Raw genomic sequence first — 144,179 nt, 5'->3', positions numbered from 1 at the left:
CAGCTCCATCCATGTATTGCCAATGGTAAGATTTCATTTTTTTTTTTCCTGGCTGAGTAATGTTCTGTTGCATATTTTACCACATCTTTATCTGTTCATCAATTGATAGACATTTGGGTTGCTTCCATTTCTTGGCTATTGTAAATAATTCTGCTATAAATTTAGGGGTGCATATATTTCTTTGAATTAGTGTTCTTATATTCTTTCCCATGATTGCCTTCTTAGGTTTGATAGTTTGCTAGAACTGTTCACAGAATTTTAGGAAGGCACTTTACTTACTAGTTTATTATAAACCATTCCTACACCCTGAACTCTAAGGAGGGGACAGGGGCCGGAGATTGATTCAATCACCGATGGCCAGTGATCTCATTAATAATGCCTACATAATGGAACCTTCATGAATATCACTAAGCAACAAGGTTCAGAGACATTCCAGGTTAGTGAACAAATTGAGGTACTAGGAGGATGGTGCACCAGAGAGGACGTGGAAGCTCCAGCATCCCTCCCCTCTATATCTTCTCCTACGCATCTCTTCCGTTTGGCCATTATTATGTTGTGTTCTTTATGATAAAACAGTAAGTAAGTTCCTTCCTAAAGTTCTGTGAATAGTTCTAGCAAATTATCAAACCTGAAGAGGAGATCATGGGAACCCCTGATTTATTTATAGCCAGTCAGCCAGAAGTGTGGGAGGCCTGGAACTTGCAGTTGGCATCTGAAATGAGGGCAGTCCTATATTTCATCAGTATCTAAAATCATGGTACTGGGCCCTATACTTTTAAGATCTAATGCTAACTCCATTTAACTTTTCTGAACCTCTGTCATTTCACTGGCAAAGACGTGAGTATAATAATGCCTTTTATGCCTATCTCAAGGGTTATTGTAAGAATCAAACAAAATTATGCTTGTGAAAATACTTTGTAAACAGAAAGAACTGTAAGCGCATTAGTTATTATGATGGATATAATATTTTTCCCTTTCCCTACAGAAAAGGTAATTACACCTAAATATCCTAGATCCTAGTTCTGATATAGTTCACGTGGTAGATACTGCTGAGTGAAAGCACATGGTAGTATTTTCCAGTTTGCTGACTCCATAGTCTTCTTTCAACCTTTGCCTCCTGCGGCTATTCTTTTTTTTTTTTTAAGAGAGAGAGAGAGAAAGAGAGAGAGCGCAGGCACATGGAAGCTGGTGGGAGGAACCAGGCAGAGGAAAAGGAAGAGAAAGAATCTCAAGCAGGCTCCATGCCCAGCATGGGGTCGGGGCAGGGCTTGATCTCCTGACCCTGAGACCAGGATCTGAACTGAAATCAAGAGTCAGAAGCTTAACTGTTTGAGCCACCCAGGTGCTGCTCCTGCTGCTACTCCTTCTACTACCACCTTCAGAGCATTAGTGAGTTGTCTACTTCTGCTGGGACTGCAGCCCTCCTCTGTTCTGGTGTGGGGGTGGTAACAGGAGAAGGTTGGCAAAGAGAGAATAGATGAAGGCACCAAATCAGTGGACAGGGAAAATTATAGCAAATTGACATCATAAGCACAGAATGTTTAGAAGAGACTATACAATACCAAAGAATATTGCAAAGTAAATTATTCCTGTTTAAAATTAAAACACTGTCAAATTAGAAAACATAAATCATTATCTCAGTGATAACATGTAGTCAAAGAAGGGATTAATTTACAAAGCTAAGCTAATGCTGGGACCTTTTGCTATAGACTACCTTCTCTCTGATGTCAAAGGATAGAGACAGAATGGGGCAAGGATCAGCCCCCACAAGAGAAAGTTATTTAAGTTTGGTAGGCCTAGGTCTTCATTTGAAGTATTGTCCAAGTGCTCAGTCATAAGGGAAATTTACCATCCTTTCTGGTTGTCAGGGCCATAATTATATCTGTATTTTGTCTAAATTGTTGGCTACTATGTTGGAAAAGGCAGGAAGCTATACCACAGTCATCTTCAGAGTTTGAAGATACATGATAATTAATGTCACCAACATGCCCAAGTTGCAAATCAGGACAGGATTGATTCATTATTCAGAAATGTTGATGCTGTTTTCAGCAAGGCTATATTTCATCAGTATCTAAAATCATGTCAGAGGATAAAGATAGTAAAAGGATGCAAGATCATAGTGTACAGTTTGACTTAATCAGCACAACATAAAATCACATTTCTAAAATAATTCTGATTTGCAAAGATGCTGGCAAGTCAAAAAACTTTTAAACAGGCCTACTACAAAATAGAAAAGAATATTCTTCATAAATAATTTTATAAACTTTAAGTTTGAATTATGTTTAATCACAAAAAAAAAAAAAAAGCTTCATAAGGAGCACCTGGGTGACTCAATCAGTTGAGCATTCAACTCTTGGTTTCTGCTCAAAATCCTGAGATCAAGCCCTGCATTGGGCCCCGCGACTCAGTGGGAAGTCTGCTTCTCTCCCTCTCCCTCTGCCCTTCCCCTGGGGCCATGCTCCTCCTCTCTAAAATAAATAAATCTTTTTAAACATACTTCATAAAAATAAAACAAACTTTTTTGTATATGTTATGTGTATTATATGTTCGATATTGTGTAAAGAAGAGCAGTTTTAAGGTAAAACCAGATTTCTTCATTAGTCACTGCCCAGATGAAAAGGTAAAACAGAAATTTGATAGACATCATCCAAGGTACAAGTGAATGATACCAAGAGACCCTACGCAATAGGTCACTTCATTCAGCTACTTGAAACAAAATCCAAGCAGGCCTTCATTCAGATGCTCTCCTCAGACACTGAGCCATTGTTTCTTTCATGGATGAGGCAGACAATTGGTATAATTATCCTTCAGCCTCTCTGATGTGGATTTGTCACATTTGGATATGGGACTCTGTGGTCTCCATCAAGTTTTTGTGCAGACATTTATGCATATGCATAGGTTCTTTTCTGAGAAAAAAGGCTTTCTGCTATATCTGCTGACGTAGATAAGAAAATTGTCTAGATCTTCAATTTTCTTTTTTTTAATATTTTATTTATTTATTCATGAGATACACAGAGAGAAAGAGGCAGAGACACAGGCAGAGGGAGAAGCAGGGGGAGAAGCAGGCTCCATGCAGGGAGCCCGACGTGGGACTCGATCCTGGAACTCCAGGATCATACCCAGGGCCAAAGGCAGGTGCTAAACTGCTTAGCCACCCAGGGATCTCCTTCAATTTTCTTAATAATTGTTTTACCCGAGCGCCTGGGTGGCTCGGTTGGTTAAGCATCTGCCTTTGGCTCAGGTCATGATCCCAGAGTCCCGGAATCAAGCCTGGGTTGGGCTCCCTGCTCAGCGGGGAGTCTATTTCTCCCTCTTACCCTGCCCCTCCCCCTACTCCTGCTCTCTCTTGCTTTATTTCTCTCAAATAAATAAATAAAACATTTTAAAAAAAAGAATTGTCTTTACCTTTGCCCCTTTTTACTTGATAGCTAAATGATATAGATCTTTAATCAATTTTGCACAATAGCTACATTTCAAAATTGAGGACAAAAGCCTCAATTTAGAAATAACTATGACTACCTGTTCTCTAGTTGAGAAGGTGATACTGAGGAAGTCTGAGAAGCATATTAATTTTTCAGGCCTCTGGGGGCACCTGGGTGGCTCAGATGGTTAAGCATCTGACTTTAGTTCAGGTCATGATCTCAGGGTCCTGGGATTGAGCCTCACATCAAGCTCCCAGCTCAGCTGGAAGTCTGCTTCTCCCTCTGCCTCTGCCCCTTCCCCTGCTGGTGTTCTCTCTCTGTCAAATAAATAAATAAAATCATTTAAAAAAATTTCCAGGCCTCTGAGTTGTTTTACCCTTCTATAAACTGGAGAAAGTAACCCTACCTCAACTAATAACAATAGCTAGACTTTTTGAGGATTTAAATACATGCTAAGCACCAAGACTTTACATAGATTAGTTTATTTAATTCTCACACCAATCCAATGAGGTAATTAATAATTATTTGTATCCTTACTTCACCAATGAGGAAACTGAAGCACAGGAAGGTTTAGTGCTTTGCCCAGAACCTAATCTACTGAATAGTGGAGTCAAGATCCAGACATTTGGCAGAGTGTGTAAGAAAACCTAGAGTTACATTTCTGACTCAATCTGAAACACTTTGTCACTCTCATTTTTGGCTCAATTTTATGGCCCTATTCTTATTTTTCCTTTCTTTCATCATTACTTCCAACATCTTGATTGTATGTATTTTTGTATGTCTCTCAGTTTTTTTCTCCTTAATCAAGGTGTTCATAAATAAAGTGCCAATTAGGACTTTTATTCCAAAATATTGTTATCTATGATTAACCATAACCATCATTATCAACAATATGCAACATGTATATTTATTCAAAATATCCTGGACTCTAACTAAAAATACTGAACTTTAGTCAATGGAAATTGAATGGGATTTGGCCGGACTGATACCATGTAAAACTGAAAGTATTGTAAATGAATTTTTTTTCTTTTTCTTTTTTTTCTTTCTTTCTTTTTCTTTTCTTTCTTTCTTTCTTTCTTTCTTTCTTTCTTTCTTTCTTTCTTTCTTTTTTTTTTTTTTTTTTTAGAGACAGAGGTGGAGGAGGGGCAGAGGGAGAGAGAGAATCTTAAGCAGGTACCATGCTTAGTACAGAGCCCAATGTGGGGCTCAATCTCACAACCCTGAGATGACCTGAACCAAAATCGAGATTGGGCACTTAACCCACTAGAGAGCCAGCCAGGCACTCCTGTTAAATGAAATTTAAAGGACAGTATCTTGTCCCTTCCCCTTCTTTTCCCGGTATGGGGAAGTCAGCAAGATGACAGAAGGTGTTAGTGCAGCTGCAAAGGGTTGGGAGCACCATGGGGAGGCACAGGCCGGCAGGTGTATTAGCCAAGGATATGAGACAATAGGGAATAGGGAGACTAAGGTAGCAATAGGAGGAAATGACTGATTTAGTCAGGAATTGATTACACTGAGTAAACAAGTTAGGGAAAATGAGAGCCACATTCCTTAGTGCCAGAAAAGCTATTTAAACCATAGGCAGGAGGAAATGCTAGGAGAACCTTAAGATATGGGATTTAAATCAGAGGTAACAATGTGAACTCATGGTTTTAAAATACATAAATATGAAAAAAATAAAATAAATACATAAATATGCATGGAAATGGAAATAGTTATGGATGTATATGTGTATATTTATATGCCTGCTTATATACCCTAGTTCTGTCTACTAAGAAAGCCTGGAAGTAATGATACTACAGTAGTAATGAGTACACCATGGACCCATATTTTGCTTTCTAAATGCCATTCTCCTCTGAAAGGAATCAGAGCACTTTGGAAAAGTGGCTGATACTAAGACTGAGGCAAATAAAATACAAGATGAGCCTGGAATATCTTTTTATATCAGAAAGTATATAAATACTTCAAGAATGAAGAGGACATGTCAAAGGGGCACAGGACCCAGTCTGACAATTTGAACATCAGAAATAAATTAATGATAATGGAGTGTGAGTGATGCAGCAAATATTATATAGTAATATTGTGCAGTAAAATAGAAACATTGGGGAAATGTAGGTGAAAGATATTATAGTTCTTTATCTGTTCTGGCAACTTTCCTATAAGATTGGGGTTATTTCACAATAAATTATTTAAAATTTTTAAAAGTATCTTCATTATATTGATAGAATCTGAAGAAAATTGGGTAAAAAGCAAAAAAAACAACTAGTTATTTTGCCATACACACTATTTTAACAAATGTTTTTCTACCGAAGTGATCAGTAGCACATAGCTACTTACTCCCTGCCACAGAAAGTAACAGCAGGTTAGATTTAGTTTTGTGTGATTACCTCTTGACATCTCTAACTTGGAGTCAAATGCTGTGTCTAGTTTTGAAAGACAATGCAAAAATTATAATTATCTATGAAAACACTGTTTTTCTATGAAAATACTATTTTTATGGAAAGCAGTTTATGTGATGCCCATCTTAAAACATATAAACTAGTGGCATAAAACACAAAAAGGCCCTTTTACAGCAAGTGATTCTGGAGTTCAGACATAACAAGAAAAATTACTGTCAAAATATATGATGCGAACCTGCTGTTTCTTCGGATACTAATACTTTTATGATACACATGACCACGTTATATGATCTGTCTTTTTAATGTGTATTTATTTATTTATTTGAGTATAGTTGACACACAATGTTACATTAGTTTCAACTGTACAACTTGGCGACTTGACAAGTTTATACATCATGCTATATTCAGCACAGATAGAGCCATTATCTATCCCATTACATCGCTATTACAGCATCATTGACTATATTCCTTATACTCTGCTTTTTATTCCTGTGACTTAGTAACTCCATGGCTGGAGGCTTGTATCTCCTTCTCCCCTTTACCCATTTTGCCCACCACCCCCCCAGCACCCCAAGCCCGGTAACCATTACTTTGTTCTCTGTATTTACATTTCTGATTCTACTTTTGTTTGTTTATTCATTTTTTTTTAGATTCCATTTCTGAGTAGAATCATATAGTATTTGTCTTTCTCAGTCTGATTTATTTCACTTGGCATAATACCCTCTAGATGCACCCATGTTGCCTCAAATGGTGAAATCTCATCCTTTCTTGTGGCTGAGTAATTTTCCATTGTGTATATATACCACATTTTCCTTATCCATTTGTTTACTAATGAACATTTACATACCTCCATGTCTTGGATAGTGTAAATAATGCCACAGTAAACATACAGGTGATATATATCTTTTTCATTTTTCCTGGGTTAATACCCAATAGTGGAATTATTGAATTATATGGTATTTCTATTTTTACTTCTTTTGAGGAACCTCCATACTGTCTTCCAAGGTAGCCATGCCAATTTACATTCCCACCAACAGTGCACAAGAGTTCCTTTTCCCCCCATCCTTACCAACATCTGTTGTTTCTTGTCTTCTTGATTTTAGCCATTCTAACAGGCATTAGATGATATCTCATTGTGGTTTTGATTTGCATTTACCTAATGATTAGTGATGTTGAGCATCTTTCCATGTGTCTGTTGACCATGAGTATGTCTTCTTTGGATAAAATGTCTATTTAGGTGTTCTGTCCATTTTTTAATCAGATTGTATTTTTGGTGTTGAGTTGTGTTTTTATATTTTGGATATTAACCCCTTATTGGATATATCACTTGAAAATATCTTTGATTCAGTAGGTTGTCTTTTTTTGTTGTTGTTGATGGTTTCATTTGCTGTACAAAAGCTTTTTATTTTGATATTCCTAATTGTTTATTTTTGCTTTTGTTTCCCTTGCCTTGGGATATGTATCTAGAAAAATGTTGCTGTGCTGATGTCAGAGCAATTACTGCCTAAATATTGAACCACATTGTGTTCTCCTCTAGGATTTTTATGGCTTCAGGTCTCACATTTAGGTCTTTAATCCATTTTTAGTTTATTTTTGTGTGTGGTGTAAGAAAGTATTTCAGTTTCATCCTTTTACATATAGCTGTCCAGTTTTCCCAGAATCATTTATTAAAAGATTGTCTTTTCCCCATTGTATTCCAGCCTCCTTTGTTATAGATTAATTGACCATATAAATGTGGGGTGTCTATCCTATTCTGTTGATCTTTGTATCTGTTTTTGTGTCAGTACCATACTGTTTTGATTATTATAGGTCTATAGTACATCTTGAAATCTGGAATTATGATACCTCCAGCTTTGTTCTTCTTTCCCAGAATTGTTCTGGCTATTCAGGGTCTTCTGCAGTTCCATACAAATTTTAGTATTATTTGTTTTAGTTTCGTGAAAAATGCTGTTGGGAGTATTTTGATAAAGATTGTATTGAATCTGTAGATTGCTTTGAGTAATATGGACATTTTGACATTAATAATCCTTCTAATCCATAAGCATGGAATATCTTTTCATTTGTATATGTCATCTTTAATTTCTTTCATCGGTGTTTTAGTTTTCCGAGTACAAGTATTTAAACTCTTTGGTTTATTCCTAAATACATAGGAATTGTACTAGTTCTTTTTTGTACAACTGTAAATGGTGGATGGTGTTTTAACTTTTCTTTCTGCAACTTCATTGTTAGTGTATAGAAATGCTACTGATTTCAGGATATTTATTCTGTATCTTGCCACTTTACTAAATTTGTTTTATTATTTCTAGTAGTTTTTTGGTGGAATATTTAGGATTATATATGTATATTGTTAGGTTGTCTGTGAATAGTGACAGTTTAACTTCTTTATCAATATGGATGCCTCTTATTTCTTTTTCTTGTCTGATTGCTGTGGCTAGGACTTCTAGAACTATGTTGAATAAAAGTAGCAAGAGTGGACATCCTTGTCTTATTCCTGACCTTAGAGGGAAAGCTCTCATATTTTCACCATTGAAGATAATGTTAGCTGTGGGATTTTCATATATGGCCTTTATTATGGTGAGCTATGTTCCCTCTGACCCCATTTTGTTGAGAGTTTTTATCATTAATGGATATTTTACTCCTGTCAAATGCTTTTTCTACATCTTTTGAGTTGATCATATGATCTTTATCTTTCATTTTCTTAATGTGGTGTATGACATTGATTTGTGAATATTGAACCACAATCCCAAGATGATGATAAATGGTCTTTTTGATGTATTGTTGAAGTATGGCCTAGTAATATTTTGTTGAGGATTTTTACATCTGTGCTCTTCAGGCATATTTGGTATAGTTTTGTCTGTGTGTGGTGTCTTTATCTGGTTTTAGTGTCAGAATAATGCTGGCCTCATATAATATATTTGTAGTTTTCCTTCTGCATCTACTTTTTTGGAATAGTTTGAGGAGAATAGTTAATTATTTTTTAAAAGTCTGATAGAATTTACTTGTGAATCCATCTGGTCTTAGTCTTCTCATTTGGTGTAGTTTTTTTGGTTACTAATTCAATTTCATTACTTATTATATACTTAACTCTTAGAATTCCTTTTGCTGTGTCCCAGAGATTTTGGACTATTGTGTTTTCATCTTTATTTGTCTCCATGTATTTTTTTATTTCTTCTTTGATTGCTTCATTGATTTATTGGTTGTTTAGTATCATGTTATTTAGTCTCCATGTGTTTGTGGGGTTTTTTCCAGTTTTTTTCTTGTGATTTATTTGTAGCTTCATACCACTGTGGTTGGGAAAATGCATGATATAGTTTTGATCTTCTTAGATGTATTGAAGCTTGTTTTATAGCCCAATATGTGATCTGTTCTGGAGAGTGTTTCATTTGTGCTTGAAAAGAATGCATGCTGTTGTTTTGGACAGGATGTTTTGTATATATCTATTATGTCTGGTCCAATGTCATTGAAAGATATTGTTTCCTTATTGATTTTCTGTCTGAATGATCTATCCTTTGACGTAAGTGGAATATTAAAGTTCCCTACTATTATTGTATTACCATCGATTTCTCTCTTTATGTCTGTTAATAGTTGCTTTATTTATTTAGGTGCTACAATGTTGGTTGTGTAGATATTTGCAATTATTATATCCTCTTATTAGATTGATCCTTTTATCGTTATGTAACTCCCTTCTTTGTCTCTTGTTACAGTCTTTATTTTAAAGTCTTTAATTTGATATAAGTATTGCCACTCCAGGCCTTTTTTTTTTCTTTTTCACTTCCAGTTGCATAGTGAAAAAAAATATTTTTCCATCCCTTCACTTTGTATGCATCTTTAGGTCTGAGGTGAATCTCTTATAGACAGACCCACGTAGATGGGTCTTATTTTTCTCTCCATTCCACCACTCTGTGGTCTATTGATTAAGGCATTTAAGTCATTTGCATTTAAAGTAATTACGGTGGTGCAGCGGTTTAGCACCGCCTTCAGTCCAGGGCATGATCCTGGAGACCTGGGATCAAGTCCCACCTCCGGCTCCCGCATGGAGCCTGCTTCTCCCTCTGCCTGTGTCTCTGCCTCTCTCTCTGTGTCTGTGTCTCTCATGAGTAAATAAATAAAATCTTTTAAAAAATAAATATAAAAATAAATAAAGTAATTATTGATAAGCTTGTACTTATTGCCATTTTAAAAATTTGTTTTCTGGCAGTTTTTGTAACTCTTCTTTGTTCCTTTCTTCTCTCACTTCCTTTCTTTATGACCAATACCTATAGTGTTTTATTTGTCTTCTCTTTATTTTTTGTGGCTCTATCATGGGTTTTTGGTTTGTGGTTACCATGAAGTTTATATATAACATCCTAAGTAAATAGCAGTCCATATTAATTTGATGGTCATTTAAGTTCAAACACATATGTTGTCATATTTTACATATCTTTTTCATATTTTTCTTATAATTATGTCTAATTATGCCATTTCTTTTCACTTAAAGAACTCCTTTTCGGTGTCCATGGAAAGATGAATGGATAAAGAAGCTGTGGTCTACGTATACACTGGAATATTACTCAGCCATTAGAAATGACAAAGACCCACCATTTGCTTCAATGTGGATGGAACTGGAGGGTATTATGCTGAGTGAAATGAGTCAATCGGAGAAGGACACACATTATATGTTCTGATTCATTTGGGGAATATGAATAATAGTGAAAGGGAATAGAAGGGAAGGGAGAAGAAATGGGTAGGAAATATCAGAAAGGGAGACAGAACATAAAGACTCCTAACTCTGGGAAACGAACTAGGGGTGGTGGGAGGGGAGGAGGGCAGGGGGTGGGGGTGAGTGGGTGACGGGCACTGAGGGGGGCACTTGACGGGATGAGCACTGGGTGTTATTCTGTATGTTGGCAAATTGAACACCAATAAAAATAAATTTATTATTAAAAAAAATAAGTCCTTTTAACATTCTTGTAAGGCTGCTGGTTTAGTGATGATAAACTCCTTTGTTTTTTGTTTGTCTGAGAAACTCTCTATCTCTTCTTCAAATCTGAATAATAACCTTACTGGGTAGAATATTCTTGGCTGTAAGTTTTTTCCTTTCAGCACTTTAAATATGTCATACCACTGCCTTCTGGCTTGCAAAATTTCTGCTGAAAAATCAACTAATAGCCTTATAGGTTTTCCCTTGTAGGTAAATTTTTGTTTCTCTCCTACTACTTTTAGGATTCTCTCTTTATCTTTAACCTTTGGCATTTTAATTATTTTGTGTCATGCTGTGGACTTCCTTCAGTTCATCTATTTCAAACTCTCTGTGCTTCTTGGATTTAGATGTGTGTTTCCCTCCTTAGATTGGGACATTTTCAGGTATTCTTTCTTTTTTTTATTCAGGTATTATTTCTTGAAATAAGTTTTTTATACCTCTCTTTCTCTCTTCTACCTTTTCTGGGACCCCAAATGTTTGTTCACTTGATGTTTTCCAAGAAATCTATTAATCTTTCCTCATTTCCAAAAAATTCTTTTTTTCTTTTGCTGTTCAGCTTGTGTGCTTTCCAGACACCTTCCAGATCACTGATACATTATTTTGAATCCTCTAATCAGTTAATTCCCTCTAGTGTGGTTTTTATTTTAGTTATTACAGTCTTTAGTTCTAATTGGTTCTTTTTAATATTTTTTATCTCTTTGTTGAAGGTCTCACTGAGTTCTTTCTTTCTTTTCTCCAGCCCAGTGAAGATCTTTAGATTAAGAACATTACTTTAGATTCTTTTTCAGACATATTACTCATCTCTGTTTCATTTCCTTCTCTTTTTTTCTTATTCTTTATTTTGGTTCATAGTCTTCTGTCTCCCCATTTTGCTTCACTTTCTGTGTTTGTTTCTATGAACTAGTCAAAATAGCTACTTCTCAACTTGAAAGAGTGGTCTCATGTATGGTTATTATGCAGACTCTGTGCTTGGTGACTTGCTAGCTAGCTACAGCTGTAGGTATTCTTTTAAACCATAGTTTTTTATAGGAAGAATCAAAAAGAGAAAAATAATAAAAGAAAAAGAGAGAGAGAAAGAGCACAAGAAAGAAAAGAACAAAACTAAAAAGAAAAAAAAAGACAAATTTTAAGTAAAATAAATAAAATAGTAAACATTAAAACACAGACACACATACCCCCAAAACACATCTTATTGTTTTTGCCTTAGCACCACAAGGCAGCTGTTACAGGCTTATGGACTCTGGGCTTGCTTTGGTCACAAGCTCAACATGAATCAGACCCTGCTCTGGTCTGGACTTTTTTTTTTTTTTTTTTTTTCTGGTCTGGACTTTTAAGGTGGAGGGGGAGAGAGCATTCCCACAGTTCCTTAGCCCTTTTAAACTGTGGCACTTTTTTGTGTGCCCCAATGCAACCAAGGCTGTGTGGGCCTAAGGACACTGGGTGAGGTCACAAGCTCCCTATGACAATCTGATTCACCAGTTATATTATCTAGACCCTCCAATTATGGCATTCAAACCCACCCCTTATGGCTGCCAGACCTAGTCTCAGCTTTTGAGGTGGAGGGAGAGAGAGCATTCCTCCACTCTTTTAAGCTACATTGTTTTGTGTCTGTGTGCCCCAGTGCATCCAGGGCTGGTTTGGGCTTGTGGACCCCAGGCTCACCATAGTCATGAGCTACCTGAGACAACAGGATCCCAGACCCACCTATTATGGTGTCTGGACCCTCCTCCAGTCTAGGCTTTTAAATGGGATGAAAATATAAACCTGCCATACCTCTGACCTAGAGAGCTTTCCTGTAGCTTCTCCACTGCTTGGCAGAGTTCTAGTGTTGTCTCTTTTACATGCCAGTTGCTCTTATAAACTGTGGGGGTGTTTTTGTGCCTAAGGACAAAAGGATCTGTTCCCAGTCCCTAGTGCTATCACTCCCCACTGCCATTTGAAGTGCTAGGAATGGAGGTTCTTTTGTTAGCATGTCTCTGTTTTTATTGGTGTTTTATTGCAGTCTTTCTGTCTTTGATTGTTCAGTAGCTGTTCAGTCAGCCCTTAGTTCTTTCTTTCTCAGAAGGAATTGTTCTACTAAGAGGAGTAATCTGGTGTGTACTGTGGAGGATGTGAGTTCAGAGTCTTACTATGTCACCATCTTGAGCCAGAACTCTCTATGATCTGTCTTTTTAAAATTTTATTTGCTGATACTGTTGCAATGGTTGAAGTATACTTTACTGAGTTTTATTCATTCATTCACTCATTCTTTCAACAAAAATTCAGTGGATTGCTAAACTAGGCAGCTTGGAAAGCTCCTTGAAAATTACAAAGAAGTTTGTAACATGTTCTTGCTTATGAGTACTGTAAATTGCTTAATCAGCTTGCTTTGAAAAGTGGGAAATGTGTACCTCATGCACCTTCTGCATAGGAATGGACTTGGACAGAGGAGAAAAATCAATGATATTCACTACCTTGGACTGTGAGATTTGCAAGTTACTGCAGATCTCAGGATCTGAATGTATATGGAACATGAGTTGTGTCTGTGTGTGTGTGTGTGTGTGTTAAAGAATTCCTGGAATTGTCTTTTCTAGTATAAGCAAAAGAGTTTTTATTTTTGGATTTTTTTATTTTTTGTTAATGTCATAGCCCTAGGGGTAAGGATAAGAATGAGAATGGAATTAAAAATGTAGCAGGTCCATAGCACAATGTGTTTTCTTTTTAGAATAGGGAAGAATCATTAGTGCCCGCTCATTTATAACACCAGACCCCTTCCCATCCCTCCAGTGTCCTCTACACCCAGCCAGACAGTAATGATACACACTTGTCCACTCCTCTGCATACACCTGTAATTGAACAGGGGAGAAAACCTGATAACATTTGGTATTTTAGGCTTCAAGGTACTTGAAGTCTCTTGCGACCTAGTGTATTTAGAAAATGAATAAAAGGTGAAGGAAAGCTAAGCCTGCAAGATACTCTTAGTGTGGTAAGCAAAATGTTGGCTCCTATGGCCTTTGCCCCCTGGTGTTATATCCACGAATATATTACCTTACATGGCAAAAGAGACTTTGCATATATAACTGAGATTATGAATCAGTTGACTTTATTTTTTTTGTAAAGATTTTATTTACTTATTCATAAGAGACACAGAGAGGCAGAAACACAGACAGAGAGAGAAGCAGGTTCCCTGCGGGGACCCCAATGTGGAACTTGATCCTGGAACTCAGGAGTCTCGTCCTGAGCTGAAGGCAGACTCTCAACCACTGAGCCACCCAGGCATCCCAAATCGGTTGACTTTAAATAGGGAGATTATCTTGGATGACTTGGGTGGATCCAGGGTAATCACTGAGACCTTAAAAGCAGAAGTGGCAGAGAAATTTAAAGCATGAGAAGTATTTGATGTACAATTGCTGGCTTGAAGATGGAGGAAGCCACCAAGTCAATGAAATCAGAACCTCAGTCCTATAGGTGTAAGGAACTGATTTTTGTGAACAACTTAAATGAGTTTGGAAGTGAATAATTCCTCAAAGCCTCCAGAAAAATGTACATACCTGCCAATACCTTGATTTTGGCATATAACACCCTGAGTAGAGAATCCAGCCAAGCCCATGGAACTGTGAGGTAATAATTGGGTGTTATTTTAAACCATTAAGTTTGTGATATTTGTTACACAACTGAAAACTAATACACTAGGTATTGAGGTTGTTATCTTATGTGGTAAAAGATAATGACATAGACTAATGGCCTAGAAACATGATCGTGTCTTACTCCTACTGCTTAAAACTTTATCAGAATCCAGGAAAAGAGGGGTGCCTGGGTGGCTCAGTCAGGCGTTTGCCTTCAGCTCAGGTCATGATCCCAGGGTTCTGGAATCCATCCCTACATCGGGCTCCCTGCTCAGCGGAGAGCCTGCTTCTACCTCTCCCTCTGCTGCTCCCCCTTTTTGTGTGCTTGTCGGTACTCTCTTTCTCTGTCAAATAAATAAGATCTTAAAAAGAATCCAGGAAAAGACATTCTGATATAGAAAATGCTATGGTTCACTGATGCATTTCCTTCCTGTGCATACATTTTCCAGGAATTCATGCATCTAGGGTGGGACCATAGGACTGAATTCTGATCAAAGGAATATAGGTGGGCAGCCCGGGTGGCTCAGCGGTTTAGCACCGCCTTCAGCCCAGGGCCTGATCCCGGAGACCAGGGATTGAGTCCTACATCGGGCTCCCTGCATGGAGCCTGCTTCTCCCTCTGCCTGTGTCTCTGCCTCTCTCTCTCTCTCTCTCTCTCGTGAATAAATAATAAAATCTTTTTAAAAAGGAATATAGGCAAAACAGGTAAATGCTCTTCTAAACCTGGCTGCCAACTGTCCCATGCAATCTTTCATTTTCTTTCTCTCCCCCTGTCTACATATGCTGAAAGTGAAGGAATTTATGATAGCAGAGCCAGGGACTGATATAAGTTGGCAAACTTAAAATGTACTCTCTATTGTCACCAGTATTTCAAATAAAGAAGGATGTATTCTCATTAAAAAATGACCATCCTGGGCAGCCCGGATGGCTCAGCAGTTTAGCGCCACCTTCAGCCGAGGATCTGATCCTGGAGACCGGGGATCAAGTCCCATGTCAGGCTCCCTGCATGGAGCCTGCTTCTCCCTCTGCCTATGTCTCTGCCTCTGTGTGTGTGTGTGTCTCATGAATAAATAAGTAAAATATTAAAAAAAAAAATGACCATCCTTCTCAAGAGAGAACAGTTGACAATTCTATGTGATATCTAGATGTCAATCTTTAACCTTTTCATTCTATTTTATAATAATGAAACCTTTGTTATGGACTAGCACTAATCTGAAGGCAAGCCTTAGGGAACCACTGTACCAGGTAGAAATCTCAAATGACATTCATGGCATGGGGACAGCAGAGCTCCTGCATATTTCACCAGGGTTAGATTTCCACAAAACAATGAAGCTTAAGGTTCAAAGTCATTACCTGTACAAACCCTTCCAGTACCCTGACCGTATTTATATGGTCATACGATTTTGTAAAATCTGCAAAAGTAAGAAATTTTAACCACAATCAATAGAGACTTCTCTTTCTTTTTTTTTTTTCAATATTTTATTTATTCATGAGACACATAGAGAGGCAGAGACATAGGCAGAGGGAAAAGCAGGCTCGCCAAGGGGAGCCTGATGCAAGACTCCATCCCAGAACCCGGGATCATGCCCTGAGCCAAAGTCAGAGGCTCAACCACTGAGCCACCCAGGTGCTCCAAGATTTCTCTTTCTACTCCAACTTCTCCTTATGTTGACTGATGCAGGCACTTTTCAAGTCTAAAGTGAAAGGTAAAATGGGGATGCATTCTTTTTGAGTTGAGTGGGATATATTTATGTGGTTCACAGTCATTTCCATATATAGTGAAGTTATTGCTAGTTGTCTCTGTAAAAATGGCTTCCAGGAATACCCCTACCACCTTCTGTGCCAGCTCACCTGGCATCATGAAGCTTCAGGACAGAGCCAGTTTAAGAAATGCACCTCTCATATTGCAGGCGGCACTGGAAGCATGTGGGTTGTCAACGAGCAACAGAGTTGAAATGTACGGAGGCAGAATTTAGTTTATAAAAGTACTTCCAATATCAGATATGCAAAATGGAAGTGGGGGATACAGTTCTCATCTATATCTTGTCAAAATAGAAGTTCTCTCCTATCAAGATTATATACACAATGATGCAGCATATATAGTTATTGAAACATCACACATTATTTTTTTCTTTTTTGAGGGGGGAAATGTCATACTTGATAAAGCTCAATTTCAATCTGGCAAAAAGTTTAGTTTTTTAAAAACAGTAAGGAATTCCAAGCTCCTGATTTAGTTTTATATAAAACGTAGCTTCTATTATAATTTAAACTTATTTAATAAATTTTTAAAAGTTTAATAAAAATTAATGGACTATAAAACAAAAGCAGTGAAGATGAGAGTAAGATAAATTAAAATTAATATTGAGAAGGGAACTATAAATCATTTTTAGAATATACCCAAAACAATAATTAATTAAGGGAACGTGATAAATTTCAAATAATAGTAATATGTAGATGATTAGATTGTTTGAAAATCTAATAATGAAGAGATATGAATCATTAACAAATGTTTTTAATTTTCTTTTTGCTGACTTGACATCTACAAAGATATAGCAATAAATCAGTGTAATGAGGACACAGACACCAAACTAGTTAATGTATCACCAATTCAGAGTATTGACAATCAGTCATTGCACAGGAAAAAAATTAATGTACTTAAATCTTTTGGCTCATAAGTGAAAGAAATTGAGAGACATTTCCCCAAATCTGACGTTATAAGCAGGAGTGTGTTCCCTCAAAATTCATATATAGTGATATAGTGTCTAATCCCAGTGTCTTGGAATGTGACTATATTTGGAAATAGGGCCTTTGTAGAGATAATTAAACTTAAAATGGAGTCCTTAGGGTGGGTCCTAATTCAGTATGAATGGTCCTCTCCTAAGAAGAAGACATTAGGACATAGATAGCAGAGGGGCAACCACATGAGCATAGAGAGAGAAGGAAGCCATCCATGTGTGAGCCAAGAAGAGAGGTCTCAGAAGAAAACAAACCTACTAACACCTTGATGTTAAACTTTTAGCCTCCAGAATTTTGTGAAAACAAATTTTTGTTGTTTAAGCCCCCCAGACTGTGGTATTTGTTATGGCAGCCCTAGTAAACTAATACAGACAACAATCAAATATTTTTATATGACATTTTCAACAACAAACTGTGAAGCTGGAAGAAACTTTTCTCAACTATCATCAATAAAAAATAAGCTTCAATCAACTATACCGAAGGAAAGACCAAACAGTTGTTATATTCTCTCTAAACATAAGTTAGAGTATAAATCTGCTAAATATAATGTAGAAAATATTAAAGAGACTATATAAGGCAGTTAATGCAAATATTTTTATGGATTTGTTTATGAGTTCTGTCAACCTTTTAAAATTTGAAATATAACTTGAATTCTGAAATGGTAATGCCTCCGGCTTTGCTTTTCTTTTTCAAGATTGCTTTGACTATTTGGGATCTTTTGCATCTTTTGTGGTTCCATACAAATTTGAGGATTGTTTGTTCTAGCTCTGTGAAAAATGCTGGTGGTGTTTTGATAGGGATTGCATTAAATATGTAGGTTGCTTTGGGAAGTATAGACATTTTAACAATATTCTTCCAATCCATGAGCATGGAAAGTTTTTCCATTTCTTTGTGTCATCTTCAATTTCTTTCATCAGTGTTGGATAGTTTTCAGAGTATAGATCTTTTACCTCTTTGGTTAGGTTTATTCCTAGGTGTCATATGGTTTTTGGTGCCATTGTAAATGGGATTGATTCCTTGATTTCTCCTTCTGCTGCTTCGTTATTGGTGTATAGAAATGCAATAGATTTCTGTATGTTGATTTTGTATCCAGAAACTTTATTTAGTTTGTATGTTAGTTCTAGAAATTTTTCATTGGAATCTTTTGAGTTTTATATATTTATTTGTCATCTGCAAATAGTGAAAGTTTGACTTCTTCCTTGCCAATTTGGATGCCTTTTATTTCTTTTTGTTGTCTGATTGCAGAGGCTAAGACTTCCAGTGCTATATTAAATAACAGTTGTGAGAGTGGACATCCCTGTCTTGTTCCTGACCATAGAGGAGAAACTCTATTTTTCCCCTTTGAGGATGGTATTGGCTGTGAGTTTTTCATATATGGCTTTTATAATGTCTAGCTATGTTCCCTCTCTCTCCCTACTTTGCTGAGGGTTTTTATCATGAATGGATGTTGTACTTTGTCAAATGCTTTTTCTGCATCTATTGAAATGACCATATTATTTTTATCCTTGATGTGATTTATCACATTGGTTGACTTGAGATTATTAAACCACCCTTGCAACCCAAGAATAAATCCTACTTGGCCACTATGAGTGATTATTTTAATGCACTGTTGGATTTGATTTGCTAGTATATTGTTGAGAATTTTTGCATCCACACTCATCAGGAATATTGGCCTATAGTTTTCTGTTTTAGTGGAGTCTTTGTCTGGTTTTGGAATCAGAGTAATGCTGGCCTCATAGAATGAGTTTGAAAGTTTTCCTTCCTTTTCTATTTTTGGAGTGGTTTGAGAAGAAGAGGCATTAACTCTTCTTTAAACGTCTGATAGATTCCCCTGGGAGGCCATCTGGCCCTGGTCTTCTGTTTGTTGGAAGGTTTTTGATTACTGATTCCATTTCTTTGCTGGTTTTCAGTCAATTCAGGTTTTCTGTTTCTTCCTGTTTTAGTTTTGGTAGTTTATATGTTTCTAAGATTTATCCATTTCTTCCAAATTGTCCAATTTTTTGGATATAATTTTTCATAATATTCTCTTATAATTGCTTGTATTTCTATAGTGTTGGTTGTTATTTCTCCTCTCTCATTGGTGATTTAATTTTTTGGGTCCTTTCTCTTTTCTTTTTGATAAGTCTGGCTAGGGGTTTAATAATTTTATTAATTAATTAGTGTCCATTGATTAATGGATAAAGAAGATATAGTATGTGTGTATACATACACACACACACACACACACACACACAATAGAATAGTACTCAGCCATTAAAAAGAAAGAAATCAAAAAAAGAAAAAGAAAGAAAGAAATCTTGCTAAGTGATATAAGTCATAGAAAGATACCACATGATTTCACTCATATGTAGAATTTAAGAAACAAAACAGATTAACGTAGGGGGAGAAAAGAGACAAACCAAGAAACAGACTCTTAACTATAGAGAACAAACTTATGGTTACCAGGGTGAGAGGGTGGAATGGGTTAAACAGGTCATGGGGATTAGGGAAAGCACTTGTGATGAGCACTGGGTGTTGTATGTAAGTAATGAATCACTAAATTCTATGCCTGAAACTAATAATACCCTGTACATTAACTAATTGGAATTTGGATAAAAACTTTAAAACTATATAAAATAAAAATTTATATTATAAATTACAATCACAAATTGTGCTTTATTTTATCCTTCTACAGAAATATTTCTTACCTAATTTATGTTTCTTAAGCAGAACTCCAAAATTATACAAGCTTCAGGCTCCACAAACCTGGATCCACCCCTTCACTTCATTTATCTCAATTCTCAGTGACAAGTGAACACATTCTTGTCACTCCCCCAGTCCAACTGTGTTCCCAAATCTGTCAAGTAAAAAGTTTCAGAAACTTCTCCCTTAACTCCCTGGCTCTTCTGACTTAATAAATCTTGTGTGAAATCTGGGCATTTGTACCTCTGCAGAGTTCTGCAAGTAGTTCTCCTGTGTGGCTCTGGTTTTGAAACCCCTGTCCTGCAATGTCAGAGGCACTTGCTTGACAAAGTGTGGGTCATCACTCATTATTTGTGAAATCAATTTAGTTGGCCAGTCAGCATTGTTTTAACAGAATAGAATTACTTTAGTATGCATCACAGGGTTAGTGGGTTTTGTCAAATTTTTGTTTTGTTTCAGAACAAAACAAAATCTGCAATATCTACATTGCTTTGCAGGACCCAATTCTTAATGTTATTATGGTCATTAAAAGTTTCAGAGCATCGATGTCAGGGATACTAGAAACTGTTTATGACAAAACAGAATGATCTGGACTTAACTAATTATAAACAGCCTCTCTTGCATATGCCTTTAAGGATAACTCTTTTTTTTATAATAAATTTATTTTTTATTGGTGTTCAATTTACCAACATACAGAATAACTCCCAGTGCTCATCCTGTCAAGTGCCCCCCTCAGTGCCCGTCACCCATTCACCCCCACCCCCTCCTCCCCTTCCACCCTCCCTCCCCTTCCACCACCCCTAGTTCGTTTCCCAGAGTTAGGAGTCTTTATGTTCTGTCTCCCTTTCTGATATTTTTACAAGACTTAAGGGGAAAGCTCCGGAATAGAGAAATTATGAGCTCACAAAACTTTAAAAAAAAAAAAAAGAGCGAGAGAGAGATAGGGATTGTGGAAAGCACACACGTGCTTTCAAATCCTGGAAATACTAAAATATCTGTAGAAAGAGGAAAAGCAATTTGAGATTTTTTTAAATTATTGTTTTACTATGGAATGTGGTAAGGAAAGGAAATGGGAGCTTGGAAAAGTTTCATTCCATGCTAGCAAAAGTTTCTATCTGTGTACCTAAGAAGTAAGTAATAACTAAGACGAAAGAACATGGTTTGAAAGCAAACTGTATGACATTTGTAGGGCACGAAGACCGAGTTCTTTCTACTAAAAATAAAATGCTTAACTTATGCTGTCTGGCAAAACCGGCTGAGAGTTTGTCATGTTCTGGTACCTGGATATCTTTATTTCCTGCAGCCCTAAAAATAAAAGGACATATTCTATGTGGCATTTAGATTTAGTCATTAACTAACCTTGGACTTAAGTTTTCGCTAAGAATCTGCTGCACTTCATTTGGGAGGTAATGAATCATCCTTTGTTCTGTCATTTATGAGCTGATAATTATGAACTTGGAGGACCTTGAAAATTCAAGCTAGCATGTTTTTCAAATCATTTTAACAAGAAAGTTTAAAATGATGGGTCAATAAGAACTAAATTTCATTGGGACACCTGGGTGGCTCAGCGGTTGGGTGGCTGCCTTCGGCTCAGGTTGTGATCCTGGGATCTGGGACCTGAGATCGAGTCCCACACCAGGCTCCTGCGAAGAGTCTCCTTCTTCCTCTGCCTGTGTCTCTGCCTCTCTCTTTCTCTCTCTCATGAATAAATAAATATTTAAAAAAAAACTTTCTTGTGAGAAAAAGTGTTTTATGTGTCCTAGTTTGACTACTGTTGAGTGACGTTAGGACATTATCCTATTAAATGTGTTGGTATTTAATGAAGATAGTATTGCAAATGAATTAAAGCCATGGGCTCAGAAGTCAGGCCACCTTGGTGACAAAAAGAGCACTGTGCTTAGCTGCATGAGCCTGTGCCTTAGTTTCTCCCCTTGTAAATGGGAATACAAACGAATATAACTCATGGGAATATTGTGAACAGTAAATGAATACATACAATATGCTTTAAATGATCCCTGGCATATAGTAACCATTCAATAAATTAACTTTTTTTTCAAGATTTTTATTTGTTTATTTTTGCAAGAGGGAGAGAGAGAGAGAGAAAGAGAGAGAGAGAACAGGAGCCAGAGGAGGGGCAGCGGGAGAAGCAGACTCCCCGCTGAGCAGAGAGCCTGATTGAGGACTCAATCCCAGGACCCTGAGATCATGACCTGAGCCGAAGGCAAACACTTAACCAATTAAGCCACCCAGCACCCTCAATAAATTAACATTAAATACATACATACAGAGAAAGATCAAAGAAGAGATTTTTTATGTTAATTCAGCATTCATCTATTATTTTGTCCAGTTTCAGTTCCAATATATTGGAAACAATGTCAGGAAAAATGGAGCTATTTTTAAAGAGGATCAAAAACTGATTTTTAAAATGGACTCTAGCTGAGTGATTCTCAAATTAAGGCAATGAGGATTCTCACATTTCATTTAACAATACTATTGTTTTTATCCTTTTTTTTTAATTTATTTTTTATTGGTGTTCAATTTACTAACATACAGAATAACCCCCAGTGCCCGTCACCCATTCACTCCCACCCCCCGCCCTCGTCCCCTTCTACCACCCTTAGTTCGTTTCCCAGAGTTAGCAGTCTTTACGTTCTGTCTCCCTTTCTGATATTTCCCACACATTTCTTCTCCCTTCCCTTATATTCCCTTTCACTATTATTTATATTCCCCAAATGAATGAGAACATATAATGTTTGTCCTTCTCCGACTGACTTACTTCACTCAGCATAATACCCTCCAGTTCCATCCACGTTGAAGCAAGTGGTGGGTATTTGTCATTTCTAATAGCTGAGTAATATTCCATTGTATACATAAACCACATCTTCTTTATCCATTCATCTTTCGTTGGACACCGAGGCTCCATCCACAGTTTGGCTATCGTGGCCATTGCTGCTATAAACATCGGGGTGCAGGTGTCCCGGCGTTTCACTGCATCTGTATCTTTGGGGTAAATCCCCAACAGTGCAATTGCTGGGTCGTAGGGCAGGTCTATTTTTAACTCCTTGAGGAACCTCCACACAGTTTTCCAGAGTGGCTGCACCAGTTCACATTCCCACCAACAGTGTAAGAGGGTTCCCTTTTCTCCACATCCCCTCCAACATTTGTTGTTTCCTGCCTTGTTAATTTTCCCCATTCTCACTGGTGTGAGGTGGTATCTCATTGTGGTTTTGATTTGTATTTCCCTGATGGCAAGTGATGCAGAGCATTTTCTCATATGCATGTTGGCCATGTCTATGTCTTCCTCTGTGAGATTTCTGTTCATGTCTTTTGCCCATTTCATGATTGGATTGTTTGTTTCTTTGGTGTTGAGTTTCATAAGTTCTTTATAGATCTTGGAAACTAGCCCTTTATCTGATATGTCATTTGCAAATATCTTCTCCCATTCTGTAGGTTGTCTTTGAGTTTTGTTGACTGTATCCTTTGCTGTGCAAAAGCTTCTTATCTTGATGAAGTCCCAATAGTTCATTTTTGCTTTTGTTTCTTTTGCCTTCGTGGATGTATCTTGCAAGAAGTTACTGTGGCCGAGTTTAAAAAGGGTGTTGCCTGTGTTCTTCTCTAGGATTTTGATGGACTCTTGTCTCACATTTAGATCTTTCATCCATTTTGAGTTTATCTTTGTGTATGGTGAAAGAGAGTGGTCTAGTTTCATTCTTCTGCATGTGGATGTCCAATTTTCCCAGCACCATTTATTGAAGAGACTGTCTTTCTTCCAATGGATAGTCTTTCCTCCTTTATCGAATATTAGTTGCCCATAAAGTTCAGGGTCCACTTCTGGATTCTCTATTCTGTTCCACTGATCTATGTGTCTGTTTTTGTGCCAGTACCACACTGTCTTGACCACAGCTTTGTAGTACAACCTGAAATCTGGCATTGTGATGCCCCCAGCTCTGGTTTTCTTTTTTAAAATTCCCCTGGCTATTCGGGGTCTTTTCTGATTCCACACAAATCTTAAAATAATTTGTTCTAACTCTCTGAAGAAAGTCCATGGTATTTTGATAGGGATTGCATTAAACGTGTATATTGCCCTGGGTAACATTGACATTTTCACAATATTAATTCTGCCAATCCATGAGCATGGAATATTTTTCCATCTCTTTGTGTCTTCCTCAATTTCTTTCAGAAGTGTTCTATAGTTTTGAGGGTATGGATCCTTAACATCTTTGGTTAGGTTTATTCCTAGGTATCTTATGCTTTTGGGTGCAATTGTAAATGGGATTGACTCCTTAATTTCTCTTTCTTCAGTCTCATTGTTAGTGTATAGAAATGCCACTGACTTCTGGGCATTGATTTTGTATCCTGCCACGCTACCGAATTGCTGTATGAGTTCTAGCAATCTTGGGGTGGAGACTTTTGGGTTTTCTATGTAGAGTATCATGTCATCGGCGAAGAGGGAGAGTTTGACTTCTTCTTTGCCAATTTGAATGCCTTTAATGTCTTTTTGTTGTCTGATTGCTGAGGCTAGGACTTCCAGTACTATGTTGAACAGCAGTGGTGAGAGTGGACATCCCTGTCTTGTTCCTGATCTTAGGGGAAAGGCTTCCCCAGTGCTTCCCCATTGAGAATGATATTTGCTGTGGGCTTTTCATAGATGGCTTTTAAGATGTCGAGGAATGTTCCCTCTATCCCTACACTCTGAAGAGTTTTGATCAGGAATGGATGCTGTATTTTGTCAAATGCTTTCTCTGCATCCAATGAGAGGATCATATGGTACTTGGTTTTTCTATTGCTGATATGATGAATCACATTGATTGTTTTACGAGTGTTGAACCAGCCTTGTGTCCCAGGGATAAATCCTACTTGGTCATGGTGAATAATTTTCTTAATGTACTGTTGGATCCTATTGGCCAGTATCTTGTTGAGAATTTTTGCATCCATGTTCATCAGGGATATTGGTCTGTAATTCTCCTTTTTGGTGGGGTCTTTGGTTTTGGAATTAAGGTGATGCTGGCCTCATAGAACGTATTTGGAAGTACTCCATCTCTTTCTATCTTTCCAAACAGCTTTAGGAGAATAGGTATGGTTTCTTCTTTAAACGTTTGATAAAATTCCCCTGGGAAGCCATCTGGCCCTGGACTCTTGTGTCTTGGGAGGTTTTTGATGACTGCTTCAATTTCCTCCCTGGTTATTGGCCTGTTCAGGTTTTCTATTTCTTCCTGTTCCAGTTTTGGTAGTTTGTGGCTTTCCAGGAATGCATCCATTTCTTCTAGATTGCCTAATTTATTGGCGTATAGCTGTTCATAATATGTTTTTAAAATCGTTTGTATTTCCTTGGTGTTGGTAGTGATCTCTCCTTTCTCATTCATGATTTTATTTTTTTTTTTTACACTCATGATTTTATTAATTTGAGTCTTCTCTCTCTTCTTTTTAATAAGGCTGGCTAATGGTTTATCTATCTTATTAATTCTTTCAAAGAACCAACTCCTGGTTCTGTTGATCTGTTCCACAGTTCTTCTGGTCTCGATTTCGTTGAGTTCTGCTCGAATCTTTATTAACTCCCTTCTTCTCTTGGGTGTAGGATCTATTTGCTGTTTTTTCTCTAGCTTCTTTATGTGTAAGGTTAGCTTTTGTATTTGAGTTCTTTCCAGTTTTTGAATGGATGCTTGTATTGCGATGTATTTCCCCCTCAGGACTGCTTTTGCTGCATCCCAAAGATTTTGAACGGTTGTATCTTCGTTCTCATTAGTTTCCATGAATCTTTTTAATTCTTCCTTAATTTCCTGGTTGACCCTTTCATCTTTTAGCAGGATGGTCCTTAACCTCCACGTGTTTGAGGTCCTTCCAAACTTCTTGTTGTGATTTAGTTCTAATTTCAAGGCATTATGGTCTGAGAATATGCAGGGGACAATCCCAATCTTTTGGTATCGGTTCAGACCCGATTTGTGACCCAATATGTGGTCTATTCTGGAGAAAGTTCCATGTGCGCTTGAGAAGAATGTGTATTCAGTTGAGTTTGGATGTAAAGTTCTGTAGATATCTGTGAAATCCATCTGGTCCAGTGTATCATTTAAAGCTCTCGTTTCTTTGGAGATGTTGTGCTTAGAAGACCTATCGAGTATAGAAAGAGCTAGATTGAAGTCACCAAGTATAAGTGTATTATTATCTAAGTATTTCTTCACTTTGGTTAATAATTGATTTATATATTTGGCAGCTCCCACATTCAGGGCATATATATTGAGGATTGTTAAGTCCTCTTGTTGAATAGATCCTTTAAGTATGATATAGTGTCCCTCTTCATCTCTCACTACAGTCTTTGGGGTAAATTTTAGTTTATCTGATATAAGGATGGCTACCCCTGCTTTCTTTTGAGGACCATTCGAATGGTAAATGGTTCTCCAACCTTTTATTTTCAGGCTGTAGGTGTCCTTCTGTCTAAAATGAGTCTCTTGTAGACAGCAAATAGATGGGTCTTGCTTTTTTATCCAGTCTGAAACCCTGCGCCTTTTGATGGGGTCATTAAGCCCATTCACATTCAGAGTTACTATTGAGAGATATGAGTTTAGTGTCATCATGATATCTATTCAGTCCTTGTTTTTGTGGATTGTTCCACTGAACTTCTTCTTAAAGGGGAATTTTAAGAGTCCCCCTTAAAATTTCTTGCAGAGCTGGTTTGGAGGTCACATATTCTTTCAGTTCCTGCCTGTCTTGGAAGCTCTTTATCTCTCCTTCCATTTTGAATGAGAGTCTTGCTGGATAATGTATGCTTGGTTGCATGTTCTTCTCATTTAGGACCCTGAATATATCCTGCCAGCCCTTTCTGGCCTGCCAGGTCTCTGTGGAGAGGTCTGCTGTTACCCTAATACTCCTCCCCAGAAAAGTCAGGGATTTCTTGTCTCTTGCTGCTTTAAGGATCTTCTCTTTATCTCTGGAATTTGCAAGCTTAACTATTAAATGTGGAGGTGTTGAACGGTTTTTATTGATTTTAGGGGGGTGGGGGTCTCTCTATTTCCCCGATCTGAATGCCTGTTTCCCTTCCCAGATTAGGAAAGTTTTCAGCTAGGATTTGTTCAAATACATATTCTGGGGATCCCTGGGTGGCGCAGCGGTTTGGCGCCTGCCTTTGGCCCAGGGCGCGATCCTGGAGACCCGGGATCGAATCCCACATCGGGCTCCCGGTGCATGGAGCCTGCTTCTCCCTCTACCTATGTCTCTGCCTCTCTCTCTCTCTCTGTGTGACTATCATAAATAAATAAAAATTAAAAAAAAAAAAAAAAAAAAAAAAAAAACAAATACATATTCTGGACCTGTGGCCCTTTTGGCGCCCTCGGGAACACCAATTAAACGTAGGTTTTTCTTCCTCAGGCCGTCGTTTATTTCCCTTAATCTGTCTTCATGGTCTTTTAATTGTTTGTCTCTTTTTTCCTCAGTTTCCCTCTTTGCCATCAACTTGTCTTCTAGGTCACTCACTCGTTCTTCCACGTCGTTAACCCTCGTCGTTAGGACTTCTAGTTTGGATTGCATCTCATTCAATTGATTTTTAATTTCTGCCTGATTGGATCTAAATTCTGCAGTCATGAAGTCTCTTGAGTCCTTTATGCTTTTTTCTAGAGCCGCCAGTAGCTGTATAATAGTGCTTCTGAATTGGCTTTCTGACATTGAATTGTAATCCAGATTTTGTAACTCTGTGGGAGAGAGGACTGTTTCTGATTCTTTCTTTTGAGGTGAGGTTTTCCTTCTAGTCATTTTGCTCAGTGCAGAGTGGCCAAAAGCAAGTTGTATTGGGAAAAGGAGAAAAAGAGAGGAGAGAAAGAAGGAAAGAAAAGAGAAAGAGAAAAAAAAGGGAAGAAAAAAAACGAAAAAAAAAAAGAAGAAAAAGAAAGGAGGAAAAAAGGGGGCTGGGGGAAGGAAACAAATCAAAAAGCAAAACAAACAACAAAAAAAAAAAGAACCACGGGGGAGTATCTTCTGATTCTGTGTACTTTAAGTCCCTTGGCTTCTCCTGGAAGTTGTCAGTCTAGCTGGTGTTCTGGGGGAGGGGCCTGCTGTGCTGATTTTCAGGTGTTAGCACTTGGGGGAGCTGCTCTGCCCCTGCCTGGTGCAGGGCTCAGTGGGGGTTGTTTACCCCGTGAGGCCGCAGGAGGAACAACCGCAGTGGCGGGGCCAGCTCTGCAGCCCTGGAGTCAGCCCCCGCAGTAACCCCAGAGCTCTCAGTCTGCAGGGCCTGGAGGCTCCAGGGCGGGGCCGCTGATCTGCTCTGCTCGGGGCAGGAGCGTCCTCGCTGTCCTGGGCCCTCCCGGCCTCTGCCTGTCCCGGGGGAGGCCGGATCCTGGGCTGTGTCCCGGCGCCCTGTGCTCCGGCGCCTGCGCTGGTGGATTCGCGCTCCCGCCCCGCAGCCCCCTCCGCGGAGCCGCCCCCTCCCCCTCCCCCCTCCGAGCTGCTCCGGGTCCCGCCGTGCGCGCTGCAGCCCTTAGGGAGCTCGGCGCACTCTCCCGGGGCGCAGGTGTCTGTCAGTGTCCCCGGGAGCCCAAGGGCACCCCCGCCCTCCTGGGTCCTGCTCCACCTCCCCGCGAGCCCCTTTCCCCCGGGAAGGTCGGTGCAGCTCCTGCTCCTCCGGGACGGGGCTCTCCTGTCCTGGGGACACTCGCCCCGGCCTCAGCCCGGCTCCTCGCGGGGCCCCTCCCCCTTGGAGGCCTTTTGTGTCTTTATTTCTTTTTCCCCGTCTTCCTACCTGGATAGAAGCGCGAACTCTTCTCACTGTAGCATTCCAGCTGGTCTCTCTTTAAATCTCAGGCCGAATTCATAGATTTTCAGGATAATTTGAAGGTTTTCTAGGTAATTTGTTGGAGACAGGTGATTTGGGGACCCTACTCTTCCGCCATCTTACTCCTCCCCCAATACTATTGTTTTTAAACAAAGTCTCTGTAGGGTTTTTTTTAATTAAATGTGTTATCAATAAAAAAATTTTTTTTATTTATTACTTTGTTAAAATTTTGTGACCTGGGATTATTTGAGCTAGGATAACCAAACTAGGAATCACTGTGGTATGTAAGAAATGTTCACCAGTGGAGATTGGAGGGATTAGGGGAGGGAGTTCTCCAGAGGCAGAATTACATGGAAAACTTTTTCAAAGTGCAAATGCCCACTCCCCTCTACTGCTCCTCTAGAGTGAACCACTGATACAAAAGAAGTTAGAGAAACAACTTAGTAGTTGAAGAGTTGGAAGTATAATGGCAGTGGAACCAAGTTCTCCAGCCTTTAGAATTAACTTTTTCTTTAATTACAGACCAAATGATGCAAACCACATTCCACATACAATGGGAAATCCAAAGCCTCCGTTTCCTGTGTTCCTGCAATTTGCTCTGAAAGAGATTTTTGTTCTCCTAAGCATCTGTCACTGCAGATTCCTGCTTCTGCAGAATTCTGAGTCCCCGCCAGCTGTCCCTGTGATATTCTCACCCCACTGTGTGAGTGGTCCTCTCTGTGCTTACTTTCTCTTCATTCACTCCAAATACCGCTAATATAGTTCACCTCCACTTTTGGCTCTCCCTCTCTTTTACTCTGCTTCATTTTTTGCCCTAGAATTTATCATCCTTTGGATGATAATATGTTGATTTCATGAGGACAGAGACTTGGTCTGCTCTGTTGCTGCAGTATCCCTAGCACCTTACCACATGCAGGAAGAACTCAATAAATATGCATATGATGAAAGAGTGATTGAAGACCTTATGATTATTACTATTTATCTTATTAATGCAGCAGACTTTTATTGTGAGCTTTGAATAATGAAGGTTACTTACATCAAAGCTCAGGACAGGAAAACAGTTTAAAATGGACCCCTAAACTTATCTCTTGTTTTCCAAGGTCCTGGACCATCCTCCACAGAGACTTCTCACAAGCTTTTCTCCTTAGGCCATGTTCTTGAGCATTTGGGGCCTTCTTTTCCTGTATCTTTCAGACCTAATCTTCTCTCTCCTCCTGTCTCAGGTCCAGTGCTCTTCCTGCTTCCAGTGTTGATTCGACCAGAATGTATCTACACAGTCAAAAGTCCAGATGTTGTGTTTCCAATACTGGGTGCCTAAAATTTCATTAATCATAATCTTTGGCCCATGACACAGTCTCAACCTTAGTTCTGGCCTGGCCTATATTATTATTATTATTATTATTTTGCTTAGTTACATCTTTGTTTATTAAACAATAAATACCTGTGTAAATCCTACCCAGCATGCTAATGAAAACATTCAAAATTTCTAACATTTACCTATGTTTTCCTTCCTATTTTATACCCTGCCTCTTTCCAGTGGAAGAAACCACTATCCTGCAACTTTTACTATTATTCTCTTCACTTTTTAGAATGTTAGCTTTATCACAATATAAATATTTCTTAAAAAAATATTGAGCAGTTTTAGTTTGTAACTGTTTTCAGGGGATATGGAGTATTATGGTATATCTAATCTTTGGGAGCTTGTTTTTTACTTAAATTATAGTTTAGGACAAATTTACATTCACTTTAAGTTTATACTTGTGTAAGTAAAATTACTAATATAAGGTATATGAATTTCCAATTTTAAAAGATAATGCCAAAGTATTTTCCAAAGTAGTTGAACTAATTTGTGCTCCCACCATCAAAGTATAAGCTAGCCTATTTATCCACATATTCTCCAATATTTGATGATATTAGACTTCTTCAATTAACTGATTTGGTTTAAAATGGTATCTCATTGTGGTCTTCTTATTAGCTTATAAATGTCTTTTATATATTTTTGCTATCAGTTCTTTGCCAAGGTGTTGCAAATATTTTGTCTTCATTTATTTTTTCACTTTATTAAAAATATCTTTTAATATACAGAAGTTTTTAGTTTAATATGTCAAATTTATTATATGAGAGAAATCAGCTATCATAAATGTTTCAGCAATAGCCTTGAAGGATAGTGATAAGGGAAATCACCACAATAGGTAAGACTTCAGGCTATGTACTTAGTCATACATTTTGTATGAAGAGAGAAAAGACCTAAAGTTAGAATATACATGGACTCTGGGATTTTAGCAAATACTTGGCTAGCTAGTCAGGAACCGTGCTCATCTCCTAGAGCTGTCATACAAATTAGGCAGCTTAAATTTATTCTCTTATAGTTCAAGGAAGCCAGAAGTTTGAAATCAAGATGTTAGTAGGGTTAGTTCTCCTGGAGGCTCTAAGGAGGAAATCATTTCAAACCTTTTTCCTAGCATCCAGTGATTGCCAGTAATCCTTAGCATTTCTTGACTTGTGGACTTATCATTCCAATCTCTGCCTTTATCGTCCACACTGCCTCTTCTCCATGTACCTATCAGTATCCTTCCCTCTTCTTATAAGAGCCCCAGTCATTGATTGGACTTAGGGCCCATCCTAAATCCCAGGATGATTTTATCTCAAGATTGTTAACGCATTACATTTATAAAAATACTAATTCCAAATAAGGTCACAATCTGAAGTTCCAGGGAGGCATGAATTTAGGACAAACACTGTTAAACCACTGCAGGGGTCTAAAAGGAGAAAGATTGGAATATCAGGAAAAAGGAAATCTGGGAAAGAGGCATATAACTGAACATTAGAGAATGAGCATAAAGTATGAAGAGCTTTAGAACACGTAATACCTACTCAAGATTACCAACATGGAAGAGACATCGAACAACCAGATAGACAAAAATGACTTGGCCAGTTAACATTATTCATCCTCTACCATCAACCAGTCACTGCTAGCACAATGGGAAATGATTGAAATAGCTTTGTCTCTGAGAGACTGTGCATGTGCTCAACATATGCTCCCATTCACCAACGCTAATTTAACTATTGCACCTGCAAAATGTACAACCTGCAAGCAAGAGAGACCAATGCTGAGTACCCCACATAGTATCACACTCTTCTGCGTCCTGTATTCCTCACTCAATAATGATTTGTGATAATTGCTGGAAATCATTTGGATTTGCTCTAATTCATTATTTTTAATGGCCACATAATATCCCATGGCATTCCAAAGCTTTTCCTGCTATGGCTTCCTTTTACATTATAGCACCCTATTAAATTCCTCTTATGATAGGAAAATGGGACAAATACTCAATGACAATAGATGGTGAGGACACCTGAGAAGACCCTATCTGACCTGCCCCCTCCACACACTCCATCAAACAACATGCTCCTGCTCTAGTTTCACAGTACAAATCCAAATTTAACAATTCAGAGAAGAGTTCCTTCAGCTGGTAAGTTTAATTCTGGGAATTAATTCTATTTTTTAAGTCCATTTTTGGCCACAAGCTAATAAAGCTACTATTATCTCAAATGATGAAAGCAGAGAAACCCTTTGAAGAATTTTCCAGGAGACTTGGCAGGAAGATTATAGTGTCGAAAAAGTAAGCTGAAAAAATATTCTGAGTCCGTATAAGTAGAGGAAGGTCAAAAGCAACTATCCAGTGTAGATCCTTTTGAGGATCACCGTATACGTGCAAATTTTTCTTGATGACAAGCCTCAGATTGATTTAGGAAGGGGAAGCGGAGATGGTGAAAGAGAACATGTCTACCTTCCAGCTGCCAAAAAGCAGCAGCTGCTGCAGGATGCCCTTATATGGCATTTGTTTCCTGTTGTCCTCTAGTGAAGTCTGCCGGGACAAACTAAGGCAAGTGGTATTTGCCATTTCCTGGAAGACAACCACAAAGCCAACTCTATAATTACCCAGAGGCCCTGTCTAAGCACCACAGCCGTAATCAGGCACCAGTCACGGGGAGAAGAGACTGACTGGGGCTCTGGTTAGGTACGCTGGGCATGTAGAGTGAAGGGTCCAAACCACATCTGGTCAGATCCTACCAGGAAAGCTTTGCCTCTACAGATGCTGCAAGAAACATCTCTGCATGAGGCAGCCGACAACCACCTCAGACTGCTCTGCTGTCCAAAATATCTGCTTGAGGGCAAAATTTCATGCAAGCAAGTGAAGATTTTTTGGGGAGAATATTTAGAGATGCAGTTTATATTGGCAACAAATCCTATGTTAGACCAAGCTGAGTAGTTTTGTAGCTGTTCTTGTCTTGCCTAACTGGATCTCAGATTGAATAATCACTGCTCTACCAGCTAACTGCTAGTTTTAAATGACTTCTAGGAAAAGTCCACCGACAATTTCATTTCCTTGCAATGCAACAAGCAGTATGTTAGCTATGGTTAACATCAGCATCTACAATTTCATAACAAACCCATTCTCGTTCAATGTCCAAAATACGTGGCTATTTGTAATCACTTCCCTTGGAAGCTATAACCCTGTGTTACCATAAATAATAATCGAATTGCCTTCTGAAGCATACCTATTTTTCTTGATTAAAAACTAAATTTTTGCACATGATTTGATTTTTATTGTCTCAAGAAATTTCTATAACCTCTTAGAAGTAGTTTTCAGACTGTATCCCAAGAATTCTGTCTTCATTAGAAATCTTTCCAGATGGATAAACAGATAAAAGCAGAACTGTTCTGAACAAAGTGGTTGAGCATTCTCACCCTTCCTTGTGTTACCTCCCATAAAACAAAATAAATAGATTACAAAATAGACTATAATAGTTAATGAGTTAATATAATCATTATTTTTAATTTTTTTATTTTGAAATAATTACAGATACACAAGAAGTTGCAAAAATAGCATAGAGAGGTCCTGTCACTCCTTCACCCAGCTTCTCCTAAAGTAACATCTCACTTAACTATAGTGCATTATCAAAACTAGGAAAACTATTAACTATAGACCTTACTCAAATTTCACTAGTTTTCACACACACTCCCATTGTATGGTTCTATGAAATTTTATCAGCATATAGATTTCCTCACCGCTGAACTCTCTCATGATAGCCCTTTATATACCTCCCTCCACCCTCATACCTAACCCCATTGATCTGTTTTCCACTGATCTGATCCCTATACCTTTACTATTTCAAGAGTATAATATACATGGAATCATACAGTAGGTAATTTCAGATCTTTTTTTTTCACTTAGCATAATGCCTTGAATTTTATCCAAGTTGATATGTGTGTAAACAATGCCTTTGTATTTCAAAATAGTATTCCATTGTACAGATTTACCTTATTTTCTGTATTCATTCAGCTTTTGAAGGACATTTGGGTTGTTTCCAATTAGGTCTTCTACAGTTAAAGTTGCTAAGAGAATTTGTATACAGATTATTGTAAGAATAAGTTTTCTTTTTCTAGGATAAATGTCTAAGAGTGCAATTGCCAGGTTGAATGATAAGTATATGTTTAATTCTATAAGAAACTGCAAAACATTTTCTAAACTAATTGTCCACTTTTGTATTTCTACCAAAGATCCATATGAAAGATCTAGTTTCTCTGTCTTCTTGTCAGCATTTAGTATTATCAGTATTTTCCTTCTGGCTACTTGGTATGTAGTGAAGTGATCATTTATTTTAAAGATCAATATTACCTTTCTTTTCTTTGTGCAATTTAAAATTGAGAACTATTTAAAGTATTAAGAATAGTGTTCCCCAAGAATAAAATTAACATAAAAATGCATGTGATGATATGAACTCAGAGATAGCTATTCCAGACCACACCTCAATGGATGAAATTAATGATCTGGTCCACTTCTAAAGATTCAGGAATTTTCATTTATTCACTGACCTAGAAATAAAAAGATACATAGGCATTGAGCCATGTCAAACAAATTTCTAAGAAATTTTTCTGCAGGCTAGATATATTAGGTATAACAATATCGTACCCATTTACTCTGGTATGGTGGGTCTACCCAAGGGCCCAAACCTCAGAGCATATGTTTACAGAAGGAAAGCACAGGATGTAGATGTTCTTATAGGCATTTTTATAAAGCTACACTAGCCTGATGAAAGGCTACCTTCATTTCCCGAATGAATCACAATCAGTATGTAGGATGAAATCATCCTTTGGCCATGATTGTGCTGAAGAAAAAAGTCTACTTTTAATCCCCTTTCTACAGCAGGGTCACTTACCTTCTTTTGGATTTTACACTTCAAAATTAACCTGCTTCTTTCAATTTCCATTAACATACTAATTCTCAAGTGTACTAATTTTCACTTACTACATTTTATAATATGGACTTTCTTATAGTCAGTGGTATCATAAAGTGCTATATGGAGATAGATGGCAGCTGCCCTGTGGTGACCATAGCATAGTGTACAGAGTTGTTGAATCACTATATTGTACACTTGAAATTAGTGTAGCATTGTGGGTTAGCTATACTTTAGTAAATATATATATAAATAGATTTAAAAAAATACAGACTTCCTAAGGATGCTTAAACTCACTCTTCACACAACAGTAAACTACCTCCAAATTGTAGGATAATTCTAAACTTGAAAATAATCAATCACAACCTTAGCTTGTAATTTTTAAAAGATTTTTAAATATAAAAGCAGTACATACAGTAAATAATTCAGACTTGCAAATCTTGAGCATGTCATTCCCTTATGTGATTGTGTTGACCTCTTGCTGACATTTTAATATACTTAGCTTTGATCCTAAATTTTAGGGTCTGTTTCACCTTGGTGTCTACATCACTCTAATTCATGGATTGAATACATTAAAACCCTAAATAAAGGCTATGTAGATAAACATTGATATTTGCTTGAATTCTAGTCATACAAAATAGTATCTAACCACACACACAAAGAGCTCTGCTAATTGTTACCATGGCACACATAACTGTGAGTTACTCCTGATCACTAATGCTGGGCTTTCAGCAGGGCACTAAGTATGAGAAAAGGGCTTAGAAAATGCTTTGAAGTTCAAAACATAATTTAGTCTCTTAGATTTAAAATGATCTACTGCAAAGGCTGAGGTATTTCCTTTTTGAAAATGTCCTTTCAAAATTTTTGACATTGTCTTCCATTATGATTGTGGTTGACTAGAGTGCCATTTTGGGGGGTTATTTTGGCTGTATTAGTTACAGGCTAAGAGATCCCAAAGTTTAGCAGCTAATACAATATAGAAGTTTATCACTGTCTCATATATGAAAGTCCAGAAATAGACACTCCAAGGTTGGTAGGGCATCTCTGCCATCTGCATTAAGAACTTTCCATCTTTTTGTCTAAAATAGCTGCCTTTACAAAAATAAATAAATAAATAAATAAATAAATAAATAAATAAATAATAAAATAGCTGCCCTCTTGACAGGATGAGCACTGGGTGATATGCTATATGTTGACAAATTGAACTAAAAAAAATAAAATAAAATAATAAAATATAAAATAAAATAAAATAATAAAATAAAATAACTGCCCTAATACCTTCCATAATATGTACATCACAGGTAGTGAGAAGAAAGAAAGGAAAAGAAATGTGTATTGCTCATTAAGGTATAACCTGAAAAAAAAAAAGGTATAATCTGAAAGTGGTACATATCACTTCTATTGTCATTCTCTTGTCAAGAACTTAGTCAACAGGGCACAGCTAGCTGCAAGTGAATCTGAGAAAAAGAGTCTCCAACTAAAAATCAGAGTGCCCAACTATGGCCCAGGAATTTTAATATTAGAGGAAAAAAAGATGAACTACAGTGACCAGTTATTCTCCAGGGATAGCCAGCTCCTCCTCCCTCCCATTATTTCCAATTGTCAAAGTCCACATACAAATGGAATGAGCTGGAAAATAGGGAAATTTGTACTCAAAACATTGTTCAAATTATAACCCATGGAACTTCATGACTGTTTCTAGAGTCAAGAATTTGAAGTGCATCCCTTACTCTAATATCTTGATATCATTCACCAATTTCTATTGAGAAATGATTGCACTTTAGTGGTAAATAAAAGAATATGGATAAGAAGGTGAGAGAAAATGTTTTCAAAAACTGTAAACAAGAGTCTCTTTGAAAATAAAATATTGTGGGTTTTTTTCAACCTTCTCACATTGCCTGGTAATATAGCAGTGGCAGCAGCAGCACAGTGGGTGCAATAATAGTAATAGTAGTAGCAGTAATTGTAATGGTAAGAGGCATAGAAGGTGCCTTTTATGGCACACTTTCTATGTGTCAAGTTTTTCCTAAGTTATTTCTCTAAACTATTTTGTTGGCTTTTCATAACAATCCTTTGCGGTAAGTAATTTGTCTCTTGAAAATGAAGTTGAAGCAAAGTGATATGAAGTATCTTGCCCCCAGTTGCATAGCAAATAAGTAGCAAAGCCAGAATTTTAATATAGACAAACTGACTGCCTGTGTTATACGATATGCCTGAGATACCCTTAATGGGGTTACTGTGCTAGACACTTCATATGTATATCTGCTCACTTTATCCTCACAATAATCACACAGAACTATTTACAGATGGGAAAACTGGGGATTAAAAAAAAAGTAGATAGTTTTCCTTTAATCAGAGCCATTAAGTAATAGAGCAAGATTCAGACCCAGGCAGTCTGATTCCTGTCCTCCAAACTAATACAGAGCTCATGCTCAGAACTTGCTCACTAGCAGAATCCTCATACTGGGGAAGAAAGCATAAACTAGTATGACCTTATTGTTTTCTAATAAGCTTTCCATTTTGCCTTCTGATTCAGCTGAAGAACACTGGAATACCAAGTTAAAACAGCTTCCCAGGAGTGAACAGGTGGATTTGTAAAACTAGATTTGTTTTGTCTGATGAGTCATCTTTGTCTTGTGTCTGGTAAAAATGAAGTTGTTTTGTCTCACTGTGGCCCTGAGAGGTATTTAAGGTTATATCCAGAGACATTTTGAGTTTGTCATCTTTGTCTGACTATAAAAATAAAACCAGATGGCCTACTGCAGGTATGAGTATGATGATTGGGTATATGGAGGTGGAAGGTATGAGCGGTCAAGTGAGTGACAGGAAGTTTCTTAACCATACTATTGTAGTGCCTTTCCTACACACACACACACACACACACACACACACACACACACACTTTCTCTCTCTCTCTCTCTCTCTCTCTCTCTCTCTCAAATCCACTGGAAACAGCTGCCTATCAGCATCTATACCAAGCATGTTCCTATTCCTCAGATACCCATCAGCAAAGTCAACCCTAGAAAAAATTGTAAAATACATACATATTACCCCCTCTCCACCATCTCTTTTTGTCTTCCTTCTGTCCTTGTTTTGTGGTGTCTACAAGCTTCCCTCTTGAGAGCTGTAAATCCCTCACAGAGGCTTCTGCCCTAACTACAGCTCTCTGTGCCTGCTTATGTTTAATCAGCCCATTCATTTATTCAACAAATAGGTATAGAGTGGCTACTATGAGCCAGTCACTGTTCTAGGCTCTTGAGATACTTTGGTGAGCAAAACAAAAATGTTTGCCCTTTAAAAGCTTACATTCTAGCAAAGGCAAGCAAAAAATAAACAGGTCACATTATAAATGAATATATTATTTAGTCTATTAGTTCGTTATTGATACTACGATTAATACTATGTAAAACCAGAGAAAGGTTGAGTAGGGAAGAAGGATCAAGAGAGCTGAGGGGAGAAGGCAAAGATGTGGTTTGAAATATTCCATAGTGTGATCAGAAGACGTCTCACTGAGAAGAAATTAGAGCAAAGACTTGAGTTTGGGAGAGAGTGAACAAATGGATAAACTAGGAAAAAACACTCCATGCATAAGAAGGAATAAGTACAAAGGCCCTGGGTCAGAATGTATCTGAAGGGTTTGAGGAGCTGCAAACAGGCAGAGAGTTCTGGAGCAGAATGAAGTGAGGGGAGAGTAGCAGGAGATAAGTTTACCAAGACCAAGGCAGCCATAGATGCTAGACCTTATAGACCAATGCAAGGACTTCAGATATTAAATTGGGTACAAATGGAAAGTCGGTTACATTTTCTCTTCAGTTTAACTGATATAGACAAAATATTTCTCCTCTTTTAAGAAAACATATAGAAACTTAAGAAGTAACATAATGGGGGAGGACCAATGGATATGCAATTCAGTCTTCTACAGTTAAAGTGTTTCCATCTTCTTGAGTGGAAGAGCCTTGTAATATTTCCTCCCCTTAAAAATATATTAGATATTTCTGTAGAAATGCACATAGTACCATCTTTTATTTCCTTGGTCAAAAGGTGAGCTTATCCCTTCCCCTCTTCTCTTAAGTGAAATAAAGACATAGTTTGAAAATGCACCTACCCATTTGGCTCAATAGTTAAGTCTTGTCTGGCTTTAGTGTAAAAATAGACATTCTTCTGTCTGAACATGAAAATAGTACTTCCCCAACAAAAGCCAAATGTCTTAGAGCTGCAAAAGATGTTTACTTTTATAAAACAGCCTTTTCCTCTATGTTTATTTTCAGATCGTGTAGGTGTGCTTGTAGAAGTAAGCAGGTATATAAAGCTTAAAGAAAACCCATAAGAGCATGCTTCCCGCTGTAGGTGAGGGAGTCTTGTGGTAGTCACAACTTTCCACATGATAGGTTGGGAATATATGCTGGTGTAATATTTATCCCCCCCCTCTTGAAAAGTTGTGGATATATTAAAGTAACAATAATGACCATAACTGTCTAATCTTTCTAGAACACTGTATATTCATTCATTCCTTCACTCATTCATTCAACAAGCAATTATTAAAGACCTACCATGCACTTTTCAAGTCACATTGTCTCTCAACTCTGTAGTTGTACAGCAGAATTGGCCACAGTCAAGATCTTAAAAAGTGATTATGGTTGTGTTCCAATAAAACTTTTGTTTGCAAAAAGGGGGCTATAGGGGTGCGTGGGTGTCGCAATCAGTTAAGTATCTGCCTTCAGCTCAAGTCATAATCTCAGAGTCCTGAGATAGAGCCCTACATCAGGCCTCCTGCTCAGCAGAGAGCCTGCTTCTCCCTCTCCCTCTGCCTGCCATTCCCCTTGCTTGTACTGTCTCTCTGTCTCTCTGTGTCAAACAAATAAATAAAATCTTTTTGAAAACAAGAGGAACATAGTTTGTCAACCCCTGAAATAAGAAAAAGGAATCAGGAATTCAGGTCAGCATTTTTAAATAGGATGATCAAGGTGAGGTTAATGGAGAAGGTAACATTCAGTCAAAAACTAGGAGGTGAACAAGTCAAGACTTGTGGTTATATGGATGAAAGCATTCCAGGTAGAGGGAGCAGCGAGTGCTAAAATCCTGGTGTGTGCAGTGTGTCTGGTGTGTTTTGAAGCATCAGGAGGGAGCTCTGTCTGGTTAAGGCACAGTGAGTGAGTGACCCTACTTGTAACCACTCTCACTAAATGAAAACATGTTTTACTACAATGAGTAAGGGCTCAGAATTAGGCCTTTCCCTGACATAGGAAAGATAAGCAGCATTGATATATTTTGTTTTGTCCTCATTAAGGCCTTGGTTCAACTTAATACTGGGAACAAAGGTGACAGGATGATGGTAAGAATGCTTAACCATAGAGGTTTCCTCTAGGAATCTGTTACCAACACATTCTAATCCTCAGCAAAGCTGGACGAATAAAGGTCTATAATCAAAAAGCAGCTATAAAATACTGCCTTTTTATTCACTTGCCTGTTTATTCCTGAAGTGCTTTTAAGAGGCAACTAATGGTAGTATTTACAGAACCAGAAGGCAGGACTGTTATTTCTAAACTGTCAATAAACCTAACTTCTAAGAAGAACTCTCTAACTCTTGGTGTGGATGTGGTGTGAAGGAAGAATAATGTGAGTCTCCAGATGTCATGAGAGCAAACCAGTCTATGTTCTCAAGTCCACAGATGGGCTCCTGCAGAGCAGGCCGGAATACCTGGGTCTGTGAGTGAGAACCTGTGGACATGAGCGAGCCTTGGCTCATGTGATATATGTGTAAAATGGTTTTCATGTAGTGTCTGATGGACCCAGCTTGTAATGCAACTTGGAAGAATAACTTTTCATTTATACCCCATCTTGTTCCACAAAAATATGTTTGTTATGAAAAGATAACAGACAAGAGATAGAGAGTAAACCAGAAGCCTCAGTAAAGCCACCAAAAGCTCACTGTCCTCTCAAGCCTTGCCCCCTACCTTCCTCATTTTTCCCTGTATTTTAGCCCCACTGGAATTCTTCCAATGGCAGAATGTACAATGCTGTCCCCTTCTGGTGAGGAATGTCTGTGCCCCACCCCTGTCACTCAGGTAACATATTTATCCTTGTGTTCAAAGAATACTTTTGCCCAATTAAGTCCACGCCTCCTGTTATGCACTATCATGCTATGAAGCTTCCTTTCCTTCACAGCACTTTTCATTTTGTAGTTTATACATTCATCTGAGTGATTATATCAAAGTGTGATTTGGCATGTTGTTCTAGGCCTATCAAAATTCATTATAAACAATTCTAAATGGAGCAAAACAAGGTAATCCAAGAACACGGTTTTCTCAGGGTTCTGGTTTAATGCAAAGGTAAAATGACATCAGTGGAAATGAGGGAGAAGAACTGCATGTCCTTCAGGCTCTTCCATAAATCTTTTTTTCCAATCAGCATTATGGTATGATTGGACAGCTGAGATTTGAAGGCTGTATTTTCCATGAATACTTAAAGAGCAAACCCATGTTCATTCTTTGACAATCAGCTGGGAGGAATATGATTATTCAATTGACTGTTGTTCAGAATTGAGCTTGCATTCAGCTGAAGAAGGAATGATTCATCAGTTCATGCATTTGTGAAAGATGACTATGGTTCATACTCCCCTCTTGTGGCCACTTTCAAGGATTCTGGCGTACATAGGAGTGTAGTAAGGCAAATGAGAAATCAGATTCCTTTATTCAAGTCAGGAACCTGAAAATCACTTACTCTTTAGCCCTTCTCAATGTCAGAACAATTTTTAAAAATTGGTAAGATGTTTAAAAGCATCTCCAAACAAGGGTCAGTAGAGTTTGTGTTAAATCTTTAACGATTAAAATTTTTAAAAGTTTTTAAAACTCAACATTTAAACTGGTGGAGGGTTTGATATGATCATTTCTTGCAAATTACCTTTCCTTAATTAGATATGCCTTATCTGTTTGTTCCTCTTCAAATAGGACAGTAGTAGATTTAGAACTTTTAGGGAGTGTGGGAAGGAATGATGTGGTAGATGAAGCAATCAATAATAGCACAAATGCCCATTTTACAAATATTTATTGAGTATTTGCCACTATAGGGAATCATAGTTAATAAAAATTATTCCTATCTTAAAATATTAGCCAAGAGGGGTAAGGGGACCTGTATATATAACTACATTACATGATGAAAAATGATGAATGCCAAAGAAAAAATAATGATATGCTCTTTCACTATGACATGAGACAAAGTCAGAGACAGGAAGTGAAAAGGGACGGCAGATGAGCTGCTTCTTCTAAACCAACATGTTCTAGTGCAGGACGATTATGGATAAAGCATTTATTCTGCATCAAGTGTTCTAATCACCTTATCAAAGATAATATAATATTTACCTCACACCCATCAGGATGGCTATGACGCAAAAAGAAAATAACAAATGTTAGCAAGGATGTGGGAAAATCAGAATCCTTGTGCACTGTTAGTGGGAATGTAAAATGGTACAGCTGCTGTAGAAAACAGGATGACTATTCCTCAAAAAATTTTAAAATAAAATTACAGTATGATCCAGCAACTCCACTTCTAAGTATCTACCAAAAGAATTGAAGGCAAGATTTCCAGGAGATATTTATATATCTGTGTTCAGAGTAGCATTATTTCCAACAGCTAAAACATAGAAGCAACCCAAGACTCCATTGACAAATGAATGGATAAACAAAATGTGGCCTATACATACATAATACAGAATATAATTCAATCTTAAAAAGGAAGGAAATTCTGACACATGTTACAACATGGATTAACCTTGAGGACATTATGCAAAGTGAAATAAGCCAGTCACAAAAAGACAATTAGTGTATGATCCATTCATATGAGGTGCTTAGAATAGTCAAAATCATAGAGACAGGAAGTAGAATGATGGTTGCCAGGGATAGATGGAGGGAGGGATGGAAGTTATTGTTTAACAGGTACAGAGTTTCAGTTTTACAAGATGATGAGCTCTAGAGACAGATGGTTTGGTGATGGTTACACACCAAAATGCATTTAATATCACCGAACTGTATATTCAAAATGGTTAAGTAGGGAAATTTCATCTTACATGTATTTTACCACAATAAAAAAAATCATTTAAAAAATATGCTATTGAAGATCCAAGCATAACTTCCAAAGATAGCAGAGAAAGCTTCTTGGAGAAGAAGCAGCTAAGTTCAACCTGGAAAAATTGGTAGGGTTTAAGCATGGAGTTTTCAGGCAGAGGAAGCCACCTAAGCAAAAGCATGGAGGCAGAAAATTACAAGGCAAGGAAGAGAAAATGTTGGTGTTCATTTAAGTAAATGGAAGATAATATATAAGATGACGGATAGCTTTAAACGCCTGGCTCATGAGTTTACAATCAACTTGGTAAGCAGTGAGAAGCTATTGAAAGCTTTTGGGCAGAAGAGGGATGGATATGATGTGAGTTGCACTTTGAGAGGGTTAAATTTTTAAAATACCATTTAAGATGGATTGGATTGGAGAGACAGGAAGAATCTGGAACTGATGTCAAAAACGTGTTCTGTGGCTCAATTCAGCTCATAGACCTCCTTTATATGACTTAAAGGGTATTGAGCAATATTTAATGATCACATAAAATTTCAGGCTTCTGGCTTCTCTTTGAAATGCTAAAATGATCTAGTGACGCTGGCTGTAGGTTCCTCATGACGATAAAACTGCAAAAGTTGAGTAACAGCTACTATCTTTCCATGGACCACATATTTTCCAGCTCCCAAGTCCCAAGCACTCCCTCGTCTTCCTGACACAAAGGCCTAGTGTCAGCTACCAATCATCATTGTCCTAAGTGTGTTGTTTTCCTACCTCAGACCTTTCTTATTTATGTGACCTTCCTGCCCTGTGGAGGAAATTGCATTTGTGAATGTGAGTCCAGAGGACACAACAGTTGGATGTGAGGTGACCAGAGCTTTCTTCAGGAATATGATCATAGGAATGAAGATGAAAGGCATTTTCAAGAGATCTTGGTCCTGCTGTTTTTTTTCTAAATCTGAACTAACTATTTGTTAACAGACAATATGAGAACTGCTGACTTAGATGGAAAAAATTATAATTATGAACAGTTTGACTAGATCTCCTCAAAAAGTCAAGTGTAATGTCTCCAAAGGGTTATTTTGCCTCGTTTCTTTATAAAAAGATTTTAGAGTGGGACACCTGGGTAGCTCAGCAGTTGAGCATCTGTCTTTGGCTCAGGGCATGATCCTGGAGTCCTGGGATTGAGTCCTGGGATGGAGTCCCACATCGGGCTCCTGCATGGAGCCTGCTTCTCCCTCTGCCTATATCTCTGCCTCTCTCTGTCTCTCTCATGAAAAAGTAAATAAAATCTTTTTAAAAAATAAAAGATTTTAGAGTAATGAATGCTGTTATTATATAGAATTCAACAGAAATGACTCAGTTTCTCCTACCATAGAGTATGATAGTCAATTGATTACACCACAGTAAACTGTATTTTTAAGTATGAGATATGTTTCAATCATTTGGTGAGGTTCATTAGTCAGAGGCAAAACTGGTTCATGGGAGGAACAAAAAAAAATACTATTTTTTAAAATAAAACATAGCTATGGATATAGTATAATAAATGGATATACAGAATATCTGTGGTATTACAATTGCATAGGGAGGGGACGCTTAGGGAAAAATAAGTTCAAAGGGCCCCTGGGAGAGTGATATTGAAAAGAATATTTGAGAAAAACTGGAGAGAACATTGAGCAAATCATTGTTTTGTCTCCATCTGAACTGCCTTCCAGTTAATGCCAGTGTAGACTCTAACCAGTTCAAATCTGCTTGCTTATCACTTGTGAGAGATCAGGGCTCGGTCATAGCACTGCCAATGCTCATGTATAAAGACAACATGAAACCTCTGTAACAAACTCAGTACTGTTCACAACTGAAATACTGACAAAAACACAAATGCTCTCACCCAAAACCAAGAAGAAAACACAACCACTGGAACAAATTTCCAGAGTAGGATCACTTCATTACACAAACAGTACTTCTTAGTCCAAAACATCTTGCTCTGGGAACTTAACACTACAGCCAAAGAAACATCAGACAGATTTGGAGGAGGGCGGCTTTTGGCTAATAACAGCAAAGTGACCTCACCCGTGAGATGGCCTGAGTGCAAACTCCAGTGTTGGTGAACAAGACACATCTGCAAATCAAATGCACAGAAGTCTGAAGAAGTCCAGCTGTACCTCACTTGGACAAGACATCCAAACACCAGGCTATTTGATAGATTGGGCTCTGTGTCTCTCCTCAGGTGAGGTCAGAGCAAGAGAGCAGCTAACATGGCTCACATTGCTAGTGCACAGCCAACCCGAATTTCCCCAAACTCAATGAGGGTTCTGTCTGAGAAAAGACAATGGCACGGGACTCCAGGGATTGATGTGAGCAGCTGCTGTGTTTTCAGAGCTTGACTAAAAGGATGTGTTTCATCCCTTGCTGAGGATATTAGCAATTTATGTGAAAAGAGGAGATGTGCTAATTCTTATTACAGAAGGCTCCATGACAGTCTCCAGTAATGTCTAGCTTCTTAATTGGTCACTTTCATCATCATTATCTTTATTATTATTATTTATTAAGCTCTTGTCCAATCACACGTTATACAAAGCACTATGTAAACATTATCTCTTTTCCTTGAAATTACCCTATGAGGTAGGCATTATTATCATCCTCATCTTTTAAGATGAGGACATGGAAACCCAGAGAAGCTAAGTAAATGGCCCAAATGACACAACAGTAAAGCATCAGAGCTAGGGCTCAAATTCAGGTCTCTCTGACTCATCAATTCTCTGCTACTTCTTCCAGGGAAAAGAAGGATTTAGAATGGGTTCCATTTTCTAAGGGTTTGATCGGTGTAGTTTAGATTGAGAGGTAGTAGAATTTATTTCTGGTAGTGTTCAATGGCATCAGTGATTAGCAAGATCCTATCGAGCCATTCTGATATCCTTTGATAACCTGGCACCTGATAGGGAGGTAGGCACAAAAGATTAGAGGTACAAGGAAACAGCAGGCATTTTAAAATTTACCAATTCTGAATCAAAGCAATGGATATATGTACCTATATGTGACTTTTTGGGCTGGAACTCAGAATATGTGTCTTGCACCTTGGTAATGGATTTGACAGTCCATATTTAAGGCCAAGTACCATCAGACTAAGTCCTTTGGAATCTTTCAATGCTGATTAAAATTTCTCAGAGGAAAGAAAGAGGAAAGAAAAGGAATGAAGAGAAGGAGGGAGGAAGGAAGGAAATATTTCTTGCTATTGTGATGAAGGACTTCAAGAATACAAAAAGATAAGGGCACCTGGGTGGCTCAGTCAGTTAAACACCTGCCTTCAGTTCAGGTCATGATCCCAGGGTCCTGGAACTGTGCCCCGCGAGAGGCTCCCTGCTCAGCAGAGAGCCTGCTTCTCCCTCTCCCTCTGCCCCTCCTCCCCAGTCGTTCTCTCTCTCTCTCTCAAATAAATAAAATTTTAAAATCTTTTTTTAAAAATACAAAACAACAGAACTCACAACTACTAAATGAAAATCTGCTACACACAGGTGCAAAAATATCATGAACTGGGCCATATAAAAACAGTTATAGATTTTTACTGAGCTAAGAATGATCATAAACAATTTCAGAAGGAATCTATTTCCTTTTTCAGGCCACTGCAGCTTTACTTCTTTTACTTTCAACTTTACTCTTTAAACTCAGTTCTCCAACTCAAAGTTATGCTCAAAGATATCTCATGTGTTCCTAGATTCCCGGTTATCACATGATCTCTTCCATTTCATAATCTCTTGCCATGACTCCTCCGGGGTTATTCATTGCCTGGAAAGCTACATAAGATCAGCAGCCCTGATCTGAGGCCCATGATAGGGCCACTTGTCACCAGCCATGCCTCTACCAACTTTGGGTTCCAATATGTTTGCCAGCACCACTACCTCTAGAGGGCACCACTATCATTGCCTAATGCCACTGACCTCATCAGGCACTCTGCCTCTGCTGAGCACCTTCGCTCAGTCAGCATCACTTACCATCATCCCCTCAAGAGTCTACACTGTGCACTTTTGCCTGTGGCTGGTACCACTGAGATGCCAGAGTAATTCTTTGTGCTCCGGAGTCGTCCTTACAAGGTATGCCATGGCATGCCTGCTGTACTTTCACTGCACATGGATATGAAAGCAAACCACCTAAGCCCTGGTTTTTTCAAGAGATTTGATAAAATGGCTTATTCCGTTAAACCCAGAGCCCTCCTCTTTCCAAGATGGACTTGCATTCATTGAGAGCGGGGCTAAGGTCAAAACTAAGGTCAAAAATATAATACAGGCATGCCTTATTTTACTGTACTTCACTTTATTGTGCTTTGCAGATATTGCATTTTTTACAAATGGAAGGTTTGTGGCAACCCTGTGTTGAGCAAGTCTGTCAGCATTTTTTTTTAATTGAGGTATAGTTGGCACACAATGTTACATTAATTTCAGGCACACATCATAGTGATTCCACAAGTCTGTGCATTACCATGCTCAGGAAACATAAGCTACCATCTATCACATCAGCACCATCTTTGCAATAATTGCTCACTTTGTGTCTCTGTGTCACATTTTGGTAATTTTCATAAGATTTCAAACTTTTTCATTATTATTATATTTGAATTGCTGCAATCTCATGATAAAGCTTTCATGAAGGAGGAATTGCTTCTTACAGATGAGCAAAGAAAGTGGTTTCTTGAGATGGAATATACTCCAGGTGAAGATACTGTGAAGATTTTTGAAATGGCAACAAAGGAGTTAGTTTATTACATAAACCTAGTTGATAAATCGGTGTCAGGGTTTAGAGGATTGATTCCAATTTTGAAAGAAGCTCTACTGTGATTAAAACGTTATCAAACAGTATCACATGCTACAGAGAAATCTTTCATCAAAGGAGGAGTTAATCACAGCAAACTTTATTGTCATTTTATTTTAAGAAATTGCCACAGCCATCCCAACTCTCAGCAACCACCACCCTGATCAATCAGCAGCCATCAACACTGAGGCAGACCCCCCACCAGCAAAAAGATTACAACTCACCAAAAGCTCTGATGATGGTTAGCATTTTTTAGCCATAAAGTATTTATTAATTAAGGTATATACATTGTTTTTTAAGACATAGCTATTACTTAATAGACAGCAGCATGGGATAAATATAACTTTTATATCCACTGGGAAACCAAAAAATTTGTTTAACTCACTTTACTAAGCAATATTTGCTCTACTGTGGTGGTCTGGAACAAACCCCCAATATCTCTATGGTATGCCTATGTCCCACTGCTCCACTGGCTACATAATTAAGCTAATCTTGTCTGCCTAGCTTCCTGTTCCCTTACTTAGAATGAGTCTTCCCAAAAACTCCTTGGCTCCTTCTAAAGGGCCCACCCACTCATCTCTCAATATACGTCCAAATTTTTTTCAATGGTGCATGAAAGTAAATTCAAACTGAACCCACAGAACAGAGATTAGAATTTAATTGCAAATACATTTGTGATTTGTTACATTTGTTTTTGCAGATTTGTTCATGTAAGCATTAAAGAATAAAACCAAACTATCACTAAGCATTTGTTACTGTCTTATAGAATTTATTTTATTTAATTGGACTTTAGCCTTTTTCTATTGCCTATCCACCCAGGGTGTTGTAGGAACCAGCAAAAAGAAATGTGATATTGGGGGCACCTCAGTGGCTCAGTCCATTAAGCATCTGCCTTCAGGTTGGTTCATGATCCCAGGGTCCTGGGATTGTGCCCTGCATGGACTCCCTCTTCGGTGACAAGTCTGTTTCTTCCTTTTCCTCTGCCCCTTCGCCTACTTGTGCCTGCTTGTGCGCTCTCTCTCTCTCTATCAAATAAATAAATAAAATAATTTTTTAATTAAAAAAAGGAAATGTAAAAAATAAATAAAATTTTAAAACATAAAAAAATGTGGTATTGCAAGGATGCTGTAAGGGTACTTTTGAGGCTTTACATAGTATCTCATATGTTTTATTCTGAAATTATTTTACAATATGAATTTTAACACTAATCATATTTTCTTCCTTCTTTTGGGTGCCTAGTTTAGTGGCTTGAATTGTGTGCCTCAAAAAAATATGTTCAAGTCTCAACATCTGGTGCCTGTGAATGGGACCTTATTTGGAAATAAGGTCTTTGCGGATGTAATTAAGATGAAGTCATACTGGATTTGTATTGGCCTTGGATCCAATGACTGGCATCCCTTTTTTTAAATTTATTTATTCATGAGAGAGACAGAGAGAGAGGCAGAGACGTAAGCAGAGGGAAAAGCAGGCTCCCTGCAGAGAGCCGGATGTGGGACTCAATTCCGGGACTCTGGGATCATGCTCTGAGCCAAAGGCAGACGCTCAACCGTTGAGCAACCCAGGTGTCCCCAGTGACTGGCATCCTTATAAGAAAATAGGACACACAGCGATTTGGAGGAGACACACAGGAACAAAGGTCATGTGAAGATGAATGCACAGATTGGTATAATGTTGCTGCAAGCCAAGGAATGCCACGAGTTTCTGGGAGCCATTAGAAGCAAGGAAGAGGCCGGACACCTGGGTGGCTGCCCTGGGCCAAAGGCAGGTGCTAAACCGCTGAGCCACCCAGGAATCCCCTAGTAATAACTTTCAAAACAAAACAAAAAAATAAAAAATAAAAAAATGAAAGGAGAAAGACTGGTTAGAGGGAGATGAATTTTATAGGTCAGTCTAAGAAGTCTGGCTTTTGTTTCTTAGGTAAAAGGGAGCTCTGGAAGGTTTTCCTATTGAAGGTTAGGAAGAAGAAGAAGGAATGAACATAAAATATTGTATGTAAGGGGTGCCTGGCTGGTTCAGTGGGTGAAGCACGTGATTCTTGATCTCAGGGTTGTGAGTTCAAGCCCCATATTGGTTGCAGAGTTACTTAAAATCTTTTAAAAAACCCTGTTTTTTAACAGGGTTAAAAAGAAGAAGGGAAGAAGAACAGGGAAGAAGATTCTGGGATCTTGGGGTCCCAGAATCGAGTCCCACATCAGGTTCCCTGTATGGAGCCTGCTTCTCTCTCTGCCTGTGTCTCTGCCTTTCTCTCTGTGTCTCTCATGAATAAATAAATAAATTCTTTAAAAAAAAAAAAAAAGAAAGAAAGTTACTACTAGAAAAATAGTTAATTACATTAACCACATTATATTTAGCAAAATATTATGCATATTTTTGTACTCTCTTATTAATTGTTTCCATAAGTCAGGCCTCTGCTTAAAACCAACTGGGGAGTATCTGACTAAGCCACAGAAGAACCAGGCTAGCCTAGGAAAGGATGGCTGGACTAAAGTCCTGTAAGAACCCATCATCAGAAATTGACCCAGTGGGTTGATGACTGAGACAGAGCTGAGAGATCTTAAAAGGTTCAGGGCCAGGATATGATGCTGGGAGGTGGGGGAGATTGCATGAGTAGAAGTCAGTAGCTAAGCCAGAACTGAGAAATAAGTGTGGATCCCGGTGTAAGACCCACAAGGAATTAAATATCAAGGTATGACAGATAATGAGATGTTATTGATTGAACTGTATCTCCCCCCAACCCCCCCAAAATTCATATGTTGAAGCCCTAACCCCTAATGTAACTGAATGTGGAGATAGAGCCCTTAAAGAGGTATTTTGGGTTAAATGCGGTCATAAGGGTGGGGCTCTAATCCAATATGACTGGTGTTCTTTTAAGAAAAGGAAAAGACACCGGGAATGTATGAGCATAGAGAAAATTCCATGTGAGGACATAGCGAGTAGATAGACATCTACAAGAAGAGAGAAGCCTCAGGAGAAACCAGCCCAGCTAGCACCTTGATCCTGGACTTTCAGCCTCCAGAACTGTGAGAAAATAAATTTGTTTTAGGTAAGTAAGCCACCCATTCTGTAGCATTTTGTTAATGATAGCCCTAGCAAACTAATACATAGCATAGCAAGGAGGAAGGTCCCACAGGCCAAGCCCTGGACAAGATAATTATTGAAACTGCTTTTACCGCACGTTTCCTTCATCCATACTCCCTTCCTACCTGTAGCTCTCCACTATTTCAAGGAAATCATGCCCCTTCTGATAATGAGTATATATATGTCTTGTGTCTTAAGACTCCTAATAGGCAAGAACTATGACATTTCTCTCATATCACCCAGAGATTTGTGCTATGTATAACAAAAAGGCTTATTCAGTGCTTGAGGATTGATTAATGTGTTCTCTGTGTTTACCTAAATCAGAGGTTCTTAACTTCATGGAACCCCTGAGTGAGGGGGTAATTTATGGACTTTAGATGGACTTTAGGAGCTTTCCCACAGCTTTTGTCAGATTCTTAAAAGGAATCCTAGCCCTCAAGGGTTAAAAAAAATACTTCATCTTTGATATTGGCTTTTGTTAGATCCTTTTGACCAATGCTGATGTTATGTGGGTCAGTTCATATGCAGTAATGTAATAAGCACTTTATTTGTCAGGGTTCTCCAATCACATTTGGACACTGGGTAAGTTTCTAAATCTGATCTGTAGCTCCATCTGTTAGGTAGTTATTATAGGTTTATTGTCCTCAGCTTCATGAGCTGTAAACTATTTTAGAAATGACAGCCTTAGAAACAATAAGAGTTTGGATATCTGCCCATGAACATTCCCAAAATAAAACCATACTTAAAAGACATTGTAGATTAAAGTTTTTTTAATTTTAAAAAAATGGTTATCTAGTTATAAGAAATACAGTAGATCTTTTTAATCATATTATAGGTCAATAAGATCCAGAGAAAACACCAAATATAACAGTCAAAATTCTCTAGCTTTACCACCTACAAATGAACTGTGTAGTTACATATTTACTTTTAAGAGATAAATCATATACTTTACTTAAAAGATAAATTCAGTTTGCTTTAACCAAGTTATTTCTATGTCAATGTAAATTTCCATAAGAAATTTCACTCAATGTCATAGACACATAAAATACCAATTTTAGTATTAGAATATTTTGTTGGTCAAGTCTTTTTTTCCATAGTCCTCCAGCTAAAACTTTCTCTACATTTTCATTGAATTAATGTGATTACCTGAAATTGGTCTCATAACGCTATCTTGAGATAAATGAGGAATATGGTTAGAATAAGAAGTCAGTATTTCAGGTTCCAGAGAAAATCCATAGCCAAACCAGGCAAAATCTTCAGAAATGCTTGTCCTACATCCCCTGCAATAGTACCACCATACCTGTGGCCCTCAGAAGCTGTCAGAAAAATGGTGCCTGTGTGCCCTGCACTTCTCAGACCTAGATGTGCACAGACACAGAGGAGAAGCAAAGTCAAACACAGCCCACTCCTTTGATCCTGCCTCTGAGGAGATGGTGCACACCCTGGACCTTGGCTAAGGAAAAACATCCCATTGTCTGGGGCAAAAGGACATCACGTCATTCCATCCTGTGCCTGGAAAGACCGTTCAGAACAAGTAATCCTGATTCTGGAGATGTGAGACAGTTCCCAGCTGCACTGTGACTTGTTTTCTGTTCCTAGGCAAATTGCCCAGTTTCCTCTGCTTCCAAATTTCCCCAACTGCAAAATAGAGATAATTATTGTTACCTTTCTCTTGTGGTGTTCTGACAAATAAATAGGGTGTTTCTAACATGGTTGGGTACAATTGTCTAAGGACATACTTGCCTAAAACTATAGGTGGAGGTTTTGTTTATTTTGATTGTTGTTATTTTGCTTTGGGCCTGACTTTGGCATAAGTGTAGAAAATCTAAATTAAATTATAAGCATTCATCTAATCTCAGTGGAGCATTTACAGTCAACAAAGCGCTGTGCCAGGCAGAAGGAGCACATCGTTACCCTCAAGCAACTCAGAACTCCCTCAGAAGGAGGTATTATATATAGCCTGGAGGTCGAGCAACATAAGCATAGCAGTTGACCAAGATAGCTAGGTTGGAATCCCACTCTATAACTTATGAGCTAGAGACCCTGGAAAAATCACTCAGCTTTATTAAGCCTTGATTTCCTCATGCGTATCACAGTAGCTACCATTCGAGGGCCTGCTGGTGACAGGAGATGTTCTGTGCACTTGCATTCACATGAAACCCAGAACAACTGCCTGAGATAGATATTGTTATCATCTCCATATTTGTATCCCCATCTTATAGATAAGGATACTGAAGCTTAGAGAGGTTACATCATTTGTCCCAGGTTATACAGTTAGGAAGTGGTGAAATTAGGACGCAAACCCAAGGTATGTGGCCTCAAAGCGTGCAGCCCTTACCACTTACACTATATACCCTCCAATGGGAACATAGTTCTACTCAGCTCATACAGACTTGTGAGGATCAACTGAAGTCATGCATAAAAAACTGTTAGCACGGTGTCCGACACATAATAAATGTACAATGAATGTGGAAGTAGCAGTAGAACAGATTAGACACGTATATAAATAACCAAAATGCCAAGTCAAAAATAAATGCGTAACACCAGTGTGTTTCATAAGAAAACTTGTTCTCATAGACCAGGTTATACAGGGGGTTCAGTTAAGGAGTTGTGATGGGAGAATAATAGTTTGTGAACTGCAACATTTCTACATCGGCATCTGAGGGATCTATAGTATGAATGAGTGATGCTTCATATATACATAAGTTTCTGAAGGTCATTTAGGGAATGTTTAAAGTATCTGAGGTACCCTGCCCTTACTACTCAATTTACTAAAATTGAGACTGTACTCACAAGAACAATTTCCAATTAAGCAAGTAAAAATGCGTCTGCTGCAATTATTCTCTTCCCTTCCTTCACCCCCACTTTCCAATTTCCTTTAATAAGAAACAACAGTGGAGTTTCTTTTCAGAGCCTTAAAATAAAACCCCCCAAAAAAGGGATCCTGCTTGCTTTAGAGTTGTTTGAAAAAGGGAAAAAAATGCATAAAGAACCACGTGCTTATGTTCTGGCCAAGTTATTAGCCTCTGAGAACAAGAGCTAGAGGAGAGGACTGTTAACTCCATCGTCTCAGGCAGAATGAGCTCTTTCCCTGTTGGCTTGCGCTGCCTGGAAAGCATCTCGCGCCCTCCGAGAGGCCAGCCTGCTGGAGAACTGCAGGAATCTGCAACAAAAACGATGACAGCCTGAAATACACCCCGGTGCCAACCTCCACATTTGTCTGTCACCTCAGACCCTGACTAGTTGACAGAGCAGCAGAATTTCAACTCCAACAGACTCGAATGTGTTTCTGGGCAGAGAAGCAGAGCTAAAGAGGGAAGAGATTTTTTTAAAGAGTATTGAGTATTTACCAAACTTTTATTTCCTGGCTGTGTGCAAAGAGGGGATCCAACTCCAATTTTGTATCAAGGCTCTGAGTCCAGTCACATACCTGAAGGTAAATTTTAATACATTTACTGTATTATCTAATTGCATTTGTTATACTAATTTGCATGATCTGATGAAGATGTCTAATATTTTTTTTCCTAGTACAAAGCCATTTATTTACCAAAAAAAAATAAAAAAATAAAAAAACAAACCACCACAAACCTTTTGTGTGATTTACAGAAAAGCTACTTAATAGGAAAGTTTAACCGTCATATTCATGTTTCCTTTTCTTTTCCAAGATGAAATAGTAAGTAGTAATAAATGATGGTTTTTAATGTAGACCACGAATACAAATGTAGAACTGTTGTCGGCCTAATTAGCATTCAGATCTTGGTGAAGTCTGAATCCAGAATGGGTTTTATAGAAATATTTAACTACATATATTAAATCATCAGGGAAATAGGTTTAAAAAAAATAAATTTTCAAATCAAAGTGTTTTCCGTGTTTAAATTACCTAAAATTATCTTATCACCATCATTGTCCTAGTCTGTACCTAACAGCAATGTAGAAGTGGAACATTTTGCTTTTCCAAAAGATTAGGAAAATTATACTACTATAATCTTTGATTATGTTTTAGTTATTATAACCATTATTCCTTTCCTAACTCCCTTTTGTACTTTTATTACTAATTGTTGTCTCCTTCTACCATTTCTTAAGATGCACACGCAGAAAATTTCTCTAATTCCTAATGATGTCTTATTTGGGGAGGGAAAGGGGAGACAGAGAAACTAAAGAGCTAAGGAGATTATAACAACTCCTATACTGTAAGGTACTATCATTTCTGGTTCTACCAAAATAAAACAATAATGCAAGTCATGCTCACTCATTCCTCCTAGATATTAGAGGTCCCCCTGCAGGAGAAAACCATGCTTTCAGCTGCAGACTGATGCTGTTAATACTCTAACCAAGAAGTATTGCGGAAAGAGTATCTCTTTCACTGCCTTCAATCTACAAAGAGGTTAAGTATGTCACCTTGGCATTGTATCTGAGCTTTTCCCTGGCCCATGGCCTAAGTACACTGAATAGAAATGTTTCCTCAATCCAACTAAGCAGAAATATTTTAAAAATCCCCCCCTTTCTCTAGGATACCAACTTTTTTTTCAGTTCAGAGCTTATTCACCGAAACTTTGATGGTAATGACTATTGTTAACTATGACTATTTAAAAGAAAAGGGCACCCCTCTTAGGAAAGATTTAAGTTTTTATTTCTGTTCATTCAACAACATCTAGCAAAGCAGTACAGTCTGTTTCATCCAGTTACCATCCAGTCAACTAATGCTGCTCTCCACAGTTTTGAAAAGAATATGTACATGTTATTAATGAATCATGCTTTTTTTTTTTCTTTTATGGAATTTCTGTACAGCCATTCAGAAATTACTGAGAGTTCCTTTCCAGGTCTTTTGGGATTCAATTCCCAATACTTTCCCATGGGCAGCTCCACTTATCAACTACATAAAAATTAAAGGTGATGACAGAAAGGAAGTGAACGGCCATGTATCTAGACAATGCCCAACCATTATTCATTTCATTTCCCTTTGACAGCTTGTCATTTTTACTCCATTAATTTGTAACCGTAGATCAGCATTGCTGTTTTAGTTAAGTTTAGCACAACGTCCAGAACATGTTAGGGATCTTTTTTCCACCAAGAGGAACAAAAACAACTACTGTTGAAAGATTTCAGGTGCCCTTTTCCCCTCACATATCCTTCTGGAACAACTTTCAGTGAAGGAGAAGGGGGCCCATAAACCCAAGAGAACTTCCCCAGTAGGCTTGGCAGTCCAAGAGATGCCAGAGAAACCGGGGTCTCGTTCATATGACCTACAGGGCCTCTTCCACCAAAGGCTGAGCTTGCTGTGGTAGTGCCAGCTGGGGCCAGCCTGGTTTTTGTCTTGGGTATCAGAATATGGACAGAACAGAGCGTGTGGTCTTGAGTGTAAGGAGATGGTGTAAGAAAGTGAGTGAGATCATGAGCACTGGAAACATCCAGATCTGGTTTATATCTGGACTTTACCAGGCTCTGTGACTTTGGGCAAATGACTCTTTGAGCCTCAGTCGCAGAAATGAGAATCATAAAATTAGGTGCCACCTCAGAAATTTGTGGTGATATTAAGTCAAGAAAACAGCTATCCCTGGTGCATATGAAGTAATCAATCAATCACAGCTAATATGAAAACACTACCCTACTGATATGTCCCAACTAGAACTCTGTAAGAAGGGAATACGCTGTAGGTTTTCCCTCAAGGCCTTAGTTTATCCATCTATTAAGCAAGTAGTGGTAATAATACCCTCAGATGTGGCTGTCGGTGGAATTAAATGAGATGGTTTTTGGTATTTATTTATTTATTTGTTTATTTATGAGAGACACAGAGAGAGAGGCAGAGACATAGGCAGAGGGAGAAACAGGTCCTGTGGGGAGCCTGATGCGGGACTTGATCCCAGGATCCTGTAATCATGACCTGAGCCAAAGTCAGACGCTTACCACTGAGCCACCTCGGTGCCCACATGAGATGTTTTTTAAATACCAAGTATAGCATCTGACAGAGTGGCATGCCATGAGAAAGTATTTGGTTATGCACTGGAAATTATTTTTCTGGTAACAAATTTGGGGATCAGGAGTAAATATTCTTTGAATTGTCTTTTTTTATCCAAAGAAATGGAAAAATACATCTGACTCTACTCTGCTCCCCAGGGGGCCTCAACATGAGGTATTTATTACTGTGAGTCTTTTACTCCTTCATCAATTAGTTGCCTCTTAATGGCCAAGTCAGATGAAACCAAAGGGAGTTTTCTGTCTCAGATTGCCATTAAGAGAGAGAGACGAAATGCTGCTTTGCAGTCAATTCTGTTTTATTGGCCTAGTTGGACAGGGGAGAAGGTCCCCAGCATTTCTCCTTTCTTATCTTTTCTAAAGGCAAGAATAGGGGTTTTGACTTGCTTTGGGAGTATTTTTTTCCTTTCTAACTGAAATTCAAATGAAAGGGTTTGGGCTTTGTTTTTTGTTTTTGTAAACCTCTCCCCTACTCTCCTGGCATTGAAATGTCAGCTGCTTTTTCTGGCTACATGTAGCAGGAGCAGCCTGTCGTCATAGCAATGAAAGGGTATAGAGAGACTCGAGTTTCATGACCCACTCTGTGAAATAACTCTTAGTCTGCTCTAAAATCCTTCTTTAGAAATGAAGTCTCCAGTCCTGGCTTGTTTCCTTCCTATTATGCAACCAACTTATGTACACCAACTGCAGTAGCTAAATGTTTCCTTTAGAGATTCAATGAATAGATGTTAAGAAAATGAACAGAAAGCTACTAAAACAGTGACCAGTTTACTCGGGAGTGCAGGGGGAAAACAACTGAGAAGGCAAAGAAAGAAAGATAGAAATAACCTCCCTTCATAGCACATACCGCACAACCCAGAATAAATCCTTTCTCAAAGTTCCCACTGGCTCCTCCCATCTTCACCATGCACCGCAGTGTCGTGGTTATCCAGGGGGATTCTGGGGCAGGCTGCCTGGACTCACATCCTGGAACTCTCTCGGTTCTCTCTCGGTTTTTGTCTTACCCACTCCTTGCCTCTGTCCTCTCATATGTAAAATAGAGATAGTAATAGTCATAAAACTGTTATGGGAATTGAGTGAGACAGTGCATATAAGGCTCTTATTACAGTATCTGACCAGTGGCCAACGGTGACTATTAGGCTTGCCAGGCCTCAATTTCCCCTATTTGTTAAATGAGGATAACAGCTAATTCATAAGATCATTGTAGGATTAACGGAAATAATGTGTGTAAGTGCTAATAAGTAGTAGTTCTTTTAATACCGTTCATCATTATGTCTAACTTTGATGGAAATAGCTTTTTTTGAATTTGGAATATCCCAGTGAGTGAACTAATGAATACAGTCCTCGGAATTATCATGGTATAAATGTGAACCACTGAATTTCAAAAAAGAGAAGAAATAGGGTTTTTACATTTTTAAAGAATAAAGAAAATTCTCATCTTGGTTAATGATAAAAAGTTATCTTATCTTTCATTAAGATGCTTTATGTGAAAATTTGTTTTAGTTTCTTCAGTGTTGTCCATGCCATGCAATTATGTAACTAATTAACCTTATGTCTCAAACTCATGTATTCAATGTTCTGTACCTGAAAAATGCCAGAGATGCTGCAGGAGGAGCGGGGCTGTGCTCTGGTGGCTCTTACTGCGTAGTTAGGGAGATTGTTATTAAACAGATCATCACATTAATAAAAAGTGCTTATGCCCAAACACAAGGTGACCTCGATTACAAAGCCATCTTTATTTTTCTAATGAAAAGATCCTCAGCCAAAGTCTTTGGCTAACCTATGCACAAATGGATAGTTTATTGTAATGTGTACTCAGGATGCCTAAGATCGACTCACTGAATCGATCAGTGAGGGATAGCAATAAAGAAGTTTCCAAAGAATTTTTACACATTAAAGTAGACTTACAGGATCCCGGGAGTCAGGCTAAGATTGCCTTTTGCACTAACCTCAAGGCAGCTGAGTTCCTAGAGGAATGAATGTCACTCTGCCTGTTTCAAGAACTTGTCAATGGGCTGTAAGTAGTAAGGAAATTTAATTTCTCTTTTGTCTTTGTTTCCCACATCACAAGGACTTACTTGAAACCACCTGAGTCTATAAAGTGTGGTTTTTCTGAAACTGTGCAATTCCAACACTTGAGATAATGAAGGCGTATCTCAAGAATAATTACTAAATCTGCTTGAAATATCTTCATCTCCGTTTTTATTGTCAAGATGACCATCTTGGGGTACCTGGGTGGCTCAGTGGTTGAGCATCTGCCTTCGGCTCAGGTCATGATCTGAGGATCCTGGGATCCAGTTCCACATCAGGCTCCCCTCAGGGAGCCTGCTTCTCCCTCTGCTTATGTCTCTGCCTCTCTCGCTCTCTCTCTCTCTCATGAATAAATAAATAAAATCTTAAAAAAAAAAAAGATGACCATCTTAAGCATGACAAAAATAAGTATTGCTTGGAATCATTTTAGGCTGTTTTCTTGAAATGAAATTTTATTTTTTTTTATTTTATTGTTCAAAATTGTTCAAAATTATTTTATTGTTCAAAATTAAGTCATTGAGACAATGGTCTTTAATGTGAGAGATTTCAGAAGCACTAGAATATAAGGCAAGCCGCTCCTTTTCATAGCATAATTTTGGGGGCTGAAAAATTCACAGTATATTTGAATATGTATTATATAAAATTATATACTAAAGTAAATGTTAAGAGGGCAAAGCACCTTTGTTCTAAGAAAGTATATAAGGAGTCTGATCCCTGCCGAAGGTCAGTGATGGCTTTGATTTGAAGCTAAATCAATGTTACTCTCTGGTGTGTGTGTGTGTGTGTGTGTGTGTGTGTGTGTGTGTGTGTTGGGTGGTGGTGGTTGGGGTGAGTCGGTGCTGGCAAGAGAATTCTGAGTGTCACACATTGTACAAAGACCCTGTAGCAGGTGGGATCATGGGCTCTTTGAGGAACATTGAGAGCAAAGAGCAGAACAATGGGAGATGCAAATCCTAAGCAACTCTCCCCACAATGCCCTCTTCTTTGAGCACGAAGTGTTTATCCTCTGCTTGATTCACGTTTAATGTGTATCTTTAACATCTCTAGCAAATGCTGGTTAGACTCAGTGCCCCAACTGGCATTAACCATGTTTATCCCTCACTCAGCCTCACATGGTAGTAGGTTCAGTTAGGAAGAATGACAGCCAGTTGAAGGTCAGAGTTCCAGAAGGTCTGTATCCTTCACAGGACTGGGACACCTTGATGTCAGATGGTGACTCAGCTGAGAACTCAAAATAGAAGAGCATCTTTTTTAATCCTTCAGGGTAACTGTAAAGTCAAGCTACAGAGCTCTCCCAAGAGACTCATTAACACTTTAAAAGCCCTGAAACATCACTGTTAACTCTGGATCAGGTAACAATAAGCATACATCAACCGAAATGTGACTAAAAGGTTGCCTCTCTAATAACAAAGCCTTTGGCTATCACGTAAAGACAGAGTGAAGGAAAATGGTCTGTTTGAGTTTGATTATGAAATACCTATGATAATCATTTTGTTGACTGCATTTCTCTGAAAGGAAATTTTTCCATAGTTATAATAATTACTAAAAATAGCAGCCTACAGTCTTCCTCTGATATAAATGAATTCAGCAGAGGATATACCTAACCTTATTTAGAAGCATGGAAGTACATGGTCAAGAAATGATATGCCAATAGTAAGAAGAAAAATAAAATAGAGCAAACAGTCGGTGCAAATTTCTCTTTTTTCTAGGGTATATGGTGTATCTTTCTCAGTTTGTTGGACTTTAGACAAGGTGAGATGAACAGAGCAATAGTCGTAACCTGCGTTGAAAACCAAAAACATTAAAGGAAGGTTTGTTTAGTTTCCTTGGCCTAGAAGGAAGGGGGAGGACTTGTAAGTTTGGCTGAGGCTGCCTCTGAAGGAGCCAACATCTAAGGGGAGAGGGGGCAGTTCAGCTGCCTGGGGGACTCCAGGCAACAAGACGGAAATCCACTTCAAACAATAACTGCCAGCACTAAAATTTCCAAGGAGTTATTTACGTAGCCAATAGAAGAGCTGGAAAACAAAAGACTCCAAGCCTGTTCCTCCCTTTAGAGGAATGGGTAACTCTGTTTGCTCTAGTTCAGTGGTCAGACAGCTTGTTAATGCTTAAAAGAGAAGGGAGATAAAAAGAGAGAAGAGGTATAGTGACCTAAGAAGTGCCCAGTGGAGCGAGATGGTTAGAATAAGTAGATTAAAGCGACAAGAGGACACGCAGAACTCCAAAAATAAAAATCCTCTTTTTAAGTTTAAATTAGTGCTTCAAATTAATAAAGTGAACAAATGTCCTACGAAACTTCAGAAACTGAAAAGAAATCCAATACAAAAGTCTACTCTGACCCAATCGAATTCTAATTTAGTCTTCCAGAAAATATCCTAGAAACTGAAATGCAACCAATTACAAATAAGGACTCAAAATGAATCAGAGTACCCAAAATATATTCTGGTAGTTTGTGTAAGTCCACTCCTAAATCTGGATCGATAATGATGCTCTAAGGAGTGCCAAACTTTAGGCTCTCTTCCCTTCTCTACGATACAGAAATTTCAGGAGAGAGAGAGAGAGAGACCAAAAGTCAGAGGGTTCCTTTCAGAAACGTTTCCTACCAAAGCAACATCCAAACCATATTTAGGTATTACATGCACGGCTTTCCACCCTCCATCTGAAGGACGAGCCACTGGTCATAGAGGCCAGAGTGGACGTAGCTCCATCAATCAGGGGTGGCTGACACAGGCATAGCTTATTTTGCCTGCCTTTCAGTCCAATCCCTTTGGGCTCAGCTGGGCTCCCTTCCCAGCTAGAGGAAAGGATATCCAGGCCCCTTTCCTTGTTTTTCCAGGGACAGAGCTTGTAGACCTGCTGAGAAATCTAATTACAACCTCCTTTCATGCTAAAATCCAATTACAACCTCTCCCAGGGTGAAAGCCAATCCTTTTGATAAAAAGGAAGCCAAACAAAGAGGCTTCAGGCAGGGGGTGTGCCTGTGTTCGGCCTTCCCTTAGGCAACTATGCAGAAAGGTTGCAGTGACCTTCTCCTGCCTTGAGTAGGAACAGTGGCCATAACCTATTACTACTCCCATCCTCATAAGAAGGAAAAATATTTTCATATCTGATGCTGGAGTTTCTGGGGATTTTTTCAAGCATCCATTAGCTGGGCAAAGCAAATTTTGAGCCACTCTCCACACACACGTTTTCGATTGACCAAGATGACTTTTTTTTAAATCAAATTTGGAATATGTTAAACAAGAAAAAAGTGAGTTATTAAATCCAATATCCTTCTATACTCTATTCCTGACGTCTTTGATGTCCTGTGCCACCCATTCAGCTACCCATTCATTTGAGGATAATGAATTCATTTGAGGAAACTGCAGTGTTCCTTGAAAAAGGGTCACCCCAAATTCTTGAAACCTAAATAAGATAAACAGAGACAGTTCTCAAAATAGCCATTTATGGAAACAACATGTTTTCCGAATACCTGGCATAAGTGTATAGTTGCTGAAACAATAAAATTCTAACCACATTCTAATCAAATATCTATCACTTCTACATAACCACTGTAGTCATAGAATATGTATAAAATCCAGATTTGCAGTTTAGCAAAAAAAAAAAAAATGGACAAAATTTTTAGAAAGAGCATCCAGTTATCTTTTTTTTTTAAGATTTATTTACTTATTTATTTATTTGTGATAGACACACAGAGAGAGAGAGAGGCAGAGACACAGGAGGAGGGAGAAGCAGGCTCCATGCAAGGAGCCCGACATGGGACTCGATCCCAGGACTCCAGTATCGCGCTCTGGGCCAAAGGCAGGCACTAAACCACTGAGCCACTGGGGACCCCCAACATCCAGTTATCTAATAAGTTTTTAATTGGATATGAGCAGAACATTTTTGTTGTTTTTTTTTATAGGATAAAGTTTACCCTAGGTTCAAAATGGTGTGTTACACCCATAAAGTTAATATAAATATATAAATAAGAATAAGATCAACCATTTAATGACTCTCAAATACCTCCAAAAGCAAAACATTTTTACATACTTGACTCAACTTCCATTACCTAATCATCTATATAATATGATAGCAACCCAGTCACAAAGATGACTGAAATTTACAAAAGTCAGAAGAATTGACCCTGATTGTAGGTCAATGAAAACCTGTAACTAGTTTAAGACACCGTGTTTGCTCAGGTCTTCATGCTCTCTTAGCCCACTGGAATCATTTTTAACTCTCAAGCCATTAGTTCAGAGGGTTTCCTCAACCTTTTATTGGGAACCAAACAACTCTGAACGAACTCTAAATTCATGCAGCATTCTATTGGAATTCAGTAGAATCAAATATATAGGTAAAGGAAGATACTAGAAGCTTTTGTTTTAAACTGGGAAGACTTCCGGTTTAAACCTTGGTACTCCCAGTGATCTTGCATTTAATAGCTTCTTAGATAGGTATGGAGGTATGGGAGGAGTATGGCATTAGCTCACTGACAAAAGAAAAGAAAATAACAACAACAGCTGATTGATGTTGCTTTGTAATCTGAAAACAATTTAAAATGATTTCAAAAGCAAATGCTTTCTTATAATTTGAAAAATACTCTGGTAGGAACATTGAAGTTTACTATAGTCTGAGCTGTGGATATGATTAACTTCTTTTCTTTTCCCAAAAGGTGACAGACAAAAATCTAGCCCATACCTATTCCATATTTGGTTCTTTGGTTGTTTTTTTTTTTTTTTGTATATTTCTTTATTGGAGTTCGATTTGCCAACATATGGTATAACACCCAGTGCCTGTCACCCAATCACCCCATCCCCCCGCCCCCAAATCCTCTGTATTGGATGGTGGCCACAATAAGGTCTCCTGATGTAGTCATGGCTGGAGGTAGCTGACTTACCTCACACTTCCCAGCATCTTGATAACAGGGCTAATAATGCCTAGAGATCCATAGCATAGTTATTGAATATGGTATGTACATTTTAGTGCCATGAAACTATCAAAAATAGTCTTTGTCCAAAAAGAATTAGCAGATTCCCTTATACAGTATCATTCATCCAGAGTACAACTTTGTTTTAATGTGGCTCATTAGACCACTCTTGATTAGGCAAATCTCCACGTGTTCAGTAGTTTTAGAACAGTTTACAATGTTTAGTCAGACTGAGCTAATGAGTTGGATTTCCTTTGGTATAGACTGCAAAATGGAGGGGAGAGAAACAGAGACAGTAATTTACTTCCTGAGGTTCCAGATTAATCTTGGTGTCATAACATTCTAGAGAGTGCATGAAAAGCAAAATGAGAGAGTACTTTAAAGTGAAAAAAGCCATGTTCTAACACAAAATACTCCCATAGTTTGCCCATATTTCTTTCTAAAATTCTTCAGTTCACCCTTCAGATCTTATGATTAAATCAGCAAAATCATCTTTATTGAGTGCTAATCCATATTTGAATACCTTGTAGCTTTGGATTCTCTCCAAAGTGAGGACTGCTGTGTCCCATTTAAAAAGAAAAATGTCAGGCAGCCCCTGTAGCTCAGCGGTTTAGCGCTACCTTTGGCCCAGGGCGGGATCCTGGAGACCCAGGATGGAGTCCCACATCAGGCTCCTTGCATGGGACCTGCTTGTGTCTCTGCCTCTGTGTGTGTGTGTGTGTGTGTGTGTGTGTGTGTGTGTCTCACGAATAAATAAATAAAATCTTTAAAAAATAAATTAATTAAATTAAATTTAAAAAGAAAAATGTGTACCAGCTAAGGCAATACAGAAGAGGAAAAACTCTTTCCTCTATCCTCTTAGGTTCAGTATTTGGAGCCTGCAAATTAAACTGACAAAAGACAGGTTAACAGGACAAAAAGGTTTATTCGTATACATGCAGGAACTGGCTCCTTGAATGGTTAAAGTTTAAGGCTTGCATACCTAACTTAGTAGGGGAAAGGAAGGACTAGGGAAAGAAACAGCTTCTGTGGAAAGGACAAAAGATTTCTTTAGGAAAGATAAATGGGCTTTTAAAGCAAACGAGATAAGAGATTTTGTGAAAATGTTTATTTATTCAAGTACAGTGGTCTTTCTTCTTTAGAGCTACAAAATTCCTGAAGAGGAATTTATGGTAGGTTTACTCTCAGTCTCTCTCCTGGGAGTAGAAGGTACCCTGGGAGTAGAAGAGGGAATTTATGGCATTTCTTATTTCTCAGAAGGTTCTGCTTTTAGTCCAATAAGGAAGGCTCCAAGAAGACTTCTTTCTGCATCTGTTGAATCTCAAATATCCTCTGCTTAAAATAACCTTCATACCAACTCAAGGGGTCCAAGTGGGTCCCCACAGCAACTATTAGACAGACCTGAAACAGGGCAGCACTGGGGAACAGGAGGTAGCTTCATTGGCAGAGGATCTGAAAATATTCAAATCCATGTATCCTAAATTTTGAATCAAGTGTTGTTTGTCAAGGTTCCAGCAAGAAAATGATAGATCCAGGCAGAAAAAATTGAATTTGGGGATTTGAGATAATGTATTAAAGGATTATCTATCAAGCTCTGGGCAGGGTATAGAGAAGCCACAAAATCCTCTGAGAACAGGCTAATAAGTAAGCTTGTACATTCCAGGGGAGAGAGGATTTTCCAAACTCAGACAGAAAACACTGCCTAGAGAGGGTCACTGGGGGGAGCTATGGCCTCTAGGAGAGGGCCACAGTCCCAGAGAGGGAGCTAAGAAAATATATACCCTGATTTTACACTCTTCCCTCAAATTTCTCCTGCAGTGTACCCCACTGGCTGAACCCAACAGAAACCATCAGGCAAGAGAGCCTGAAGATGCAATTCACACAGACTCTGGGACAGCTCAGGTTGGAGAGTAGATGTGGTATGGATCTGGAATAGATGGAAGGTTTCTAGATACTCAGTAGGGGTGGGGGAGTAAATCTTTTCCCAGTATGGGAGAAGTAGAATTAACAGCTGTAGACCAGCTGCGTCCTCTCCTTGCTTTAAAGAATCTTCTGGAGCTTCCCCTTGGAAGGCATAAATATGCCTAGGTTTTTCACCCTGTTTTCAAAGAACTGCTCAAACCTCAGCTGTAAAATTCATTAGGGTTATTGTATATCTGCTTCTTTTAGAGAAGGCGGGTAATGTGTAACAATGCACTACTAGGAAAAGCAGTTGTTCTCCCTGCTAATATATAATAATAATAATATTATATAATAATATAATATAACAATAGTGTTGGCCCTCACCAAGGCACATGAGAGGCTTCAACCATGTGCTGAACCCTGGAGGGATTTCTGCTGGAGTAAGTCTTTTCATTAGTGGTTCACACAGGAACTACTCATCAAAGCCCACCATTGTTCCCCAGCAGATCCAACACCATGAGAATGAGGCTACTTGGAACTGTTCTTAGGTATGATTTGCTGTTTTTCTTAATCCTGGAAGAGAACGACCCCAGTGAATAGTCCTTGGTACATTCACAGAGCTGAAAGCACTTGAAATTCCTCTCCCAACTGGCAGAGCTCAACAACAGACTTACTCTATTGACAAAAGAGAGACAATTTCCATTGAATCCAAAGAGGTTTTCTATTGTGCTGGTAGAGTTTAACTAATAAGGGAAATTCAAAGAACAGTCAGAGCAGAAAGCTAAGAACCTGGCATTCAGGGGAAAGAAATTCCAGGGAGGTAGGGAATGAAATAAATTAGGAGATGTAGAGAAAAGAGCTAAAGGCAAAGAAAGAATAGGAGTAATATATCTGATCATATCATGGGCTAGGCTTCAAAAGTTGAATTGTCATGCCATTAATATCATGAAGCAAATCATTCAGGTATTATTATGTCCCACAACATAACAAATGCCACAGGTCTTCAGGCAAGCCATACTCAGGGGTAGATTCAGAATTTGTAAACCAAAAGTTTACTGTATGTATGGGGCCTTCTTTTTTTAAATAGAAAAATCAAAATTAGGTACAGGGCTTTGTAAGGAATGAGGAGCTCTAAAGCTTAAGCTTCTTAGCTTTGTAGTACATCTACCTCTGACTATATATACTCAAGTATCTGTTGCCCCAAAGAATATGCAAAAAGATGGGAGGAGAAAAAAATAAATGTAAATATGAGAAAACCCTGCAGACACAGAAAAAGAGGAAATAAAAGAACAGATACCACATTATGATTTGAACAAAAAAAAAAAAAAAACATATAGGGCCAAAATAATTTTTCACACTATACCATTCTCACATAGTTCCAAAAGAAAAGCATTTTTACTATCCTTGATTCAACTTTAGTTACCTAATCATCTATATAATATGATAGGAACCAGTGGGATCATAGCATGAGATTTACAAAAATCAGAAGAATTGACCTTGTCTATAGGTCAGTGAAAACCTGTAACTGACTTTAAGACACCATGTTTGCAGGGTGCCTGGTTGGCTCATTCGATGGACCATGTGACTTTTGATCTTGGCGTTTGAGTTTGAGCCCCATGTTGGGGGTAGAGATTGCCCAAAAATAAAATCTTAAAAAAAAAAAAAAAAAAGGCACCATGTTTGCTCAGATCTTCATACTCTTTTAGTCCATTGTAATCATTTTTAACACAGGCAGTAGTGGAAATTTTCAGAAGGGCTGGCAAATGCCTGAGGGAAAGAACAAAACATTGCCTTCATGGGTCCATCCTATAGAGTTGTGAAATGAGACTCAATGAGATTAGTGAATGGCAAGTCATACAATCAGATGAGGAACCCTAAGAGGAATAATGAAGAGGTGTGGAAACATGGCTATTGCACAGTCTTGCCTAAGATAAGCCTGTGGGATCCTCTAAATATAATTAAAGTAATCCTGTAATTACACATTATAGAAGAGGGAGAATGTACTAATTTCTCCCAAGATGGAGAGACAGAACAATATTTGAGAATGTTCCTGAAAAACAATTCTTTTTGAAATCTTGCATGCTCCTCATTCATGACTGGGCACAGTGGCACAGAACTCAGGAAGCTCTCACTGAATGGATACTCTATGAACTGGAAGTGAGGCTATAGGTAGGAATATGCAGATGGTTCATAGATGAAGTGCTTAGCATAGTACCTGGCATATAGTAAAATCTCAAAAAATACAAGCCATTATATTACCTATTATATATGTTAATGATAAAAACTTACTTTTTCAATAAAACTATAGTTGGATGAAGATAAGTCAAAACTCTAAAGCTTCTTATGAGCGAAACTCCAGAGTCCTAGGCCATCATGTCTATCTAATCATTTGAGCAAGTAACTAAAGCCAGTCCAGATTGAAGTGGCAGAGAATTTTAGACCTCTCAATAGGAGAAGCAGCAAAGAATCTACAGCCATCTGTACTCTCCTATAAGTTTATGTGTGTTAAATAAGAAATGTTACAAATTGTCTCAAGACAGCTACCCAAGCAAGTTGGAATAGAGTTGATTTTTGGGGATGTTTTGGTTCTTAAAGGGGAGACCTGTTTCTGTCATGCCAAATGTTTCATCTGGATGTTTGTTTTGATGCTATGTGGGCTGGCCAGTAGAAGAACTTCAGGCATTTGAAATTTCAAATCCTGGGTTTCTCTCAAAAGACCATTCCTAGCAAATGCAGTCTAGCTCTCATCTTTTAAAACTCCTGATGAGGTTCTCCCAAAAGTTTGGGAACGAGACACTCTAACAGAAGGAAAAGGCTCTCCTCAAAGTTCCCCACCATCTCTCATCTCTAACCTCTCGAGACCCATGAAAAGAAAGAGTGGTACAAAGGAAAGAAAGAACTTAAGAACTCAAAAGAGATGAATTAAAGTCTCTATGAAGTATTAATTATTGGACTGAGTAAGCCATTTTTGCTTTATGAATGTTTCAAAGAAATGATATCTTTCATTTCATTTTTGCAGGTGAAATCACACATGATTATATAATCATATTTGAGTCTCAAAATAACGCTAGAAGATAAATAGAAAAGGTACTATAATTTTTCCTGTTTTGTAGATGAAGAAACCAGTGACTTGACAAAAAGTCTCTTGGCTGGCAAAGACAGTTCAGTTCTGGAACTCAGATCTTCCAACCCTGTTCCAAATGTTCTTTAAGCTATGCTGATGCCTCTGAATAGACTCATCCATTTGGGTAAAATAACATGATCTAATTTCACATCAACACTCCATATTTAAGTCTTCAGACTATTAACTTTGCATTCAAAAATTTGTCTCATTTCTTCATTTTTCACCAAGAGTTTTATTTGTTCTTTTTATGAAAAGAACAATCTGCATTTTGTAGAGCACACACACCAGATTTGAATGTCTCAAAATATATGACTTTTTACTTACCCAAGATTAAATGGTATTCATCATGCTTAGAAAGGACATCATGGGTTTCATTTTCAAAGTACTTTGCAAGCATCAGCTAATTAAGGCTCCCTGTCATCGACACTTGTTTTCAAAATATCTCTCATTTCCCAGGAAAGTTCTCCACTCTGTCTTATTTATACAAATCAGCACATTTGTTCAGGTCTTAAAATAAGCTAAAGGCTGTGAAATTATTTTGATCAGTGTGTGGCAATACAATTAGCTCAGTGAAGCAGAAATGCCCAGTGACTGGTCTGAAGGACAAAGTGGAACACAGCACGAGAACTCAAGCCCTTCTACATTCTGAACACTGGATTTTTCCACAAGGTCCAGGCTTTAAAAGTATAGCACAGTCATCTGCTTTATAAGTGAAAGCTTGAGGTAGTTTCCTACTTGGGTCATTCTAAATGACACAGTCCTATTCTGTCTTTAAATTTTGTTTTTTATTTCAAGATGGAAATAAACATGAGACCCCTAAAAAATAGTTCCATCCTGGACACACTAAATAATCAGGGAACAAACAGGAAATATTGGGTTGACTTTTTCAGACGAATCACCTGCACGATTGGTCACAAACACTATACTTCTTTCAAGCCTTAGAATGTCTTCCTACAGCTATGCCAGGATTCTCAGCATTGTAGTAGCCCCTTTGGGCTAAGACCAATGTGAAGATACCTCTTCCCTGAGACTAGAAAAGCATTAGTCCAGGAATATCCTTATCTCCTAAGTATGGATTAGATGCATATAGAAAACTAGAATTTAAATGTGTGGAATAGAAGACAAGTCTGTTTGAGTTTGTTTTTAATGAGTGAACTAAATGTAAAAATGTTCTAGAACTAGGACTCCTGGGCACCTTGAGATCACCAAGGGGAAGAAGACATGGAAGGATGGAGGGGGAAAAAAGTAAAGGAACACTAAAGATTCATTTTCTTTGAAACACACTTAAAACAGGACAAAAATGACTACAACAATGACAATGATGAGATGCACCAAGCAGAGCGACAGAAATAATAATCAATTACATGTGTATATTACTTCAGAGTTTGCAAAGAGCTTCTTCATCTCAGTGGCTCCCTTTGACATTGCAAGAAATTGTTATTTTCATCCTGTACGTGAAGTTTGGAAAGATGAAGTAATTTGCTCAAAGTAGTATTTAGTACTTGGCAGAGCCAAGGGGCTCAAAGCCAGGATCTCTGATTTCTAGTTTGCAGCCTGTTCTGCAGCCATGAGAGAATCTTGGACTCAGAGTCCAAAGCACTGCACTCTAATCCTTGCTCACCTCTTTTTTTTTAATTTTTTTTTTATTTATTTATGATAGTCCTACAGAGAGAGAGAGAGAGAGAGAGAGAGAGGCAGAGACATAGGCAGAGGGAGAAGCAGGCCCCATGCACCGGGAGCCCGACGTGGGACTCGATCCCGGGTCTCCAGGATCGCGCCCTGGGCCAAAGGCAGGCGCCAAACCGCTGGGCCACCCAGGGATCCCCCTTGCTCACCTCTTAAGCCTTGCACATGTAGCCAAGTACTTTAGATTCTTCAGGTTTCGATTTCTTTCCATTGGATCAAATGAGACTGTATACAAAAAATAATTTTATAACTGTGCATTGTTACATACATGTAAAAAAGATATAGCTAAGTGCAACTTAATTCCTGAGGTTTGCCTCAACATATCCTTATTGTCAAGCTTCCTCCCTTCTCTCTAAAAGAACAAAAAAACCCCTCTCCTCTTCAACGTGTAACCTTCCACCTGTGCTTTAATATTACAACAGCAGATACTTATCAGGTTCTGTTGTCTCACTTCATATTCATCATCATTGTATGGATAAACACTGAGCATCAAAAAAACTAAATAATTTATCCAAAATTCTGCAAATTAAGTAGTAGATCCCAGAAGTCCTGTATCAGAGCTTTTGTCTTTAACCACTGCACTATTGCCTTCACAACGACTCAGGCAACTTCTCTGTTTCTATTAATGCATAACAATCTCAGTTATCTATTAATGCATAACAATCCACCCCAAAATTAAATGCTTAAAATCAATCCCCTTATTTGCGCATGAGTCTGCAGTCTGAAGTAGGCTCACTTGGGTAGTTCTTCTGGTGATTTTTGTCTGGAGTCACTCATGTGGCTCCAGCAAGCTGGGAGCTCAGCTGTGGTTGAACCATCCCAGATAGTCTTCCATCTTCCACGGTTCTATGTGGCCACTTATAATTCAGCGGTCCAAACTAGCCTCTAGTCCAAATTTTCTTACAGCACATGAATGGCCTTCATAGGAAGACAAATCCCAATATGCAAGTGCTTACTAAGCTTCTGCTGGCATCATGCTTGATAATGTGCCATTAACCAAAACAAGTCAGAAGACCAAGGCCAAAATCACAAGGTATAAAGCCCAAAAGTTATAGCTTATTAGGGGTTATCATTGTTTACCACATCTCCTCTTTATCTTCTCACTCATTACTTATGCTTTCCCTTCAGCATAGAAAATGCTTTAATGACCACATTTAAATAAAAATAAAAATTACCTGTGACCACATGCTCCTCCTTAACTCCTCCTTAGCTCTTACCTTCCTTTCAGAGGCAACCATCTTAAGTGAATGGTCTACATTCATTGTGTTCGTTCCTTATTCTACTCCCCAGTCATTGCAGACTGGCCTACACCAACACTATTGCACCATACCTAGTTTCCCTTAACTCTCCAGCAACCTCTGTATTTCCAAAGGCAATGGATAATTCATTGGCCTTGTTTACTTTGACCTGTCTGTGACATTGAACATTTTATTTTTCTTATGTGACTCTCCTTTCTCTCATCCTTTGTATCTTTAGCTTTTCTCATCCTCTAATGGCACCTCCTGGTCTTCACTCACCAGGGTTGTGGCTCCTGCTCTCTACTCTACTCATTGTATGGCTTCTCATGCTAATAGCATCCAAAACTATAGCTTTAGCCCAACTCTATGTTTACCTCTAGACCTATTTATTGAAGTATGTCTCTTCTCAAATGAAATTAGTTTAAAACTAATTTGTCGTCTTTGTTCTAAAACCATATCAGCCTGCTATAATCCCTTATCTTGGTGGATGAATGCCAGCATTAACCCTGTTGCCCAAATTAGAAATGTGTCAAGCCAAGACTTTTCCTTTTCTTCTTCCCATAGTATCCAACTGGTCATTAACTCTTATCTGTTCTGACTTTAAATAGTTTTCAGAACTATCCAGTGGTAAATGTTTAACAACCAGCTTTTGGCAGGATGGTGGGGGCAATAGGGGCTCTTGAGTGGCACCATCTAATTTCAAATGCCTTTTTTTAAAAAATATTTTTTTAAAGATTTTATTTATTTATGATAGAGAGAGAGAGAGAGAGAGAGAGAGAGAGAGATGCAGAGACACAGGCAGAGGGAGAGGCAGGCTCCATGCCAGGAGTCCAACGCAGGACTCCATCCCAAGGCTCCAGGATGGCGCCTTGGGCCAAAGGCAGGCGCCAAACCGCTGAGCCACCAGGGATCCCCTCAAATACCTTTTATCTCTATTTATGTTGCACACATCACACTATATTAAATCATTGATTTACCTGACTTCCTCCTTTTTAACTCTTCAGACAGGAACTATGAGGCTTGTGCTTAGGTAGTGTCTAGTAAGTGCTTAATAAATAAATAAAAGAGTGAACAAGTGATGCACACGCTGGCCAACTTGACATATGTTTCTTCTTGATCCATTCAGCTGCAATAAATTTAAGAAAACAAAAGGAATTTGTGAGATCCTATGATCAAGTTAAAGGGAAATATTTTCTCAAAGTTAGTTAGCTATGCTTATTGCTATTAAAAACTAAAATCAAAGGAAATTAGTCTTGCAACCCAGAATACTTTTGATGATTCTTGCTTCCTCCTTATGTTGCTACCATTTATAATAAAATGTGGTAACAGTCTCTTTGCCTAATGTCATTGTTATTTATGATAAATGTAGGAAAGATTCCTGAAATTAACTTTGGTAAATGTGTGGGCAAAAAGACTATAAATGTTCCATTGGAAAATTATATTGACCTCAATGCAAAACTTGTATTATTTTCTAAGGCTCTGAGTTGTTTATTTAATAATTACAATTTGACTTTTATGGAAGAAGAAATAAAAAAGGATAAAAATGTATTGAGTATCTCCTAGGTATCAGGCATTTTTACAACTATTATTTCCTCTAATCTCCACAAAACTGAATTAGATATTGTATTAGTCAAGGTTTTCCAGAGAAAGATAGGTGGTGGTGGGTGGGGGAAAAGAGAGATGATTTATTATAAGGAATTAGCTCAGGCAGTTATGGATGCTGATAACTTCCATGATCTTCCTTCTGCAAGCTAGAGACCTAGGGAATATGTTGGTCTTACAAAATTCTCCAGTCTTCGTCCAAAAGTCAGAGCACCACAAGCACTAATGGCGTATGTCCCAGTCTGAGGGCAGGAGAAGACTAATATCCCAGCTCAAACAGTGAGACTGAGAGAACAAATTTTTCCTTACTCCACCTTCTTGTTCTAGTCACACCCTCAAAAAATTAGTTGAAGCCAATCCTCACTGGGAAGAGCAACCTGTTTTACACCACAGTCTACCAATTCAGATGCTAATCTCCCCTGGAAACATCCTCACAGGTATACTAGGTAATAATGTTTAACCAGATATCTGGGCATCCTGCAGCCCAGTCCTGTTGTCGCATAAAATTATCCGTCACAGATGTTATCCCAATTCTAGGTGGGGAATCTGAGGCTCAGAGGGTTAAGTAATTTGCCAAAGATTACATAGCCAGCAACTGCTAGACCAAATTCAAATACATGTCTTACTAACCCCAGAGCACCATTCTTCTACTAAACTAGTAGCTCTCAACTGGAGCAGTTTTATCCTTCAGGAGATACTTGGCAATATCTGGAGACATTTTTGATTTTCATAACTGGTGGGGGGAATGGGAGACTTGCTATGACATCTAATGGGTAGAAGTCAGGGATGTTGTTACATATCCTACATGCATTAGAATGCTAAACATCCTACATACGACAATGAATTGCCCACCCCAAAATGTTAATAGTGCCAAGAAAATGAAACCCGCACTAAACTATACTATTTTATATTTTTACGGTTTTCCAAAACTGTACTATCCTACTAGCAGTAGAATCATAATAATAGGCTGATCTAAAATATATATGACTGTAGTTTCATATCTAATAAACACTGGTTAAATGAATAAATGTTAAATTTTGAATATAGAGGAAGGAAACTGCATTTTTCAATGACTTTTTTACATTAGCATTCACTGAGAGAATAAAATATTTTAAATTATTATCAATAATAGAGATGGAAAATAGATACCACTTATGTGCTTGAAGCATTAAATACCATGATATAAAATGTTTCATTCTGATACAATAAAATCATACAATATATTTTCACTGGGTCTAGTAGTTTAAAGAAAAAAGATAGCAGCAGTTCGTGGTTCATGAGATTCATAGAATTATCTCCAGCTTTAGAATTGTAAAATATTAGAGCTAAAGGATCATTAAGGTCATCTGCTTCATCGTTCATCATGTAAAAACTGTATCTAAGAAAGGATAAGTGACCTGTCCAAGGACTTTGGCCACCGAAGGACACTGTTAGAGCCAGAATTCAGCTCTCCTGACACTTATATGCTTTTTTCATTCCAAAGTGTTTTTCAATATCCCTGAAGTGTTAGAATGTAGGATGTGGGGGTGTTGCTACATATTTTTATTTAAACATGCTCTTCATTCAAAGGAAATTGAATTTCTATGTTTTTGCCTTCTTTAGACTATAAAAAACATTATTGAAAGGGACTTTTGATATCAAATAACCCAGCTAACATTCTATGATAAGACTTATTTTTCCTCAACAGAAAAGGAAAATGTTTGCCATGTATGCAAAATCTTAAACCTTAAAATATTGGAACTCTTTATTTAAAAATTCAAAGTAAGTTCTGAATTTTTCCCAATAAGGAGTTTTTTCCTCCTTCCCTACATCTTTGTGTATGAAGTAAATGGAGATCTTTATCTGCACAGGAGCTGGGAAAGCACCAGAACAGAAACCAGGATAGTTGGGTTCAAGGCCAGTTCCCTTTCCTAACAGCTGTCAGACCTCCAGCATGTCCTGTCAATAGCCTTTCTAGCCCTGTTCTTTATCTGCCACATCATGGGGTTATTGCAAAGGTCAAATAAGATAATATTCCATTTTTAAATCTGTTTGGTAAACCCAAGGCACTTTGATAATATAAATTTCCAGTATTTGTTATACACCCTTGCTAGTTCTAAATAATGTTAATTTAAAAATATAAATGGAACACATATTCCACTGTTAGTACTCTGAATTTCTGAAGTTATGTATAGTCATTTTCAGAGGAGTTCCTTAGAGGAATTAAATTTAAGTCTCCAAGATGAATACATGTTATTTTCATTAAAAATGGAATAGATTAGTTTATTTAAGGTGATACAAGTTCATAGGTGATTTCAGTTTTCCCTCACATTGAATCTTTAATCTCCATTCTTCCAATATACTATTCCCTAGTCCAAGTGGCCCACCCTGTGGGATTTGAATGTTGGGATAGGTGAAAGTGTGTTCTTATTTTTTCTAATATGATAAGGAAGTCTGTTCTAGCAACTATAGGCTCCTTTTTTCAATAAAAACTTTATTTGCTAATGAAATTAAAACCAAAGACCGACCCATAGTAATTCCTATTGTCCTAGAAGTAGTAATAGCAATAGGGATATAAAGCAGATGAAGAAATGAGGTGGATTACACACTGTTCATTAAATGGGGTGGATGAAACATATGCATATATTGCCACTTCCTGCCAAAATTCCAGTATAATGATAGGAAAGGAAAAATAATAATATAAACTCACAATGACAAAGAAAAAAGAGAGGGTGACAAGAGAAAAGATATAGGCAAATTTTTAGAAGGTAGCAAGCAACTAGAAGAACAGGGAAAGCTTAAATCTAAGGATTTTCAGAGAAGGGTGCCATAAACAGAAGCCAGTTCACACTGCAGAACACAGAAAAGTTTCCAAGATTGGAGATACCAGGTAATTTGGAAATTGAGGCAAGGGTAGAGGCTTAAATTAGGAGGATTGGTTGAAACCTGTTGTATAAACAGAGATGCCAGATTCTTCCTCATGCTGGTATTGCCAGGCCCCCCCATTTCACCCTAAACAGGAAAGGGAGGTAATTCTCTGGTCCTGGGCTTTAGATAGACACCATGGAGGGTGGGATGTGATGTCATACAGAAATCTGGGAACAAAATGAGAGTCAATATATGCCCTGAGAGATTTCCAGTCCCTTCATTCCATCTCACAAAATGTAGCAACCGGGCTTTTATCCCAACCCCTGGAGTAGGAAGTATGATCTTCCCTAGAAAAAAATTATCTTCAAGGATAAAAATCTGACAATGACATTTAGGGCATCACATCAAAAGTGTCTCCAAGGTGACAAGCCCTGCCTGTGAAATATCCAACTGGCTTTTTAGTGACTTGCTACTAAATATTACCATACAACCAAAGACATTGGCCATCCGAGAAAAGCTTTCAACATAAAAATCAAAGACCAAAGTAAACAAACCAGAAAAATGGATAATATGGAAACAAAATATAGAGTTCAAAGGAATTTTTTTAAATATTTAATATCCTCAAAAACATAAGAGTATATATATCACACTAATGAAAAAAGAAGATAAAATTTAAAAGGGGAACATCAGGAAATAAGAAACTAAGTGTATGAGAAAAATATTTTAAAAATCAATAGTAGAGAAAAAAGATAAAATTGAGGAAGTTTCCCAGAATAAAATAAACAAGATGGAAAAAAGGAGCAAAAACTAAGTAAATTAGACAACCAACCTCCAAAGTTTGACATTTAACTATTACAAATTCCAGAAAGAAAATTTTTTAAAAAGACAAAATTATCAAAGAAGGGGAATCTGCTTCTCCCTCTCTTTCTCTGCAGCTCCTCTTGCTTGTGTTCTCTGTCAAATAAGTAAATAAAATCTTTTTTAAAAATTATCAAAGAATTAGCATGTAAAAATCTCTCAGAACTGAAATATATGAACTTTTAAATTCAATGGGCCTAATGAGGGCCTAAACAAATTAAAAAGTATCCAAACTGGGGTGTTCGGCTGACTTAGAAGAGTATGCAACTTTTGGTTTCTGTTCATGAGTTCAAGCCCTGCATTGGGTGTAGAAATTATTAAAACTAAAAAATATTTTATTATTTGGCAGAGACAGTGAGAGAGCAAAGCACAAGTGAGGGGAGCGGCAGGCAGAGGGAACTGGAGAAGCAGGCTCCCCATTTAGCAGAGAGCCTAATGTGGGGCTGATCCAGGGCTTGTTCGAAGGATCAACCTGAGCCAAAGGCTGACTTAACCAACTGAGCCACGCAGGTGCCCTTATTTCCAAAAAAAAAAAAAAAAAAAAAAAAAAAAGGAGGATCCAAACTAAGACAGAGATTGTAATATTTTAGAATGCTAGGAACAAATATTAAAACTTGAAAAAAAACCTTAGAAGCTTACATAAAGAATAAAAAAAATTCTCATTTAAAAAATTCTGGGAAAAATCAATTCCTACTAGCAACACTGGAAATTAAAAGAAAATGGAACATGGTTTAAAATTCTGAGAAAAAAAATTTTGATCTAAAATTCTATGTCCTTCCAAACCATCTATCCAGTGAAGGATAAAAAACTCGTGTTTTCTTGAAATGCAAAGTCTCAAAACTTCTGTCCCCTATGTATTATTTCTCAGGAAGCTTCTGGAGGATGTGCTCCATGAAAATGAGGGAGAATATCAAAAAAGAAAAACATAGAAACAAGAAGCAAGAACTCAAACACAGGAAAAGAGCAAAGGGAATTCCCAGGGTGGTGGTGACTAGCAATCCCGGGAGGAAAGCAGGGCAGCTAGCTCCCTGGGGTACTTCAGTCATGTGGAACAAGACAGCCAACACCTGGAAGGGACATCTCCAAGGGGAAAATGGGACTTAAGGATTCTTTTATGGGTTTGTGGTTGTTGTTCTGTCTTTGTCATTGTTACCATACTAAAAGGAATTTTTAAATTTTGTTGGAAAATTTGGGAAGAATAAGCATACTTGGAAAAGTACATCAAAAAAGGAGGCAGGGATCCCTGGGTGGCGCAGCGGTTTGGCTCCTGCCTTTGGCCCAGGGCGCGATCCTGGAGACCCGGGATCGAATCCCACATCGGGCTCCCGGTGCATGGAGCCTGCTTCTCCCTCTGCCTGTGTCTCTGCCTCTCTCTCTCTCTCTCTGTGACTATCATAAATAAATAAAAATTGAAAAAAATATATTAAAAAAAAAAAAAAAGGAGGCAATTTATAGATCCAGACAAAGCAAAATATTGTTCAAGAAATAAATCTAAGTTTGATTCAACACAGGAAATTACTACTTGGCTCAGCTGTGAAGAATATACACATTGTCATGAATGTTAAATAGTGATTGAAATAACAATTGTGATGTAATTATTTTAGGAAGAGAAAGGAGGGGAAGGAGAAGAGTATGTTTGTGCATGTGTGTGCATGCATGTGGTGTGTGTGAAGCAATAGCTGTTACAGTATTAAATCAATAGAATAATTTTTAACATCAATATATTTTAATACATATTTATTTTAAATATTCATTCAAGCATTTGTTTAGAAATATTGAGGTGACCAGCAGAAGAAATTGCTTACATTATAAGCCTCAAAATATTATTTAAAGCTCTATGGATACACTTATGAATAAAAGATGACAAACATAATTTAAAAGAGTCACCTAACTATTCCTAGGAGATCCAGAGAATCTCTTTTAATGACTGAAAACTCTGTTCCTAATCCCAGTTGGAGGTAGATTGCCAGCCTTAGAGATACTCTGCAGGGCAATGCACACTGCCCACTCCTTTTAAGAGAATTCCCAGGAGACTAATTTACTTCACCTCTTTGAGCCTCGCTTGCCTCATATCTCAACTGAAAAAGTTCATTTGGAACAAACTAAACTCATATTCAAAGCGAATAAGTGAAACAGACCAGTGGCAAGTGCCAGCATTTCTCATAGAGGATAGTCTCTACTAAGATCCAGTCAGGAAGACCATTTGTTGCTAAGAGGCCCAGTGGTTCAAGAAAAATTGAAAATCTGAGTTTTTACATGAACACTTTGGACTTTAAAATGCTAGCTTGAAATACACAGTTGCCTACCAAACCAAACCCATCTGCGGCCACCACCCACCCCCAAATTGCCAGTGTGATACCTCTAAATAAGATGAACACTGATGACTGCTCTAGGCAAGACTAGGTCTTATTCCTAAAACTCTGCATTGAATGTATGGGTTTCTCCACCACCAAAGAAGTGGGTTGTTTTATCCCTTTCTGACACACTATATTACTTCACTTTGTCACTTTTATCTTCACTGTGAACACTGACAAATCTTAACACACAAATCTGCATAGCGCCTTTATTTAAGGAAACACAGGCATAAACAGAGGTAGGTTCAACCAAACACAGCTGGGCCAGAGAATCAAGGAGTCATTCTTACAGAGACACAATTGGGTAAAAACTGTCATTAATCCATCTTTCCAGACATGTTAGTGCACAAAGACAATAATCTCCTTTAAGTACAAAGGCAATATCAAGCTGAATATTTGCTAGGAAGATTATCTTTTACTCTTTCAAAAGGAAACTTTTACCCACCACTGCTAATTATCTTCTTGGTTTACAGGCCTAGAAAACATGAAGACTGTGCTTTTTTTCCTATACATTTTGGGAACTGCAGCTGCAATCCCGGTAAATATCCTTTTTTTTCCTGTTGTTATATCTCTCCTTCTTGACATTTAATTTAGACATCTTCTATTTAAAAAGAGAATGTGTGCACGTAGTGCATATATAGTGGTTTGAAATTCTCTTTTTTAATATTTTTCTTTCCCAACTAGGGAATGAATGACTAGAAAAATTGAAATAAAATACATTTGAAAGGAATTCTTTTAGAACTAGCAGGTTCTCCAAGATACAGTAAATCGAAAGCTGAAAATGTTAATTATCAGTTACTAGGAAGGGGATATGCCAGGGCCCAAATGTCAAGAGAATGAGAAGAAATAAATTTTCCTATGGAAGTTCATCACTTAGTATGAGAAACCTAAGAAATTAGTATAAGAAGTCTTGAGAGTGAATAACCATAGTCTTCAGCAGCATTTTCTTCAAGTTCAAATATAAACCAGCTGATCAGTTCTGAGTCTGTAATAAAACAAGAACCAATGGTTAGGGGCAGGAAATGGTATGGTAATCATAAATCAGCTCCTAACTCATCTTTGGGAGTGATAGGGTGAGGGGGTGTCTGAAAACAGACAGAACTAGAACTTTTTTTTCACAGTCAGATATACTGGCCCCACCATTCACCCAGCAATAAATCATCCGCGCACAAATCAGAGTCATTTGAGGCTATGTCAGCAGCCTTAAAATAACCTGAAAGTTTTTGTTGTTGTTAATGGAACCATGGCTTGGATGATCATTCAGATGTCTCCCAAATGATCCATAACATCTATAATCAAACCAAAGGATTTGTGCCATTTTTTTCTTTTTTGCCAAATGGAGGAATCAATCTCCTTTAACGAGACAAAGTAATTTCTCTCATCCCTTTTCTTTCTCATTCTCTACTATGTCCAGGATTCTGTCCTTGCTTTTTGGATAGCTGGTGGCGAACATTTGGTTGACAGATGTGTCAGCAAAGATAAACATCATGCCACCCAGACCAAGCAGTTCTTAGAAAACAGAATTTATGACAACACTGCTAGGAATTATGCTTAACTAGCTGGAGCTACTCCAGCTGAAATTATACATTGTCCTCTGAAATTACAAAAGTGGGATAAATTACGTTCAGCACAGAAAGAAGCTTCCACAAACCCATTGTTTTCTCCTTAAAGTGTATTTTGCCCTTGCGGCTGTTGCCACTATGTAAACAGGCATCAAAACTGTCTTTCAACCAAATGTTAGAATAACACATCTACAAAGAGACACATTTTAGACGTTTTCTCTTTAGGACAATTTGTTACGTGGATCCAATCAAAAGCCAAAAAGCTAAATATCTTCTCACTGGGTTTACCTATTAAAAATCTTGTATCCTTTTCCTCACTTGCCTAAATTCTAAAGAAGTAAGTGGTTTCGTGTGGGTAGGAGATTCCACACAAATTTCCAGAGGCTATAGCTGTGGGAATAATAATAAACCAGAATTTGATCTCAGAAAATTTCTGAAAGAAGAAAAGCTGCCATGCTTTTTGTGCATTTCTTCCAGCTTGAGGAGTCAAAGCAGAGGAAGAAGGCTGCAGAGAGAGGGAGCAGTTCTCTACTAATAAGCCTATAATCTCCTCCATTCATTGCTTCCCATGATGCCCCTGCCGGCAACCTGCCAGACTGGCCACCGTTCCTTTTTTCTTTCCCTCTTATAAATCGCTTCTTTGGAAATTTTTTCAAATGCCATTACTCCTTTTAATTGAGAAGGTGATCAGAAGCAAGAGAACAAACAGTATCTAAAATGAGTCCTGTACTCCATGTCTTTCCTTATATTAAGTAATTGATACAACAGAATGTGCTAATAAAGTCAAATCAGTGCAAATAGAATCTGAATTTTGTACTTACGCCTAGATTTGCCTGACATCTGAGCATCCATAGCATCTGTCTAATAAAGATTTGTGGTAAATACCTGCTTATGGTATCGGACAGTTCATAGTGTTACCACTGTATCATATGACTGCTAGCAATAGTCATTTTTCATTGGGGTAACTTAACAATTCACAAACTATTATATATTATATATGCATAAACTTATCTTGATATTTCTACTCAACTTCACCTTGATAGATTCACAATTTGTCAAATGACAGGTAGATAGTTAATAGCAGAGTCAAGGCTTAAAGAGAGATCTCTTATCTCTAAATCCAGTTGTTAAACTTCTCAGTCATTTATCACTGCCAGCTCTTCATCTATGCCTTCAGTCTTGCTAGAAATAGAGCCATCCCTCTAGTTGAAATAATACTCCATAGTTGTTCTTCTCTATCAGAATTAGTGTACTGTTTCACACAATTTTTGAATTAGTTCTACATTTAATTATCTTTGTATAAGATATTATGAGATTTTTTGATGGATATAAGGCTGCTACTGCCAAGAAAATAAACAAATATTAAATAAAAATTTATACCTTTTCTGTAATCATCAGTGAGTACTTAAAAGTTAACCTAAGAAAATGTACAGTATTATATCCTTTGGCTAATTTGACTTTCTGCTAAGCAACAGTTCTCAAAATTATACAGTATGGATGTTTTTTAAAAGTTTGAAAAGCACAGAAAATAATTCTAAAACTCTCAAAGAAGACTTTATTATTGCTCTGTTTCCTGTCTCTGCATATATAACTTTTTCTTAAATATGTTTGGGATTCTGTTTTAATTTAACATTATAATCTGGACATTTGTTTGTATTCTTAAAAATTTTTGAGACTATCTTTTAAGTGATATTATGTATGAGGCGTATTGCTACTAATAATGATAATAAAAGAGTAACTAGAAATTTTAAACATTAACATCTAGACATGAATAACATGGGCCAATTTCTAATTTTTTCAGACAAATGCAAGGTTCCTGTCTGATCATTCCAAACCAACTGCTGATTCTTTGAGTTCCATCCAACAAGCTGAAATATTAGTAACACCTAACAACACTGCAATCCCCGTGTTAGGGGTTGAAGATGCAGAAAATGAAAAGGAAATTGCAGTATCTATAGACCATCCCAACCATGAGGTAAAAGTAACATGGTTACACCATTATAATTTTAAAAGTTTCCAATTTACCTCATTCTCACTCATCTCAGCTTAATTTTTAAAAGATGATGATCACATCAACTGTCTCCAATCACCAGAAAAAAACTGTGAGAATTAGCAAGTTTTACACCTTCGACCAAGGTGCTATATAATCCTGTCAGTTCACAAAATTCATATTCAGGTTAAACTTGTAGTTATAGAATATACAGAATGTCCTATAGGGGTTTGCCTGATACTATGTGAAGAAAAAGAATAATAAATATTAGGTATTGGCTTGTGAATTATAAATATGATGCAAATATTCCATTATAATTTGTTTCAAAAGCAAACTTCTTTTCTTTTAAGGCTGAAAAATCTTCAGTACTAAAGTCAAAGGAGGAAAATCATGACGAGTCAGCAGATCGGGGGCAGAGTTACAGCCAAGAGCTTGGATTACAGGATGAAGAAGAAAGTGAAAGTGACTTAAGTGAGAATTTGGAGTATATGCCATCTGAACGTACATTGGACCTAAAAGAAGATATGGGTGAGCCTCAAAACAAAAAACTCTCAGAGAAAATTGATCTCCTTGCTCCTAATATTAGTTCCATTGTAGATCCTAACCATCAAGAAAGCATCACAAAAACAGAAAAAGAACAAGAACAACCAATAAATGATTTACATCCTCAGCTGAACAAGAGCAACAAGCATAGCCAAGATGTAAGTGATCAAGGAAACGAAGAGCAGGACTCAAATATTCCCAATGGAGAAGGGGAAGGGGAAGAAGACCCAGGTGAAGTTGGTACCCACAGCAATAACCAAGAAAGGGAGAGAATGTTTCCCAAGGAACATTCTAACATCAAGGAGGAGGAAGACCATACCCAGTCTGATGATGTTTTGGAAGAGTCCAATCAACCAACTCAAGTAAGCAAGATGCAGAAAGATGAATCTGAGCAGGGTAACCAAGAACAAGAAGAGGATAGTTCCAATGCAGAAATGGAAGATGAAACTGCATCAAAAATTAATAAACACAATCAAGATCCTGAATGGCAAAGCCAAGAAGAAAAACCTGAAGTTATCAGCGACCATGAGGAGATAGATAAAAAGACTGTTTCTGAGGCTCTGCTTGTGAAGCCTACCGAAGATGGTAACATCATGCCTAGAAATCATGGAGCTAATGATGATGGTGATGATGAGCCCAGACACGATGCAAGTGATGACTACGAATTCATCCCAAGTGAGGCCTTCATAGAGGCCGAAAGATCTCAGTCTATTTCCTATCACCTCAAATATGAAGAAGAAAGAGAAAGAGAAAGAGCACGTGAGAATGGAAATGTGGATGCCAGTGAACCTGGAGAATACCAAGGGGTGAGATTCTTTACAATGATGCTTTTCCAATAGAGTAGTTAGCTTTATCAAGAACTATCCATGACCTTTCTCTGTGCTCTCACAGTCTCCTATGCCTTTCTCTATCAGCACATTACTAAAATATATTAAAATTATTTATTTTCCTCTGCATCTTCATCACTAAGCTGAAAGTACCTGTTTTATTTGGGTTCCCCTAGAAGCAGATCCTGGATTTTAGTACAGTTTATTTGAGAAGTTCAGGAAACAAAGAGGAGAGGAATATGATAAACAAGGAAAGGAAGCTAATCAAAGGTACATCATTAAACTGACATAAAACACATTGCTCTGAATTACCCCATTTGGAGAGTGAGAGAGCTGGGATATTTATACAGACTGAGAATTGCTAGGAGAGGTGTTAATTCCCCAGCACTTTCGGTCTGTCCTTTGAGCAGGCCAAATATACTGCCATGGTTTTTCAGGCACATAGATGCACATACAGGCAGTTGAAAGTGCCTGGAGCTCACTAGAATGATAAACTCTGACAGATATGAGGGATGGGAGACACTGATGACTACCGCTGTAATGTCTTGAGAGTAGATGCCATGTAATATTTAAGTTGAATCATCAATGTCTAAGAAAATACCTCTAACACAATAAGAGATCGAGGAATATTTGTTGATTTAGCTATAAAGATTAAGAATAAAGACTTCAGCTACAATCAATGTTTGATTAAGCAAACACACACCAAAATGATAATCAGGAAACTGCAGCAGAGTGGGAGTAGGGGAAAAGCATACTGTTATTGATTGTTTAATCATTTGGAGCTTTCATGCAAAACCCCAGCAGCCACCCACCAGGAGGACTTGACATAGCTTTTGGTGGCCAAGATCAATAGTAACTTTGATTACCAAGAACTCTGCTGCCACTTTAAGGTAAGAGTTTTATTACACTTTAGAAACCTGGTAAGAAACCTGGGGCACCAGGGTGGCTCAGTTGGTTAAGCACCCAACTCATAGTTTCAGTTCAGGTCCTGATCTCCGGATCGTGAGATCAAGCCCCATGTAGGAATCCGTGCTCAACGTGGATTGCGCTTGAGTTTCTTTCTCCCTCTCCTTCTGCCCCTCTCCCCCATGCTTGTTCTCTCTCTCCCTCCCTCTCTCTCTAAAATAAATAAATAAATAAATAAATAAATAAATAAATAAATAAATAAATCTTTTTTAAAAAGGGACCTGGTAAGAAACCTTTATCAACAGCTTCATAGAGATTACTGATGGAATTGTGTCTTAACTATGGAATCACATGATAATACTACATTTCGACTGTTTTCCCAAATCCAAAGGGAAGGTTCCAGCTTTGTTCCCAATGTTAGTTCCAACTTTTATTGAGTAATCCCCAGAGATATAGTGCTGAATCCAGTTCAAGATACAAATGGCTCCTGTTCTCAAAGAGTTACTATCTCCACAAGTTATATTTGTCTTTTTGAGATCTGAAATGATCTGGGTATGAAACGCTTTGTGAAGGTATAATACAAATACGTAATACAAGTTATGTAGTAGCTTTTCCCCTAACTAGACTTTAGCTTCTGCTCTTGTTATTCAAAGGCCAAGAAAGCAGAGAGCTCACCGAATGAAGATGAAAGTTCATATGAAAACAACAGAATGGTGCACGATATTGGTGAGTAGAGACTAAGCAAACGACTTGTGATTTATCAAGGAGGAAATGGAATGGCCACATTAGGCTCTCCTCAGTCCATCATTTGTTGTTGCTTCACAGAAATCTTTTCCCAAATCCTCCTTAAGGAAATGCTCTTGTAAATTGTTGACATTCTCTTGGACACATTTGATATACAACTATGAGAAAACGTGTTTACAAACTGGAAATCTTGTAATATTAGTATGAAAGCTAGATTCTTTTTTTCCTAAATCCTTTTGCTTCCGAGAAGAATAATTCTACCTTATTCGATTTCAAGTCCATAACTTACTAATGAATTTAGACCCCATATTTAATTCAGACCTAATTCTGAATCACATACCCCAATCACAAACATTTTAAATTTCACCACCATAAAATTTTCGTGGCTTATTTAACTTATGATCAGTTTGGACAACCTTGAAGTGTGGACTCCAGACTATGGCCATTGTAAGCAGGCCACGAAGAGCTATTTGTTCTTTTTATGTTTTGTTTGTTTGTTTGTTCTTTTTAAATCCCCAATTCAAACTGCAGAGAAAATCTAAACTGTTGCGTAAAACAGTCTGATGCCAGAGGATCCCATTTGAACATTAACATATCCATTAAAACAGTTTTTAATATTTTCCCAAATTTTCTCTCCTTGATGAAAATGAATCTAATTATCTGGATGAATTTGAGATTCCACACTCAGTTTAGCTTTGCTCATGCTTCCTGACCAAATTTTTCTGTTAGATTCTTGCATGAACTTCCAGTGTAAAAGGGGACACATCTGTAAGGCTGACCAACAGGGAAAACCCCACTGTGTTTGCCAAGATTCAGTGACTTGTCCTCCTACAAAACTTCTTGACCAAGTAAGTATTCTACAAAATGGTCTTGAAGGGGCCCCAAATAGTGATTTGAATGAAAGTGGTTTGCAATTGAAATATGTGTGTGTGTGTGGGGGGAAGACAGATACCCAGGTTATCACCTAAAACTTAAAATAATATTGAATAGGAAAAAATGCCAGCAGAAACAAGGAATTTCAACTGTGCCCTGAAAAGGTAATAATGGCATTGATCTCCAGAACTCATTTTAAAACTCACTGTATACTTGGAACATCTGCAGTTTGCATTCTACAGAGCTTATCTAGAGCTAGATTGTCAACACCCGTGGTATAATTTAGTTGATTTTTTTTTTTTTACCCAATAAGACAGTTATGATTTTAATACCTTCACTTACCTGACCACATCTTTGGCACGGCACGGTTGATCAGTCAACTATTAGCTTTAAGGAGCAGAGTGTTTCCCCAATGTACATTCAGAAACATGAGCTTTTTGTCCTGCTTGTCTGTCCTAGGTTTGTGGCACTGACAATCAGACCTATGCTAGCTCCTGTCATCTGTTTGCTACTAAATGTAAACTGGAAGGGACCAAAAAAGGGCACCAACTACAGCTGGATTATTTTGGAGCCTGCAAATGTAAGAGTCTGCCTCCTTTGCCAACCACCATTGCTGAGAGGATTTGGGGTGAATCTCTGCGTATCTGAATAATATATATACATACTCATACATGCAAACAGAAGAAGGCTAATGTAGTTCTGAACCTAGGATGCTCATTAAAATCTATTTGAGAAACTTAAAAAAAAAAAAAAAAGAATAACGCCCAGGCTTTAACTAATAAGAGATGGATTTCATTGGACTGGGTTAGGGCTTTGGCGATGTTTTTTCATTTGTTTTTAAAGTAACCTAGACAATTCTAATGTGCAGCCAGGGTTCAGAACCACTATGATAATGTTACCACTTAGTAATTGAGACGAATCATTGGAATTTTGCTAAATTACTTATCCTCTTCCAATGTACATTAAGTCTCTGCCAAGAAGTTTTATGACAATATATTCTTCCAGAAGTTTTTTGAATTGTTTTCCTTCCCCAAGATACTCTCAATGGTGTTTGAATCTCCTTATCACTAAATAATTCTCCATATTAGCAGTGCTTACTAATATTTCCAGTTCTCCTCTCCTTCCTGACATACAAGAGTATTAAACTTCTCAGCCCTCTGGACATTAAATGTGGCCATATGAGTTGCTTCGTCCGATGAAATTTCAGCAAAAACCATCCATTTGAGTTCTGGTTAGATGTATTTGAGAACTAGTATATGGTCCTCTCTGCTCCCTCCACTTTATGTTGAGATGGTGGTGTCTTCAACATCCTGAGCCCAGGAGAAACTGCCATGAGCAGGACCTTCCTGCCAGCTTGTATTGGACTTGAATGTACAACACAATGACTGTAGTTAACACTGCTGAATAGTATATCTGAAAGTTGCTAAAAGACTAGATCCTAAAAGTTCTCATCCTGAGGCAAAATAAAAATTTTTGTGACTTGATGAGGTGATAGCATTAACTAAACTTATTGTGGTAGTCATAGCACAATATATGGATGTCAGGTCATTTTGCTGTGCACCTTAGACTTAGACACAGTGCCAATGTCAATTATATCTCAATAAAACTTAAAAAAAAACCCTTTTGTTCTTTTAAGCCACTGAGATTTAACATTATTTGTTACTGCAGCATAACCTAACTTCCACTTTTGTCTCTATTCTCCTAATAAATAGTTCTTGTGTCCTCCACCTCTAAATTCCAACTTTCTGATTCTAGAATAGTGATTCTCAGTCCTGTTTGCATTATCAGGTTATCTTTGGAACTTTTAAAACGTCCTGATGCCAAAGCTCCACCCCAAACTAATCAAATTAGAATTTATTTGAATGGAACCTGATATCTGGTATGTTTTTAGAACTCCCTAGGCAGTTCTGTTGTACCACCAGGCTTAAGGACCACTGTTGTGATGTGTGTGTTAAGTTTACTGTTATGAAGACTTGCCACATAGGATAGGAGTAAGACCCAAAGATTAAAATCTGTTTTCTTTCCTCTTGGAACAGCTATTCCTATTTGTACAGACTTTGAAGTGACTCAGTTTCCCCTAAGGATGAGAGACTGGCTCAAGAATATTCTCATGCAACTTTATGAGCAAAACCCTGAACATGCTGGATATCTAAATGAAAAGCAAAGAAATAAAGTAAGTTATCCACAGGTCAGCTACCTAAGTGTCTATCTACAGGTCCTGAGGAAAAAGGGTGTGTGTGTTGTGGGGAAGAGGAGGCCTACCTCCCACTGCATATTAGCAAGAGCCCACTTTGCCGCTCCACACCTGCTAAGTTCATACGTACTAACAGATTAGTAGTGGTCACCATTCATGCCACAAGATTTGAGACATGGCCAAACCACCCAACTCCTACTCGAAGGGCAGCAGCCTGAGCAAGGACTCTTTAACTCATACCCTAGAGCAAGCCCTAGTTGAGCAAAGTGAACCTCAATTCAGCATTTATATATTCAGGTACAGATACATTATTTAAATTGGAACATCTCTTTTTCCCCCATTGGCCAGGCAGATTTATGATATAAGAGAAGTCCCCTACTTGCAAAGTCAGTAATATATTATGATTCAAAAGTGCAGAATATTTATTCCAGAAGTTCTCAGGGAAAATTCATTCATCAAATAGCTATTAAGTGCACCTTGGGTATCTAGAATTGATTTTCATGCTGGAGATAAAGCAATGAACCAAACAAAAATCTCTGCCTTTAGAAGCTCACATTCTAAGCAAAGAGACTCTGAACAAACACTGTACAGTTTAAAAACAAATCTTACATAGCCTTACATTTCAATTTTTTTCTTTAAAAGGAGTGAGTTGTGTACAGGGGGGTTAAATGCTTTATAGACAAGAAAAAAAAACTGCGCTAGAACCAACTAATTCATGTATATATCTACATATGCAAATATGAGATACATGTAAATATATAAACATGTAAATAAATATATGAGATACATGTAAATATATAAACATGTAAATAAATATGTAAATATATGTATAAGATATGTCTGATGGGATGAAACATGCTATGAAGAAAAAATTAACAAGAAGGAAGCTGTGCATTAACTGTGTCAGATGCTGTTTACAGATGTAGGATGAGGACTGAGTTGGCCCCTGATCTGCCATGTGGTCATGGTCTGTGGTGACTACAGAGTTGATCTTGACAGAAGCTGTTTCTGCAGAATGGAAAGGAGAAAAGCCTGAATGGATAGTGTTCAAAAGAGAATTAGGAGGAAGGATGTGGAAGCAGCAAGTATAGACAGTATTTTCATGACATCTTGAAAAGTGAGATGGGTAGCAGCTGGAGGGGAATGTGAGTTCAAGAGCCCCATCTACCAATGGGAGATGGTAGAGGATGTTTGTACGCTTCTGGTAGTAACCAAGTAAAGAAGGAAAAACTGATGAGGAGTAGAAAAGGTGCCCAACTGCCATTGGGTGCTCTTGAGGAGATAGGAAGGGTTAGGCTCCTGAGCACCAGTGAAAGGTTGGGCTTATATTCAGAGCACAGGAAGTTCATCCATGATAACAAGGAGAGTAGTTGGTGGATACGGCCATGAGAATGGGTAGAAGTTCGTTCTAATTGCTTCCAATTAGTTCATGAGTAACATCAGAAGCCAAGAGTTTTATATGCATTGCCCAGAAATAATCTCTGTCCTCTCTCTTTAATACATCATCATGAAGGCCTTGAGAGCATTAGATACAAAACAGGGAAATTTTAATGGGGGTGGCCAAGTGGTGTTACACCATGACTAAACTGATCCTGAGCAGACCCTGGACAGAAATACACAGAGAATTAAGAATAGAGTATGCCAATGGGGGAAAAGCAAGACTTTTTTTTTTTTTTTTTTTTTACTAACTAATAATTTTGCTTACGTCAGTTTAGCTCCTTTCATTAAAACATTCTCATACTATGATGAATAGTACCTGGTTAAAAGAAAAATCAAAAAAGACTCAAACCTCTTCTGAAAACCACACTTTTTTAAAAAATTTTAGCTGTTATTCTAGGTAGAAATAAGAAAGTCTATTGTGTTGATTAGAAAGTATTTCATTTGGCCTTATATGATGGCCTGGGCTTATTTTACTGTCATGTCGCTATTACTCAAGTAAAGTTTAGCAAGTGATAATGTCATTACCCTGATTCCCTGATGATATTCTCCCTTCCTAATCCCAGGTCAAGAAAATTTACCTGGATGAAAAGAGGCTCTTGGCTGGGGACCATTCCATTGACCTTCTCTTAAGGGACTTTAAGAAAAACTACCACATGTATGTATATCCTGTGCACTGGCAGTTTGGTGAACTTGACCAACATCCTATGGACAGGTAAAAACTCTTTGCCTTCCCATTACTAGATCATCTCCCTCATATAATGTCTTAGTTATCTATACAAAGATAATTCTAAACAAATTTAGGAAGTTTTCCAGCTCTGATTTAGAACACTGAGATCCCAAACAAATGTGGGTAGGTGTCTAAACACAAAACTGCTTTGAAAATAACAGAATATGGCCACATCATCATTCCCAAGTTTAGATGTTAGGACCCAGAGACTCCTTCAATTTTTTCTCATCCTTGATGCTAAATTCCTAAGATAATCCGATTGGCCCAACTTGGGTCAAGTGCCTACATCAGGAACAACTGAGTTTGGTCAGTGGATAAGAGCCAGGTTGTACAAACATAATTGCTGGTGGGAGCATCCCTATAAATTTAAGATGGTGGGAGGATACTTCCCAGTGAGGAAGAAAACTTTGTGACATCCTAAGTGCTATCTATCTTACCCATTAATAGTTTATTTCATTTGCAAGTTTTCATGAGTATACTATTTATTTGGCATACTTAGCAATAATCTTGTGGAAGAGAAATGCCTTGGTTATCCTAAAAGTTAACTTTGATATACAAGCTACTCATTAACATACTGCCATTCACTTTATTGCAGAGTCTTGACTCATTCTGAGCTTGCTCCTTTACGAGCTTCTCTGGTGCCCATGGAACACTGCATAACTCGCTTCTTTGAGGAGTGTGACCCCAACAAGGATAAGCACATCACCCTGGAGGAGTGGGGCCACTGCTTTGGAATTAAAGAAGGTAAATTCATCACCAGCCCAAGAAGAGGGGTGTCCTTTTCTCCCAGAGATCCCTAAGCTCTGCAGCCCTCCTAGGGAGGTCCTGCTGTGTGCTCAGATTGAAACCTCAAGACAGCAAGGGGGCAGCATCCCAGGTAGGACTCCTTCAGTGCACATGCTGTCATTGCAAGGTTATTTCATTTTTCCCTTATGATATTCTGTTTTCAAAGGGTAACAGGTGGGAATATTTAGAGGATACTACATTGAGGTCTTAGCAGTTGGCTAAGCCTAAGAAAATGTCAATCCAGAGAGCTGTGCCAGATGTCAGAAGGCTACCCTTATGACGAATGAGGGATTTTATATACTTTCTTAACCTCAGTATTAGTCCACACTTTAAAAAATCATATATAAAGAGTAAAACAGCAAGTCTGATTTTGCCAGTGGAAGATATCAGAAAAATCTTAGAATTCATTACTAACTCATTAAAGATTGAGCCTCTTATCACAAGTTGTACCCAGGTATTATACCTTTAATCCACACCGCACCTTCAGTGACAAAAATCATCATCATCATCATTATCATTATCATCATCATCATCATCATCATCATCATCATCAGAGGGTTCTTTATTTACTCCTGCAGTACAAGATCTAAAATTTAGACATTTGTTTTGCTAGGTTATGTCTTAATATATTTCCTTTTATTTTCCTAAGTTAAAGTTGATTTTTATGAGCAGGCGTGTTTTTAATAAGCATGTTTTTTGAAAGATGTTCAAAAATGAGCAATCAGAACTGCTTGCACAATGTAAATCAACAGTAGACATCAAAAGCAGAGGTTTCATATTTATGTTCACAACATACAAGTAGGGGATCCCTAGGTGGCGCAGCGGTTTGGCGCCTGCCTTCGGCCTAGGGCGCGATCCTGGAGACCCGGGATCGAATCCCACATCGGGCTCCCAGTGCATGGAGCCTGCTTCTCCCTCTGCCTGTGTCTCTGCCTCTCTCTCTCTCTCTCTGTGACTATCATAAATAAATAAAAATTTAAAAAAAAAAAAAACAACATACAAGTAGGATGAATGTACAGCCAATCAATAAAGAAAAATAAGTTCATCAAAGATCAGAGTTTCCCAGAAAGAGGCAACCTGTGTGACTTCACTTTTAAATTATTCTTTATGGTATGTAGAATGCCTTGAAATTAAAGAGAAAGAGCTAAGAGTAGGAGGATTACTTACTTATTGATTGTTAAGCAGAAAAGGTTAGTTCTTTTCCTCTGCAATATCATTTTGTGAAATAACTACAATTGTAATGAACAAAGAATGTGTATTTTTGCAAGCATTGAGTACTGTACATTGGTTACCTATTGCTGCATAACCCATTACTCTAAAGCTTAGAAGCTTAAAATCTCACAGTTTCCAAGAATCAGGAATCTAGGAGTAGTTTACTTGGGTGGTTCTGGCTTGGGATCTGCTCTAAGGTTGCTCACATGGCTACTGTTGGGAGGTTTCATTTCCCCACTATGTGGTCCTCTCCATGGGATTGTTCACAGCATGGCATCTGGTTTCCTCCAGAGGGAGTGATCAGAGAGAAAATTAAGAGGAAGCAAGAGAATCCAAGACTGAAGCTAAATGTCTTTTATAACCTGATCGCAGAAGTGACATACATCATTTCTGCCACATTCTGTTGGCCAGACAACCCTGCTGTAATGTGGGAGGAGCTCTTGGAGACTGGCTATGACATACTGTGTGTACCCTCTTAGCACTGATAGGAAATTAATGAGCTATTGAGACCCAGACCTGCATAAATAATACCACTTTTCTTCCTAACATCTATTCTATAAACTCAAATATATTCCTAAAAATGGCTAAAACTATCTTTTCTAATTCCCATGTTAAAAAGGACAAAGTTTGAGATCTAGCAATTTCTGGGTAGGGTCTTTGGGTTTTCCACATAAAGTATAACGTCATCTGTGAAGAGTAAGTTTGACTTATTCTTTGCCAATCTGATTGCCTTTTATTTCTTTCTGATGTCTGATTACTGAGGCTAGGACTTCTAGTACTATGTTGAACAGCAGTGGTGAGAATGAACATCCCTGTCGTGTTCCTCACAGGGGAAAAGCTTTCAGTTTTTCCCCCATTGAGAATGATATTCACTGTGGGCTTTTCATACAGCCACTCTGGAAAACACTATGGAGATTCCTCAAGAAGTTAAAAATAGAGCTACTCTATGAGAGGTATTTACCCCAAAGATACAAAGGTAGAGATCTGAAGGGGCACCTGCACCCCAGTGTTTATAGCAGAAACATCCACAATAGTCAAATTATGGAAAGAGCCAGATGTCCATCAAAAGATGAATGGATAAAGATGTGGCATATATATAAAGATATATATAAAGAATATTGTATATATACGATACAATATTCATATATAGTATATATATAATTATAGAAAATGTATATATACATTGGAATATTGTGTATATATATTACATATATATATATCATGTCAAATATCTGTTTGACATGAATGAATAGAACTGGAGGGTATTATGCTGAGTGAAATAAGTCAATCAGAAAAAGGCAATTATCACATGGTTTCACTCATATGTAGAATATAAGAAATAGCACAGAGGATCGTAGGGGAAGGGAGGGGAAACTGAATGGGAAGAAATCAGAGAGGGAGACACATCATGAGGGACTCTTAATTCTAGGAAACAAACTGAAGGTTGCTGGAGGGGCAGCAGGTGGGGAAATGGGATATCTGGGAGATGGGCATTAAGGAGGGCACATGATGGGATGAACACTGGGTACTATATGCAACTGATCATTGAACTCTACATCTGAAACTAATGATGTAGTATATGTTGGCTAATTGAATTTAAATTTTTTTTTTTTTTTTTTTAAATTTATTTATGATAGTCACAGAGAGAGAGAGAGAGAGAGGCAGAGACATAGGCAGAGGAAGAAGCAGGCTCCACGCACCGGGAGGCCGATGTGGGATTCGATCCCGGGTCTCCAGGATCGCGCCCTGGGCCAAAGGCAGGCGCCAAACCGCTGCGCCACCCAGGGATCCCTGAATTTAAATTTTTAAAAAAGGACAAAATATACTGAAGTACAGCCACCCCACTCCGTCTACTCCACCATTATCAAAAGGCAGGAAACTTAGCTGGGACAAGACATATTTAATGCCCTTTAATAAAGCTTGATTTTAAGGGAGTGATATTGGAATAGAGGCCATTTATTTAAGGAAACCAGTTGTGCTTCACTGTTCTGAAACTTCTGGCAACTTCTCAGCATGTAGTCTCCCTCAGGCTCTGTCTGGGAGGAGCAGGAAAAGCTTAAAGTTCAGTGACTCGAAAAGCTCCTAATGATCTTGTTTGTTCACTGTGGTTTGGCCATGATGACATTTTGAAGAAGGGAAAGAATTATCACATAGTAAACCAATAAAACAGATATTTAATATTCAGTCAGAATAAGTAAACAAGTTACTGCTTTGGGATGTAGCTAGGGAAAACAAAACAAAACAAAATATTTCTAAGTATGCCCCTCCTTCCCTCATGGCTGAGAAATCCACAGAAAGACCAGATAAATTTTAGCCAGTGTTTTCCTGAATTTTAACGGACTTTTATCTGAGCTAGATGTGCTCAAATATTTTAGCTCTGTCATTAACTAGCTATGTGAATTAGGGCATACCACTTAACCTCAACAGGTCTCATCTTCCTTAGGTGTAAAAATGAGTTTTAATTAAAAAGTGGAGGAGTCTTATTTAGTTAGTGCCTGTGACATACCATGTATTGACATATATCCATATTAATCATTAGAAAGACCTTCCAAGTGAGACCAACAGGGCAAACAAGTCAGATCATCCTACTAAACCAATTAAAGGCATTATCCTAAGAGTACTGGAAGATCATTAAAGTATTTTAAACAAGGGAGCCAATTCAATGTATTTGTATTTTAAGAAAGATTCTTTTGGTTATATTGTGGAGTAGCCAGAGAAGAGTTGAGAGGACGTGTGGTAAGTTCAGGCACAGCAGATGAGTACTTGAACTAGGGCAGTTACAGTGGGGAAAAAGAAAAGGAAACCTATTCAATATATATTTAAAAATATAAACAAATTCAAGATATATTCAAGAATATAAACATATTCAAGATGTATAGAAATAATAAGACAGCGTTTGCTAGGAAATGTGTAGGGGCAGGGAACAGACAGTAGAGAGATTGAGAGAAAGAGAAGAATGACACCCAGGTTCCCTGCTCAGGCCAGGCGGGTAAACAGAGGAATGAAGATAGAAAACACAAGAACAGAAGCAGATTTGGGGAAGATGATAACTTCTGCTTATGACGTGTTGAACTTTTAAGTACTTGGGAGACAATGTGTAGTTGAGAGTTGAGTATGTGGGTCAACTTTTCAAGACAGCATTTTGGAATTTAAGTACATATTTGAGGATTATGAGCATACAGAAAGTAGTTAGCACCACAGAAGCGAATTACTTCCCTAAGAAAAAAGTGTTGAGTTACATGGAAAAGGCCCCAGGGTTGAACACCAAGGAACAACATCTGGCTGGTAGCTAGAGGAGGAAGAAGGAGTTTATGAAGAAGAATAAAAAGTCTACTGAAAGGAAGGAAGAAAACAGCATAATGCCATGTCAAAGGAGGTGTTCAAAGAGGAGGAAGAGATCACAGTGCCAGATGCTGTTGAGATGCCAAGTAAGATAAAAGACTCAGAATATTCCTTTTACATAGAACTAAGCATATCCTGGGTGGCCTTTGTAAGAGCAGTTTTAGTGGAATGGTAGAGATGGAAGCCAGATTCTATAGGCTGAGAAAGAATAGATGGGAAAAGGTAAAGAGTGGCTGTTTGAAAGCAAGGTAGAGCTAAAGAGGAATATAAAGTTGAAGGAAAGATCTATGAGGATAAAATAAGGTTGAGCATTCATTCATTCCTTCATTCAACAGAGGTTTACTGATGGTCCACCTAGTGCCAGGCACTGTTCTCAAGGCTAGATATGCAACATATTTAAATGCTAATAGGAAGGTCCCAGTGAGGAAGGAAAGGTTGAAGATGTAAGAAAGAAAAGCAAAAGAGGAAAATTAGAGGAGAATTTCTTAGGACGGAAGACATCCTGGGCACAAGCAGGATTAGCCTAAAGACAACAGGAAGGACATTTCTCATCCAAACAACAGAAACAAGGCAAAAAGTATGAGCACAACAATAAGGAAATTTACAAATAATGAGACTAAAATGTCCATTTTATAAATGAAGCCATTGTTCAAAAGAAATATGCCAAAGTTCATAATCTTTCCAATGCTTGGGCAGACTTATATAGGACAGGAAAATTACCTGGTGTCCCAGACAGGGTAGTAGTTAATATGAAAAAGAAGCATGACTTGAAGTTTCCTTCAAGTTAATCTGCTTAAGTATTTGTTCAATAATTATTGAGTGAGGGTGGGCCATACTGGTGGGAGTGGTCTTATATCTGCATACAGTGCTACTACAATACCATTGACTGTATTCCTTACTCCTTAACTTTTATCCCTGTGACTTATTCATTCCATAACTGGAGGCCAATCTGTACCTCCCACTCCCCTTCACCCATTTTGCCCATCTCCCCACCCCCCTCCCTTCTGGCAACCATCAGTCTGTTCTCTATATCTGCTTTTTGTTTGCTTATTTGTTTTGTTTTTTAGATTCTGCGTATAAGCGAAACCAAATGGCATCTTCTTAAAAGCTTCACAGGTGATGCTGATGCCGTACCAGGGTTGAGAACCATCCTACAGTATAATTAGTTGGTTTCTCTAATCCTCTAGCTCTGACATTATTTGTTTATATTACTACTCTGGCTATTTTCTAAAAGTGTGTTTTGTTTCGTTTTTGTTTTTTACAGAAGACATAGACGAAAATCTCCTGTTTTGAATTAAGATTTGAAAGAATTCAAACATTCCAGCATCCTCCTCCATTTCTGACCACTCCTGAAAATATATGCAGCCACAATACTTGTAGATTTATATTTAGCAAAATGTTTGCATGTCTGAGAAGACAATGAGAGTAATTGCTTGCTAACAGTGTATGCACCAAGCATTTAACATTAGCTTTGAAAATAAAACTTTAAAATTAAATAAAGTCAACATATGCAAAATACTGTGTGCTCTTTGTGAACAAGAGTTTTAACTCATCCCTCTCTGCATCCATTTATGAAATACTAATTAAAAAACTTGAAGAAAACACTACATTCATTTTGTTCATAATATCATGTACACTTCAAGAAAATGGAATAATGTTATTTTGTCTTTAATGTGCATTATTTTCAGTATCTTAATGTCCTAATAAAAATCTAAATCTAACTCAAGTTTATTTCCAGTCATTTATTTAAACAACTGCATGTGAAAAACCAACTCAGGACTCACACTTCAAATGAAATTAAAACTACACTTCCTAGACCTATTACTAAAAAAAAAAGGGGGGGGGGGCGTGGTTGGGGGAGATGTTTCCTATGGGAAACAAATATTCAGCTGTTAAATGGTAGATGCTTATTAATGCCCTTTGTTGCAATGTAAATTTAAATAGAAAAAATTCAAGTGCTTCCTACTAAGTTAAAATAAGGATGATTATTATGCACTGCTTGATACAACTAATTCTAACTTTGGTGCAGCTCTCCATGTATGTTGGGGGAAAGGGAGGTCGTGCAAAATTTCTACACATTTCATGTCCTCAAAATAAAGATAATATAAAGACAACACAGACAACAGAAAATTCTGAAGTGTCTTAATGTCCAGTGTAGTCAGAGGTAAATATTACTACTGTACATTGATAGCAAGAAATCATTTCATAAGAGAAAATTTGTGTTTTCATTTGAACTCTTTCTTCTTTCATAACTATTAATAGTAAAGGCTAGATAGCAAAAATAATGAAACATCATAATAGAGCTTTTTCCAAGATCTGAAGCAAGGCAATGAAAGAAACTGTCACCTTCTGTACGCTACTTAACAATTATTTAAATGAAAATAAAACAGTTTTGTGTTACATATTTTCTTATCTGAAATGAAAGATGTCAATGCAATTTTGTTTATTTTTTAAAATAATAAAAAATGTGTTGTGGTTGTTAAGAGCCTTGGTTGTGATGCCCCAGGGAATTTCATCTGCAGGAACTTATGGAAAAGTTGCTTTTTATCAGAATAATTTTCTCTGATTAACTTCAAAATTGTTTTATCTCTTTTCTTAGCTCTGTGAGTCACTTGTTCTTAACCAGATCACATCACATCAGTTATTTCTAAATAATTGAGTTCAATTAGATTAATCAAAATCTAAGTATTTATATAATTTTTTCCAACTAAGGATATAATTTTAAACTATTCCAAAATTCAGAATTTTTTATGTGTGACTCCAAAGATATGTCATGAGAAATCTTAACTAATGACGGTTATAAATTTATGAATTTGTTAGGAACACTGAAATTATATTTGGAGGTATTAAATTACCATTTTGAATGTTTTGGAATAGTGAAAAGTGATTTTAATTCTAAAGACATTACCTGTTTATTTAAAATGGTTTTTTTTTGTTTATTTTAAAATGTTTTATTTGAAAATTAAGATCATTTTGCAATAACAAATAATATTTAATAATAGAAAATTTTAGAACCTTAAATCTTTCTGTCCACTGTCTCCCTTGTATATTGCTGCCCTAGATGATATGTTATAGATGTAATCTAATATTCTTGGTAGTCACAACTTTTAATTGTGGTGTGTTTGTGATAAAGACATTGCTCTAATCCCAACCAAGGAGATGAAATTATTCTCTCAGTCACCAGTCTTTAAGCCCTATCTCTGTGAGATACTTTAGAAGTTGGAGTCCTAGTCTGAAACCAGTTATTCAGTTTAGCTTTAAATCTTGTGACTCATATTGCTCATGACCATAAAGGCATTAGTAATATGCCTTAAATACTAGATGGGCATACAGATTCTAGAAGATCACACTGCTCTTTGACTTCGTTGCTCCGAGGGCCATTTGAAGCAAAGGTAATTTAAAAAACATACAGTATAATCTGGGCTGATTCTATTGAACTAGGTAAAAGAATGTAAAATTTTTTCAGGTTGGGTAACTTCATGATTTCTAACAAGCCCACTTATGAAAAAAGAAAATTCAAAGGTTTGGATCCAAAAGGAAGAAAAATATGAAAAAGAAACCTGAAAAAAAAAGAGAAAGGGAGATAAGTTGCCTAATTCAGGCAAAGTAAAATTACATGAAGCTAAATCATAGTTGAGTATAAAACACATACAAAGTAGTTGAAGAGTGACTTTTATAAAGAGATATACCTTGCTTCGGATGCTGAGGGCAAGTCTTAATAAAAATGTAATGAATTTGATTATTCTTCCAAAATTCAATTTCAGTGGTTTGGTTTGAAACCCACATGGCAAGTTAATTTGAATTAAATGTGATTTAAGACCATAAAAATGTTTGCTTTCAGAATCTTCTGACCAGTAATACCACATTGATTTGCTTTTTTGAATGTATTCATATTTACTCATATTGTGCTATTCTCTGCCAACCCATTATGCCTTATAAGATTTTTTCTCTATTGCTTTCTTCTTGAGGAATAATTGTCAATAACAGCATCCAGACTATGTGAAGGTCTCTAAGTTTCACGTGGGTAGAAGCTCAAGGTGGATTTATTTATTTATACATGCTTAGTCCCCAATATTAAGCATGATGCAACACTCGTGTTTAAAGATTGCTGGGTAGAGGTCACAAATTCAAATAACTTCAGGGGCTAAACAGGTATAGGTTGAACTGTGAGATTATAAGGAAGAAGAGGAATTGTATGCAATGTTATGAGCCAGAGAATGCATGTCTTGTCTAAAGGCATTCAAAGTTTTTTAAAGCACTGTTCTAGGCTTTCAAAACCTGAATCTGGAGGCAGAATTTAGCCTGACCACTATTGCAACACTTCTAACTAAACAGCTTATTTACAACAAGAATAGGACTTAGAAAAAACTAAAAATGATCTTCTAATCCTTCGATTCCAGACTCTTCCTTCAGAATGAAATTTCTCATTTTAGCTGGCCTTTTGAGCACTGCCACTGCTCTGCCCATTCCTGTGAGTACACCTCCTCCATTTTCCACTCTATTTCCATTCTAGGGATGGTATTTCTGGGCTAGGAGGCCTTTCCTGTATCTTTTCACTTCACAAAAGAAAAAGGTATAGTCCAGGAAAGTTGCAGAATCAGGAATTCATCACTGGTCCTTAGCCCTTGCTCTTCCCAGTACAAATCGCAGTCCTACGTGCCATCTGCCAACTGGGTGACCTTGAGCAAGAAGCTAACCCATGGCTTCCCAGTCTGTAAAATGAGTCATAAGAATGACCTCAGAGTAGTGCAAAGATAATAAAAAAGCACATAAGTCCTAACTGGAAAATAGGAAGCTCTCAAACTTAGCAAAATAGAACTCCCATTCCACAGTGACCTAGGATTTAATTATGCAGTTTGAATTGAGTTCCATTTACAGTATCCTTATCCCAAACTGTCTCCTGTTGACAGCAGCCATGCCTTCTACATCTATACACATGAGATCTAGGAGTGTCATCTGTGTCAGTTATAGTCTGACTAAGTAGGACACCAAGTAGACAAGAAATCCTCTTTCTAGAGCATTGTGTAACCAAAGAGCTTTCAAAGTTTGTGTTTGGGGAAAAAAATTAAATTTACAGTTCTATAACTCCCTTCACTTTGAACTTGTAGATATTGAGAACTAAACTGAGAACACTGTTGATTCAGAGATAAAGAGGCATGGAACATGTAGTTACTCTTAAGAAATATAAATAAAACCAGTATTTGGAAGTAAGTTTAAATGCAAGAAGTACACCTTCTAAATCACTGGACAAAATTAATTTGACCTTTCCCCATTAGATATTCAACTGTTTTTCATTTCAGAAGTGAAACTACCCCACTGGTGGGTGTACTGCTCAGTAGTGGTCTGTTACCTATTCTCATAAAATGTCTTTGTAATGAACACTGTATTGCCATACGTTGCTTCACCTTGTTGCTGTTGTCGTTTTACAAGCTTGAACAATACGGAGGAGGTTCCAGTGAACAGGTAAATTTCTAGTTGTATTTTCAAATGCCGTATTCATCTTTTTAAAAGTTTATAGTTGTCTGAAATGACTGACATCACGTTTCTTCTTACAGAGATTTGGCTTTTACCTGCCACAAGGACCACCGTTTTTTCCTCAGATCCTGTTTCCGCCTCCTCCACAACTGCCCTTGGTAAACATGGGTTTGAAGAATCTCAAATTACAAAAATATTTATTATTTAGATGATGGATATTAAATTTCCCAAATTTTCAGACCTGAATATGAGCTTTAAAAGGTTGCTAGGCATCAGCTATTCACACCCCCACCCTGCACAGCTTGTGATGGAATGTGAGAAGGGGCTAACAAGTTTTCTCCTTTGAATATTCAGTGACTTCTTCCAATGTCTCTCTACACCTGCCATCAAAAAAGTGTCCATACTGAGTTCCTTTGACTATAATGAGCCTAGTTGCTCTTCATGAAGAAAATACTAACCTCTTTTTACTATCTTTTTCTAAATCATCTTGCTGCTTTTTTTCTCAAAAGTTTTTTTTTTTTTTTCAGCTTTCTGTAACATTTTCTCACAGGTCAAACAATACAATTATTTTGCTCTTCCTGTTAGATACTCTCCAGTCTCTCCTAATATCTGGATTCTTATAACATTTTTAAATAAAGGCCAGAAGAGTGCTAAATACATAATAGAATTTCCTTCACTCTCTATGTAATAGTTAATTGGTACAGACAAATAACATTCATTCAATTAATATTCACTGAATGTCTATTGCATGATGGGGTCTCTAATGAGTGCTTGAAATACAGAGACATGAGATAAGTTCACAGTCAGATGAGAGAGATTCATAAATGTAAAAATGTAATTTGATGAGTGCTTCTAGATGCAAATACAAAGTTGGCTTAGACTGTGGGCCAAAGATGTCTTTCCCAGAGGAGACATTATCTGAGCCGGGTCACAAGGGATGAGGAGTGGGTGAGGTACTACAGACAGAGGAAACTGCAAATGGATGGGATGGACCTGAGAATGACAGGACCATTTGGGAAAATGATCCGTACCATGAGGCTGAAACACAGATTGGAGACATGTTAAACTTGGACAGTCCTTAAGCAATGATATTTTGAAAAGTTCACACACATTTTAAAACAGCATTTTGCTTAACTTCTTGTCTACCACCTATCCTTAAAATAAACATGGTTTTGCCTAATTTGAGTTTTATATCTAAATGTAATAAACACCTACCATTCGCTTGTATTTAATTTCAAACTGTTATTTCTCAACGGTAAGTAGGCTTTTGGAAATTTGTCACTGAAGTTACAGTCGTTAATGGAACAGTCTTTCTTTTTAATGTTTTCACATATCCTACTTGAATAGCCACTAAATTTCTACCTGCATTTATCATTAATTGCTAATTTTGGTTCTAGTCAAGGCTTGAAGCATTGTTTACCTTTGTTTTTGGTTTTTTTTGGCTGAAATTCAGTAGGATTTGGTAATGCAAAATCCTGAAGTTTTGGGTTATAAGTCTGTATGGCAACAAAGAATCACTAGAATTTGAAATGGAAACTCTTCCTTCCACTAGATGGCAGAGTTGTATTAAAAAGCCGGCAAAGAGTAACCTACTGTTGAGAAACTGGTGGCTTTGCAAGAACTATCAAATACATAAGACAGATCCTTTGATTTTAGATTAATTTAAAATCCATTAGTATCTAAAGCTCCACCAAGTAGAAAGTGGGCTCCCTAAAAGCTTATATAAGTGCTCAATAAATACTGGACGGACGGATGGATGGATGGATAAATGAGTTAATGAGGGAAAAAAGCTAAAATAAAACTTTATTTACTCCTCCCCTTTTCCTCCCCTTTTCTTTATAGGTTCCAATTCCTATTCCTTTGCCTTTTCCTTTTGATCCAAATCAGGTAAGTATACTTAAGTGTGCTTTAAGAAAGTACTTAAATGAATGCAAAACAAAAACTTGAAAACTCTTTAGATTTAATTGGAGAGAAACCTGATACCAAGGATTAATAGCCATCATTCTCTTTTGGACCTTCAGTTATTGATATTTTTTCTATTTTGAGTCATTTAGTGTACAAATCTCATATACCCTTGCAAACTGAATGACCTAAGACCTAAAACTTTCCTTGATCATGTGGAAGGAGCCCAGGAAACTAGTAGAAAAAGCAAACTGCCATTTCATAGTTTGGAGTGATCTTGAATTCCTTTGAGACTTACTTTCTTCTAGAGTATAAAATAATGAAAATGAATGATTTATAAAGTCCATTTTGCCTCTAAAATCTTATGGTTATACCTGACATTAAGGGGGGGGGGACATTCTTATTGAAATGGAATCTGTCCTAGAATCCTTTGAACTGGATTTAAGATAATGGTCATGTTATAAAAGGATTAAATTTCACTTTGACAGGATTTTGCTGAATGGAGGGAAAATTACATATGAGATTGACTTAATCACAAATCAAAAAATGTATATTATAACATATTAATACTAAATTTTTTCATGATACTACTATTACAATGATGGGAAATGACATTACTAAAGTTTTCTCTCATAAGAAGTCATCCTAAAATATAGTCTTTTTTCCAACCTAGTAAGCATAAGTTTAATGATCTTTTCAAGAAGTCCCTACTTTGTTTGGAGACCACAAAAGAAAATGTGGAATGTATGCTTCTAGAGATAATAGGTTTGTGGAAGGAGTTACTTCAAATATTAGTGAATATGATTCTTAATGACATAATTTTAGAAATATAAGAATTCTAAAAAGCATGTTTTCATTAATCAAGTTAATATAAAATGTATGAAGACAAGATAAACAAAATGCTAAATTACAACTCTTTGATTATGTTATTGTCCTTCCTTTATTCTAGGTCCTGACACTTAATGATCTTATAACGGTAAATATATCTGCCCTATTAATCTACTAAGTTCATAAAAATACATTTAACTTCCTATGTAAGATAGGCCAGTTCATCATGAAAATTAGTATCTTTATTCGTCTACATTTGGAAACAAAATCAAGCACAGCTGTTAAATTCAAAGCAAAAAAACAATCTCAATGCATGTAGACATTTCTACATTCATTATTCAATTCATCCAAACTATAAATTGACAACCTCTTCCATCACTGATGAGGCTGAAAATGAAGAGTCAAAAGACTTAGACCTACAGAATAAATTGCTTTAGGAGAAATAAAATAGACTTGATTATTTGTTCACTAACAAAGCATTGGCATAAACACATAATAGATTAAAAATTATCCAATCTAAATTCCAACAGGTAATATTTTTTTAACTGAAATACACACAATTCGACTTTTTAATGAAGCCTTTTAGCGATACATTATTCAGAAACTTAGTTTATAAAAACTCAGGAAAAATATTTGAGTGGAGTTACGAAAGAGAACACTAAAAAAAATCCATTTCCTCTAAAAACATGCTTTTCATAAACATTTTCTGAAATCAAGACACATCTCACAATAGATACACATATTTATTTAAAGATATCATTTTTATTTAACTAAATGGTACATTTTACAATTGGTGATATCTTAGAATCAAGGATATGCATATTTTGTAAAAATGTCAGAAACTTAGACCTAAATCATTTGTATGCCTGAGAAAAATTTTCAGAATTTGAGACTATTTAAAGCCAACTATCTTAAGGTATACTTATATGTCCCAGAACCTTGAGGTCAAATAGTTTCTGACTCTACTCAATAAGAACTTAAGTCTCTTGAGTTCAAGTGCTAGTGCTCTCCCCACAATCCACTCTATTTCAGCAACATTATTCTCCATTTCCAAATGGCAAACAATAAAAATTCTTGCGTATTTCTCACTAAACATGTTTTAGGAAACTATCTTCAACAATTAATTACTGAGGACTATAAAATTAGCAAGTTCACCTCTACATCAAAACATGGTTGAAAGACCACTGGCCTGTGGTGGGAAAGTTTAGATTCTCAACTCACCTTTACAATTAAATTAACTGTGTGACTTTGGGTAAAGGTATAGTTTACCTTCAAGGTCCCCTCCAGTGAAAATATTGACTCCTCAGACACAGAACCCATTCAGATTACCAGATCTGAAGACTTACTTATACTTCCTTTTACTGAACTTCTTAAAAGTACTATTGGCTGGGGCGTCTGGCTGGCTTGGTCACTAGAGCATGTGACTCGATCTTCAGGTCATGAGTTTGAACCCCATGTTGAGTGAAGAGATTAAAAATAAAATCTTAAAAAAAAAAAAAAAAAGTGCTGTTGGCCGCAACCCATACTGGGAAGAATTCTGAAAGAATAACTTCTAGAATTGCCTTATCTTCATAGTCCTAAGAATTTTTTTTCTCCCAGTGATCCTCGTTAAGTCAGAAAGCAGGAAGAGGCATCCTAAAAGAACAAACACTACCTCATGTATTGTTCTTGCCTAAGAAAAAAATGGCAGTGTTTAGACATGTTCTTGCATATGTGCTGGGATGGACAGCTCTACAAATAGAGGGATTCACCTTCTTTCAATGGTCAATTCCTTGAGCAAGCTGCCAGTCTGTTAAAATGGAACTGTGCAAACTACAAAGCAATACTTTTCCAGTGAAGCTGCTTGTCTAAGCAGACCCTTGAAGCAGAGTATTCATAGTTGTCCTAAAATTTTGGTTCAAGTATCATTCACATAGGGAGTTTGCATAATTTAAGAAACACAACACTTGCATGGATGCGTACACAGTGAGTTTTTTAACCACTCACATCAAATTCCTATCTTTCAAATATAGTGAATAGTTACAAGAAAATTTTTTTTGAATTAAGGGAATTTAGATATTGCATATTCATTTTAAAATCTTACATCATGTAAATAAAGCACTAAACAATAAAATGGAATTAATTTTTCAACAAAAATTCATTTTTTTAAAGATTTTATTTATTTATTCATGAGAGACACACACACACACAGAGGCAGAGACACAGGCAGAGGGAGAAGTAGGCTCCACGCAGGGAGCCCGATGTGGGACTCAATCCAGGGGCTCCAGGATCAGGCCCTGAGCTGAAGGTGGCGCCAAACCGCTGAGCCACCCAGGCTGCCCCAAAAAAAGATTCATATAGAAAACATTTTAGTTTCTATGTGGACTGAAAAATAAACCCTCTAGCACTGATCATTGACTTTTCTTCTTTCACAGTTAATCACTTCTATTTTGAACCAACTCGGGGTAAGTTCATATAAATTTTTAAGCCAGTGTAAATTACAAGCCTATTTAATGGACTGAAGATAGTATCTTTTTTTTTTTTTTTAGGGTTTCTTTGGGGTAAGACTTTATTTCTATGATTTTACTGATAAAAGTAAGTGACATTTAATCTCAAGAAAGGTAAGAATAATTCTCAACTATAGAAACATATGGCAGAGTCAAACCCAACTGACTTACCCAAATTAGAGCTCCTGAACTATAAACTCTGGCTCTTTAGATCAGAATTTCTGCAAGTCTACAAAAGGTATTATTTTCATAATGTCCATGGTATGTGACAAAATTTCAGCTTACAGAAACATATGTAGTATTAGGTTGAAATTTCAAACAGTAAATTTTACCTCAAGCTTGTTTTTGTTTTATGGACAATTCCTGTAAGTAGTGAGAAAAGTCAGGGTGAAACTATCACATCTAGAAATGGCTTGATTTCCAGGCAAGGCAATACATCTCAACACAAATGCATCAGCTTGCTGGTTGGCAAGGCTACAAAGCTTGAAACTTTGACTCTCATCCAAGTTTGTTTTCATTTAAAATATATACAAAAAATATATATTTTTTAAAGATTTTGTTTATTCATAAGAGAGACACAGAGAGAGAGGCAGAGAGAGAAGCAGACTCCATGCAGGGGGCCCGATGTGGGATTCCAGGATCATGCCCTGGGCTGAAGGCAGGCGCTAAACCACTGAGCCACCCAGGCGTCCCCGTATATTCCTTTCTTAAGTATTTGAATTAATGTCAATCAAAAGTATATTTGGTATGTATTTATTTTAATCCACCCTGAGAGAAGCTAATGAGTCAAAATATTCTCAATCTCAATTTTGAGAAAGAAATTGGATTTCACTCAATGAAATGAGCAGGATGAGAGACATGAGTGGAAACAAAGAAGAAATTATGGCAAAAATACCTTCATATAATAAAACTATAATTTGTGTTTATTTTGGCAGAAATAATTCTCTCACTACTATCAGAAATTATATATGGTGAGTAAAATCTCCAAATACCTTTCAAGCACTATTATGTACGTTAAAAATATTTTTATCTTAGGAGTTTAATAGTCTCAGGTCATGTCCATATGGATAAATTAATAGAATGATGAAAGGTGTACTGATGAAAGCAGGTAGATTAACCTACTTAAATTACAAATGCTCTCTTCAAAGGATGGATTTTTAAATCAGTTAATTAAAACTTCACAAATATGTTAAGAGTATAAAACCAATGACCACTTCTTATACTGTAAGAAAATATAGCATTTAGCCCTAAAAGTAGTTAGAATTTTCAAGTGCCCTCTTTAGCTACCAAATATTTGGGTTTTAGGTAATTACAGTCTCATGTAGGTTCAGCTTCCATTTAAATTTGAATGCTTTCAAAAGCTTAAGAACACCTGCTAGCAAGAAAAATACTGGTTGCTGCCACTTATCCTTAAGATATTATCAAATAAACTCTTTGGGCCAAAATTTCAATTTCAACCACACTAGCTAAATCACATGTGGCCCTAAAGTCATAAACTATAACTGTATTGCTATGGATAATGTGAGTACTGCTTCATATCTTTTTTTATTATTATTGGAGTTAAATTTGCTAACATATAGCATATCATCCAGTGTGCTGCTTCATATCTAATCTTCTGAACTGCATACTTAAAGTGACAAATCATAAAAACTTAATAACCTTAGTAGGGAATAAAATACAGAATAGGTTTAAGAACCAGGCAGACCAGGATTCAAATCCCAGCTCTGTCCCTTACTGAATTAACCTTGGGACAATCTTTCTAAATATCATATTTTTTCTATTATTTAAATTAAATTAGCCAACATATAATACTTCATTAGTTTCTGTTGTAGTGTTCAGTAATTTATCAGTTGCGGATAACACCTAATGCTCATATCATGTGCCCTCCTTAATTTTCATCTATGAAATGGAAATAATACCACCTAACTTCATAGGACTGTTGCTGAGGATTTGAGTGATATAATGTAGATTATGCAGTACATGGTATCTATTATTACTATTTTACTAAATACCTTTTAGACAAAAGTATTCCAGGAGTGTTCCTTAAACCTAAAATGTAAGAAAAGTAAATATGAAGGCAATATCACCTAGTGATATAGGAGCAGATATTCCTCCAGAAATGTCTTAAACTAAAATATTAATCTGGTTTTTCTTATTATAGATGATGCTGGATATCAGAAGATTATCTACTTCTGTCCCGTCTATAGTTTATAGTTTTATAATTTTGCACACTTTATATGTGTTCCAGAGAAAACTCCAAAATGCCATGAAGAATTATATATTTTCTTTAGTTCTTCTTTAAATAAAATGCTTTAGTTCTTCTTTAAATAAAATGTTATTACCTAATATTTTTTCTAATGTCAATGTAAATGTTTTGATACTATTAGACTTAAGTAAATGTCAAACTTCAGGGAATTGCTCAAACTTTCTCAAGAGCTTTAGTAAGCAGCTTCAATTTAAGGAATTCTGTTCAGTGCCAAGAAAAAGCAATCTCTTCCTGCCAAACATTAAAAGTAGAATCCAACTCTTTCATTGTAGGAGAAGGTCATCCTACCCATCACCTAATGAGCAGGTCATCCTGGTCAGCACAAGTCCCTTATTATATACACAGGGACCAGGATTTTATGGATTTTAGAAAATTAATACCATATTGAAGCCTCATAACTTCTAGAGGGATCTGAAACAAGATCCTGAAATCAAACATTCTAGTGTTTTTCAGCAAAACTTACAGTCACACTAATGGGAAAAAAGCTTCCTGTCAGTTCAGTTCAAGTTTACGACCAAAGTAGTTTTGACACTAAATTGGGGAGGGGGGTGCTTTTGATTTACCTTAGCCTAAGTTCTATCCTCAAGTTACAGAGCAAACCTAATACCTTTCTCAAACATGTAAAGAAAAGGAAACAACTACATCTCTATCCCCTAAACCTCCTTTTCTTTAGATGCCCCATCTGTATGTAATCCAACTGGAATGAAGACAGAATTATGATGGTACCTATTTTAGGGTGACAGGAGTAAATGTCATGGGACTTTCCCAATATACTTTTCCCAATGGATATCTTATAGCAGAATGTGATACATATGCCCACTCAGATAAGTGTTCTTTTCCTTCCTCTTCCCGGTTTCCAAGAGCACCTAGAACATCAACAACTCTTTACTTTCCTCTGGGAATTATGGGAACACCTATACTAATATTTAACATTCCCTTCAAAAAAAAAAAAAAAAAAAAAAACCAAAACACTTTAACTCTCAAAGACCTACCTCTATCTCTGCCTTATTTCAATTTTTCCGAACTTTTTTTTTAAAGACTTTATTTATTCATGAGAGACAGAGAGAGAGAGAGGCAGAGACACAGGCAGAGGGAGAAGCAGGCTCCATGCAGGGAGCTCGATGTGGGACTCGATTCCGAGGCCTCCAGGATCACGCCCCCAGCTGAAGGCAAGCGCTAAACCGCTGGGCCACCGAGGGATCCCCTCTTTCTGAACTTTTTAATTCATTTATGACACATATATTTACAGTCGAGTGAAATACATTTATCCATTTAAATTACTAATTTCCTGGACATATTTTTTAATTCAGAATTTCTGAAAAGTGAGAACATGAGCTCTTGTTCATTGATCTTGATCTTTATTGACTAAAATAGTTACTGAAATTTCCTCAGAACACTGGACTCTAAAGTCAAGAATATCTAAGGTTTCCATTTTGAAATCAGCTTCAGCAAAATCACAGAAAGCAAAATAAGAATCAAATAATTTACAGATAAATTAGAATACACAATGGTGGTGCTTCTCCTAAAGGAGTCTGATATGGCAGGAATATCCTTCAAACCCCAGAAGATCAATAGGGGGTTAAAAAAAAAAAAAAAAAAAGAACTGACAAATAAGAACTAGATGAAAAACAGAAGTGATGGCCAACATAAATTTATCTTTATTCAGATTATGATTCTTCAAAGACTTTTGGTTAAGACGTGGTTTAAGCCATGCTTAAATAGAATACATACAAAATATGATTGTTTATATTTCTTTTGACTGAAAAGCGGAAAATTCCATGTTGCATTTCACCGTATTTACTAATTTTATGCTGATGTAAACCTAAATGCAAATAGCTTTGCAAGTGAATAAACTAACTTCCAAGTGACCAACCCTGCCCCCTTGTAGTATGAGCTCTGTGATGCCTTCTCTCAGCACGCACCCCTTTGCTGGCCTGTGGTTCCCACAATGATGGGGGCTACAACCCACTGCACTCAGTTTCAGAGTCCTCACTCCAGTGTGCATCTCGCTTCTCAGCCACGAGTTTGATGAATTGAGAGTGACTGGCATAAAGCTGGAGTTGATCACTGATGTCCACCCATTTAACCTTTCCAGCATCATCTCCAGCCTCCAGGGTAAGGTTATCCATTATCTCACCTGTTACCAAAGAAAAAACATCACCAAAAAAAAGTAATTCATGTGTTTATTTCTTTTTCAACATAATTCTGTAGCTTCAAGTATTCTTACTAAAGCAATCTTAAATCACCATTGTATTATGTGGCCCAGTGATTTAAAAACTAGAATGTTCCATAGTTCCAAATGCCCAAATGTTAACCAAGTTCCTAATTTTTTTAAGATTTTATTTATTTATTATTTATTTGAGATAGAGAGAGCACAAGTGTGGGGAAGGGCAGAGGGACAAGCAGACTCCATGCTGAGTGCTGAGCCCAATGCAGGGCTCGATCCCAGGACCCCGAGATCATGACCTAAGCTGAAGTCAGATGTCTGACTGAGCCATCCAAGCACACTTCCAAGTTCCTAACTTTTAAGTAGAGGCATCAATAAGGGAACTTTTCTCTTTAAAAAGAAAGAATATTAGCCTTAAAAACAAAAGTTCATATTAAATAAGTATGAAAACTTATGTCAAAATAAATTCTGGATGGATTAGAGATTTTTTATTTTTTTGGATTAGAGATTTAAATGTAAAAAAAAATAAAACAATTCTTGGTGACTCATTTTATACTTGTAAGGTAAGTAGACCTTTCTAAGCATGACACCAAACCAGAAAACTGAAAATATTCATAATTATATTTGCAAATAAATATACTAAAATAATTGTAATTATCAAAAAAATTAAAAATAATGCTCTCAATCACTGTGGGGAATGCAAACGAAATATTTCTGTAAGACAATTTGGCAAGGCTCAAGAGCTTTGAAAAAGCAAATGCTCTTTGATGAGCATTCCCTTCCACAAATATCAGAGTGCCTCTTATCTGGTCAGTCTAATAAACCTAAGTTTACCTGTTTCATCATGGTAGTTCACAGCTTCTGTCTCCATCCATGCATTATCAGTATTTCGAGGATCATCAACATATCCCTTATATATCTATTTTCAAAAGGAACAGACAAAAAAAGTGTAGAGTGAAACAGGAATGGGTAGAGCAGATACATGTTAACCTTCATTAGAATCAGAAATGTAAATACTCTGTTGCAAAACAGTGTGCATATACTTAACATTACTTAACTGTACATTAAAAATAGTTAAAATAGTAAAATATGTAGTTTTTATCACAATAAAGAAAAATACGCCAACCTCAAATTGTCAGGAGGCAAGAATGAAGCATTTATTTAGGATCAAAGAACTGCAATTCAGGGTACAAAGATTTAGGTAGCAATCCAGTGTCGCACTAGGTAGCAAAATCAGGGTTTTTTAAAGATAGAGAATGCTTCTATAAATTGTTTACAGGGGCACCTGGGTGACTCAGTGGTTGAGCGTCTGCCTTTGGCTCAGGTCATGATCCCAGGGTCCTGGGACCAAGTCCCGCAACAGGGAGCCTGCTTCTTCCTCTGCCTATGTCTCTCCCTCTCTGTGTCTCTCATAAATAAAATAAAAAAAAAAAAAAAAAAAAAAAAGTTGTTTACAAAGATTTTTGACTAGCATTGGTACAGGAAACCGATCGTGGCTGAATATAATTGGTTGCTAAAGCTATCACTAAGCAAGATTGTTCTTTAGCAAGTTGCAGGTGTTTGTATAGGAGTCTTTGGAGTATTTGCGGTTTGGCCCAGTTTAAAAGTTCAGGGCTCCACCTGGTGAGGAAGTGTATAAGGCCCACCTTCTTAAGGGCCTCTTAGCTCCATTTTAAAACCCCTTGACCTAACTGACTCCATTATTTAACCTTTCATAAAAGAAATCTAAATATCATAGAACCTTTCATGTAGCATTCCATATGCTTATTATAAATTTCCCAAGAAAAAATATTCTCCAGAACCATTTGAATCCGCTTTAAAATTCATAAAACCCTGAGAGTACCCAGGTGGCTCAGTTGGATGAGTGTCCGACTCTTGATTTCAGCTAAGGTCATGATCTCTGGGAGCATGGGACCGAACCCCAGGTCAGGTCCCACCCACAATGTGGAGATTCTCTCTCTCCCTCTGCCCCTTCTCCTAGCCCTCCCTCCCTATCACATGAAAATAAAAAATTCACAAAACCCTCAACTCCACAGACTTTTAATTTCATAATGTGGGAACAGACACATTTGGGCCGTATGACTTTTTTAAAGGCTATTTTTCTGTTTTAGTAATTCCTATAATTATAGTTTCAGACATACAAAGATTCTTTTATAATAATATGTAAATATATCTAGTAAAGACTAATATTTAAACTATTAATACATGAAAAGATTTGGATCTAGCCATCCAGAAAGAAAAGGATCTAGCTTTAGAAAGAAAACAAAGCAAATGGAAGAAAATCCAGCAAAAAAAGAAAAAACTCTTTTTCCTTATCATCAGTACACATGTACCTTATAAGGTGATTTTTTTTTTTTTTTTTTTTTTTATTTATGATAGTCACACACACAGAGAGAGAGAGGCAGAGACACAGGCAGAGGGAGAAGCAGGCTCCATGCACTGGGAGCCCGACGTGGGATTCGATCCCGGGTCTCCAGGATCGCGCCCTGGGCCAAAGGCAGGCGCCAAACCGCTGCGCCACCCAGGGATCCCCTAAGGTGATTTTTTTTAAATCACAAAGGGCATATAGACAAAATAGACATAAGATTTAAATGGTTATCAACCAGAAAAACTCTGAATAACATAATTTAAAATATAAATGTTCTTGCAAAGAGCTAAATTCATGTAAATTTTTTAAAAGGTTTTCAGATGGATGGGATCATATTAGCTCACAACTAGTCTAAAGAAAAACTCAGAGGAAAAAAAAATGTATTCTAACATAATTGACCTAAAGTTGGGCTATAAACTTTAAATAGAACTCTATTTACAGTGCAAATCTATGACAATTTAAGTTGTTTTTATGAATATATGTTTCAAATACACAAGTAATTCAGTTTATTTAGAGAATAATCTACCAGATTTCCAGGTTAACTTCTAAGTAATTTTCACTAATCCACGGGGCTCTATCCTTCACCATTTCTTACCACTAGGTGTTCCTGGCTGAAGAGTTTGTGCAACTGTTCCTCCAATTCTCTCTTTTCCGCACCAGATTTTTGTAAGGAGTTGAGAGCTTCCTCACCAAATTCTCTTTTAAGTGTAGCACTAATCTTCTCTCCTGGATCCACCATCCCCTAAGAGTCACATTTTTGTTTTAAGAGGAAAAAACAGAATAGGCTTTAATTCATGCAACAAATATTTACTGGTGATACAGCAGACATTTGTTGTTCTATCTGCTCATAATCATGTATCCTCATTCTCCTGTAGTATGTTCTTCTGTGAACCATTTGATTCTTGTAGAAGCAGCCAATCAGGGCATCTCATGTATTTGACCACAGTAATTGGTCCAAGGTTAGCCTATAGTAAACTGAGCCAATCAGACTCCTTTCCTGGGATCTTCTAAACTCCAGCTAAGGAAGACCTGGAGGCAAGAAAGAATACAGCAAGCTGACACTTTCCCATTGTTCATTCCAATCCATTTTTATCTTACAAAGGAAAAACCATTCTTGCAGATAGCAGTATAAAGAGTCATCCTCTTATCCAACTATCTCCATTTCACAATATGGCATAAAATATAAACGCCTCTGTTGTTAACAAATAAAAAAAGATTTTTTTAAAAACCCCTCTGTTGCACAAATACCCATTTAAAAAAGCCACTTCAAATATACACTGACATGAATGCAACTAAAGTACACTATTCTTGATAATGTAGAAACTTTAAAAACTACACAGAATAGTACGTAATAGAAGTTATCTTTCTATGTCTGAAGTTATCAGAATTCAACAAAACGATGCTAACAGTTTTACTTTGGACTTGGAGTAGAGGTTGAATTCTAAAATGGATCCAACAATTTATGAATACCCACTTTATGTCAGGTGCTTTATATGCTATTGCTAGTAATTCTATGGAGTAGATACAATTATCTTTATTTTAGGGAGAAGGGTCTGAACTCCACAGACTCTGCTCAAGGTGGAAAGGCCAGGATACAACCCTGTGTTTAACTCCAAAGTCCACATTCTTTTCCAAGGGTTTTATAATTAGACTCAAATTCTGACAACTTTGATGTATTATCTTCCACTTGCTATTGAGTCATCACAGCAATGAATGACAAAAAAATTACTAACTGAAGTGGGGAGAAATGGAGGATGAGTGGAGAAAAAAGAGCCACACACAAGAGCCTTGCAGGAAATGAAGCAAGTAAGAAAAACTTAAAACATTATTTTAATTTGAATTCTTACCCCTGGGATTGCCCATTCTCCACAGTCTTTCCTTTTTATTGCCACAAACTGCAAGATGTTTTTCCCAGAAATGGGATGGGGGATTTTATTTCCACTTCTATCCCTTTTCCACCTGTAAACAGTAATATGAGATCATAACTGATTTAAAACAAGGACTAAGGATTTGACTCAAGCTTGAGACAAAGTTATAGATGTGTTTTTCTTTATAACAAGAATATGTATAAATTTACCTCAAATCAGTTAGCTTTACCAGAAAAGTTATTTTGTAATAGAAACATTCTATATTTAGCACTATTACAAACTAAGTCAGATATTTACTTTCTATATAAGACACTGTTCTCTCTGTAATAAAAATTCAGAATATAAATAGCTTTTACTACTTAAAGTACTGTCTAAAAAAGTTTAAAAGCCTAACAGAATTTAGAGACAGGGGTGTAAACTTAAAAAAAAGTCTAAGGATTTTTTTTAAGAATCACAAATCATGTAGTGGCATCTCCCCTTTCCCTTCTCTACCCGGTCCAGGATCAAGCCCCATACTTTTATTTCCGAGCTCAGCACAGAGTCCGCTTGTCCCTCTCCCTCTGCCCCTCCCCACCCCCACACTCTCAAATAAATAAAATCTTTAAAAAAAATGTTAATAAATAAAAAAAGTATCAAAGGGTTGTTACTTTCAGAATGTACTTCTAACCATAGCCTCTTTCCCAGAAATGCTGATACATCTCCCCTTTCCCTTCTGTATCCCCACCACACCCACCCCCTACACCCAATTGTAAGGATTGTTCTAATACTATCTTGGGCAAAGATAAAGACTTTGAACTTCCAGTACTAAACCAAAAAACAAAGCCTAAGATCTAATGACTGCTTTGCATTAGATTCAGTGAAATAAATGTGTTTAAATAGAAGTTTCCAAATTTCTTTATATAGTAGCTTTCAAATCTATTCTGTAATTCCTGCCCTGAATGAGCTCACAGTCTAGCAGTGGAGCTAGACATGTAAGTGAATAAATTATAAAAGAGAGTGACAGTTTGAGGACTATAGTAAATAGAAATGAAAGGATAGGGATCCCTGGGTGGCGCAGCGGTTTGGCGCCTGCCTTTGGCCCAGGGCGCGATCCTGGAGACCCGGGATTGAATCCCACATCGGGCTCCCTGCATGGAGCCTGCTTCTCCCTCTGCCTGTGTCTCTGCCTCTCTCTCTCTCTCTGTGTGACTATCATGAATAAATAAATAAAATCTTTAAAAAAAAAAAAAAAAAAGAAATGAAAGGATAATTGGGACAAGAAGACAGCATCTATTTTTAAAGGATGCCAGACATAGGTATAAACATGGGCAAGAAACAAAGGTGTTTCTTATAATATGTTGAAGAAACTGAATGTATAGTATAGGTGGGGTCTGGCCCCATGGGCGTCAGAGGGAGAAAGAAGGGTGATGAGGCTGGAAGAGTAGGCAAAGAATTCATCAAAGTCAACTGCTTAGAGAGCCAGAGAATACTTTTAAGCACGGTAAAGCCATAAGCAACTGGTATTTTAGAAAGCTCACTCACTTTGACAAAAGTATGGAGGCTAGTTTGGAGGGAAGCAAGACTGAAGGCTAGAAAACTTTACCATGACCCAGGTACAAGATGATGAGGACAGGATTGAAGGCAGAAGTGGTAAGAATCAGAGAGCATGGGTTTCACTTTTATTTCTTAAAAGCCACTTTTTAAAAAGATTTATTTATTTATTCATGAGAGGCCCAGATAGAGAGAGAGAGAGAGGCAGAGACATAAGCAGGCTCCACGCAGGGAACCTGATGTGGACTTGATCTCAGATTCTGGATCCCAGGATCATGCCCTGAGCCAAAGGCAGACACTCAACCGCTGAGCCACCCAGGAGTCCGTCCCTTAAAAGCCATTTAGATAGCACTTACTATGTACCTAACACTGTTTTAAGTCTTTAGCATACTTATCCATTTAAATCTCAAAGCAACCCTATAAAGTAGTTGCATTACTACCTTTATTTTACAGACATATGTGGAGAATGAGGCTCAGAGAAGTGGATTAAACTTTACCAAGAGTGCAGAGCTCATTGGGTATAAACCAGGATCTGAACCCAAGCAATCTGTTTCCAGAATCTATACTCTTAATCACTATACTATATACTTAAATCAAACAAGCACAATGTTTACACTAATTAGATAAAAGGAGGGGTAAGAAGGTGATGACTCCATTCACTCACAAACATTTACTAGCACCAATTACGTGTCACATTCAAGGAGCTGATAAAACAAAGACCAGTACAGTCCCCTGCTGCACAGCCAGCCAACCAACCAGTCTTGGCTACAGCACAAGGAAGAGAAGCAAAACATAGAGAGAAATACTGCAGTTCAGCCAGGCAGGCAGGGCAGGACCAGCTGGATGATGAACACCTTGCATATCGGGTTTACATTCTCAGATTTTATGCTGAAGGCACTCACTTAAGAATTTTTAAGCAGAGTTGTTTCTTGTTTTGTTCTTTATTAGTACCTAATACATTATTACCAAGTTTAAAAAAAAATTTCTTGATATAATGGAAATAATGTATCATTTTAATTAATGAACCTCATTAACACTACTTAAATGTCAATGATATTTCTATATACTATTGATATTTCCTCCCCACTTCTGATGGCCCACACCTTCCTGTCTCACCAAAACTAGAAACTGTTAACACTATTAACTTTTGATCTGATTTTATTCACAATAATATATTAACACTTCCCATCACATTTTCTCTTTAAAGGATCTAAAGAAATGTCAGATACTTGTATATGTAGAATCCCTAGGAGAGGCACCTGGGAATAGAAAAATGTAACACTTGCCCTGGAGAGAACAGATAAGAACCTTTGTGAAATTCTATACTATACAGCACTGTTCTGAATCATGAAGTACTTGAAAGAAAAAGGAATGGAATCTTTTCTTTAAAAGCAACTAGTGACTCTTAGGATTACTCATTAGTGAAAAACTGATATAGAAGAGAAAAAAGCAAAGTATCTGGAGCCAAATACCCCTGATTCAAATTTCAGATCCTACAAGATTTAAGTGAGTCACTAAACCTCAGTGAAGCTTCATTTCAGATCTGTAAAATAGGTTAATACCTACCTCCATTGTTGCGAAACAAATAGAAAAACTAACCTCCATACTTCTCTCCATTTCCACTGCCATTCATCTATTTCGAGGCACTCATGGGCTGATAGATAGATCCATGTCTGAGGTAGCCAAGAGCATCAACCTAATAGCACAATTGAAAGCTAGACTCTGCCACCTCTGGGCACTCTCATAGCCTTGGACCACCTCAAAGCCTTCAGGGTCTCATTTGCACAAGCTCAGAATGTCTATCATTTCAAAACAATGCTACACCATCACCACATACATTCTCCTATATTTGGTCCACCAGAGATAAAGATTAGCAAACTTTCAAGTCTCTAGCTTCCCTTTTCTTCTTCTTGGCCTCTTATTAGCATTCCTTCCTGAGGTTAGCCAGCCTCACCAAACTGGAAAGACACTGATACTGTCATTAATATTTTTTACTTATATTCATTAATAAAAATATATCAACTTTTCTCATTTCATTTAAACCATAAAATTTCTAAAGGAATTTGATACCAATAGGTAGGCTGGCAGGTAGATACGTAGGTAGGTAGACAGGAGGGATATGGATTGTTAGGTGGGTGAGTAGGTATATGGGTAGATGGATGAAAGATAAAATTGGGGTGAAAGCTGGGTAAAGATCTCTTTTGACAGGAGAACTGAAAGGTCAAGTAGGAGAGTAAGATGGGACAAATATCGGTGCCTCTTCCAGTAACTTGAAAATATGGGAAATAAGCTGCTTCCCTAGACTTAAATTGTAAATCATATTTATATCTCAGATAAGAGAAAAACAAAGTCTCTTCAAAGAACAGAACACCCTCAAAGTATCAAAACTAAAGAAGTAAAAATATTGAGGGTATTTGCATTATTTAAATGAAAGTGACAATTACATGTGAGGAGGGAGTTGATAAGTGAGGAAATCCTAAAAATAAAAAAATTAAAAAGATGACAGAATATTCCAGATACGTTGGAAAGATGATTCCTACAGAGATGGTCAAGTACATCTAAACATTGGATTCAAAAAAAAAATAAAAAATAAAAAATAAAAATAAAAATAAACATTGGATTCACCTACCCTCTTTATTCTGATTTATGCTCACCAAGGGACCTTCTGAATAATATTTGGCTTATCAGATGTGCCTTAGGAAGAGAATGCCTGTCTCCTGTTCTGAAACCTTCAGTGGCTGCAGTTCACACTCCCTAACTTTGGCATTTAATATTCTCCACATTTGCACAAAAATTAAATAAGTTTGATGATGCACTATTCTCCTACAAAAATCTGTTTCAACCAAGCTAGTCTTTTCGCTATCCCTCAGTACTCAGATATTACTACAAGCCTTTTTCTTAGGCTTCCTGCTGTCCCCATATCCAAGCTTCAAGTTCAGCTCAAGTCTACCTCCTTAATAATGCTTTTCTTGGGTGCTCCAGTTTACCATCATCATGACCCACATCTAATCTAAATGGTGGGGTGGGGGAGGGTGAATTGAAGTAGGCTTCACACCCAGTACAGAGCCCAGTACAGGGCTCAATCTCACAGCCCTAAGACCATGACCTAAGACAAAATCAAGAATTGGACACTTAACCAACTGAGCCACCCAGGTGCCCCTAATCTAATTTTCTAAAGCATCCTGTATCACTCATGTTACTTGACATGTTTTCTTTTTTTTTTTTTAACCTTGACATGTTTTCTTATTTCATATTTTTCACCTTGCAAATTAAGCCACAGCTCTTCTGTGACAGGGATCTGAAACTTAGGATTCTTTAATTTTTGTATATCTTCCAAAGCACATACTCTATTCTGTGAACAAACAAATGTTCAGTAAATACCAGGTAAGCTAACTTTGTTCAGATAATGCCTAGCATACTCTTTTAACATAAAACTACAGCTTTACACTTATATATGATTTCACATAAAGTTCTTTTAAAAGATAGATTTCACAAGTACACCTACACACACACACACACACATATACACACCCACATACTTACACATATATATATGTATATATATATACACACAAACATATATGTGCGTATATAAACATATGGTTATAGTAGATATATCTCCAATCTCTGCTATGGAAATTTTTTTTTCATTCTTACCTGGTTATGATGGGATCTGCAGCATGATTTGGGCCCCATCGCCCCAAAAGCCCCCGACCAACCAGTCCTGTCCGTCCTGCAGGATTTCTGGGACAAAAAAATGAAAAATCAATTGAATGTGTTCATCTTTTTTTTTTAAGATTTTTTAATTTATTTATTCATGAGAGACACAGAGAGAGAGAGGCAGAGACATAGACAAAGGGAGAAGCAGGCTCCTTGTGGGGAGCCCAATGTGGGACTCAATCCCCCGACCCAGGATCACATCCTGAGCCAAAGGCAGACACTCAACCACTGAGCCACCCAGGTGTCCCTGTGTTCATCTTTTTTAATCCAACTTAACCCTAAAAGAAGTAAATACAATAAGAGGGAAATAATATCTCATCCCAAATCCACTAACATTATCACATATCTGGCACTAAAATCACATTATTTCCTTAACACTGTTATTTAACTTTTCTTTTGTGCATGTCTTAAGTTTTGGGCTTCATCTAGGAGGAAGATCTCATTTTCAAAGTTGTTCTCAATATGTGAATTTGTTTCAGTTTTCATCTATGCTCCTAAATTCAAGCCAAAACTTTACAGGACTCTTACAACAGGGCAGATGAACGGTCTGCACCTAAGCATCATCTGTCTCTACAACAGTGATGATTTATCATTCAAGATACCCACACTTACCTTCACTTTCTCACCATTACCTTTTCTTATTCCCATCTCATACAACCCTTTCTGTTATTTTTTTTTTAAAGTAATACCTATATCCACTGTGGGACTCGGACTCACAACCCCTAAATCAAGAGTCACATGCTCTACCAACTGAGCCAGCCAGGCGCCCCTCCCTTCTCTGTTCATTTATTCAATGAATTATTTCTACCTTCAAGGCAGAGTTACCAAAAAAGTGCATTCAAATCCTGTCTCTGCCACTCATTGTATACAAATTGCTTATATTCTCTCTTCTTATCTATAAATGGAACTACAATATCTGCCCACAGAGTTATTTTAATGATTTAATTAGATCACATGTATAAATTCTTTTGTACATTGTCTGGCACATACAAGCACTCAATAAATGTTAATTGGGTTTCTTAGCCTTTGAAGACCCATTATTGTAAGATATCCACCCCCAGTACCTACCTGGGTCTCCCATTTTCAATCTCATACAAACCATTCTGGCTCTTTCTCTGAACATGCCCATCCTTTTCATTGAACTTGGGAGAGAAGTTACTTTCACTGTAATGAGAGAATGCCAAAGCAAAATAAGAAATAATGGTCCAATATTACCAAAAGCTTACTAATATCAATCTGTTATTTATAATAAGGTATCCCTGAAACTTAATTATTTTTAAGAGTCAGTTTTCATTTATAAATCCATCTTACTCTTTTAAAACAGTTTCTTAAAGTGTTAACCAAAGCACCTTATAATACAAGGATGTATATTATAACCCCTCTGGGAAGGACTCTGCAGAAAATCTGTAGCTCCTCCCCACATGCTACAAAAAAAGTCTACATCACTATTAGCAAGGAGGAATTGTCTGTGGGCACAATATAGCAATTAGTGTGATCCCAAAAATAAGATCCTTTCTGATATCTTGATATTTTTACTGTCTCAAAGTAATTTTAATTTCCTCAAATGTACACTAGCTAATATTTTCATCAAAGTAAACCCACAAAACAGTGAATTTACCACAAAACTTCTTAATAACTATGATGTAGATCAAAATAGATATTATATGTTACAAATGTTCTAAGTCTTAATCTTGATGGGATAGAACTGTATAAATATAAAATCGTTCTGAGCTCTAGAAGCACAATTAAGAAATGTGTACTTTACTGCCTTTGCCATTCCTCAATAAAAGTATTTTCAAAGTAAATATGAATAAACTCTCTCCTCACCATTATGAAATCACTGATATAACTGTTGATAGTGAATAAGGAGTTGTATAGCATACAGAGTTCACAGTAAGTTCTGAAGTAAGTTTTGGTTCTTTTCAGTTTAACCTAATGAACTAATAACACTGGATCTATACAACTAGCAACACTTTTTACTTACCCGATTAAATAATCCCTTGGGAACCATTCATAATAAATTTGTCCATTAAATCAAACTTGTAAAACTGTTCTAAAACTATGGTAGCAGTTTAGCAGAGTGGTTAAGAGCATGAATTCTGGAGTCCGATTGAGTTCAAGTCCAACCTTCACCATCATCTACTAGCTCTGTAACCATATGTAAAGGGCAACCTTTCTGTGCTTCCATTTTTGCACGTGGGTTTTGTTTTTCTATAAAGTAGAAATAACAACCCTCTGTCTTCCAGAATAGTTGTAAGAAAATAATGCTTATAAAAAATTAAGTACAATACCTAGTTCATAGTACATTAAAAAACTCATCATATTCGTTAAAAGGAACATAAATATAAAACATGAGTCAATGTACTTCTATGAATTTAGTCAAAGGATTTTTGCTTGAGTATTTGTTTTCTTCCTTCTCCTTTATCTATCCCTTTTCTGTGTTTTTCACACTGTTCCAATTTTATCATCCTATTCTTAGTAATCTGAAAAAATTCTGAAAAATATATATATTTTTTTACTACTTCAAACACAAGTCTAGCTATGGTGGAAAATAACCACAAAAGATGTTCTACTGATGACCAAAATAGAATAAATGAAAATAGATACCACCACTTGCCATTCTATAAAACAACTCCACAGTAAAATAGATTTACTTTTTTGGAAGGATCATCATAAAACCTCTAAAAGAACAAGCAAACATGGATTCTCTAGTTTTAGCGAGAATTCAAGCAAATGTGGAAACTTAGTTATGACAAAGTCACAGATAAAAATGATTTTTCAGCTGTCAAAGTGATCATTTACAAAGACAACCATTCTCTTCACCATCTTACCCCTAGCTATCTGTTAATGCCAGAAATTATGCTCACCTGATCTGAGGATCTGCCCACCTAGGTCCTGCCAAGACAGAGACTGCAGTGTATTCCACAGGATTATAGTCTTGCCATTCAACAAACCAGCCTACTTTCTCATTAGGAACCTGGCTGCGTTGGACTTTTGAACCTGGATAAGGAGATGTCCGAGCCTTGTTGTGGGAATTCTCTTTGGCACCATTAGAGTTAGACATGATGTTCGAGTTAAGATGAAACCCACAGAATGAAAATGTGTTTCTGAAAAGAAAAAAAGAAAAAAAAAGACAAATGTTCTACATAAATACCAAAAGAAATTAAAAATAATCTAATTCAAAGACCCAAAAACATACTTTTCAATTTCAAAGTATAAAAGTCTAACATCGGGATCCCTGGGTGGCGCAGCGGTTTGGCGCCTGCCTTTGGCCCAGGGCGCGATCCTGGAGACCCGGGATCGAATCCCACATCGGGCTCCCTGCATGGAGCCCGCTTCTCCCTCTGCCTGTGTCTCTGCCTCTCTCTCTCTCTCTCTCTGTGACTATCATGAATAAATAAATAAAATCTTTAAAAAAATAAAATAAAAGTCTAACATCTATGAGAAAATTATTTTCAAATATGAAAAACTTTAAAATATTGCCGAATCTTATTAATTGGAACCTACTCCCTGAATTTCTTTTAGTTGAGAAAAAGGGACAGATGTTTACTTTTGTTAGCATGAAAGTGGGGGAAGTTATGAAAATTCAACTATAAAAACAAATGTAAAGGAAGACTTTTTATAAAATGGGCTATAATCTAACACACATGTAAAATGTATGACAAAAATGGAACAAAAGAACAAAAAAAATGGAAATATCTGTTGTAAGGTTCTTACATTGTATAAGAAGTAACACAATACTACCAAAAGTCTGACTATGATAAATATACTAATTCTAAACTGATGGCACACTTCCCCGGCTCTCATAATATCAATTTGCCCTTGTGACAAATGATTAATTGTCACAAGGGCAAACACCAACTTGCTAGGTTGGTGAAATAAGTCCACATCTGTATCATTCACTGAGAAGTACACAGTGATCATTTCTGAGGTATTACTCATAAGTATGACCAGAATTGAAAACATAAGGAAATAGAGAATACAACCTGGTCAAGGGATAGCTTGCAAAATAAAGGTGTGTACTCTTTCAATTGGTAACATGAAAGACAGAGGAACTCTTTTGGATAGATGCAGACTAAAGAGACATGAAAACTAAACACAATCAATGATGTTGGATTGGTTCCTGAACCAAAAAGAAAAAAATTTTTCCACAGGACAAGTGGTGAAATTTGAATGGGGTTATACAAATAATTTTAAAAGTTGATGCAAAACCTACTTACTACTCACAGAGAAACGCTTTGGAGACTATGGCTTTGTTGGTGAATTCTATGAAATACTCAAAGAATTAACACCAATGTTCCTCAAACTCTTCAAAAAAAATTGAAAGAATATATCCAAATGTGTTCTATGAGGCCGGCATTATTACCCCAATACCAAAGCTAGACAAAGACACTACTAAAAAACCATAGATCACTACCCCTTATACATATTGATACAAAAATCCTCAACAAAATAGTAGCAAACAGAATTCAACAGCACATTAAAGGATTATACACCATAACCAAGTGAGATTTACTGGAATGCAAGGATTGGAATACCAAAATCAATCAACACAATACACATAAACAGAATGAAAGAAAAAAACAGATGATCATCCCAATTAATACAGAAAAATCTGTCATAATCCAACACCTTTCACAATAAAAAACATTCAACAAACTAGGAATAGAAGAAAACTACCTCAATATATTAAAAGTCATATATTAAAGCTCACTTTTTGGTATGACAGTGAAAGACTGAAAACTATCACAAACAAGGGACCCCAACCAGTCCCTTGAAAACAATCTTGAAAAAGAAAAAGTTGGAGATGTCATAACTTCCTAATTTCAAAACTTACTATAGTAATCCTAATGGTAAAATACTGGCATAATTTCAAAACTAAGCTATAGTAATCATAACAGAATAATACTGGTAGGAAGACAGACATATAGATCAGTGGGATAGAATAGAGAGCCCACACACAAACCCTCACATAGGTGGTCAAATGATTTTCAACAAGTGTGACAAAACTATTCAACAGGAAAGGATTGTCTTTTCAACAAATAAGGCTGGGAAAATTAGATATCCACATGCAAATGAAGATGATCCGTTACTTTTTTTTTAAGATTGATTGATTGATTGATTTATGATAGACCTAGAGAGAGAGAGAGACAGAGACACAGGCAGAGGGAGAAGCAGGCTCCATGCAGGAACCCGACGTGGGACTTGATCCCGGGACTCCAGGACCGCACCCTGGGGCAAAGGCAGGTGCTAAACCCCTGCGCCACCCAGGGATCCCTTACTCTTTATAGCATATGCAAACACTAATGCAAAATGGATCAAAACCCAAACATAAGACCTAAAACTATAAAACTCTTGGAATAAAACATACAGGGAAAATTTCATGATGCTGAACTTGACAATGACTTCTTGGATGTAACCAAAAGCACAAGTGACAAAGAAAAACCAATAAATTGGACTACATCAAAATTTAAAACTTCTCAGCATCAATAAGCAGTCACTGGTTTTAGATGAACCCCACTTCACCCAGGGTGCAAGCATTATAAAAAAGAAGAGTAACTGGTGCGCCTGGGTAGCTCAGTTGGTTAAGTGTTGGACTCTTGATTTCAGCTTAGGTCATGATCTCAGGGTCCTGGGATGGAGCCCCTCCTCAGGCTCCATGCTCAGCAGGGACTCTGCTTGAAGATTACTCTTTCTCCTTCTCCCTCTGCCCCTCCCCTGACTTGCATACACTCTCTCTAAAATAAATAAATCTTTAAAAAAATAACGGGCAAGCAATTTTACATTGTTCTAGTGGCATCTTTAAAAAAGCACATTCATGGGAAGGAGGCAAGATGGCAGAATAGGGATCCTCGTTTCATCTGGTTCCCCAAATTTAGCTAGATTAACTAGCAAACTATCCTGAACACCTGTGTTCAGGATGAATTCAACCTGAGATGTAAAGAAAGAACAGCTGGAACGCTACAAACAGAAAAATGACGCTTCTTACAAGGTAGGAGTGCAGAGAAGACAAACAGGATATTTAGAAGATAAATGTCAGGGGGAGGGAGCTTTTTAAAGGCTGTAAGAAAGTGATATAGCCCTTGGGTGCAAAATTGGGACCTTTAGAAATCTGCTCCTTTGAGACTTGCCTGCCTGAAAAGTGCTCAGTGGTGAAGCAAGGCAGAACTGCAGGAGGGACAGTGGGGTCCCTGCAATCTTCCTGGAGGCACAGAAAGAACAGGAGTGCCTAAGCCAGCAAAGTTCCCAAGCATTGGAGCATTGGAGCGTGTTTAAATTAGCAAGCCCAGAAGGCTCTGCTTGTTGTGCCACAAACCATGGACCGGGGCAGGAATGGGTGATGCTCTCCTTACTGGGTCCCTACAAAGGAGTGGAGAATCCAAGCAGGTATGCATTCAACCCAGATGAACCCTATCTGTGCCAGGGCCCTGCAAACAGCCAGAAGCAAGGCAACCCTCCGCTTCCACTGGGAGGGATGGAGCAGGTGCATGCACAACCAGGGAAAACCTCTCCCAGCCAGAGCCCTGCAAATGGCACAAATCATTGTCTCCCTCGCCTGCCCCAGGGGAGGATCTGAACCAGGAGACAATAAGAGTCTGCAGTTTGGCACATGCCAGGATCTCTCGGCTCCAGAGCTAGAGATCTGGACACAGCCATTTTTTTTTTCCTTTCGTCCTCAAAAGAGGTGTAAAAGCCTCTAGGGAACAAAGACCTCACAGGACAAATTGTTTACACTCAGCCTTGCCACCTGGCAAGGGGTGGAGCATCTCCTCCCAGGCACAGACACCTGAAAATCAGCACAGCAGGCCCCTCCCACAGAAGACCAGCTGAAAGAACAGGGGAATAGCAAGTGTACTGACCAAGCAGCACTGGAAAGCTCCAGAACTGAAGCAAAATAGTATAAAGAATGTACTGACCAAGCAGCACTGGAAAGCTCCAGAACTGAAGCAAAATAGTATAAAGAACTCAAGGGTTTTTTTTTGTTTGTTTGTTTGTTTTTTTTTAAATTTTTTTTTATTTTTTATTTATGATAGTCACAGAGAGAGAGAGGCAGAGACACAGGCAGAGGGAGAAACAGGCTCCATGCACCGGGAGCCCGACGTGGGATTCGATCCCGGGTCTCCAGGATCGTGCCCTGGGCCAAAGGCAGGCACGAAACCGCTGCGCCACCCAGGGATCCCAAGAACTCAAGGTTTTGTTGTTTTTTTTTTTGTTTTTTTTTTTTTATGATTCATTTATCTATCTTTCAGGTTAAAATTTTCCAATATTCTTTCTTTTTTACTGTCTCAAGGAGTTTAATGTTTTATCAACTCTTCATTTTAAAGTTTTTTTTTCCTTTTTTAACTTTCATATTTTACAATGACATGTTATAGATACATTCCTCATTTTTGGTTTCCTTTCGCCATATTCAATTTTATTTTTGTATATATGTAAGTTTTGCTTTTTTTAAAAAATAATTTTGGAATTTGTGCCTTCTAACATACACACCAAAATACACTCAGAACTAAGTGGATCACCCTTTGATCCACTTTATGAGATTGTATTCTCTCCCCTGCACAATTTTCCCTCCCCCTTTTCCTTTCTTTTTGTTGTTGTTGTCTCTGTAAGTTTTGCTTCTTTTATAATTTTGGAACATAGTACTTTCTAACATACAAACCAAAATACACTCAGACCAAGTAGATCACCATTTTGGTCCACTCTGTGAGATTATATTTTTTGTTTGTTTTTCTTTTTCTTTGTCTTTTTCTTTTATTTTCTGGTCCCTGACCTCTTTGGGATTGTCTAGTGTGTATTTTGCTTGGGTCGTGGTTGGTATTTTTGACTCTGCTCACTCATACAGCCATTCTGCACTGAACAAAATGACTAAAAGGAAGAATTCACCACAAAAGAAAGAACCAGGGGTAATACTCTCTGCCATTGATCTAATGCATATATATTTAAGTAAAATATCAAGAGACAGAATTCAGGATACAATTATAGAGTTACTAGGTGGATGTGAAAAAAATCATAAAAGTCACTAGAGAATCTCAGTACAGAAATGAGATCAGGCTGAAATTAAAAATACTCTGAGATGCAGTCTAAACTGGATGGTCTAACAGCCTAGGTAAATGAGGCAGACGAGAGAGTAAATGACATAGAAGACAAGTTGATGGAAAGGAAGGAAGCTGAGGAAAAGAGAGAACTAAGAGCCCATGAGGAGAGGCTCCAAGAATTAAGTGATAATTTGTAAAAGAATAACATCCATATTATTGGGATTCCAGAGGGCGTGGAGAGAGAGAGAAGACCAGAAAGCATGTTTGAACAAATCATAGCTGGGAACTTCCCTAATCTGGGGAAAGAAATAGGCATACATATCCAAGACAGAGAGAAGACCCCTCCCAAAATCAACAAAAACCAATCAACACCTCAACATATAATAGTGAAGCTTGCAAATTTCAGAGAGAAGGAGAAAATCTTGAAAGCAGCTTGAGAAAAGAGATTCCTAACATTAAGGAGAAAAATATTAGATGACCAGCAGACCTATCTACAGAGACCTGGCAGGCCAGAAAGGGCCGTCATGATACATTCAGGGTACTAAATGAGAAAAACATGCAGTCAAGGATACTTTATCCAGCAAGGCTGTCATTCAGAATGGAAAGAAAGATAATAAAGAGCTTCTAGGATAGGCAAAAACTGAAAGAATATTAAGGGAGAATAGTCCCTGCAAGAAATATTAAGGGAGAGCCTGTAAGTGAAGAGGGAGCCCAAAGAAACAGAGACAATCTGCAGAAATAGGGACTGTACAGGTAATACAATGGCATTAAATTCATATCTTTCAATTGTTACTCTGAATTTGAATGGGCTAAATGCTCCAGGCAAAAGACTCAGGGTATCACACTGGATAAAAAAGCAAGACCCATCTATATGCTGTCTACAAGAGATTCATTTTAGACCTAAAAACACCTTCATACTGAAAATGAGGGGGTGGAGAACCATTTATCATGCAAATGGACTTCAAAAGAAAGGTGGGGTAGCCATCCTCATATCAGATAAATTAGATTTTAAATCAAAGACTGTAGTAAGAAATGAAGAGGGAAACTATATCATAGTTAACAGGTCTATCCAACAAGAAGACCTAACAATTATAAATATTTATGTCCCTAATGTGGGACCAGCCAATTATATCAACCAATTAATAACCAAAGGAAAGAAACACATAGATAATAATACATTAAGGATAGGAGACTCCAACGTTCCACTCTCCGCAAAGAACAGATCTTCTAAACAGAAGATCAACAAAGAAATAAGGGTTTTGAATGACACACTGGACTAGATGGGACTTCACGGAAATATCCAGAACACGCCATCCTAATGCAACAGAATACACATTCTTCTCAACTGCACATAGAACTTTCTTCAGAAACAACCACATACTGGGTCACAAATCAGGTCTCAATCGATACCAAAAGACTGGGATTAGTCCCTGCAATATTTTCAGACCACAATGCTCTGAAACCAGAATTCATCCACAGGACAAACTCGGGAAGGAACTCAAATACTTGGAGGTTAAAGAGCATCCTACTAAAAAATGAATGGGTAAACCAGGAAATTAGAGAAGAATTAAAAAGGCTCATACAAACTAACAAAAAAGAAAGCACAATTGTTCAAAATCTTTGAAATACAGCAATGGCAGTCCTAAGAGGGAAGTACATTTCAATACAAGCCTCTGTCAAAAAAATTAGAAAAATCTCACATATACAAGCTAACCTCATACCTAAAGGAGCTGGAGAAAAAAACAGCAAATAAAGCCTAACACAAGCAGGAGACAAGAAATAATAAAGATTTGAGCAGAATTCAATGAAACAGAAATCAGAAGAATAGTAGAACAAATCAACAAAAGTAGGAGCTGGTTCTTTGAAAGAATTAGTAAGATAAATAAACCCCTAACCAGACTAATTAAAAAGAAAAAAGGGGGCGGGGGGGGGGGGGGGACAGCCCAGGTGGCTCAGCAGTTTAGCGCCCAGGGCGTGATCCTGGAGACCTGAGATCGAGTCCCACATCGGGCTCCCTGCATGGAGCCTGCTTCTCCCTCTGCCTGTGTCTCTGCCTTTCTCTCTCTCTCTCTCTCTGTCTAATAAATAAATAAAATCTTAAAAAAAAGAAAAAACCTCAAATTAATAAAATCATGAATGAAAGAGGAGAAATCACAACCAACACCAAGGAAATACAAACGATTTTAGGAACATATTATGAGCAACTATATGCCAACAAATTAGGCAATCTGAAGAAATGGATGATTCCTAGAAACTTATAAATTACTAAAACTGAAACAGAAAACATGAACAGACCAATAACCAATAAGGATATGGAAGCAGTCATCAAAAACCTTCCAAGCAACAAGAGCCCAGGGCCAGATGGCTTTCCAGGGGAATTCTATCAAACCTTAACTAAAGAAGAAATAATACCTATTCTACTGAAGCTATTTCAAAAGATAGAAATGGAAAGAAAACTTCCAAACTCATTCTATGACACCAGCATTACCTTGATCCCAAAACCAGACAGAGACCCCATCAAAAAGGAGAATTATAGACCAATATCCCTGATGAACATGGATATCAAAATATTCACTAAAATACTAGCCAACAAGATCCAACAGTACAGTTAAAGGATTATTCACCATGACCAAGTGGGATTTATTCCTGGGAGGCAAGGGTGGTTCAACAGACATAAATAAATCATGATAGATCACATTAAAAGAAAAGACAAGAACCATATAATCCTCTCAATTGATGCAGAGAAAGCATTTGACAAAATACAGCATCCACTCCTGATTAAAATTCTTCAAAGTATAGTGCTAGAAGGAACATACCTCAATATCATAAAAGCCATCTACAAAAAGCCTACAACAAATATCATTCTCAGGAACACTACAGGGATGCTCACTCTCACCACTACTGTTCAACGTAGTACTAGAAGTCCTAGCCTCAGCAATTAGACAACAAAAAGAAATAAAAGCACTCAAATTGTCAAAGAAAAAATCAAACTCTCACTCTTCACAGATGACATGATATTGTAAATGGAGAACCAAAGGACTCCACCCCAGCAATTCAGCAATGTGGCAGGATACAAAATCAATGCACAGAAATAACTTGCATTTCTGTATACTAACAGTGAGACTGAAGAAAGAGAAATTAAGTAATCAATCCCATTTACAATTGCACCAAAAACCATAAGATATCTGGGAATAAACCTAACCAAAGAGGCAAAGGTCCTATATTCTAAAAACTACAGAACACTTATGAAAGAAATTGAGGAAGAGATAAAAAGACGGGAAAACACTCCATGCTCATGGATTGGAAGAATGAATATTGTGAAAATGTCTATCCTACCCAGAACAATCTACACATACAATGCAATCCCTATCAAAATACCATGGACTTTTTTTCACAGAGTTGGAACAAATAATCCTAAGATTCATATGGAACCAGAAAAGACCCCAAAATAGCCAGAGGAATGTTGAAAAGGAAAACCAAAGCTGGGGGCATCACAAAGCCTGACTTCAAGTTGTATTACAAAGCTGTGATTGAGACAGGATGGTACTGGCACAAAAAAAGACACACACAGATCAATGGAACAGAACAGAGAACCCAAAAATGGACCCCCCACCCCAACTCTATGGTCAACTAATCTTCGACAAAGCAGGAAAATAATAAAATGTGTTGGGAAAATTGGACAGCCACGTGCAGAACAAAACTGGACCATTCTCTTACACCATACACAAAGATAAACTCTAAATGATTGAAAGATCTAACTGTGAGACAGGATTCCATCAAAATCCTAGAGAACACAGGCAGTAACCTTTTTGAACTTGGCCACAGCAACTTCCTGCAAGACATATCCACGAAGGCAGGGGAAACAAAAGCAATAATGAGCTATTGAGACTTCATCAAGATAAAAAGCTTCTTGCAAAGGAAACAGTCAACCTATAAGATGGGAGAAGATATTTGCAAATGACGTATCAGATAAAGGGCTGATATCCAAGATCTCTAAAGAACTTATCAAACTCAGCACCCAAAAAGCAAACAATTCAGTTAAGAAATGGGCAGAAGACATGAACAGATATTTTTCCAAAGAACTACACATGGCCAACAAGCACATCAGAAAATGTTCCGTTATCACCTGTCATCAGGGAAATACAAATCAAAACACAGTGAGATACTACTTTACACTGGTGAGAATACCTAAAATTAACAAGACAGGAAACAACAAAGGTTGGCGAGGATGTGGAGAAAGGGGAACCCTCTTACACTGTTAGTGGGAATGCAAGCTGGTGCACTACTAGTTATTTACCCCAAAGATACAGATGTAGTGATCTAAAGGGGCACGTGCATCCCTATGTTCATAGCAGCAGTGTCTACAATAGCCAAACTGTGGAAGGAGCCCAGATGTCCTGGACTGGATAACGATGTATACACACACACACACACACACACACGCAATGGAATATTACTCAGCCTTCAGAAAGGATGAATATTCACCATTTACACTGACATGAATGGAACTAGAGGGTATTAAGCTAAGTGAAAAAGTCAATCAGACAAAGACAACTATCATATGGTTTCACTCATATGTGGCATATAAGAAATAGTGAAAGGGACCACAAGGGAAGAGGGGAGGACTGAGTGGGGAAAACTTAGAAGGGAAGACAAACCATGAGACTTCTGCCTCTAGCGATCAAACAAAGGAGAGCAGAAGTAGAGGTGGATGGGGGATAGGGTAACCGGGTGATGGGCATTAAGGAGGGCAGGTACATGATGTGACGAGCACTGGATGTTATACTATATGTTGGCAAGTTGAATTTAAATTTAAAAAAAAAAAAAAAAAAAAAAAACAGGATCAAGTCCCACGTCGGGTTCCTTGCATGGAGCCTGCTTCTCCCTCTGCCTGTGTCTCTGCCTCTCTGAGTCTCTCATGAATAAATACATAAAATCTTTAAAAAATAAATTAATTTAAAAAAATGTTAATAGCATTCATGACTTCCAAAGAACATTGTTTTTTTTTTTTGTTTTGTTTTGTTTTGTTTTTAACTTGGAATATTTTTTAATTTTTAAAAATTTTACTTTAATTGTAATTTGGTTGACATGCAAAGTTACATTTTAAAAAGCATAGATGTTTATTCTGTCCCTCCCCAAATCCCACTGAAAAGAGATACAAAAGGCCAACAAAATCCACAGCAGGAGAGAGAACAGGTCACCACCAGTGATTAAGAGATTGTAACTAATTTCAGGTAGAAAGTAGATGGACTCCTACTGACCTACAAACCAAAATACAACAAATTATATTTGAGAATACGCACAAAAGGGTGGGTGACAGATTCCATTCCTACAAGAGGAGGTCTGAGAGGTTTCAAGCTTGAGATAAGTGGGCCCAAATGTCCTAAGTGGGCAGTGGGGCAATAACCATGGAAATCAGCCATTTTCCTTCTCCAAACAAAATGTTGGCATTAGTTAGGTTTCCCCCTGGGATAAAGCCAAACTAGAACCTCTGTTTTGAATTCTGGTATTAGAGAATACAGCAGCAATTTAGGCTTAATATCACCATAGTTCATAGTAGGGAATAAAGCTAAAGCAGCTATGCTCAGCAGGGAATTTGCTCCACTAGTTCCCAGCCTGTCCTACTGGCTTCCTGCTCACACACACTCAACTGAAACCTTCCAGTCTACGTAGGTGACATGATGCCAATGTTCTGAAATCAGCCCTCCCATTTTGAGAAAACAATGTCTTTTACCTACATGAATCGAAATATAAATGGATAACCGGTGTCCACCGGATGTTTGAGAAGAGAAGGAAAAAGGACTGAAAAGTAATAGAACCACTGACCCATAACAGGTAAGTCACAAAACAGAAGATAATTTACTTTAATTATCATTCTTACAGATTCAAGAGTTTTTACATCCATCAAACTAAAAAAGGCGGCTATCCAGAGCAATTAGAGGGGGGAAAAAGTTCTTGTCAAAATTTACAATTCAATAAGAGATCCGATGATGCACCGGGACTGAAGTCTGCTTCAGGAACCTGGAAGATAAATTTAAGTGAAATCTGTAAGAGCGTTGTACAAAAAAGACAAATGAAATGGAAAATGAGAGAAAAGGAGAAGTTCAATCTAGAAGGTCCAACAGCTACCATAAGAGGTCCGGGGGGGGGAGGGGGAGGGGGAGGGGGAGGGGGGGAGGACAAGACAGGGCAAAAACGGGGCGGGGAGGGGTGGGGGGGGAGGAGGGAACAAAAGAAAATTTCCTTTTGCCTCAAGTAAACACGACATGTCCACACCACATCCAAACAAGTGCTACTGAAAACTCTCGCAGGACAGCAATACTGGGGACTTCTGGAGGATGGCAAATTTCAGTAGCAGAGACCAAGAAAGATCGCTACCACCAATCCTCCTCAAAAGGCAGATGAAACACCGTGGGGCCTTTTTTTTTTTTTTATAAATTTATGATAGACAGAGAGAGAGAGAGAGAGAGAGAGAGAGGCAGAGACACAGGCAGAGGGAGAAGCAGGCTCCACGCAGGGAGCCCGATGCGGGGGGACTCGATCCCGCGTCTCCCAGGACCACGCCCCGGGCCGAAGGCGGGCGCCAAACCGCTGCGCCACCCGGGCATCCCCCCGGGGGACCTTTTTTGAAAACGTGAACGTCGCCCTGAAAACCCGGGACGCCGGCAAAGCCTACGGCCCCCGCGGACTCAACACTGGCTCCACCCACACCCGAGAACTCGGGAGTAGGCAGCCCTAGAAGAGGAAATACCTGCACGCCGGAGCGCTGCCACAGCCCGAGGGCCTGACCGCCACAGAGGCCAAGGCCACAGAGAGAGACGCTGCGGCCAAAGTCTTGCCCAGGAAGCGTTCGGCCATCAGCGGCCCCCGCGCGGCTCCGCGGGGCGAGGTCAGGCTCAGCGGCGGCCCCAGCCTCGGCCGCGGGACAGCCCCGGGGATCGAGCCGGCGCTAGGACCGCGCCGCTCTCCCGTTCCGGGGAAGGACTAGCTACGTCCTTGACAGAAACACACACGACCTGGAGCTCTCCCAACACAATCCCTCGCTTCCACCACTGACACGAAGGCAACCAGATCCGCGAGCGGCGCGAACACTCCCGGCGCCCGCCGCCGCGGAACCGGGCCCCGCGCCCCGCGCCTTCCAACGCCCCGGCTCCGCGCTTTACAGCCGCGCCGTAAACCAAAAACAGCGCCGGCTTTGCGGCGCTCAGCTTTTACGACCTCCCCGTTTGCGCAGGCGTACTTGGGGGGGGGGGGGGAGTGGTGGGAAATGATGTCCAGAAAGCGCAAGGGCAAAGTGGAGGTGAAGGGGCGTGGGAAGGGGGGAAATGGGAAAAGAAAGAAAAGGGATTGAGAGAAAGCTGTTGGCCTCGTTTTGTTCATCGGCAAGAAGCGTGACAGGCAGCTCATGTAATGAACTACGGCGTCCCGGTCCTATCTGAGTAAGTGCTTGCTGAAGAAGGAGGTGGATGAGAGATTTGCAACCCACGTAAGGCTTTTCTCTTACTCTTTCACCAAGGTGTGCGCTGCAGTTGCTAAATTTGACAAGGCTTTGCCGGATGCGACCTTGGCAAACCCGCGGAGGACTGCAGAGCAACACCCAAGACAAACAAGGGGCGAAATTTTGCCAAAAATTGGTAATTCAGCTGGTCCAAACAGTTTGTAATATGGCTTTTATTTTTTTATATTCATTATCTTATTGACGTGGCGAATCTGTGACTTCTAAGTACATGATCCATTGTGTGAATGGTCTGGTATGGACACAAGGCATCATAAAACTTCAGCTCTCTCAAGAGCCAGATGAATCAAACTTTGATAGGTATTGTTCTGAAGACTGAAGAATGCAGAACTCTTGGCCTGTAACAGCTCCATCACAACTTCTACACCAAGAGAATCGACCAAGCTAGTATGGCTTCAAGTAGCGTAAGGCCTTGTCCCTAGGATAACCCCAGATCCCCTTAAAAAACCTGCCTGGAGGGAAAGTTAACAATGCAGGGGAATTGACTGTTCCAGGCAAAGCCTTGTGATAGGCAGAGAGTACCTACACCCCCTCTCTTAGAGCAGTTTCTTTGTAGAGCTTGCATTTATAAATCCTTTCTCTGCCCTTTGTGCCAAAAAATCTGCTAGCCAGAACTATTTCCTCAAGGACCTAAGAGCCTCTCTGTTTGAAATGCAGTAATTCAGGGAGAGCCTAACTTTAATGGATGACTTTCTTCAACTTGGACTGCAGCCTCTTGTCTTAAAGATAGAAGTTTGTTTCTTCTCTGACAAGCACCAGTTAACAAACCCAGATGGCCTACTCCCGTGAATCACCAACTCACCCCCTCAATGCCCCTCAGTGCCTTTCCCTGGGCACACTCCAGCCTTTAAAAAGTTTCCAGCCTCTGTTTCAGGGAAGTTGAGTTTATTCATGCAGGCATATTACTGAATAAAATGTGTCCTTACTACTTCAACTAGTATCCAGGTTTGTTTATTGTTGCCAGTTCTTCCAGATAGTAAACTACTATTGCTAAAATGTGTTTGCCTTTTAAAAAATAACTATATGGGGCAGCCCGGGTGGCTCAGTGGTTTAGCTCCACCTTCAGCCCAGGGCCTGATCCTGGGGACCCGGGATCAAGTCCCACGTAGGGCTCCCTGCATGGAGTCTGCTTCTTCCTCTGCCTGTGTCTCTGCCTCTGTGTGTGTGTGTGTGTGTGTCTCATGAATAAATAAATAAAATCTTTAAAAATAAGTAAATAAAATAAAATGAAAAATAACTATCTGGATGTGGCTTCCTGTGGTCTGATAAACTTTACCCTCATTGTTGATGACAGCCACTAACCTCTGCTTAAACTGGAAATGTAGTTAGGCAGGCTCTGTTTCAAAGGTTCAGCTCTTCTGAAGTGTGCTGACAGATTAGTCACTAGGAAGAAGAGAAGTAAGGCAGTGAGCCACAGAACATTTGACCAGGAACAGGAGACAGAAAGGCATTGTCATAGAACATTCTTCAGTCTCTCGTTTTCTGACTCTATATTCCTTAAGGAGAGATTGGAGTGGACTTACCATACAGAAAGACACAACCATGCAAACAAAACCAACTCCTCACTACTAGGACTGTCCCACAATTAGACAGGGGGTCTTCAGGGTTCCACCCTACAGGGACATCTACTAGAGTCTGCTAGAGTGTAGTGAGCATGTGCTTAGCCCACTCTTGGGCAGGACTGAAATGTCATCTCAAATATTTACTGATTTATATTAGCATCCATTTATCCACATACCAAATTAAATGGATATCATTAGAACTTAAGTGGAGAGAAGTGAGGGCTTTTGTTTTTTATTTAATTTTTTAAGTTAGTAACCACATGCCAACTTTCAGGGCTTCTTACAGTAGTTGGTGAGACAGGCAAAAGATGCTAAATAATAAATGTTTTTAAATAGAAAAGCAATGTATGTGATTACTGGAATTGATTTTAGGTATACTAAAAATAAGAATGATTAATAATTCCAACTGTTTCCCCCTTGTTCTATTCATTTCATTATATAATAAATATGGATTACTTACTACTTACCAGGCACTGCCCCAGGTGCCAGGAATAAAGTTGTGAACAAGATAGACAAGGTCCCGCTCTCATGAAACTTGCTTTCTAGGGGAGGTAAATCAACTATAAATAACTAAGCAAACTAGGAATTGCATATCAGGGAAAGTTCTATGAAGAAAGTAAACAACTTTCTGCATAAAAGAATAATTGAAGCTGGACTAACTATATTACAGGAGGAGAGTGTCAGCAAAGGCTTTGCTGAGGAGATCACTCTTGGGAGATACCTAAGGATATGAAGCTGCCAGCCCCCTGGAAAAGCTGGGGAAGGAACATTCCAGGCAGAGAAGACTATAAATGCAAAATCTCTAAGGTAGAAAATAGCTTGGCCATAATCAAGCAACAGAAAGGTCAATGTGCTAAAGCATACTACTAAACCAGAAAGTGTGATCTGCAGTGGAGCCAGAGAGGTGGCCAGTATGGTGGACACAACTCTTTGTTTCCCAATACCCATCTATTCATTCTCCCTTCTTCCATGTCATATGTAGAAATCTATCCGGTTAAAAACTTACCCCCCATGCTCCCGGTAGTGAAAAGGGCCACATGACCCTTCCTGGCCAATGAGATGAATGTGGTAGCCTATTGTGTGGGTTTTCTGGAAAGGCCATTATTTTCCTGAGCTAAAGAGATTGGCTGATTCCGCAGGAATTATTAACCCTTTGCAGTTTCCCCTCCTTCCTTTATTCCTGCTTGAAAGGAGGGCACATTTCCTAGAGGAGGAGCAGCCATCTTAAGATCCTAATGACAAAAGCCACACACATGGATGGCACAATAGGGTACAAGAAGGAACCTTAGGGGTTTTTTGTTTGTTTGTTTTTTATTTTTTTACTTCCTCAATTAGTTGCACCAGTCCTGCAAAGCCTGCTTCTGGACTAATAAGGAAAATAAACCCCTATTTGACTAAACTACTATAGTTGGGTCTATTTTATGTAAAAATCTTGATCCAAGAGCCAAATCACATGAGATCTTATAGGCTATGGTAAGGAATTAGCAGTTAATCCCAAGTGCAATGGAAAGCCATTAACACTGTACAAATTTTATTCCTCGAAATGTAGAGAAGTAGGTATTATAAAAGTTGGAACCGGATAAACAGCAACATAGAGATCAGGATTGGAATGGGAAGTCCAGTTACTTGACTCCTACTACTTGCTCCTACTGCTATCCTCTTTCCTTTCCCATCAACCCCCTGGGTCAGAAGTAGCCTACTTTTCTCCTTCTCTTCCTTTATGGCAAGGATTTTCTTCATATCTTTTGTGTTCTTTCAATCAGCCACCAGTCCTGTCTCTTAATAAGTTAATGCATGCTGAAGAAAATTTAAAGCATTTAAATGACTTACTGAAAATCACACAACTAGAGAATGACAGAGCTGGAATTCCAACCTAACTTCAGAATGTTTGCTTTCATATTTTGCTGCTTCAGTCTTCACAAAGGCCAAGGATGAATAGTTTTGAGTTGGCAGTGATTTCTTCTGGTCCAATCTGTCCCAGTTAGTGGAATAAGCAGCCTCCTGCTGAGGAAGGCCACTAGTTAGTCACAAGAATGTAAGTGCTCTATGTTGACTTTTAGCTTTCAGAAACAACATAGACCAAGCAAAGAAAATGTTACAGTTACAAAATACAAAGTAAATAGGATCAATCCTGAAATTATGAAAGTAAACCAGATATTACAAGTTGGGTGATAGAAATGGACAGCCGAAGAAAACAATACCCTCCTCTGACAAAATGGAAAGCCAAAAGTTTTATCATACAGTGGCAGGAAGAAGACATAAAAAAAATGTAAATGTTTTAAATATAACCAAAAAAGTAGTAGGGATAGTGACATAATCACATTGGGAATATACAGGGAGACGGGTGTTAGGAGTAGAGTAAGTGAGCTACATCCTCAGCTGTCATAGAAGAAAATCAATTACCAATGTCTCCTATTGACTAACCAGTAAATGACACTGTAAGCCTTTATTAAAGATATAGAAGTCAACAGTACAAGAGACAATTAAAAGGATTAAAATGGTTAATCTGAAGAGTTAGACAAGGGTGGGACTGAGGACTCTTTTGTTTTTGTTACTGTTATTGTTTTGTTTTTATCCACCCTGCTGAACCACTTTTAGAGATTTTTTTTTTTTTTTAAATCATGAGAGACAGAGACAGAGAGGCAGAGACACAGGCAGAGGGAGAGGCAGACTCCATGCAGTAAGCCCAACGTGGGACTCATCCTGGGACTCTGGGATCATGCCCTGGGCCGAAGGCAGGCGCCAAACTGCTGAGCCACCCAGGCATCCCTCCTGAACCACTTTTAAACCAGATGTATTCTTTGCTTTGAATTCATAGATTCATTACTTTAAAAAAATGTGATTGGACAAGTTAACATTTCACTCCCTCTAAGCTCTAAAATTCAGGTTTCAGAGCCAAGTATAGAGGCTTCTATCCCAGAATGACTGAAAAAATAATGGCAGTACAACCTTTAGCACAGTCTGGCAATCATTTCTGAATGTTCTTCCTCTGTGTTCTTTAAAGTAACAGGGAAGGGATCCCTGGGTGGCGCAGCGGTTTAGCGCCTGCCTTTGGCCCAGGGCGTGATCCTGGAGACCCGGGATCGAATCCCACGTCGAGCTCCCGGTGCATGGAGCCTACTTCTCCCTCTGCCTGTGTCTCTGCCTCTCTCTCTCTCTCTGTGTGACTATCATAAATAAATAAAAATTAAAAAAAAAATAAAGTAACAGGGAAAAGAAAAGTGTTCTTCATTGGTTTACGTAATTGCTAAGTATGGTGGCCTTTCCTTCTGAATCCAGTAGGACTCTACAGAGCCAGCCTTGCAAACATAAACCTCATACTGATGACTGGTTAAAATACAGTAATAGCTATCATTAATTAAGTATATATGTATGTAAGATATCAGCTCTGTGCTTTTTAAATATCTCATTTACTCAACCAAGCTCCATTATATCCATGTTACAGATGAAATAACTGAGATCTCAGAAGGTAAGTAATTAACCAGATATCACATAGCTGATAAAAAGTTAGCAGGAATTAACATCCTTGTTTTAGAGGTGCCTAGGTGGCTCAGTCAGTTGAGCATCTGACTCTTAATTTCAGTTCAATTCATGATCTCAGGGTTGTGAGATTGAGTACCACATCAGGCTCCACACTTGAGATCTCTCCCCCACCCCACCCACACATGTTCTAAAAAAGCAACAACAACAACAACAATAAATAAAATCCTTCTTAAAAAATAAAATAAAATAAAATAAAATAAAATCCTTGTTTTAATAGCTGACTCTATTGCTGTTAAATAGGGATTAAGTTACCTAATGATATGAGGAAGAGGTGTTATGAATGCTGTAGGAGTTATTAAAAGGAGGTATTTTTTAAATTTTTATTTATTTATGATAGTCACACACACAGAGAGAGAGAGGCAGAGACACAGGCAGAGGGAGAAGCAGGCTCCATGCACCGGGAGCCCGATGCGGGATTCGATCTTGGGTCTCCAGGATCGCACCCTAGGCCAAAGGCAGGCGCCAAACCACTGCACCACCCAGGGATCCCTAAAAGGAGGTATTATAAGTAATAGTTTTTATCCTTTGGAATTTTCAAAGTAATTTAGGGCTGGCCTAGCTTTTCTTCTTTGCCCTAAGAATAAAGGCAACATAGCATAGTGATAATGGCCTAGATCTAAATTCAATTCTATCATTTATACTAACCTTAGGTGATTTGCTTATTTCTCTTAATCCTTTATTTCTTTATTCATGTAATAGACATCTCATGGAACCTACTTCTTAAGACTGTTGAGAGGATAAAATGAACTTTGTCTATATGTGAAGCACTTAGCATAATGCCTAGTCATCATAAGTGACCAAATCATCTATGAAGGGCTCCTTATACTTACCCCCTTTTCCCCTTTTTATAATGCCACTCAACAGCCTGGAGGGCACCATGAAACTAAGATGCTCTACACGGAAAACATTTTAAACTTTCCCAATGAAAAGTGTTTTTAAAAACCACAAATATATAAAGTTGCACACTGTGCTGTTGTGTCAGATTAGTAGCTAATTATCACTCGTCAAATCACCCACATTATAGTTATATTAGTGTTAATTATGACTTACATAGAGTTGAATAGTTGATAGAGCACTGTGTTTTATCTTAATTCATTTGAGCTTCACAAGAATTCTATAGGGTGAGTATTAATAACATCCCAATTTTACAAATTAGGAAACATCCTCAAGAAGATGAAGTCACATCCACACGTGGGAATCAGGTGTGCCTATTTTCAAACACTGGGTTCTTTCCCTAGACCAGGGAAACTCTAGTCAATTTAGTGGGTCAGAAATACCTGATTCTCTTTAAATACAATTCTTTTTCTTTTTTTTTAAGATTGCATCTTTTTAAGTAATCACTATACCCAATGTGGGGTTTGAATTCACAGCCCCAAGATCAAAAGTCACATGCTCACCAACCCAGCCATCAGGGTGCCCCAAATACAATTTTCTTAATAGAAAATATTAGAGTCAGAGCCTAAACATATGAAAGTCAACATATATGAAAGCAAACACATATATACATCTAAAATATCACATTTTATAAGTATTGGGCAAAAAAGTTTGAGAAACACTGAACCTGCATCTAGCCCCAGTTATGCTTTTACTTGCTGCAGGAGATTTAAAAAGTTAATCTAACTGATCTATTCATTTATAAAATAGGGAGACAAATAATTTTCTTCTCTACTTCCTAAGAGGCTTTTAAAAAATCTATTGGGATAATATATATGGGGGGAAAAAAACTCTGGAAACTAGAAACTTTCTGTGTAAGTATTTGTAAACTTAGATTTGAGAGCCATAAGAAAAAGTGGCAGATGGTAGAGAGACATGAGTATGAATATTTGTGAACTTCAGTTTTTTGTTATCTTCCTGCCTTTTTTTTTTTTTAAGATTTTAAATTTATTTATTTGACAGAGAGATAGAACCAGAGAGCACAAGTGAGGGGAATGGCAGAGGGAGAAGGAGGTTCTCTGCTGACCAGGGAGACCTCAGCTGGACTGAATCCCCGGACCCTGGGATCATGACCCATGCTGAAGGCAGATGCTTAACCGACTAAGCCACCCCGGCACTCCTCATAACTGCCTCTTAAGTATAAAGAGTGACCATCAGTCACCCACATGACAGAAGTCTCTTTCCAAATACCATAGTGTCTCACAAAAAGCCCCAATTCAATTACTATCAAGAATTAAATCGAAAAATACATGTAACACACAATTATTAAGCTCTTCCTGCACACAAACCCAGAATTGGGTCTTTTTTTTTTTTTTCAGTAACCAATCTCTAGGATTTTTTTAATTCACTATTTGTATATTGAATACTTATATAAAGAGTCTACTAAACCAAAAATTGCAGAGGTAATCTTTATGCAAGGTGACCTTCTTTCTATTTTATTATTCATTCTGGAAGCAGTGATTGACCTGGGTAAGGATATAGTTACTTAAGTGTAATATTTTTTTCCCCAAATTCCAACAGGTTGAGCGAAAAGGGTTATCCAAATATACTGCTCTTCTTTGTGGAAACAATCCCTTACGATGTAA

At 37.8% G+C, this 144,179-nt stretch overlaps 2 protein-coding genes across 10 annotated transcripts; one reads left to right on the top strand and one right to left on the bottom strand.

Annotated features, from left to right (window-relative positions):
* Positions 1 to 50,559: 50,559 nt before the first annotated feature.
* Positions 50,560 to 111,098, top strand: SPARCL1 (SPARC like 1). Of its 9 annotated transcripts, none has more exons than XM_077882809.1 (15): positions 53,762 to 54,162; positions 79,724 to 79,788; positions 82,614 to 82,787; positions 83,153 to 84,151; positions 85,732 to 85,804; positions 86,552 to 86,670; positions 87,155 to 87,275; positions 88,732 to 88,868; positions 90,893 to 91,041; positions 91,652 to 91,800; positions 97,661 to 101,859; positions 101,952 to 102,029; positions 103,714 to 103,758; positions 104,723 to 104,749; positions 107,016 to 111,098. In XM_077882809.1, exons 2-11 carry the CDS (start codon positions 79,735 to 79,737, stop codon positions 97,687 to 97,689), a joined length of 2,004 nt encoding a protein of 667 aa, XP_077738935.1. In that variant the 5' UTR covers positions 53,762 to 54,162; positions 79,724 to 79,734; the 3' UTR covers positions 97,690 to 101,859; positions 101,952 to 102,029; positions 103,714 to 103,758; positions 104,723 to 104,749; positions 107,016 to 111,098. The 9 variants fall into 9 exon arrangements, with proteins under 9 accessions (XP_077738939.1, XP_077738941.1, XP_077738940.1 ...); XM_077882810.1 differs by having other exon boundaries at positions 97,661 to 102,029; positions 107,016 to 107,045; positions 107,130 to 111,098; XM_077882808.1 differs by having other exon boundaries at positions 97,661 to 102,029; positions 107,016 to 108,058; positions 109,249 to 111,098.
* On the bottom strand, positions 110,989 to 136,212 carry NUDT9 (nudix hydrolase 9). Its single transcript, XM_077882818.1, has 8 exons — positions 135,791 to 136,212; positions 123,874 to 124,113; positions 122,075 to 122,170; positions 120,944 to 121,030; positions 115,736 to 115,847; positions 114,484 to 114,630; positions 112,355 to 112,439; positions 110,989 to 111,490 (listed from the first exon to the last, which is right to left on the bottom strand). Exons 1-8 carry the CDS (start codon positions 135,895 to 135,897, stop codon positions 111,312 to 111,314), a joined length of 1,053 nt encoding a protein of 350 aa, XP_077738944.1. The 5' UTR covers positions 135,898 to 136,212; the 3' UTR covers positions 110,989 to 111,311.
* Positions 136,213 to 144,179: the final 7,967 nt, after the last annotated feature.

The sequence above is a fragment of the Canis aureus genome, chromosome 33 (assembly GCF_053574225.1).
Source record: "Canis aureus isolate CA01 chromosome 33, VMU_Caureus_v.1.0, whole genome shotgun sequence".
NCBI lineage: Eukaryota > Metazoa > Chordata > Mammalia > Carnivora > Canidae > Canis > Canis aureus.
This window is presented reverse-complemented; position numbering and strand designations above follow the sequence as displayed.

Coding starts and splice junctions, on each gene's coding strand:
- NUDT9 (XM_077882818.1), bottom strand. CDS start 135,897: ATGGCCGAACGCTTCCTGGGCAAGACTTTGGCCGCAGCGTCTCTCTCT. Junction 121,031..122,074: donor ATTGAAAATGGGAGACCCAG/GTAGGTACTGGG, acceptor TTTTTGTCCCAG/AAATCCTGCAGGACGGACAG. Junction 114,631..115,735: donor GAGAATGGGCAATCCCAGGG/GTAAGAATTCAA, acceptor TGTGACTCTTAG/GGGATGGTGGATCCAGGAGA.
- SPARCL1 (XM_077882813.1), top strand. CDS start 79,735: ATGAAGACTGTGCTTTTTTTCCTATACATTTTGGGAACTGCAGCTGCA. Junction 79,789..82,613: donor GAACTGCAGCTGCAATCCCG/GTAAATATCCTT, acceptor TAATTTTTTCAG/ACAAATGCAAGGTTCCTGTC. Junction 85,805..86,551: donor CAGAATGGTGCACGATATTG/GTGAGTAGAGAC, acceptor TTTTTCTGTTAG/ATTCTTGCATGAACTTCCAG.